This window comes from Schistocerca americana, chromosome 4 (assembly GCF_021461395.2).
Source record: "Schistocerca americana isolate TAMUIC-IGC-003095 chromosome 4, iqSchAmer2.1, whole genome shotgun sequence".
In the NCBI taxonomy this organism is placed as follows: domain Eukaryota; kingdom Metazoa; phylum Arthropoda; class Insecta; order Orthoptera; family Acrididae; genus Schistocerca; species Schistocerca americana.
In genome coordinates, this window is record NC_060122.1 from 409720579 (window position 1) to 409864757 (window position 144179).

A 144179-nucleotide genomic window follows, 5' to 3' on the forward strand; every position below is an offset into this window, starting at 1 on the left:
TGGCGCCAGTCCCGGCGTTTCTTTGCTGTTAAGAGGTTCTGTATGTGTCGTTGTAATTGCCAGTGGTGGAGAAGTGTATCCTGGTGATGAGTGTGGAGGAAGGAGAAATAGAACCTCTGGTATTCGTGGAGAAGAAGGACAGCCTCTGGAGAAAGAGTAAGGTGGTGAGGATGTATAATTTTGGTACTAATGTGTGACTTCATGGCGTCAGTGGTGATTTTCTGGAGGAAGGACGAGACACAGGTTACGTCAGCAGGATGAGAAGTAAGAGGATGGCTTTCGGCATGGGAGTCTAGAACTTTCGCATCAGCACGACCAGGGAGGTTGGGGAAGTAGGAACGACACCGCAGCTGAATTCACTTTTGTGATGTGTGTGCTGTATGAGGGTAACAAGGTCACCTTGGAGGGTGGCAAGGAACTGATGCTACCCCCGAAAGGCTGTGTATATTGAGGTCTGTGGCAATCACAAAGGTGGAGAAGGTGTGGTCGATATGGGTGAGAGAAGTTGCTGAACAGACATAGTCGGGCAGATGACAATGAAGGGGGGGGGGGGGGGAAACGTTGAGGATGAGGTGTTCATTGAACAGGGGCTGTGGTCGGACAGATATATGCTTGAGGTAGCCAATAGCGACCCCACATTGCACTAGGGTAAGGGGAGTTTTGGTCCAGTGAAGAGATAGGGAAAGGTGCAGAAAAAATACTGAGGTTGCAGGAGTCGACCTGATGGTGATACAGGGTATGCATGAAGAAGTATTTGTTGACAGGCAAGGAGCAGAGGTTTTGATAGAAAGATGCGCCAGTGTGAGGAAGAGAGAAGGGTGTTGAGGAAGAAGGAGAGAGCCTTAAACGAGGGCATTGAGGTGGGTGAAGGTGAAGTGGGCATGGTTGTGGGAGTAGGTTGCATAGGTGTTCAAATGGAAAACAGAGTGAGTGGCAAGGGAGATCTTCTGGGAGGATTTGGGGGGCATTGGAAGGGGTGTATATTCTGATGGACGATGGTGATGAAATGGATGATGTCTTCAGCTCTAGGAGGTGGGTGGAGGGAGTTGTTGGAGTGGGTGGACTAATAAGTGTAGCGAACAGGGGCAATAAGCTGAGGGTTGGTGGGAGGGGGTTTAGCCTTGTATTTTTAGAAGTAGGTCAGATGGGATTCATTACAGGTGTTGCAGGAAGGAAGAGAGGGGAGGTTATTACACCATCTTAGGAAGTGGAAGGCTTTACAGTGGGGGTAGGTTGGGAGGGGTTTTGCAGTTTTGGGTGTGATCATTGTATAAGAGTCATTTCTAGCAGTGGTGCGATTGACGTGGGAAATGGGAGGGCTCAGAGGGGTGGCGATGATCATAAAATCAGGGCTTCCTAAGTGAGGAGGTGATTAACACTTTCGCTGCGGCATCGGTGCAGGCGTGCAACTCTCCAGTGCGGCCCGGCAATTGCGAGTGCGGGCTGGTAACGCTCGAGTGAGGGGCGGTAACACTCTGAAACGGCAGGTACCGCTCGGAGCCGACGCTCCTAAGCACACCTCAGCTACAGGCTGACGTCAAGACCTTGTAAGATCTGTAGGATCATGTTCTATACTGACTCAATGATGACACCTTAGATGCATTACTTCATATAAGCTTCGACTGTATTGTGGTCATGTTTTAAAGTCTGTTTGCTATCTGACATCTGTAGGGGTCACAGGCGTAATTAAAATGTTAGTGATTTGTTGATAATGTAACAAAAATACAATTTGGATTCCAAAATGCATATTCTTAAGGAAAAAAGGAACTGGGTTAATTTGAAATTATATTTACTTCAAATGCGCGTTTTTAAGATAGACTCTGATAGCGGTCGTCAATTTAGTAGCATGTTTGCTCCTGATGTGGGAGAATTAGCCGTCTACATTTATCATAGACGGCCAGGGGACGCCCGAATGTGTAGAAATTAGTAAGCGAAACACTTTTCATGCTCCTTTTCACATTGGAAGGTCCATTAACCGCCATTACGAACAATATAAGTTCGATAACTGACCACACAAAACAAATGTTTACACGCTTTGATTCCAGCTTAGACGCTGCAGCTGGACTGAGTAATCGGATAGTGAGCGTGGACGCTTATGAGCGTCAGCCGCACTGGCTCGTGGCTTGTTGTGACGCTTATAAGCGTCAGCCGCAGTGAAAGTGTTAATAGAGGAAGCGGACTCAGTAAACTCCCGCATCAAGGAGACAGGACGGCATTCGCTGTAGATTCATCAGGCTGAGTGGATTTCTAAGATGAGGTGGGCATTCGACTCCGCCAACCCCTCCGCCTTCGTGACCATGGGGCTAAGGTTCGTGACGATCGCAGTGATGGTTGGAGGATGACGCGGGGTTTGGGGCTGAGCGGTAGAGGAGGAGGTAAGGAAGGGTGTGAGAGACGAATGGGAGTCAAAGATGATAGGGGGGGGGGGGGGGGGGGAAGTTTCAGGAATAGGTCAGTGTGGAAGAGGGAGAGGGGGATTTGATAAGGGTAGAGTCCCTGTGTGCTGGGGCTGGCACTATTTCCCGCTTATATAACTACGATTTCGGCCGCTGGCACCAATCAGAGAGGGCCAAAACGACGCGTGCGCAGAAGGTGAGTTGGCGAGCTCATAGCAGCTCCAGCCCGCCGCAGGACTGAGTGACGTCAGGTGGCGAAAGGGGGCCGGCGCCGCGTTTGGAACTGCCGATCCCGCCTCCCTACAAGCGTTAAACATCCTTTCGTTACTTCCTTTCGACATCCAGAGTCAGCTGTCACGCCTTACTCAGTGTGTCTCTGTTGAAACTGTTGCTGTTCATTCTAACCTCAACCGCCTCTTTTACAACGGAGTCCCAGTACGTTGACGCGTGAACCAAAACTCTTGTGTTCTCAAACTGTATTTTGTGCCCGTTTTCGAGGCAATGCTCAGCTGTGGCCGACTTGTCGAGCTCCCGTTGCTTAGTACGTCTCTTGCGTTCAGTACTACGCTCTGCAGCTACTGAACTGGTTCAAATGGCTCAAATGGCTCTGAAAACTATGGGACTTCTGAGCTCATCAGTCCCCTAGAACTTAGAACTACTTAAACCTAAGGACATCACACACATCCATGCCCGAGGCAGGATTCTAATCTGCGACTGTAGCGGTTGCGCGGCTCCAGATTGAATCGCCTAGAGCCGCTCAGCCACCCCGGCCGGCAGATATGTGAATTTTCTAGTCTATACAAATGCTACCGCACTCACAAGGGACACCATATACACCGGGCACACGAAGAGCTATGTCGTCTGTAACAGGGCGCAACATATCTCCTATCTTGGAAGTGGGCCAGAACACTAGTCTCAATCCATGTATCTGCAGTACACGTCCTAACTTGCTGCTTCTTGCCCCACAGTATGGCAGAAGGGCAGCCGGTTTGGTTTCTTCTGCCGATGCACAAGGCGTCGTTCTTCGGTGACAGCTGACAGCGTTTGCAATGTGTCTTTTGCTGTAGCAACCCTCCCTGACACTTGCCTCAAGCGCTGCGGTTCAGCCTCTGAGTCGTCGTCGTCAGAAATAACATTAGCTCTGTGTATTAAAGTGTTCAGGACCGCTTTTATGTGTACAGTATGGTGAAAATTACATGCATTCAAAAAAATTGTTCAAATGGCTCTGAGCACTATGAGACTTAACATCTGAGGTCATCAGTCCCCTAGAACTTAGATCTACTTAAACCTAACTAACCTAAAGACATCACACACATCCATGCCCGAGGCAGGATTCGAGGATTCGAACCAGCGACCGTAGCGGTCGCGCGGTTCCAGACTGAAGCTCCTAGAACCGATCAGCCACACACGCCGGCTTACTTGCGTTCAAATATCGATCTGTGTGCATACGTTTCCTATACACTGAATGACCAAGCCTGCCATCTGCCTTCCACTCAACTAAAACATGTAAGAACGGTAGCTTGCCATCCTTCTCCATGTCAATAGTAAACTTAATATTGGGATGGACTCCGTGCAAGTGAACCACGGAAATAGTTTCAGCCCCAGCAGTCAGTAGTTCTCCTGCTGACGACGATGGCGGAAGTATCAATCGAAAGCTCGACAATTTTATTCCAACTGACGCCGCTTGAAAACCGAGAAATTTTTATTCAGTCATGCCGCCGCGAAACTCCCACAGGACCCATAAGCAGATGCTTATACAAATGAAATGACACTATTTCAGAGACTTTAGTGGTCTCATAGAGATATGATTTTATCTATATAGACTGGGGCGGCGAGGGAAAATTTGTACCAAGCCCGGGAATCGAAACCAGGTCTCCTTCTTACTAAGAGGGAGGCGTGCCAGAGTAATCCTTGCAGTTGCATGAATCGCTGTGCGAAGTTGGCTCATTGGCTAGCGCACGAGTGTAGTCAGCAGGAGACCTGGTTTCAGTTTTCCGGCCTTCGTACTAATTTTCACTTGAGATTCAGTCTACATACATAAAATAGTATCTATATGAGAGCAGTAAAGTCTCTGAAAGTGTGTGATTTCATTTTAATGTGGAAAAGTCTGCGTTAATTTAATACAGTTCCTCTGTCGTTAAGGGCGTTGGCGAAATTAGAATGTGTAGCTACAAGAGAAATAGTAAAAGTCGAGCAATGCCTGAGAGGGCGATTTGTGGTTTTTATTCTGATATGAAAGCGACCCTGCATCGCACACGCCAGCGTAGTATTTGCTTTCGTAGCTGCGTCACATCGTACGTAAATGTCATTCACTTGCCACGAGGTCATGATGACGTAAGTCGGCGAATCGTAACCTGACTGCTGGATATAAAAGCAGTATTACTTTCAGTTACTTCTTCCAACGGTAATAGCAAAGATAGACATTGAACATTTACGGATCTTCTACATTTGCCTCCACAGAAAACCGGTTACATAATTTTTATCATTTTTTCAGAGATGACATTGTGAGAGCCCTCCTAATAAATTTCATCTCTTGACAAAGCAAATGAAGCGGAGATTGAAAAATGATTTGGTGATAATGTTGAAGATGTCTCTACCCCCTCAGTGTTACCTACATGTGTATGTAAGGAGTGATGTGAGTTTAAACGAGATGTCATAATATCTCCCCAGTTGCTGCCTTCCTCTTGCTCAGCCAGTAGGAGTGTTATTTGGGACTCACATGTCTTTTAGCTAATCTGTTGGCATCCAAACATTCGAAATAGCTGAAGATGGCTCGAAAGTGGAGGGGCATTTTATAATATGATATACATATGCAATTTTTATCAACTCAATATTGAAGAGGTAATAATTTTTAGCTGATCGAAGGATAAAATATAAGAATACAACCAACACAGCACGTCTGGATATTTTTGTCTTGTGCTTTTTTTTTTGTTACTGTTGCTGACTTGACCATCCATTAGGTGTATAACTTCCCGAAGTACAGAAACCTTTCAGGTGGTTCTACAGCATTGCTGTCATTATTTCTACTTTCTGTCCAGTGTCTTGATTAAAATTTCTTAGTCTTATATAAATGATTATCTAGTCTATTTACAAATTCGATTCACTAACTTGTTCCAATTTTTCACTGAATTTCTCTGCACTAGAGGATATTACAACTGCCATCATTAAGACAAATTTAATCCGTGCATGTTTAGTTAACAGATAATGTTTCTGGTTTTCAAATTCAGTGGTCAGAAAATTATTTCTACAGCGGCTGAGACTTGTTTAGGTGTTGTGAAGTCTTCTAGCCTCACCGCCTTTTTTATTCCAATGCTACATTGTAATGATGAATTCTAATGGAAACTATAACTTTTTAAAAAAAATCATTGCCGTTGTGTGAGATGCCAGTGGACATTTACAACATGAAAACGTGAATGTATTTAGTGTTAATGAAAGTGCTGTCTGCTAAAATCTACGTCATATGTACAGAAGAACGTAAAGAATGATGTAAAGAAATGCCTGAACAGTGGAGAGGCTTTAAAATGAAGCGACCGCTTTCGGTCTTAATGAGACTTGTATTACAGTCACAAAAGACGGTAGTATGTTATGTAACTTGCATAACTGCCACTGGGAAACTAATGGACCGTAAAACAAAGAAGATCACATCTATGGCATTGTGCTATTTCATATAGTTGGCCAGAATGAGCTGACAACCAGTTTCTTAATGGATTCCACATTTTGTAGCGAAATTTTCTGCTTACGTAACAATTCCGTTCAAATGGTTCAAATGGCTCTGAGCGCTATGAGACTTAACATCTGAGGTCATCATTCCCCGAGAACTTAGAACTACTTAAACCTAACTAGTTTAAGGACATCACACACATCCATGCCCGAGGCAGGATTCCAGACTGAAGCGACTAGAACCGCTCGGTCACACCGATCGGCTACAATTCCGTCCGATAAAGAATTTATGAATGTTTTTATAGACGGGAAAAAGAACAAAACAAACAGTATTATGGAAAGCGGTACTGAGAAAAATGGGAGTAATTTTTATCTTTATGTTTATGAAACGTAATGCGTCAGTATCGAGTTTTCAGATTCGTTTCAAACCAAAAATTAGGGAGCCTTAAAAAAACCTACCGCATTTTCTTCTCATGTTTCTTTCTAAGACTTCTCGAAACGTGGCGAGGGTACCAGTATAAAAAGGGAAAGAGGAAGTTCCCTTTAAAGAGAAGCTAATTATAAAAGTCTGCCGGGTTGATTACATCTGGCAGGGGAAATATAGTGCACCCCTCCCTCCGTCTCGTTAACTCGATCGCCATCCGCCGTCGTCCTGAGACGGCCCTCCTTTCTTTCCGGATTGGCTCCGCCAGGCTGCTGTTCGTCGCTGACGCGATACCCTGCCCCAGCGACGAAAACAGTCGTCCACTACTCCTCTCTGCTCGTGGGGCTCCATTCCATCAGCGTGATTAGCTGGCACGTCGTAAGCCCAGCGGTTGACCCAGCGCGGGTGACATCAAAACACTATCCCTGGGGTGGGCGGGGCATGCGAACACCAGCCGACTGCCAAAAACACACACACACACACACACACACACATACACACACAAGCACGCATAGTGTGTTGTGTGTTTTTGAGGTTTACGGGCGCTAAACAGCAGGGTCATCAGCGCCCAAGCACGCATAGACACACACATATATAAACTGAGAGAATGAGTGGAAGAGATACAAATAGAGAGAGAGAGAGCGAAGCAAATGCAAGAGTGAGGCGAGGGTTGGGGAGTACGTGGGTGGAGGCCGGCTATTGACTGTCGCTGGAGAGAGGTGCCTCGTTCGATAGCCTATTCCAGTGGCTGCACACACAGTGGCCCGTCCCCGCTCACGCCTGGCGCGCGGCCTCGACTACAGATTGTAAACACGGCTCCCTGGCTTGAAGGATGCGATGCGGCGGCGTTCGGGCCCCATGTTGGCTTAATTGAGAAGGAGGCGGTGGCTTAGTGGGCTCCATCGAGACCAGGAGCCAGCAATTAAAGTGGTTACAGGCACGCAGCCCGCAGACCGGGACGCTCTGATCGAGCCGTCTTCTCATGCTCAATTCCACCTCCCCCCCCCCCTGCCCCTATCGACCCTCCATTCTCCCCCAACCCCCACCCTTCTACCCTCTCGCATTCCCCACGTGGCAACCTCTCCAAACACCTTCCCTTCCCCCGTGCCGAAGGCATCCCGACCAGTCCGCTTAGGGCAGCAGCCGACTAGTTTCTCCGGCGTGTTCACACGAAAAACAGCGGTCATTATCGCACGGAAACATGCTGCATCTAAAGTCGAGCGTGAGAAGGTGGGGAGAACACACGTGCCGCTCGGAAATTACAGAGGCCGAGCCTCGGACACAGCAACGGATGCAAAGGGAAGTGAGGGGGCGAAAAGAAAACGACCGAAAGTGATTACTAACAAGATTAGGCGAGCGGACACGGAAAGACCATTACCTGTGATTAGTGGCCGAGGAACGCCGGTACAGGAGGACAGGCTGTTTCTTTGTGGCCGCTGACGTGGCAGATGCCGCGTCATTGCCTGTTCTTTTGAACTACATACCCGGAAAAGGTCTCCTCAAAATCTTCAGTAAATTACGATCGTCCTCTTTCTAGAAACGTAAACTAAATCCTACAAACAAGGGTAAGAGAGGGAAAGTGAGAGGCCTATCGACAGATCAGCTCCATGGCAATAGCTACCGTTTACTCGTGTATACGTATCATCAGTAGATTACCGTAGAAAAAGATGATCCAGGTAACAGGAGTTAAAATGTTTCAATCCCAGGCTATTATTTTCTGAATTTTATGAAGCAATACACCGCTTAACTGTATGTGACAGGCCTAAAATGATATGTGTATATATCGATACAAATTATTAAAAAATTCTTACAGAAAATAGAACTGGTGACATTTAGAATCAAAGTCGTATAAAGATGTGGCGATGTCAGCAAAGTGGTGTATGTCCGACATTAAACTTTCCCAGCACAGCAAATTTAAAGTTTGCAGCTCATAATTATATAGGCTTCGAGTAAGTTAGTACTCGGCATTAATTTGTAAGTGTAAATTTCCTATAGCATTTTGTAAACCTATTGCTGAAAGGTTTGAACTATCTCAAAATAAAAACTTTGAACCTCATTATCTTAAAACAGATGTTTCGGGAAAAGGGATGAGCTTAAATAAAAGTTACAACGTGCTCCAAAACCAGAAGTTTTATTTATTCGCAAGCTATTCTACGGCTTCATAACAGTTTTTCACTGTATGAAACGCTGCCACATCCACATCTAAATCTGGCAAGAAATGGTGACGGCAAGAAGTTATAAAGTTCAATAGGTGTGCATATTTTTTGTTTTGCTTCCGTTACGAGTTTTCCGTCAGGTGAATCTGTCTGAAACTGATGCCGAGCAAGGATCGTTGACAGGCGCCTAGCCCTGATACCAGAAGCATGCCCTTTTGTCAAGTCGATCTCCTGGAATTAAACTATGACATTCAGAGTTTATTTATAAAAAATATATGTTCCATGCGTTTTATCTTACTTGGTGTTACGCATTTTCAGCCTGTTGCTTTCATTTACACCAACATTTTTTCCTCTCTTCGTGACACGCTCTTTAACGTCTTTGTCAGCCCTGTTTCCAGGAACACTCCTTTTTCTTAAGTCACACTCATGCAATTGAAACGTGGCATTCAGAGTTTATTCATAAAAAACAGATGTTCCATGCACTTTATCTTACTTACTATGAAGCAATTTCAGCCTGTTTCTTTGATTTCCAGCAACATTTTTTTCTCTCTCTTGGTGAGACTCTGTTAGAGACCTTTTTCATAAAAGCTGAACATTATGTTGCATGAACCACAAATTTATTCTTTATCATGTGGTGGTAGAAGACGTGACTGCCATGTTCCTATCCCAAGGTGCTCAGCAGTTCCCTCCAGTGTGCATAAATATTGAACTACAATCCAAGCCACTAAGATTCAAACATCGTCGTGTCTAGTAATTATAAGTGGTTCAGTCCATTCTTCAACTTTTTTTATCTTATGCCTCTTAGTAACCAACCGGCCCATACGTCCGGAAATAAATACCTGTTAAGATAGGGAGCATTCCATTCTATGATAGTCATGTGTCTCTTCATACTACAAACAGTTCTCAGTGTCGACACCGTACAATTTTACACAAATTACAACACTCATTCTCAAAGAGAAACGAGTTCGGGTAAACTCACTTGGCTGTGCTCGGATTTGGCCACATGCAAAGGACACTGCCGATGGCCGTGGGATGCATCAGGTTCTATCAGCGTCCCTATAGCCATAAATCTAAGCGATTAAGTTAAGATGAAACGGGAGGAGTTGCTAATGGACCTCCTTGTCCAAACCATTAATCATTAATAGTTGCTGTTAGGTACATCCGCAAAAGGCACTGGATGGCAGCCCGTCTCACGTAAACCACATCTGTTAGAGCAACTGAAGGCATACCTCCATAAAATCAAAAAACTAGAATCTACGTTAAATGAACAGACAGATTTCGCAAGCCACAGCTATTCCAGAAATTTTAAAGACCTATTCTATAGTTACTCCCTGGATAGGTCAATTGTTTAATAATTAAATCAGTGGCACTGTGAGTAAATTTACTTTTGATCATACCTTGTACAACAACATCTGTAAAGAGTTTACAAAAATGTGTATGCACATATGCGTCTTGAGTGAAGTGATATGAATCAACAGGATGGGGGAATCAATGTATGATGGCGTTAAAAAGTCAGTAACGTTTATCTTGGATCATGTGGTACGTCTACACTCTTCATTTTTTCCATTGTTTCGCACATATTTTCCACATTTGACTTACGAAATTCAGAACCTAGCATCAAGTCTTTTCATGACTTGAACATGCAAAACTAAATCATGTATTAAGACATCTTACACCTGAGGATGGGCTCATAGAGTCCGAAACGCGTTGTGTAGTTAGTAAAACACGAAAAGTTGTCACTGAAGGCGTTTTTTAATTCATACTTCCAGTGTACTGAATACCGTCACATTTGCAGCTGCAAAACATGGATAAAATTTAAAAAAACCACATCTCTGGTGCAAGGATAACGTTCTCGAATAGTATAAGTAATTTGTCGTACAGAAACAGGTTGTAAAGAACACTTGTTGCTTCGTCTGATAAAAAGTATGCCCCTAAATCACTTGCATATCCTGCCTCACACATTAATACTAACGTGAACCTCATTTTCTTCTGGATGGGCCCCAACAGCATCGATAAATTTGACATACACACCATTTCATCGGTTTGTATTTTAAAATTGTAGTTCATTCTGCACCACATTCTATGTGTGACGAGAAGAGATGCGTTACAGGTTCACTTGAAAATGGGCTAAGCTCGAATCTAGTAATTCTGAATAAAGTACAGTTTTAACATACAGCCCGGTGGAATGATTTATTTATTTAAAGTGAACCTGTTGCTTGTTTCCATGACAGCTTCAGCATCTGCATCTGCGCTCTCCTGGTTATATCGGTGATTATCCGACACCGTGTGAATTCTGCCTCATCAGTAAATGGGAATTGTAGAACCTCAATGCTTCATCTTAGACTCTATTGGCAGAAGTGTAATCTCACATTGTGACCTAGTGGCATGAGATCTCGACCTTGTACAGTAAATGATAGGGTAAACTAGTTGCTTGTGCAAAATTGACCTGACAAGAACGTGATTCAAGCCTTCAGCAGCTCCACTTCCTCATACATTTGTTTCAGAATCATCATCTATTCGTCGTAACAACTGCTCCTCCATTCCGGCGTGAGAACTTTTCGGCGGTCTACTGGAATCTCTTATCTTATTGCGAACGATCGCTTCTCTGTAAGTCGCTGCAGGAGCCTGCTGGACATTTCTTCAGACTGCTTGAGTGGCTGAGAATCTCGTCTGACATACATCACGTAAGTCAGCTGGACAATTCTCCTGGCTAAACCATAGACGAATATCATGTGTTCCCTGCTCCGCACGGAATAATATGACTCTCAAGCAAGATTTGAACTCACGCGGATGAAACGTCTGTTTCACGCCTTGGAATGTTTGTCACCCCATATCTCCGGAACTTCGCGTCGTAAAACGATACAATTTTGCAGGTTCATTCAGTGGTGTAGACGAATAAATACTGTCTGTAAAATTTGTTGCTAATAGAGCTGGTTGTGACAAAGTAATAAGTTAAAGCTTTATGCCCGATCTGATGCAAGAGTTTTATGGTACGAGTATCGAAAACGCTGTAAACGATAAATTCTTTTTTCTTTCAATTATTTTGTGAGGAATGTCAGGAGAAAATGTTTCTAAGAGATTTGAAACTACGTGAATAGTAGGGTCAAAGTCGCTAAGTATTCTCATTCTCAGATACTGGATGAATATATTGTCAGGGTAATTTGCAGGCCATTTGTTACGCTGTCTGAAGCCATATACTCAGTCTGTAACTTCAATACGTGGCTTTTATGTTAAACCATTTAATAAAGGTTATGTCTCTTAAAGAGCAGATTGAGATAGAATTATAAATCTCTATATTTGGCCAGTACTTACATGAATACAGTAAGTGTTTTTGGTGCTTAAAGCCATTAGATAGAGAATCTGCAATTTTAACTGTTCACCATTAACCGTATTAGCTGGTTACTAATACAGAGGGGTCCAAAAAATGTATCCACTGTTTAAAAATCCATAACTGGCAAATTAATTGACGGAGTTGTTTCATCTTTGGTAGTGTAATAGTTTGTAGTTCCGGTAATCGCCAGACAAGCGTTGTATTGCGTTGTTTTGTTTTGTCAGACGACAGTCGCCAGACAGTCAGTTATTTGTTCTTAGTTGCACCCAGTTACTCGAGTAAACTTGGCTAGCGCAAGGCTTACATTTGATGAAAGGAAGTCAGTTTTGAAGTGGTATTTTAAGTACGAAAACTTTAATGAGGTTCAATGGCAATGGCGAAATGCGTATCAAACAGAGCCGCCGACACGTTTAACGATTCGTCGCATTCGATACAAATTTGAAATCGAAGGCTTTGTTAATGATGTACACAAACAACGATCTGGACGACCTGTAACAGTAACAAGTGCAGGTAACTCCCGTCGTGTGTTAGAACGATTCACTAGCTCACCACAGAAGTCTGTGAGACAGTGTGCCCGTGAAACTGGGGTGAGCCGCTCAAGTGTTCGGCGAATTTTGAAGACCGCAAAGTGGAAATGCTGCATCCCACGATTGCTACACGCAATAAACGAGGACGACCCAAATCGTAGAATGGAGTACTGCGAGTGGTTTACTAACATGGTGCGCAACGATGAAGAGTTTGCAGAGATGACTGTGAGGTCTGATGAGGGACAGTTCAAACTCAATGATACAGTAAACCGCCACAATTGCATCTACTGGGCCGCCAAGAATCCGAACGCCCATGTAGACAAAGCCGTGAATTTGCCAGGAGTAAACGTGCGGTGTGGGTTTTCTTACCGGGGCTTGATCGGGCCATTCTTCTTTGATCGCACAGTTACCGGTAAGGTGTACCTTCAGAAGCTTCAGACATTCATTTTACCTGCCATCCGAGACGTGCATGGAGATGGAAGAGTTTACTTTCAACAAGATGGTGCCCCAGCCCACTACCAAAATTGTGTTAGGGCGTATCTAGACGAAAATCTACCAGGAAGATGGATAGGCTGTAGAGTTGTTGTGGAGTATCCACCACGTTCCCCAGACCTAACTCCTGTGGACTTTTACCTGTGGGGAACACTAAGGGACGTCGTTTATCGACAAAAGCCACGCACATTGGATGAACTTCGAGAATACATCGTACATTCATGTGCAAATATACAACTGAACAAGTTCCAGTCAGTAGTTGGTGCTGCAGTTCGACGGCATCATTTGTGTGCGGATGTTAATGGTGACCATTTAGAACACCTACAGTGATATGTTTATGTTGGACTTTAAGCTACACTTTCGCCAAAGACGAGGTAGCTGAGTGGTCAGCGTGACAGACTGTCAATCCTAATGGCCCGGGTTCGATTCCCAGCTGGGTCGGAGACATTCTCCGCTCAGGGACTGGGTGTTGTGTTGTGCTAATTATGATCATTTCATCCCCATCGACGCGCAGGTCGCCGAAGTGGCGTCAAATCGAAAGACCTGCACCAGGCGAACGGTCTACCCGACGGGAGGCCCTAGCCACACGACATTTCCATTTACCAACGATGAGACAACTCCATCAATTAGTTTGCAAGTTACGTACTTTTAAAAAGTGAATGCATTTTTTTGGACTCCTCTGTATACACTGAGGCCACAGAAGTCATGGGATATCTCCTAATATCGCGTCCGACCTCCATTTTCCCGGCGCAGTGCAGCGTCTCGACATGGCATGGAGTCCACAAGTCACTGGGACACCCTGCAAAATACTGAGCCATGCTGCCTCTATAGCCGTCCATAATAGAGAAAGTGTCGCTGGTACAGGATTTGAGCTCGAACTGACCTCTCGATTACATCCCATGTCAGTAGATCCGAGTAGCCAAATCATTTAGTCGAATTCTCCCGAATACCCTTCAAAGCAGTTGGCAACAATTGTGGCCCAGTGACATGACGCATTCTCATCCATAAAAATTCTGTCGTTGTTTGGAAACATAAAGTCCACGAATGATTGAAAATAGTCTCTAAATACCTCAAAAAATCATTTACGATCAACAACTGGTTCAGCTGGACCTTTAGACCCAGTCCATTCCATACAAACACAGCCCACACCATGACGGAGTCATCACCAGCTATAACAGTGGCTTAGTGACAACTTGGGTCCATGACATCGTGGGGGCTGCGCCACGCTCGAACCCTACCATTAGCTCTTACCAATTCAGACCGAGAATCATTTGATCAAGCCATGGTTTTCCAGTAGTCTCGAGGCCGATACGGTCACGAACCCAGGAGAGGCGCTGCAGGCATTTCCGTGCTGTCAGCAGAAGGCATTTCCGTAGGTCGTCTGCTGCAGTAGTCCCTTAACGCCATATTTCGCCGCAATGTCCTAACGAATACGTTCGTTGGATGTCTCACATTCATTTCTGCGGTAATTTCACGCAGCCTTGTTTGGCTATTAGCAATGATAAGACTGTGCAAACGCTGCTGGTCTCGGTCGTTAAGGGAAAGTCATAGGCCACTACATTGTCCGTGGTCAGGTGTAATGCCTGATTTGATATTCTCGGCGCAATCTTGATATTGTGGATCTTGGAATACTGAATTTCGTAAAGATTTCTGAAATGGAATGCCCCATCTGTCTAGCTCCAACTACCATTCTGCGCTCAAAGTCTGTTATCTCCCGTCATGCGGTCATATTCACTTCAGACACCTTTTCCTTCTATATCTTGTGTACATGACACTGATGCAGTCTGTATATGTGCATATCATCTGCATATGCGCACTTTTGTCACCTCAGTGCAGACTGCACTGTTTATACTATTCACACCCTGCGCAAACATTATTGTTGTGCTGATGTGCGGATGTGATGATCTAGTCTGAAAACGATACGTACAGAATGGATGATGTGGCAGACATTTGTAGGTGTTCTGTCCGACTACAGCATTACAGTCATTGGACCAAGTACAGAGAGAAACATAAATAACAAGGTACTGATAACGACAATCCACAGGTTGGTTGTCTACTCCACTCATTACTGATCATTCTCAGTACAAGTAAAAAGGCCCAAATCCCAAAAAAGTAATTGTTTTGGGGACATGGGTATCTAGGACGTTTTGCTAGCTTTCAACAGCGCTATTTCTTTTTAAGAATATAGACTTTTAAACACTCTACATTGTTTGAAACTTAATTCCACGTTCCTGAATCGGCGTTGGAGCGGGTCAATTGGTTGGCAGTATTAGACAGACATTACGAACTGTAAATCCGCCAGATGAAGTACCACCATGAAGAAAAATTGTATGAATTTAAAGTGAGATATAATATGGCGAAATGTTTATAAGTTGTCAACACTGAAGCGGTTTCAACGAGTTTCCACGTCACGGTAATGCAGAGCGTGGAGTGTGTCTCGTGCCAGGTGGTACAGGTAACACTGAAAAATATGTACCACGTTTGTGATTTACTTGGGGTGCTAACGGTTCACACAAACAGAGACTCAGGTTTCACAGAGCCATTACCATAATGAGTTTTGTGAACGACCACAAATTTCTGGATCAGAGGAGGAATCTAGGTTCAGTTTTGTAAGTGGGGGCGATGGTGGTGGTGCGGGGAAAGTTTTTAAGTTATCTACAATCTGCGCTTTACCTCTCAACTCTCCGCCAAAGTATAAGTTTTCATGGCTTCACTTTTCACGTGCCACGGATGTCCCTGTTTCAGTAATAACAAAATATGTTTATTCATCATTGTTAGTGTTTTATTGGCACTACGGTTTTAAACACAAGCCTGACGAATACGGCAATGTGAGCGTGTGAATGAAGGGAACGTGGGTTTTTTCAGTCGGTTGAGGAAAGGTTTTTATAACTATTTTCATAAGGGAGCGTCTTTCCCTATCTTTCATTTAGTTGCATTGATGCTTTACTCAACTTCGTGTGATTTGACGATCCTATCTGTGCATACAAAATTTGTGCGGTATTGGTTCTCGGTAGCAGATACATATGCTCCAAGCCTGCGAATGTGCGCCTTTACCTGCCCGAGATATTTTCGGTAGGTGGTCAGGACGGAAGCTCAACCACGAAGGTAATAAGCCTTAAATGTAGCTTTTAATTTTCTGGAATTCCTTGCAATTTTTGAGACTCCGAGATTTCCTGTTACTTTATTGTACGGACTTTAGCTGAGAAATGCTGAAATTGATACAAGTAAAACTCTTAACATTTCTAGTAGAAAAAATGGGGGGGAAAGTGGGGTCGTTGGCGTGTGGTGAGGGCCTTTGGGCATATGACACTCCCCAAACACCCCTTCTCTCCTTGAACCTGCGCCTACTCTGGACAGATGTGAAGCTACAAAGTATTCGATGGTGTTGAAATACTATAATGCAATAACTTTTAGAGGCGCAAACCGTCATTTGACTCTGTATTACTGTATTTATCTTTTGGACCTGTTTTGGATTCGTCGTAACAGATATAATAATGGCCCAACAACTTCTGACATTGTTCTTGGTAATGGCATAAAAGCCTAAATCTAGACAATACACAGTAAAATGGCGGCTTTCTCATTTAAAAAAGATGTGAAGCTGTTTCTGGATCAAGTCAGTCTCACACACATACACACACATCCTTAGTTAGTGCTTTTTGCTACTATAAGTTCTAGAGCGTTGATGATTCGTCCACCATTCACCTGACGGCAACAGTACACTGTCTTGAACGTTTCTTGTCCTGTACGGAGCCTCCCACGTCGTGAGAGATACGAGACGATGCGAGACCAGTTGTAGCTGTTCTCACCTAGAGTTCTCAGTCTGCAGTTAATCACTTGGTACTGATCGCTGCTCCGACCAAACCGCAAATGGATTCCGTTGTTGTTACAAATAATACTGAGATGACATTATTTACGAACTAAGGTTTCCTTCAACGTTTGGACCCTACTACACAGTGCAACAAGTGATGTGTTCGATTCTGAACTAACGCTGCAATAGCTTTTGCAAAGTACAGTCATGCCAAACTCCCAAAAGTTTGTATCTCTTACATATGAGACATCTGTCAGTTTTAATTCTGTTTTCAAAAGCCGTAATAGCCACGTCTAGAGTGGCGGAAACCCATTTGGATAAGAGCCCCAGACTGTCCTCAACGAAAGTTGGCTCGAACTGTATATGATCAATTTTTCTATCTTTTGTTTCCTTTTCCTTAGGTCATTATTCTTCTGACTGATCTGATGTGGTCTGCCAGTTACTCGTTGTACCTATTATCGAAGGCTGTACTTTCGCTTGCGTATTACAAATACAGAGTGTTTATAAAAGGGCGCCATATTCCAACAGAAGGTAGTATTTGTCAAAACTAGAAGAAAAGTTCCTATCATTATATTTTATTGTCTTCTGTCGTTCCTTAGTTGCTTCAAAATTCATGAAGATATGTTGCATCTATGCAACTAAATGAAAGCCAGTTTGTTTATTACCATTCGCATTTCGCTTCTTTTACTTGAGAAGCATCTTCAGTGGCCTGTAATACATGTTTCTTTTTATACTTATAATATACGTGTATTTAGTAGTTATAATATGTTACTATGTTACATTTTGTCGTGTTTTTCCCTTGTTTTTTCGGTTTAGAATCATTAGGTGAAAATATTCTTCGGTGTCACGTCTCTGGTGTGTGGTCCTGCGCCCCAGCTGGCCGATTTCCAGCATTTTTTTTACCGACATTTGTTGCAACACGTCACTTACATCACGTCTGCCACCATAGCTGAATAGTCAGCGCGGCCGACACGCTAGCTCAGCGTGTTCGGTCAGAGGGCCGGTTGTCGTCTGTAATAAAAAAACTGAGAATAAGAATGAACGGTCAACTTGAACGGATGCCATGTGACGTCAGAGAATACCAAACGAAATGAACAACACCAAACAAAATTATATATATATATATATATATATATATATATATATATATATATATATATATCAGATTGACTTCTCATTCCTGTATATCTTGTTGAAGTAGCCTCTGAAGGCAGTGCAAGTGGCAGTGGCAACGGAATATGTCTTTGGTCCTTCTTCGCACTGAATCACTGACTGTTTCAGACACACCTGGCTCCTTCACATTGCTTCACATGCATTGGTCATACGACCCTTAGTGCGTCTGCACTGTCTATTGGCTGGGCATACATCAGTGAGTTTACACGTCCCCATACCCAGAAATCCAACGCAGTCAGACCCGGTCAATGGGGACGTCTTGATATCGTACCTCCTCATCAACCAGTTCATTGCCCATGAGACGTTGGCGTGAAGTACAGTCGCATGATCCGTTGAAAATGTGGTTCTGCCTGTTAATGTATAAACCTCTCCCTCGTCTTTCTGCAAGGGCAGCGTTCTCCCATAACGCTGACAACCCATATCACAGAAATCTGTGATACATTGCGCATGTTAGTGTGGTAAAGTATATAGCCCAATGAGTCTATCACAGATAATTCCTGGGCATACACTGATACTGAAGGGATCCTGAAACCCCCGAAAATGCTCGTGGATTTTTCATTTGCCCACAACCTGTGTTGTGTGGTAATTTGACATGTATTTTTCCTTTTCTTGTGAATACTGCCTCATCTGCAAATAAAATGCACACTGTGCACCGCCGAACTTCATAGCCCATATCTCAACAGCTGTTGGTGTCCGGACATATTATTACAGGAACTTGTCTTCTAATTTCGACGAGTGCTGCTTCGTGTAGGGATATGCAACAGTTCAAAATGGTTCAAATGGCTCTGAACACTATGGGACTTAACATCTGTGATCATCAGTCCCCTAGAACTTAGAACTACTTAAACCTAACCTAAGGACATCACACACATCCAGGCCCGAGGCAGGATTCGAAACTGCGACCATAGCGGTCACGCGGTTGCAGACTGAAGTATGCAACAGTGTTTTTATCTCCCTTTATAGAGATCCCCATGACTATTAGTTCTCGTCTCCATTTTCGGACTGAATTCCCGTTTTCGATATTGTCATATCCTCTTCATTTTCTGCTTGCGACGTCGCTATGTGCACCTAAACAGCTGTTGTTAGTGTTGATTTACTGTTGACTCTGTTGAGAACAACCCCATCACTGAACTATTCGCAGGAACGCACTTTTTGCCCTAACTTCCTATTCATAACGAATCGTACTCCCGTTACACCATTTTCCACTGCCAACCAGAAATTTTGGTCTTTTTTCCATTTCGCTTCACATATGTAGATTGATCCTTTGCATTTATCTTTTCAGATTTTCTAGCTTCCCTGCCACATTCAAACTTCTGACATCACACGTAGAACGTTATCCTTTACCTGTTATTCAATCATTTTCTCAGGCCACCCCCACCCCCTCTCCTTCCGAGCAGTCTCTTCTCGGAGTTAAGAATGGGAGATAACAACATCCTCCTCATGGACTATAATCTTAATGTTAGTGAGTAGGTTTCTGTCTCTGAACGAGCCACAGAATAACGTTGGCAAGAGCTATGCTCCTCTTAGGATCACCCATGCCAGATTGGTCTGCTGGTGAGAGTCTGGACATCCCTGCTGGGAGTACTTGGGCGGCTACTACAGGGCCCTTAGATAGGTCTCCTTGTGCCAACTTGTGACGGACTTATCCTGTTGTCCTTTCTGTCGACCTCCCTTGGCCAACTCTTCTTTTTCCGACACCGAGAGTATTATTTTTCGAGGCCAAGGATGTCTTTCATTCTTCTTCTTCACGTTATTCTTTCCCAGGAAAGGTTCCATTGCTATCGAATCCAAGGAGAGCTTGGGATACACGATCATCACTGCTGCTTAAGGAGGGAATGCCTACCCATTAGATTTTTATACATAGGAGAAGAAATTCCGAAAGTAACCTGCAAAGAAACTGGTTCTCTACTTCTAAAAAAAACCTTTTAAATAATAAAACATGACCTATACAAGGAATCTGACCACCACTGTTAGTCATGGACGAAAATAAAATTGGCATAGTCTTTGTCATAACGTGCAGAACCTTATGTGGACGTCAATTTTAATCTAAATATGGTATCCCAATGTTTAGGTAATAAAATAAATAAATTAGGTAATTCAGTACAATCATTATATAGATGCGATAAATCACTTTAACGGGGGCCAAATGAACAATTAAAGTCAATATAATTCCAGTAAACCTGCAAAAGTAAAAAAAAAAAAAAAAAGTATCGTAGGGGCCTACACAGACGTCACGCGTCTGTTAGATGCACACGAAATACGTAATTTTGTTTTGAAGATGCAAAAATACTATTGGTCAGTTTTCAAGCAGTAATGGCAGACAGCATCAGCTGGTAATACACGTAATTTTATGGTAGCTAATTTTACTGCACAAAAAATAAAATGTGTACTCCCTCCAAAAGGAATTACACACAAACATTAAAATAAAATTATGACGAGCAGCAAAATGTCTGAGAAGAATTTTGAAAGAAAATTATTAATTGAACTTTAATTTGGCGCCGCGCGGGATTAGCCGAGCGGTCTCAGGCGCTGCAGTCATGGACTGCACGGCTGGTCCTGGCGGAGGTTCGAGTCCTCCCTCGGGCATGGGTGTGTGTGTTTGTCCTTAGGATAATTTAGGTTAAGTAGTGTGTAAGCTTAGGGACTGATGACCTTAGCAGTTAAGTCCCATAAGACTTCACACACATCTGAATTTTTTTTTTTAACTTGGCGGGTTTTCAACAGTGTCAACAGGACGAAATAATGGAAAGAATATTTATTGGAAGTAAACAAAATTGAACCTTGATATTGTGACAGTAATTTTAAAATAGATAATTTAACGGCAATAGTCTTTAATTTTGAAATGAGAGAGAGCGTAGTAATTTTCTCTTAATGTGTTTAACTGTTGCTGCAGGCAGTGCGATGACGTCAGCGGTGGTCCGAGCGGACGATTAGTGAAGTTAATCCTGGTTCGTGGCATGAAGATAATGATGTATCCTCCTGTTTCCTTAATATTCCAGTTACGGCGGTGGTCCACGTCTCCGTTGAGTCGAATCAACTGGCAGCACTGGCGCGATAATAATAGTTCGAGTGTGTGCGTTGTCCTTACGCGCGCGACGTTTTATTATTAAAAGTTTATTAATATCGCGGTGAGGGTAGGTTGTAATTATGCAATGTCTTTAGTATTGACGATATATAGCCGGGTAATGCCAATACTTCGCACAGTTCTTTCACCGTGTTGCCAAAGGAAAACAGTCACATGTGTTTGCCACTATAACAGTCAGTTAAACATCAGTTCAATTTACGTCGTCGTCTTTAAGACAGTTTGGATTATATAATAAATGTTCCTTGATCAGATCACAGCACTGTTCTTTTACTTAACATTTTCGTTTGTTCCACTTTCACGCAATTCTGACAGTTAGTGTCTCCACACGACAATGGTGTCCGATTCACAGTTAATTGTCACAAGTTCACACAGTATGTAAAATCGTCACGGCAAACACTCGATATATTTTTCAGGTTTTACTGTTCACTTAATAATGTACGATCTCCTATTAACACAGCGGGCGCACTGTAATTAATTGTTCCTCCGTGTATCACCGTCTTTCACGCCGAACTTTGCAACGTTTCTCCACCCGCGAAACGGCCACGATACCACAAAAACTCGCACGCTCTCTATCGATAGTCGTTCGCTCACTCTCTGACACAGTACTTCTCCTAGCCTAACCAAAGATTTACAAAGCATATAAAACCAGAACACTCATATTCGTACAATATAAAATATAAAACAGTAGCAAAATGAGTGAAGAAACAATGTGACGTATTAACAAATAAAGAATAGTTGAAATAAATGATACATACGTACTATGACAAGGTAATGCACAAAAGAAAAAAAAATATTATCACCAAAAATGGAAAAAAGAGTAACATACTAAGTTCGTTTTAAAATACCTAGAGGACACATGACTATAGTAGGTGCTTACAACGCAGAAGAAGGCGGAAAAGAAGAGATGGAGACATTCTACGAGAAATTACAATCTATCATCAAAGAGATCAATGGAACAATGTGCTATGCCTTTGTGGAGTCTGGACTGTACGAGTTCAGAATATTTCTATCATAGATATTATAGAAAGTTCGGGGAAGGAAGAATTAACACTGTTGGTGAGAAGATGCTTGAAATTTGTACAATTAATTCCTTAAAAGTAACTAATACGTTTCTTAGGAAGCGAAATATTCGTAAGTACACCTGGAGCGATAGAGGTACTAGTGAATGAAGTGACAGTATTTACCAGATGTTACACATACAGTGACCATTATCTGTTGATGGCCAGAATATTTCTAAGAACTAGATGGTCAAAAACTAAGAAACTTATTAGTACTAGAAAAGAAACCAAATGACGTTACAGAATTACACTGGTGAAACAAAAATCAGTAGCGGACCTCTACTTGCTGAGATTAAACTGATATTTGGTAGAAATGAAGCTAAGAAGGATATATTAACGAAGAATGGCAAGGGATAATGAACTGAATGGAAAAAGCAGCAGATGAAGTGCTGTGCAATCAAACCGCCAGGAATATAAATGATGAAATAGAAAAGCTACTTATGGAAACGTAAACAGCATATGAAACACACCCACAGCTAAAAGCAGATCAAGCCAGACAACATTACATATCTTTTCGAAATACTCCAAAATCTCTAACAGAAAGAGTACATAGAGACAGTTGGGAAAAATTCGTGAGTGATGTTGAACACGATGTACGCAGGAGACAAAACTTGCCTATAAATTATTAAAAAATTGTAATAAACAGAGATAACGCACGAATGAACGTGATAACACATGATGAATGGATTAAATATTCTAAAAGTATTTAATTTAACCTTGAGATAGACATTTCTACTAACCCTGAAGATAGTACCTGATGAATTAATTAAAAACACTGACTTACTTAATTTAAGTGAGTTAGAGGCAGTAATAAAAAAGGAAAACAAGAAAAAAACGCGAGGATCTGAGATCATAAATAAAGAACTTTTACCTAAACTCCGCCTTCTTCAACCATTAAAGTCGTGTTGGCTTATAATGATTATCCCCAATGCATAGTTAACGGCAACCGTCTCTATATTTAAGAAAGAGGGAAGAAAGAAACCCACAAACCACAGAGGTATGTTAAATTCAACCTATAAACTGTATCCCGGTATACTGAATAACCGATTAAAGGCAACGGTAGAGTCACTGATGCAAGAAGAGCAGAATCGTTTCCCAAAAAGAAACATCTCGTACTGACAATGTATTTACTAATAAACAGCTAATGTGGAAAGAAGAGTATACAATTTGCCCACCTATATGGCATTCGTAGTTTTAGAGAAGGCTTACGATAAGGCACACAGTTATAAACTACGGCATGTAGTGGCCAAACGGGACTGCAATTAATATATAATAATGTGTGTAAAAGGTTTACATAATTGCACCTGATTCAAAGTCAGTTTATCTAATTATAGAGGGGAAATTGTAGTCATTACCCAAGCAGTAAGAAGAGGCTGCGTAAACAGACACATGGTAGGTATCCTACCTGGAATGATGGATCAGGCACTCACCTGGAATTGAGTTTGGAAGTACAATTTTTAATGTTCTAGCATATCCCGATGAGTTAGTGAACATACGAAACGTGAAAGATAATCTTCAAAGAGCTACTTATTTACTACATAAGGTCTGTACAAAAATATAACCATAAAATTTTTACCTCAAAATCAGTAACCATGGCAATCCAGAGAAAACACCCAATACCAGAAAGGGTTATTTTGGATGATAAAATTTTCGATCAGATTCGATATTTTAATTATTTAGTCTGTGATTCCTGTTTTATTAAGATAGAGATATAAATAATAAATTAAGGAGATGCCAGGCAATATGCAGAACAATTCGAAGAACACTGAAAACAGCGCAGACCGTCACACAGTTGAAGTTGTACAAGGTAACGGTAGTGTTTGTTATTCTATATGGCAGTAAAACGTTGACTTTAAGCCAGAAAGGCCACAGTTAGTATACAAACCACAGAAATGAATTCCTTAGGGCCCTACCTTGACACGCACACTTTGATAAAACATAAAACCACGATATAAAGAATAAGTTACAAATATTGGCAATATGGGATAAAATTGACGAATACAGAAGCAAGTGGGAAGAACACTTAGAAAGAATGGACAGTACGTGGACTCCGAAAGTGGCAAAGTAATACATACCGGTTGTTCGAAGAGATCCATGTAGATTGAAACAAAGGTATATTGAATCAGGGACATTCCGAAGGGCTTAATCTCTGTAATCATGATGATGATGATGAGATATAATCATGACGCTTATTCAGTTACGAGCCACAGGTCCCGTAGATACACCTTGCTTGTCGTTAACGCAGACGTTTCTTCTGCTTTCTTTTTTGAAGGTAGCTGACTCTTCATTTTGCGTTGGTTTCTCACTTCAGGGCAACGGAGTACCATGGGCGTCTTTGCCAAGGCCACTGACATTACGAAGGTCACTCTTTATGCTGGAACAATTTAATTAAAAGCTTAACGATTGCCTGGGATGAAATAAGAGAAACAAGACGTCTTGTTTATTAATCAAAGTCCTAACCATAGATCAAAGTGGCGGTACGAGAGACTTAATGAAATTGAAACCACAGTCTGTCACCAGTATGAATGCTATCCTCCTATCGGTAAATACGATAACTTGTTGGTTCATAATGAGATTCTTAAAAGTTTTTAATGCACATACACATCCGTCTATTCTTGCGGAGAGCGTCTGTGTCACCTCGTGGACTATCTATCAGGTGGTAGTGCCAGATGCAGGTATTCAGAATCATTATCCCAGAGAAGTCACCGTTTTGCAAAGAATATCCGTAATGTAAAATGCGTTTGCTGCCACTTAGCATGAAGTATTTTTATTATATTCAGTCAGATATTATGTATATTGTGTGTCCTTTAACTAACAGTATATTGGGAACGATACGCTAGAGAAAGCAGAGGAAGACCCGTACTACGTAGGAAATAATCTAGTATCAGGGCGGTTGCAGCAAGGAAGCTATCAAAAGAAGACGGGAATCTGCGGAGAAAGCTGTTTTCTATAAAAGGAGCTCTACTAGTGCCTAATATTGAACAATAAGTAGGAAATTCCTGAAACTGTACGTCTGGAGCAGAGGATTGTATGGTCGTGAGGAACAATAAACTGGAAGCACTGAGTTGTGTTGCTGTCGAAAAATGTTAGAAACTAAGCGAGCTGATTATTATGAATAAAAATACTGAAGAAACGAAAAAGTTTAAAGAAGGGTGGCTCGTTTTGTATCACCATGAAACAAGAGAGAGAGAGAGAGTGTCATGGATGTAATAAGCCACTTTAGGTGGCAAACATTAAATCAAACCTGTATTTCGCTGCGATGAGGGCGTGATCTTTCCTCGAAAGAACATTCCCCGAATCCCTCCTCTGAGAGCTAAAATATTTTATTGATTGCCGCGTACTTAGGGAAGAATAACCATTTCTATGAAATAAGAGAATCTGAACTCGCACGGAAAGATTTAGCTGTTCATTTTTACCTTGTGCTGTTAGAAAGTGGAATGGTAGGGTAGCAGTCTGAAAGTGATTCCATACGCCCTCTGCCTAACATTTGAGTGTGAACTGCAGGGTAGTCATGTAGATGTAGATGTAGAAGAACACGGATGAACGTTGCCAGAAGAGGTAACATGTTAAGAGAGCATGACCAGCTACATCGAGGAGAAGCAAACTTGGCCATACAAGGCGCAACAGGGACGATCAATAGTAAAAGCAGTCAACGACTAAAATATGCATTTTTTGGAGGATCTGGAGTGGGACGGTAGGTGTTAAAAGGTTCGAACGAAATGGCAAATATAAAACACATGATCAAACCAAGCCGTGCGGTCTGAGGCGCGGCAGTCATGGACTGTGCGGCTGGTCCCGGCGGAGGTTCGAGTCCTACCTCGGGCATGGGTGTGAGTGTTTGTCCTTAGGATAATTTAGGTTAAGTAGAGTGTAAGCTTAGGGACTGATGACCTTAGCAGTTAAGTCCCATAAGATTTCACACACATTTGATGAAACCAATCGGAAGACTGAAGCTATTCTACTGTAATCTGAACCGTATCATGTACCACTCTGCGGCAATTAAACGGAGAGGAAAAAGTGGTACGAAGACTACCTCAAGTCTCATTTCTCGGTGTATGAGATATTCGTGGCAGAGAAATACCTCTAGCGGAGCTGACACGAAAGAGCTAACTTCAGTTTTTCATTTAGTCACGATACAGACCGAGAGTTAATCATCGGTTACAACTTACGCGCGAGCATTGAGTTTGCATCTATTACTTCTGTTGTACTGCACAAATAAATTACATGTTGGGACTGAAATATGGGCTATGAGTGAACTACCATTAATTTATAAGCCCTGGATTTGGCTCAGATTTCTTGGCAAGATACGAAAGAAGTTGGCAAAACTGGTGCATTGCCGACGGCGGTGAGCGGCGCGCAGTTTCGCCTTGCGGCAGGACATGTCCGCTGAGCCCTGCTGGCTCCCGCTGCTGTTTCTGCCGCGAGCTCCGCGAAGTTTGCGGACAAGTCGCGTTGTGACGCCTCGCTGAGGAACTTGCTGAAATAACGATCTGCAGCAAGCGGGCTGCAACAACACGAAAAGTGCGGCTGAAAAGTCTCGCAGGCAGACTGTATTGTGAGAAGTCGCGCATTCAAAGTTGTACGAGTTCTACCTATAATTTAACTCGGCACTATCTACTTTTGCTCTGCCCTTTACTGCATTTTAGTTGTACTTCAGATCTTGTTTCTCTAAATTTTCTAGCGAGCAGGTGCTGTAATACGATTAACGCACCGAGAGAACTCTGCGAGCTCTAAGGGGAGCCTTTCAAAAGAACTCGACTATTTCTTGAGAACTACTCGTTTCGAGGAGCTGCTACATTTCATGTCAACAGCTGTACGTTAGATGGCGAAGAAAAAAATGCTTTTTGGCGCTCATTTACTTGCACAAAAGCAATGAGAGTGACGTTTCATGCATGCATGAGTTATATCTGAGGTTATGCTACCCATCAGCTCTTGTGGGGAAAAAATAAGAAATATTAACGCAACAGAATTGCTCCGACCTTGTTAAACTTTTCTCGTTGTAGGAGAAAGAGTAGAAGAAGTGTTAAGGGGGAATATGGCTTTGGTAGTAGGTATGAGAGATGAGAATGACTAATTGAGTTCTACAATAAATTCCAGAAACCAATAGCGTGTACTCTGTTCAAGAGTCACAACAGGAAGGGGTATTTTTAGAGGAGGCCGGGGAATACGGGATCATTACAGTCAAGTTACATCAAGCTCAGGCAGAGATTCCGAAATCAGATACTGGATTGCAAGGCGTACGCAAGAGCTGATAAAGACCAAGTTCAAAATTTAATGATGATCAAGGGGAACCTGAAGTTTAAGAGAATCAGTGTGCAAAGAAGTTGGATATGGAAGTACTAAGGAATGGAGAGATACAATGAGGTTGACTGAGGCTACAGATACAGGAATAACAAACATACCAGTAGGCAGTTCATCTGAAGCGGAATGGAAATCTCTAAAAAGGGCAGTCAAAGAAGATGGAAAGAAACTTAGGTACAGGGAAGGTAGCTGTGAAGAAATCATGAGCAACGGAAGAAATACTACAGTTGATCGAGGAAAGAATCGACGAAATAAATAGGAAGTGCGGGGAAGCTAGTTAGAAATAGCTGCATGAAAGACATGAAGATATGGAAGAAGAAATGATTGTCGGAAAGACGGACTCAGCATACAGAAAAATCAGATCAATTTTCGGAGACATTAAGAACAAAGGAAGTAACATGCAACGGGAATTCCACTGTTAAATGCAGAGGAAAGAGCGGATAAGTGGGAAGAGTACAATCAAGGCCTTTGTGAGGGGCATGACTTGTCTGATGACGTGGGAGAAGAGGAAACAGGAGTCGATTGTGAAGTGGTAGGGGACCCATTATTAGGATCAGAGATGTTAAAAAGCTTTGGATGACTTAAGACCAAATAAGGCTGAAGGGGCAGATAACACAGTATTTGAATTTCTAAAATCATTGGGGAGAATGGAAGTAGCAACAAAACGACTATTTAATTTGTGCGTAGAATGTATGAGATTGGCGATACACCGTAAGACTTGCGGCAAAACATCAACCACACAATTCCGAAAATTGCAAAAGCCGGAATGTGCGAGAATTGTCGCTGTTAGCTTAAGAGCTTATGCATCCAAATTGCTGAAAAAAATAATACACAGAAGAACGGAAAAAAGAGGATCTGTTTAATGACGATCAGTTTTGGCTTTAGGGAAGATAAAAGCACCAGAGGTGTTTTGACTGGAATGACAAGTCCAAGAGCACAGAATATGGGTTGAGAGTAAATTGAAGCAAGACTTATCGAGAAATGGTGATCACGAAGTATACGAAGTTACGGAATTATGGTGAATGGATGGTAGAATAACCCATTACGGACGGAGTAGGAAGGACATAAAAAGCAGTCTAGCACTGGCGGCAAAAAAGGTACTCTTTGCCGAGAGAAGTCTACTAGCATCAAACATTTCATTTGAGGAGGAAAGTTCTCTGAACGTACGTTTTGAGCGCAGCATTGTGTGGTAGAGAAACATGGACTGTGGGGAAACCGGTAAAGGAGAGAATCGAAGTGTTTGACATGTGGTGCTACGGAAGAATGTTGAAAATTAGGTAGACTCATAAGGCAAGCAATGAGGAGGTTCTCCCTAGAATCAGCGAGGAAAGGAATGTATGGAAAACAATGGCAAGAAGAAGTGACAGAATGACAGCACATTTGCTCAAATGGTTCAAATGCCTCTGAGCACTATGCGACTTAACTTCGGAGGTCATCAGTCGGCTAGAACTTGGAACTACTTAAACCTAATTAACCTAAGGACATCACACATTTCCATGCCCGAGGCAGGATTCGAACCTGCGACCCTAGCGGTCGCTCGGCTCCAGAATGTAGCGGCTAGAACCGCATGGCCACTCCGGCTGGCTGCAGATTTGTTACGACACGCAATAATTTACACGGTACTATAGAGAGCTGTAGAAAGTAAAAACTGCAGAGGAAGACTGGAATATGTCCAGCAAATAACTGAGGGCGAAGGTTGTAATAGCTGTTCTCAGTTGAAAAGGTTGGCACAGGAGAGGAGTTCGTGGCCGGCGGTAACTGAACTTGAGCAGAGTATCTTCTCTACATTTATATTAACATTGTGACAGCGCCAATACCAATACTGAACTTCTGTGAATGCACCCCTTCTTACTCTATCGTCACCGTTGACTGGCAGACGCTGAAGGCCTACTGAAGCTGCAGCTGTTATACCTTGTCGCATTATTTTAGACAGCTACTGCTAATTACCTGCCCTTTTCCTTCGGCGTACTCTCATGGTTGCCAGATAAAGGTTAACCGCTAGTTATTCATCTGCTGAGTCTGTCATCTATCATCATTTCGTAACACGTACCGAAATTACATGTTTTTTTATTATGATGTGTTGCTAATTACACCTTGTGTACGTCCGATTCACGTAGTCAGACCAGTCTGACTCGTATTCACATGGTTTCCACATCACCAAAATATTTCCATGGCTGTATACAACCACTTTAATGTTATCGGTTCTTAGAAATGATGAAGGAAGTGGTATCCTCACCTCTTAGTCATTGCTAAATCGCGGGGTGACAATCATTCTCGTACGAGACGTGTTCTACTATCTTCCATTGACCCGTTTTGTTCGTTCGATTATTGGATTTCTCACAACTGCAAACAATACCGTGTTGTATACATTGTAACCTGCTGGTTTATTGTCCTGGTTCCTGGGACAATCAGATCGAGTGGAGCCAGGGTAATTCCACAGACTCCCGCGAAACTCTGTGACACACATCACCCGTTACGCAGTTACAGATGGACGATTTCTCCTCTTTCAGATCTCGTGACCATGCGCTCGCTCGGTCAAACACTGTAACATCCTAGTCTCTAAGCACTCTCTTAACTAAACGTGTGAAATGTAGTTAGGGGTACGGGAGATGACCTGTGGTATTTGCTAACTGAGCCCGTGTTGATATTTTAAACTGTGGATAGTTGTCAAATAGACTGACAGACGTTATATGAGGATGGGTTCTAATCCCTAGTCGACAGCTTTATCGCAACATATTTTATCATATACCACGAGTATCTGCACAAATGTTGTCCAATTTCTTCCGTGATGAGCTTACTATTACTTTGTAGCGATCGAATCAGCATTGTCTACAGTTTAGAAATATTGCTGAAGTAAATATCCACATGAACTAGAATAATTTTCATCGTCATGAATTGATCCTTAGTTCAAATGAAATTAAACAGAAATATATTTAAAAATGGATTTAACGTTTTGTTGGCGTAAAACACCCAGTTAAATACTGATCTTCTATTCTTAAAACATCGTCAGCGTGCGGACCGTCTTTAGTATTATGAACACTAAATCCTCAACAGCCAACTTCGCTAAAATCATTTATTCATGTACGCTATGTGACCGAAAGTATCGGGACACCCAGCTGAAAATGACTTACAAGTTCGTGGCGCCCTCCGTCAGTAATGCTACAATTCAGTATGGTGTTGGGCCACCCTTAGCCTTGATGACAGATTCCACTCTCGTAGGCATACGTTCAATCAGGTGCTGAAAGCTTTCTTGGGGAAAGGCAGCCCATTCTTCACGGAGTGCTGCGCTGAGGAGAGGTATCGATGTCGGTCGGTGAGGCCTGGCACGAAGTCGGCGTTCCAAAACATCCCAGAGGTGTTCTATAGGATTCAGGTCAGGACTCTCTGCAGGCCAGTCCATTACAGGGATGTTATTGTCTTGTAAACGCTCCGCCATAGGTCGTGCACTAGGAACAGGTGCTCGATAGTGTTGAAAGATGCAGTCGCCATCCCCGAATTGCTCTTCAGCAGTGGGAAGCAAGAAGGTGCTTAAAACATCAGTGTAGTCCTGTGCTGTGACAGTGCCACGCAAAACAACAAGTGGTGCAGGCCCCCTTCATGACAAACACGACGACACCATAACAGCAGGGTCTCCGAATTTTACTGTTGGCACTACACACGCTGGCAGATCATGTTCACCGGCCATTCGCCATATGCACACCCTAGCATCGGATCGCCACACTGTGTCCCGTGATTCGTAACTTCACACAACGTTATTCCGCTGTTCAATCGTCCAGTGTTTAAGCCCGTTACACCAAGCGAAAGGTCGTTTGGCATTTACCGGCGTTATGTGTGCCTTATGAGCAGCCACCCGACCATGAAATTCAAGTTTTCTCAGCTGCAGCGTAACTGTCATAGTACTTGCTGTGAACCCTGATGCAATCTGGAATTTCTGTGTGATGGCCTGGATAGATATCTGCCTATTACACATTACGACCCTCTTCAACTGTCGGCGGTCTCTGTCAGTTTATAGACGAGGCCGGCCTGTACGCTTCTGTGCCGTACGTGTCCCTTCACGTTTCCACTTAACTATCACATCGGGAACGGTGAACCTAGGGATGTTTAGGAGTGTGGAAATCTCGTGCACAGACGTATGACATAAGTGACAACGAATCATCTGACCACGTACGAAGTCCGTGAGTTCAGCGGAGCGCCGCATTCTGCTCTCTCAAATGGTTCAAATGGCTCTGAGCACTATGGGACTTAACATCTATCGTCATCAGTCCCCTAGAACTTAGAACTACTTAAACCCAACTAACCTAAGGACAGCACACAACACCCAGTCATCACGAGGCAGTGAAAATCCCTGACCCCGCCGGGAATCGAACTCGGGAACCCGGACGCGGGAAGCGAGAACGCTACTGCACGACCACGAGCTGCGGACTGCTCTCTCACGATGTCTAGTGACTACTGAGGTCGCTGATATGGAGTACCTGGGATTAGGTGGCAGCATAATGCACCTAATATGGAAAATGTATGTTTTTTTGGGGGCGGGGGTGGGGGGTTCAAATTTTCAAATGTTCATATGTGTGTCAATCCCTAAGGGACCAAACTGCTGAGGTCATCGGTCACCATACTTACACACTACTTAAACTAACTTATGCTAAGGACAACACACACACCCATGTCCGATAGAGGAATCGAACCTCCAGCGGGAGAGGCCGCACAATCCGTGGCATGGCGCCTCAAACCGCCCGGCCACTCCACGTGGCTTTTGGGGGTGTCCGGATACTTTTGATCACATATTGTAGATGACCGTTTCGGCAATTTTCCGTTGCCTTCTTCAGATCTGCAAAAAATGATACCGAAAATGTAAAGATAACATTTTTGGGCCAATATTTTGCAACTCCGAAGATGGCTACAGAGTTGCCGAACCCGGTCGTCTATATGAATAAATGATTTTAGCGATCTTGGCCGTTGAGAATTTTTTCAGTGTTCAGAATATTAACGTCACTGAAAGGTTCTTGCGTTGGATACAGAGTCCGTAGTGCTGTACTAAGTAAGTGGGGATGAATAAGGAAAACTGAAGTATAAAGCTCCGTCGTTGACTAGGTAATTACAGGCGGTGCACAATTTCAAATAGAACTACTACTGAGAAGAAAATCAGTCCATTTCTTTACACTGAAACAATGTAAAGAGATAAAAGGGTGAAATCAGTGGCTGGACTGGGACTGAAGTCCACTCGTGACAAAAGCCTACCTGGTGCCATGACCACTGAGGCCAAACGGAAAACATGTGTATCAACAGGTTCCTGTTTATTGTATGGACAACTTCAACAACTAGATTTCTCAGCTCTTGAAGATTAGCTACCATAGGTGTGACAAAGGCTTTGTCTTTTATCTACCCCCAAAGAAAAAAAATCGCATGGTGTGAGGTCTCATCACGTGGGAAGCCGTTGGTAAAAAACAAGATCTTGTCGTCCAGCTACTCCAAACCAACGTTGTGGAATGATGTTGTTAAGATAACACCGCATCTCAAGGAGAAAGTCATACATTTAAAAAAATCATAGGACTTTTCGTAAAGTTGAGGAAACAAGCAATTTTGCAGCGTGTCCAGGTATGACATTCCTGTCACCGTTTCCTTCGAAAAAAAGAGGGTCCGTACATTTTGTGAACACAAACGACACAAAATACATTCAATTTCGACGAATCTCTTTAGCCGATTTCTTTCAGTACTCATTTTGGTGACTTCAGACTTTCCATTATTTACAATCAGTTACCACTTTTTGTACCATACAGATATCTAAATCATTTTAAAATAGGTTTTGATCGTCTGATGATTTTATAACACGTTAATTGACAGCATCATCTGCAAACAGTGTAAGAGGGCTGCTCAGATTGTCTCTTAAATCGTTTACGTAGATCAGAATCAACAATGGGCCCAAAACACTTCCTTGGGGATCGCCGGCTTGTTGCGAGGAACGGTATCAAAAGCCTTCTTGAAATCTAAGAATATGAAACCTGTTCTCTCTTTTTGTATCATCCGGTACTTTTTAACAGAAGTGGAACCCAGACCGGGAAGCATACTGCGCAGGAATGTTCTCGGAGACAGCTACGACAAGTAGATATTGCATATATTCCATATTCTCACAGTGAATGCAGCATTCATTATCACTTGTTGTCTTGACATGTGATTACCATCAGTAAAACAGAAGTTACGTATTGAGGAAATCTTCTCGTTTATCAGCCGATTCGTGGCATCATGTTGTCACAAAGTCACAAGTCGCCTGAAGATGACGAGTAGGGAACTCGTCGAAAAGCTGCGACAACATGACGCCACTGCTAGACTGATAACTCCAGATTTCATTAATGACATTCGCGAAGAAGGCTATAGTACTGTATTGAAATTATGTTACACAGCTATACCGATACATCACATTATAATGAAAAATACTATTTATCCATCATAATGCAGGATATTAACGTAAATAATTATTAATTTCAAAGGGACTAGAAATAATGCAATAACTTCACTGGCTAGTGGATTCTGTTCTCTGAAAACCCATTGTCCTTCGGCGAGAGCGCAGAACGACTAGTATGTTTTCGTATGGAAAAGAATTCAGTAGAGGAATAAAAAAAGTTTCTCTAATCTGAGCGTCTTCCTGGGAACCCTAACAATACTCTGCCGGCTTACGGAAGCACGCCCGCACCAATAACGCGCGCTACAGCCAGGAATGCCGCGTACACACCGACGAGGATGTCCAAATTAAATTCGCTCGAGAAATTCCTCAACTCCTTAATAAAAACGTCACTAGGCGGCGGACGGGGAGGTCCTATATTCCGAGACACGACAAGCAGGGAGTGGGGTACGCGGCGGGCAGCGCATAAAACCCAGCCACGCCCGCCCCTCCTCCCCCCCCCCCCCCCACCTCCCACCATTCTTCCTGTCTCCACCATCGTCTCCGTCGCCGTTTCCTCAGGGCGACCCCTAAGTGATTGCGCCGGCCAACTCTGAAAAGGAGCCGCTGCACTGCATCGCATTCCTCAACTTTAAGGGACTCGGCGCCCCCCAGAAAAGAGTGGAGTGAAGTTGTGGCACGCCCAGTATGTCCGCGGAGGTTGCTTAATGTTAGTTGGGAACTGGCCTGGAGGCGCGTCGCTTCCGGCCGGCTGACGGATGCTCGCCTCATTATTTCGGCGCCGTCTTTTGTTTGTCTGCGGCGCACATGCACCGTGGCTGGGGGTTGAGGACCCGTGCTCCTCCGGGACGCACCTCGTGTGCCGTGACCACCACCGGCTGCGGAATCAGCGAACGAGTGCAAAAGCCGCCTCCGCTGAAATACCAGAATATTCTGCTCACTGGATCTCAATGCGCTCTGCCACTGTAGCCACATTTCCCGTTTCTTTTCCTCTTTTTTCGGTACAGGAGACGGAGTTGAAAACTGACGTGTGCGTTCTTTAGGCCAGACTTTCATTAATCCTATTCGTTCGCAATTTGAAACCTCACTAGGATATAAATATATAATTTCTTTGGTTGGAAAAATCAGTTAAAGACGAAGAACTATCATAAAGAATCCTCTAAGTGTAGTTGCGAGACAGCCTTCGCTTATTAGAGTCTCGTCCCTGAATCGATAAAAACGGAACCTTCATACGATCACTCTGTTGTCTGTCTGTGCGCTGTTAAAAACCCTTTTCCTCGGGAACGGGGTACGTATCAAGTTGAAATTTATGTGACATACTAAAGTCTACGCTCTCTTAGTGGTGTGAAATGTTAAAGCTTCCAAGTCCAGACAGACTACAGATACGGCTATTTATGCCAGATATTTTGATACTCGCAAACTCTCTCATCAGCACCTATAAGGTACTTCCCTTCGGCATGAAATCATGAAATTTTTCACAGTACAACAGAAGGAAAAAAAATCCGAAAACTGCAAAGCTATACTCATATCACAGGATTTTTTTTCATTTGTTAGCTGACTTTCGGTTCGTCCGTCTGTTAAGACTTTTTATTCTCGGGAATGAATAGACGTATCAAGGCCACATTTACGCCACGTACTAACGTCTATGGTGCTGGTTGACTGGTTGGCTGATAGGGGGAAGGGGACCAAACAGCGAGGTCATGGGTCCCATCGGATTAGGGAAGGATGGGGAAGGAAGTCGGCCGTGCCTTCCCTTTGGCGTGGATCACGAAATTTGGCAAGAATCAAGGTTTCACAGTACAACCAAAGGAAAACCCTAGAACTGTAAATCTGTAATCACGTCACACAAACTTTTTTCTTTTGTTATTTGTTATCTGACTATCTGTTCGTCTGTGTGTCAAGACCCTGTTTTCCTCAGGAACGGACAGACGTAACAAGTTGCTATTTATGTCAGGTACTGAGAGGTATGATCTCTTGGCGTGCAAAAAGTGAGGATCGTAAGTCAATGGAATCAAAAGAAACGCCTTTTACCTCATATATTTTGATACTCGCTAACTCACTTATCAAAACCTGTAGGCTACTTCCCTTTGGTGTTGAATCATGAAATTTGGCAAGAAGCAGTGTTTCACAGCACAACCAAAGAGAAAAATATGAAAACAGTAAACATGTAAAAAAAATTTCTCATTTGTCAGCAGACTGTCTGTCTGTCCGTTCGTCGTTTAAGACTCCTTTTTCTCAGGAACGGGCGGACGTGTCAAGCTGAAATTTACGTTGAGTGCTATGGTCTACAGGCCCTTGTAGTGTAATGTGTGTAAGCTTCTAAGTCAATGCACCCAAAATATATGGCCATTTATGTCATGTGTTTTGGTAATCGTAAACTCACTCATTAAAACCTACAGGGTAATTCTTGTTGACATAAAATTATGAAATTTGAAAGGAAGAAATCTTGTACATTACAAGTAAAGGAAAAAAATCCCGAAAATTAATAATTCATAATTATATTACGTGAAAAAAGTATTTCTTCTGCCATTTGTTATCTAACGTGAAACATGAAATTAAAACATTCTCGAAAGTCCGTGGTACGATAACTTGCCAGTACAATTCCGATAACAAGGAAAAATGCTCGGTATTCTCCATTCCCAGAGGAGGTGAACTATCTGTTGCACATAACTAAGTTCGCACGGAACCCTCAGTGCGGCAGTCCCATTCACACATGGCTAATTTTTTTTAGTCATGATTCCGGTGCTCCATCTTCATCAGTCAGGATCGCCGACAAACACTTGCTTGCGGACGCTAGTCATGGTCATGGTCATGGTCATGGTCTTAAATCGGACAGTGATCAAAACTTCATTATCAGATGTGGTGGAGCAGGTTCTTGACCACCAAACTGAGCACCAACGAGGCCGGCCGAAGTGGCCGTGCGGTTAAAGGCGCTGCAGTCTGGAACCGCAAGACCGCTACGGTCGCAGGTTCGAATCCTGCCTCGGGCATGGATGTTTGTGATGTCCTTAGGTTAGTTAGGTTTAACTAGTTCTAAGTTCTAGGGGACTAATGACCTCAGCAGTTGAGTCCCATAGTGCTCAGAGCCATTTGAACCATTTGAACCAAAGACCTGGATTAAATTCCAAATCAGTCCACGGTCTCTCATGGACAATGGGCAAGTGTGATTCTAATAATAGTGATCTCTCAGTAGGACTGGGATGTTAAGCTCGGCGAGTAAAAATTTGGAAATGTGGGGTAAGGTCTCATGGGACCGAACCGCTGAGGTCACGCGTCCCTAAGTTTACACAGTACTTAATCTAACTTAACCTAACGACAACACACACACACACACACACACACACACACACACACACACACACGCACACATGCCCGAGGGATTTTCGAGTCCTCCGACTGGGGCAGCCGCGCGAACCGTGACAAAGCCCCTTGACCTTTCGGCTACCCCGCGCGGCTTTCAGCGACTACTTTGGTGCTATTTTACCCTCTCCTTTCACCCGTGAACAGTATGAGGGGATCTTCTACAATACACCTACAATGTAATGTAGGTACTTACTGAAAGTACAACAACGTACCACAGTCAATAGTGAATGCGGGACAATCTGCATCCCAGTCACATCGTCTGCGAATGTGTCATTACACAAGATGGTACACATCGGAACAGCACCATATTTTGTAATAGAGAAACTGCAACACAAGCTGAACTGGCTGACGTTTAAAACATCAGCTTGTGAACTGCAAGCGTACATGGCTGAAAGAAAAGCATATAGAGGCCACACATCATGACAACAGGACGCACCACGGTAGAACATCCACTTGAGGTAACCTTCCGGAAGCAGTGAGATGAGCCTCGGGGAGGACCAGGAAGGATTTCCTGAGACCCTGACAGCCAACTCCCACTCTTTATACAGCAGCACAACCCCTTTGAGCTGAATCCCGCTGGAGGCTTAACTATCCAGATAACTGAGAAACTTAGCTTTGTTTTGAACCCAAGTATACTGATCAGCCAGAACACTATGACCACCGACCTACTGTCGGTATAAACCCGTCCCGGAAATTGCAGCATCATCTGGCGAAGACTGACCGCTAGTCAGACACATTCACGGTACGTGTGGTGTCAGTGAGCGTGCTGTCCATCTGCAGAATGGGAAAGGCGCGCGATCTAGCTGAGTTTAACTGAGGGCAGATTGTGATCTGCCGCCGGCCGGTGTGGCCCGGCGATTATAGCAGCTTCGGTCTGGAACCGCGTGACCGCTACGGTAGCAGGTTCGAATCCTGCCTCGGGCATGGATGTGTGTGATGTCCTTAGGTTAGTTAGGTTTAAGTAGTTGTAAGTTCTAGCGGACTGATGACCACAGATGTTAAGTCCCATAGTGCTCAGAATCATTTGATTTTTGTGATGTGCCGGAGGTTCGGCACTAGCATTTCGGAAACTGCAGGACTTGTCAGGTGATCCAGGAGAGCTGTGAGAAGTGTCCTCAACACAAGGCGGAACTAAGGTGAAACCACGTCCAGACGCCGTGGGGTTGGAGGCCATCTCTCATTACAGATGTCAGACGTCGTAGGATGGGCAGACTGGTAAAACAGAACAGGCGGCTGACAGCCGCAAAACTAGCATCAGGCTTTAAAGCTGGACAGGGCACACGTCTGTCTGAAAACAATGTATCGAACACTACAGATGCATGTGGCAATGTTAAACCACGACATCGGCAACTACGACTGTAATTGGCACGTGACCATCGGCACTAGACGCTGGCGCAGTGGCAGAACGTTGCACGGTCTGATGAATCCCGGTACTTTCTTGATCATGCCTACGGGAGGACGAGAATCCGTCACCCTGTAGGGGAACAGCTCCTTCAAACCTGTACTGTGGGACAAAGGCAAGCTGGCGGCAGTTGCATTGTGCTCTGGGGAAAATTCACATGGGCATCCAAGAGTCCAATGGAGCTCCTGTAAGGCGCCATGACTGCCAAGAAGTATAGAACGCTGGCTACAGCCCTCGGTGACTATTATGTTTCCCGACGGCAGTGGTATTTTTCAGCAAGATGGTCACAAGGCCAGGGGTATGATTGATTCGTTCGAGGAACACAGTCGTGAGTTCCAGTTGGTGTCCTAGCACCTCAACTCAAGAGATCTGAGCCCATTCTTCTGGGATGCGACTGAACGTGGCGACAGAGATCGTCGCTCCCTTCTTCGGGACTTTCTGGAGTTAGTGACTAGGCTGTGCAGACGTGGTGCAAACTGCCTAGGTACCTACCAAGGCCATATTGCTTCCACGAAACGACGCATCACGGCTATTATCTGTGCCACAGGTGGACATACCTGCTATAATGTTCTGGATCATCATTGTATAGTAGCGAATGTATTTTAGTGAGGTGTAGTGCTGTTTAATGTAGTGTAATAGAGTTCAGAATTATAAATCACGACATTTATGATCCAGCAATGCAGCATAGTGTAGCTGAACAGTAGCATGTGCCTTCTGGAATCCAGATGGAGTTTTATCTGTGCATCACATGGCCAAATGGAGTATGCGGAGTTTTTATTATTTTATTTTTAGCTTTTTTAAAAATTTTGTGTAAATATTTTATGACGTTTTCTGTCCCTTAAACGCCACAATGCTCAGCTATGTTAACACATCTGAAATAATGTTAAAACAATGTGTGCTGTATTCATAACAATTCATGTGCAACATTTGGTCTGTTCTTGTACCTAGATAACAGAGTAAATGGAAATAGGAAATGAATAGCTAAATATAATACATTATTATGGCAGGTGAAGTAACTTTTATTGAATACAGCAGTACACTTCAAAGTGACATAGGTACATAACACCTGTTTTCAACATAGTTATCAAATTTCTGTATATAACGGTCAGAACGTTTCCGATCAGTATTACCCGCACCCGTGCGGTATTGATCGAATTGTTGACACCATTTCACTACGGCTGTATGCGACTGTTGCGCAAAGAGATATAAACATCTGAGTTGCAGTCAGTTTGAAAAAGTTGAAATACTTGTAATTTAGTTAATGGTCTGCAGGAGAGAAAGCTTAGTCATGTATTGATAAGTACGTTTGCGAATGGAATAATAACGTGAATATAGTAGCAACGGAAGTTAGTTGTTGGGCGGCAAACGACGAAATGGCGTTTCTAGCAGCAACAGAATTGCAGTCTCTCTTCGGTTATGAAACGTCCCCTTAGAAAAATTATACATGACTGTGCTTAAACTGACACACAATATTTTTGGCGCAACGCAATCTGACTTTCAAAAATCCCTACAAAAGAATAGCCCTGACTAACATTAACCTATACGTTTCATAAATCACTTTCCTCACAAAAATCTTGGTTACTCGAACTACTGCAATACAGCAAGTGCCACTACTGCCAGCTAAATAAAAGATTCAAACTACGAAATGCACTAACTACTGATAGGCATAGTTAGCAAATGAAAGATTTTAATAGAGAACAAACAATATATTTACCTTAATAGTGTTGAAAAATCATAATATACGTAGCAGTTCATGACATCCAGTCTTACAAATTTCAAAACTCCGTCAATTCTCTCCCCATATCCACCACTGCTGGCGGCTCACCTCCAACTGCGTAACGCTACCCGCTGCTCACATCCAGCTGCCCAACACTACAATGGCAGACAACAATGCAAACTAGCCACAGACTGCACACAGCACAGCCAGTGATTTTCATACAGAGCGCTATGTGGCGTTACCAATAAGAAAACCTAAACAGCCTACTTACATAGCCCCCATGCTCCCCACAAAAAATTTTAGAAATTGTTTTTGGGCAGTGGCCAATAACGATTTGATAAAATTTTTCATAATTACAGTAACAAAGATATCAAATGCTCACACTTATTGATACAATGTTGGTCAAAAGCTAAAATTTTCTCACAGTCCATAAAGACATGTTTTTTCCTCAGAGTCTGAGCAGTAAAAGAGAATGCACATGGAAGTAGTGGATTTCCATGCAGACTTGAAGAAGTAGTGTTGTCCTTCCAACAGAAAGACAGGGCTGACTCTTGACATGCAAACAGGTAATGGTCCACAACAGAGCAAACCCACAGCAGAGTCAGTCGAAGTTTTGAAGAATATTGGTAGATAGATCATCACAGAGTAGAGCCACTGTAGTCCTGGTAGAGAGTATGGTATTGGTGGGCCACCAGAGGTGCAGACCCTCTGCAGTCCTTGTAGAGATGGCCAGCAGCCATCCGTTGCGATTCTGTAGGTGCACAATCACCATCAAAGAGTCTTGCGGAGAATAAAGCAAGTCCATCAACCACCACTTGTGCACGCACAAAGTTTTTGTAATTGTCCTTAGAACCAGCAATACTGTTAACCAGTCCCTTGCTGAATTATCAACACATGTGCAAACACTAACAGTCCCTACTTCTCACATATTGTCTATATACCATGACCAACAGAAACGTGTGCAGTGAAATGGAACTTACAAGTTATTTAATTTGATGAACTGGTGTCAATTACAATTTTATAACATAAGAACACAATAACAAAGGTACAAAATAAATCATTAAAGAACATAACAATACAGATAACATTTGTAGTAAAACAGGCTTTACAAAAGAATAGAAATAAACATGCACATCAGTGTTACAAAAATTATGACATAAGTACAGATAAATATTTACAAAGTAAATAAAATAGTATTAGAAAAATTCTACAACATAACTCTCATCAGCTAAACACATAAAGACAGGAAAAACACAAATACACAAGTGTACACAAACACATAGCAGTATAACACAAGAGGAAAGGGCAGGATTTGTTTTCAGTGTAATATTTGGTACTGCAGTCCAACCCACACCTTCATTGCATAGATCTTTCGTCTTATTTCAACATTTGTTTCCACCAAAAAAATCCTATCCAAGCATGCTTTCTGTATTTGTATGTTCACACATTTCTTACCTCATTATTTATTTTCCATTATCTTACCTCATCATTTATTTCCAAGAAAATCCTACCTAAACCTGTTGTCCCTAAGCCCTACTTTTTTGGTTCATATCCTCTTTCAAAATTCTTTTTTGGCCAAACCATTTTCTTATAGCTTCTCAATCTATTTCTTCCAAGTCATCACAACTCGTTCTCTTATATGGCCTACCCCATCTTAAGCGAACTTAAATATACTGAGCTCAGATGCTAAACTAAGGGACGAGGCAATGCAGCGCCACAAAACAGTTCACACAAACAGCAATGACAAAAAAACGCAAATTGGCAAACCAAGCAGCAATATTACAACTAATATAAGGCAATGAACAGCAAACAAGAGAAATAAATCAGTAGTAAAATTGACTTAACAGAGTAATACAAAGTCAAATTCAATAACACTCTGCCTGGCAAACAGCAGCAGCAAATGCAATAACTTATATCTAAACATGACATAGCTCAAGCAGAAAAAATATTACAATAAAAATGGCCATTTTTAATACCTATGTCACATCTTAACACTAGAGTGATGCATCACAAAAGCTTACTCTGCAAGAAAGTTACCAAGTCATTAAAAAAAATATTTATGCAATTCCTGTGAAGGGAAATGTCTATTTGTGCTCTCTTTTCTTAGAAAGTATATTATAAACGTATTCTTTACTGGGTCTCTAGACAGAAAATAGTGATATTAGTACATCTATTAAATTTTATAATAACCAATGCTGCAGTGTAGCTAGAAACTAGATATTAAAGAAAATGAGCAAATGTGTACAAAGGAAGGCATGAAACATCATTCATTAGCCATATGGCATTTCATAAGGTAGTAAAAAATCTCTCAACTAGAAAGACAGTAGTCATAATCAGGTGTATAGACATAAAAATATTTCTCGTCATTTCATTAGACATTTCAGTAAATATCATAAATTAAGAGCTCCACAGCGTTATCATATGTTTTCAAGTTTGAGTGTGTCGTATTTGCGATGCTTTCTACAAAGGAATGTCAATAGTGAGGATAATGACCTCTTTTTTTTCTCCACCTGTGCCTCTGAAAGGCACACACTAATGGCTTTTTCCAGGCGACTGTCACGCAGCTGGGTGCCCACAATGCATTACGTGAAGGTGGTCACTTAACTTTCTTACTGAAATATTTACGACACCAGTTTGAATTACAGTGACAGTCCCATATAAAAAATTTCACAGGTCAAGAATTTGCGTTGCAAATGTGTAGAAACAAAAGCCTATGAATATAACAGTGTTCAAAAAGTTTTCGTCGGCATTGTGATACGTTCACGCATTTTCACACATTTCATAACTCTTAAAGTACGATTCTTGGTTTTCAACATCCTTTTCCACAAATCAGAGTCCCTGACCACTACTCATTATTCATATACGTATTCGTCGACACTTCTTCAAAATTTCATCGTAATAAATATGTAGCATAATCAAATTTCTCATATAACATCAGCTTATTGATCATAAACATACCTCAACAGCATAATACACATCGTCGTCTTAAAAGTAAATCATAACAGATCAATCAGAACTCAAAATTGTTGTAGCTTTCTGGATATTTTAAAACAAAAAAAAATTCTCTACTCATTTCAAAAGTGTCATCTACCTCAAACATAGTTTAATAATCATGATCTCATACCAAATACGACATTCAAAGCTCTCATAGTATCACAATGGTTCCAAAAATATATGAACAGTTCACAAAGTACAGACAAAATACAATTTCATAAGTGTGAAGTTACCCAACTGTGTAATTGCGTAAACATGTGTCACTGCTGTAGTAAAAAAAATGTTTATCTCTCAGCTAAATGATCAGATAGCTGTGTAATTTGTATGTTAGAGAAATATGGTACCGATATGTAAAGATGTATAAGCAAATACCATATTAGCTAGGGCTCCTTGTGCTTGCCAAACACATAGTACACAACATTGGTGTGTACCCCTGAGGATTAATGAATAATACCCTCAGGTGTTACAGATTACAGCAATGGAGTGAAATGTATCACAGAAAACCTTTGTATCATTGTGCTTCAAATATCTTTAAAAATAAATGTTTTAAGTACAAAATTAATCACTCAAATACGTGTACTGTAGCGCTAAACTTTGCATCTTGTTGTAAGATAATCTCTGTGGAAGTGTCGTAGTTATGGTATTCTGAAAGCTAAGTTCCGGAAAAGTCAATGTACTTACCTCATGATAAACAAAAGTGAAATGCTTTGCATATAGATATCTTAGTTATTACGCTTATTGCCGTGATGAAGAAAGTACTGTGCTGTAACGTATTGTTGTGCTACAGAAACGGCTGTCTCATTGTAGCTATACCACAGAACTTACTACTAAAACATGTTTTACTTTCCAGAATAATTCAGAAAAAATGTGCAGATATGAAACAGAAACACCGCAAAAGAAACATTGTAAATTGTCACTCATTAGTAGCGTCGTGGTAAAATCGTGTAGCTGTCACATAAACTAACCACTGTGTCGTCTGGTATCTCACAGAAAGTACTTTAAATCCAGAATGTATTTTCAAGTAAACCAAAATGTTGCATTAAAATCTCATTAGCAGTACCAGTATATGTTCTAAGTATGTAAGCCCTATAGTCATTACGTAATCGTGCAACTAACAAGCAAGAATGTACACACACAATAACACTGTGACGTCTGTTCACTATAACAATGCATTCATAATTTCTGTTTAAATAAGTTCTCTTGGTTCTTGACTGGATAGTTAACTTTAAAACATAGTTGCATGTTAACATTTTCTAAGATTGAAAAAGAGTACTAGTAACGTGAAGTGAAAAATTTTATAGCAAAGACTAAGTTAAAAAGCAGATTATCTCTCAATAAATGGTTTTACATGTGAAATGTGGTGTAAACCTTTACTCTTCCTAGTATGCAGAGTTACAAATTCAACGTAATTATCATGTGGTATACGTCGGATTCTGTAAGGTCCATTGAAACTAGGTAGAATTTGTGACTCAAGTGCTTCTTCTTATGTGACAATGAATGAGTTTTAATGAGAACTTTCTGACCAATATATAATTTCTTTGCATTTGCTTTACCGTGTAGTTTCCTCCTTTTGTCTGCTGCAGATTTTATATTTTTAATAGCCAAATCAATTATGTCTTTGTGTCGAAGTTTACGTGTATTCAGGAAAGGTACAAGCTCTCTGATTCTATTCGGTGGTACTTCACTCTTCAGTACATGAGTAGGTGGTAAAGCAGTGGAGTCATGAGGCATTTCATTCAGCACGTTTTAAAATTAGTGGAAATATCTGTCCCAATGCTGATGCTTTCTGTGACAATAAGGTCTGCAAAGCTTATTGATTTCTTTCATAATCCGTTAGGAGGGATTACAATGTGGTGAGTACAATGAAATAAAAACAGGTTTGATTTCGTGATTCCGAAGCATGCGTGACCAAACAGCAGATCTGAATTGTGGTCTGTTGTCTGAAATGACTTTAGCAACGTGGCCAACTTCACGTAAGAAATTTTTAACAAAGGCGTTGGATACAGACCGTCCAGTGGCTTTACGTAATGGAGTGAAAGAAACAAATTTTGAAGTAAGTTCAACAGCGACTAGAACGTACGAAAATCCATTCGATGTTCTGACAAGGGGTCCCAAGAGATCAACAGCAGCAAATTCTTTTAATTTAGAAGGAATGATAGGAAACAACGGAGCACGATGTGAGATAGTAGATGGTTTAGCTTTTTGACAAAGTTTAGAAATAGACAAGACTCTTCGAATTCTCTTTTCCATATTGTTAAAATAACAAGTCGTTCGAAGAATATGATAACATTTTCGTGGACCAAATTGTGCGTAGCTGAAATGAATATACCAAATGAGCTCATTAACGAAATCGTCTGGAATTCAAAGTGCCCTTAGCTTGTCATCAACAGTGCAGCGTTTGAAGAGTATGTTGTTTCTAACCAGATAATAACGCCGAATCTGAGTGTGTGTCTTTTCATGCCATTTACTTCTGATGTCTTTCCAAATCGGATCTTTATCTTGTTCATGAGCAATGTCGTTTAAAGATGCGGTGATGAAGTTTTGAAAGGCGACTTTCTGAATGTAAAGAATACTGAAATTTTTCTCGATGTTAGCGTATATGCTATTTTTCTCCGAGCCAGCCGGCGCACGTGGCTGTCTGCGGTGCGAGTCATTGTCTGCTATCTCTTTGTTGGCGTGCGTCGTTGTTGGGATTAGGAGACCTAACTTCTACAAAGTCAGCTTGACGAGAAGCCCCTGCCCTGTTTGAAGCTCGCCAGTTCTGATGCAATTCAGGTCTGTCGTTACGATTATATCGTCTGTCGTCTTGTCGGTAGATTCCATAGTTTCTTTCTTGCTGGTCACGTGGTGGGGAATTTCTTCCTGAATTCTAACTGCGCGCTGAACTGTTGCGTCTGAAGTTATTCTGTCTCCCTTGATAATAATTGTTTTTATTCCCATATTGTCTGTTTCTATGGTAATCTCTGTCATATTCATTACTACGGAAATGCGATCTTTCTCTGTAACTATTATTACTCTGTCAGTGGTTGTCATATAGGTGGTGTCTGTTTTGGTCACGATTTGCGTAGTAAGAATAGACTTGTCGTGTCCAGTTATTGTTTCTGTCGTCACGGAATTGTGACAGATGTGACCTGTAGTGATTGTTTTTCTGTTTTCACATCCCGTGACTGTCTGTGTCAATTTCTAATTCTTGTAAGAGTCCCTGAAAAGCATCAATATCGTCTTTGCAACGTCCTGCCAAAATAATATGTCGTAAATAATCAGGTAATTTGATCAAGCAAATGCGGATGAGTTCTGAGGGGCTGTATGGGTTTGACGGGTACTGATTCTTGTGCAACATTTCTTCAAAATATTTCACAAGACTGGAAAATTCAGTTGTTCGAAGTGTTTCATCATTATGATGCTATGTTTTACTCGGTCTTGTGTAGCTTGAGACCAATATGCTGAGAGGAAGGCATGATAAAATTCTCCTTCACTGTGACAATCGTGAATGACCGATCGCATTCTTTCAGCTAGTTCATTCTCTAAGTAGCCACACATAGATCCTAATCTGTGCTCTAATGACCAGTTGGGAGGAAAACAATGAGAGAATTGATGGAGCCACGCATGTGGATGAATGTCGTTGCCAGAATTCTTAAATGTTTTGAATTTACGTGTAGTAATGAACAGCTTATAGTCAAAATCATCGTGTCGGCGAGTAGCATATCGGTCATTGTTACATCGTGTCGGTTGTTCCATCTCAAAATTCGGTGCACCTTGCCAATTTCTTTCGTAATTTCCGAATGCCCTGTGTTATTAATTTTTGGCTTTTCCGTATTTCTAAGTTCCTCTTCCCGTGTTGGAGCGCGAGTGTCCTCTGAAATATGTAATTTTTGTATTACTTGTGCCAACTGATCTTGTACTTCCCGGATTTCTCTTTTGTATTGCGTATTAATTTGATTCTGATTTTGTTTGAATTTCTTAATTTGTTCATACTCTTTTGTGTCAGTGATGGCTACAGGTCTTGTGGCATTCAGATCATCATCTACCTTTGCACGTAAGTTAGCGAACTGATCCAAAAGTCCGGCTACTTTCTCAGATAGTGTACTTATTTCCTCAGTGTGTTTTTCTGAACCAAGTTTCAGAGTGTGAATTTGTGTTGAAATCGTATCTACTGCGTTCTATAAGTTTTCCTGAGTTTTTGCAAGTTGCGTAAACGAATCGGTAGATGCAGCTGAGTCGATTTCAGCTTGCAAGGTCTCATGATTTTCATGAACAATAGTTTGCAGTTCTTTTATGGCTGCTTCGTGATTCTGTAATGCATTTTCATGCCGCGTAAAAATAGGTTGAAAATGCTCGCAAATTTGTGTTCTTACATCATTACAGACTTTTTGACATTTCGATTCAATGTTATGTAACACAGTAGTTAAATCTTCACGTGTTTGTTCAAGTGTGGTGTCTAACTTTTGAAGCTTTTGCTGTGTTTGTATCTGATTTTGTTCCATTGTGTCTAAATGTTGCTGTGTTTGTGTCTGGTGTTGTTCCATTGTGTGTAACTGTTGCTGTGTTTGTCTCTGGTGTTGTTCCAATGTGTCTAACTTTTGAAGATTTTGTTCCATTGTGTCTAACTTTTGAACATTTTTTTCCATTGTTGCATTAATTGTAATAACAATGCACTGGTGTCTGAAACATGTTCCTCAATGCTATTCGGCAATGCATTTCAACCGCCAATATTCGCATTTTGACAAGCAGAAAATGTGCCTTGACTTATTTGAGAAAACGGCGAGGACGGAAAACGTGAATCTACAGTGTTTGCAAGATTGTGTCCTGTCATTTCGGATTCCTGAGGCAAGCGGTTGCCGACCGAACGATCGATAATGCTTCCCTGTTCACTAATTGTTTCACTGCCTACACCATTATTTGCAGCCCGCTCCATTTCCCAATGTACAATTACCAAATTACTACTTTGAACATTAGTTAATTCATTACATGGTGGCGCTAACACACTGCTTTTGTGTTCACTGTCATTTCTCAGTTTACTTTGGAGCCTAGTATTACGTTTTTCACACGCCATTATTGTCACAACATTTCACACGACAACACAGAAAAGCACAATTTGGAGAGCAAAATAAGAAAACACATGAACATAGCACTGAAAGTAATATCTAGTTATTTGCAAGCGCAACTGTGAAATGCTTGGTGCAAATCTACATGCATGCCACAACTGTTTTACTGTACAAGAATGAAAACTACAACTACAAAGGAAATTCCCTCTATGATTACACACTAGCAATAAACAATAGCTACACTAATTACACAAACTACAAGAAAAAATCAGAAGATTCCAGTGAGGTATCCTGGCAGGGTTGCCATATGAAACATCCCCTTGGAAAAATTGTACATGACTGTGCTTAAACTGACACACAATATTTTTGGCGCAACGCAATCTGACTTTCAAAAATCCCTACAAAAGAATGGCCCTGACTAACATTAACCTATACGTTTCATAAATCACTTACCTCACAAAAAATCTTGGTTACTCGAACTACTGCAATACAGCAAGTGCCACTACTGCCAGCTAAATAAAAGATTCAAACTACGGAATGCACTAACTACTGATAGGCATAGTTAGCAAATGAAAGATTTTAATAGAGAACAAACAATGTATTTACCTTAATAGTGTTGAAAAATCATAATATACATAGCAGTTCATGACACCCAGTCTTACAAATTTCAAAACTCCGCCATTTCTCTCCCCACATCCACCACTGCTGGCGGCTCACCTCCAACTGCGCAACGCTATGTGCTGCTCACATCCAGCTGCCAACACTACAATGGCAGACAACAATGCAAACTAGCCACAGACTGCACACAGCACAGCCAGTGATTTTCATACAGAGCGCTATGTGGCGTTACCAATAAGAAAACCTAAACAGGCTACTTACACGGTATACAGAGTTCTATCTTACTTTAATGGGCGTGCGTATCAAAATGATTCTTGCTATTAAGCATTATCTCAGAAAATGATAATGTGAAAGCTACAAATTCAGAATAGTGGAGAGACGGACTTGCTAAGCAGATTGCTTTCCATGCATAGAGCGAATTGTGAAGCACTTTTCTCAAGGGCTACCATTTCTCGATGTAATTTGAAAACTACGATGTTCGGACAGTGTAGTAAAGGGTTTACTAGGTAGACTGTTTTCGACACTGAGTACGTGCTGTGAACTGAAGGTATAAATGTGCTGAATGGTTCTCGTTGTTAACAAATATTTAAGAAAGTAAAAAAAAAGTACTATGATTGAATAGTGGTGAGAAATATTTACTAAGCGCAGTAACGTTGGTGGACAGCACGTTTTTGTGTGAGAAATGTCTTTGTTCCACATCGCCGACTATAGCTACTTCAATCTATGAGGAGAATGTCGCTACTGAGGAGGCTATTCTCAAGAGGATAATTAAAACAGGAATGCCTATTAGGGATTACACTTTTGAAATAAGATTTATGGGCCGCCAGCTTGGGATGACGACACGCCGTATCCCACGGCTAAATATTTTTTTCTATCGAATATTCTGACAGTTCGAAGCTCTCCTCTCATAACTGCATTTGTACAATAGTGAAAAATTTTTTACTGAGGGATTTCATATACATCTTCTTATGGTTCATTTCTGTCTCATTTCCTTTAAATCATTCTTTTGCTAATTAAGAAAGTGATTTTTTTGTTAAATGCTTGTTAATTGTAATATACATAAATGCGCGAATTGCTTTTTAAAAAATAGCTTACCTTGTGGTGTATTTACGTGTATTACACAATCGACAACTTTCAGCAGCGAAGCAAAGTTTACCGTTTCATATATTTCTCATTTTTAATATCTAAGGACACGTATTTGCAGTGTTTGTGCGTGCTACCCCTTCGTTATTGTGTTTGTATATAAGTTGTATGTCGAATTATGAGTTCTCTTATGCAGTGTGGTAGTAAAACACGTATTTCATGTAGTGACTACCATGGGGAAACCGTATATGCACATTCATTGATGAGGTGTTTAGACTGCATGAAAACTTTAAATGTGACAAGTAAATGTTGACCACAACTCGTTAACATCTCAAGGCTCGTCATACTACAGTATTCCTGAGCGACTGTGGGTACAAGCTGTTTTGGTGAATATCACTAATTGTTTGAGTTCGCGTAACTGTAATATTTAATGAATTACGGGAAAAGCGTAATGTTTTTAGCTATTCTGAGATCACGTTGAAGATAACTTAGGGTGATTCCATTAGTATCGTAACACGTTTCCTTTCCCTCTTAACAGTTTTTAACAGATTCTGCTTTAATTGGAAAGATCAGTTATTTCTAAAGTTAAACCGTAGACGGTTATATCTGATAGAAGTAATATTAGGGGAGGGGAGTCCTATTTCATTACAACGTTTATACTGCAGAGTATTGACTTAGACGCTACAATTGATAAGGACAATTAATATAACGGGAAGCTCAATCGAGGCTTTGCCTCTGCAGAAATGATAGTTAACCTAACACAGAAAGTCCATTTGAGACTGCGATGAAAACGCAGAAATTGCTGCAGTCTTCACGTACACTGCCCGATGTACTACCTGCCATCTCACGTGCGCAGCAAGAGTTGTCTTGGGCCACCAACAGACCATCATCGCCTGATAATATAATGCACTTTGGCATTCCTTTTATAGACTGCCTGCCAAAGTTTCGCTTGTCTCAGAGTAACAATAACTAAAAACTACAGCAGCGCACACAAAATCACTAGGCCCATGCCCAGAAACGTATTCCCATTCTCAATGTTAAGCGAGTCTGCTCAATTGTTCTGACTGGGCAGCTGCTCTATTTAACTCTCGTCTGCTGAGTGGTATGCTTCGTGTGTTAAGAAATAAACATTGTTTACCGACTTCAGCCCTAGTGGTGACCGCCTCCCTCCATTACCGGAACAGTGGCATGCACATGTTGGCTGTTTGCAGTCTTTCTCACATGAACGTTAAAGAAACCATTCAGTAATGAAATGACATTACAGCTTCGTTCGTCACCTTAATACTGAACTGTCTATGGTTTCACAAACTGTCATACTCACTGTGGTATTTCGTAACGAAGTAACCGACAACACGATATTAGAATCGTTTGCAATAAAAACATAGGGGACGAAAAAATGGTTCAAATATCTCTGAGCACTATGGGACTTAACATCTGAGGTCATCAGTCCCCTAGAACTTAGAACTACTTAAACCTAACTAACCTAAGGATATCACACACATCCATGCCCGAAGCAGGATTCGAACCTGCAACCGTAGCAGTCGCGTGGTTCCGGACTGAAGCGCCTAGAACCGCCCGGCCACCGCGGCTAAGACAAAATTGATACATGTTGGGTAGTACATTGGGTAGTACATGGCTGTACATGAAATACGGTTATCATATCAGTTTGCCTTTAAACTTGTGAGGTTGTCTATCCCTGTCTCCAATCCCAAGAAAATTGATTGTATGTAGTGAATTCACTTCCACTCATGTTCGTAAACAATACAGCGAGATTGAAATAAACATCACTCATGTCTCATAAATGGTTGAAGAAATTGAAACGAATCTCGACACGTAATAGTATGCATTTCAGTGCAGCAATGCGTGACCCAACACACACCAAACGTATACAAGCAGTGACTCAAAATTTTCGTTGACAACTGCTCAAATTTCATGCTCTGGAATGATTTCCAAATATAGCCATATCTGTAATCATTGACGAAAATTTTGGCAGTTCACCACGAAGATGACGAGCGTCACTGTAAGAAGCGAAAGAATAACTTTTTATGATATAATTTCCTTAATGTCATCAGAAAAAGATTGCAAGGCAGCCAGAGTGCACGTGACATTTAACTCGTACTGGCGCTATTGCAATTTAACTAACCATCATTTTGTATGTGCCTTTGCAAGACGGTATAAATGCTACCAGCGTCCTTTGAGTTACCATTGTTAAAAGAGGCTATTTCACTCGTTTACGCACTGATTTTTCTCATTCACTTGTGACTGGTCAAATTATTGGTAATAATGGCATAACCTCTAAAAATTATCATTTGCAGACATAGCTCGCAAGTTATGCTCATAAGCAGGCTTCTGTTGTTGAAGCGCACTTCCCCTGGCACACGGTGGCTGGTCGTAGCAGAACCATCACCTATATAGAGTTGTCCCCTCCCCTACCACACTGTTTGTGCAGCTATAGAATACGTTATTTTATGCACACATGAACAAATGCGAAGGCTGTAATAATATAATTAATATATTAGATGAAACTGTATGGTTCCAGAGACCTTTTCAAGTCTCCAACATCTATGATGTACATATGCAGAGTGAAGCCGTTCGAGTTCAGGGGAATACCAAATGGGCTGACGCATTAATGGAAATCTGGACTGAAGATGGAGGCGTTCAATGGTAGTCCGTGCAGTTGTCAAAACCACTGTACCAGGGTGGCAGAGCAGTTAGTGCATCTACCTAGTGAGCAGGAGACCCGGGTCCGAATCCCTGACTTGCTACAAATTTTCATTTGTGACTTCAGTTGAGTATATACATAATGAATATATCATTATTTTATTAATTCAATAGCATTTATTGACTCAGTTGTTTGTAATAATGTTTTTGAAGGGTCATTGAAGTTAATACCTGTATTCGATCTTACCATTTCGTTAAATTGACTACAATGTACTTCAGTTACATTCAAGCTGCTGGCGAATGTAATCTCTTTATTTATTACAAATTCTGCTCAAAGTAAAATGATATTCCTATTAATAAATTTAATTTGGACTAAAATTCCTTCACTACATGATGTAAATCCAAAGGGAGAGTTACTAACTGTGAATCGATGCTGTACATCTTAAAGGTAGTTTTCATTTGAGGAATTACATGCCTTGTATTACACTATTATTTGTTCTTTGTTTCAATCCCACTAGGATGGTCGTTCTCACCTCCGAATTGTTAGCCACCACATTTCTTACTCGCACTGGCAGGAAATGGATGACAGGGAGCACCACACAAAATACAACATTATGTGCTTAAGCAATAATTGTTGATCATTTTTTTATCCATATGAATTGGAACGTGTAAAGAGGAATGCTGTGAAACTATGAAATAAAGAAAAGTAATGTCAAAAATAAAATTTAAAAAACAAGGCTCTCGTTGAATAGCTGAACGGGTGTCTAGGCAAACGGTACGTTGCAGAGGTAACTCTGCTGAAAAGTGAAGATAATGTCGGCAGTGCGCGTGAATAAAACGCATTTATGAAACTTAAAAAGGTTTGCGATTCTCAGGTGGTACGTATTGCGTCACATTCACAATAAAGATTTGGAATGCAGCAGTCTGCTGGAGGAACTACAAGCTAACTGCTGTAGCCACATATCGTTTTACGTTCAGAGAACGAAAGGATGGTATCAAACTCAGGAAATGAGAGGAACACTCGAAAGAGCATTTGAGTTTCAGAAAACGGTCTACTGAATCTACAACTATGTGGAAGACGATCAGACAGATTTTAATGCGAAGAGATGACCAGTTTCTCTTTGAATTAACGAAAATTCAAAACTACTTTGAGCGCAATGTGCTAACGTCTCGCCGTTGCTGTTGCTGTTAAACAGGCTACTGTCATCCAGGGCGCAGAGAAATTAAGCTTGTACTTCTTCCTTTTTCTTGTGGGAGGGAATCCAGTATTATTTACGACAACATGGGTCGAGATGAAATGCACTAGAGCGATTGCTAACATCATGTGTGGAAAGTTAAAGAAGTAGGCCCAAAATGTCGTAGCTTCGGAGAGACAATGACTGAACACAAAAATTAGGTATTGCTTACTCTCAGTAGCTTACGGTTCGTTGAAAACCGTTACCTTGTTCGGTTTATACACGCTAAAAATGCTTCATTACATAGGGTCAGATGACCTTAATCTATCAGTACTAACATGTAGGAATTGGATTAGTTCTCGTCCGAGATGTCTGGAGTGTTCTCGAGAAAATATCGACGCTAATGCCTATTCTGGAGCATCCTTCTTAAAGTTCTGCATGGCGAGCATCTTTCAGGTAGAAGAAGTTCGGCTCATTAAAAGCATAGTTTTGGTTTGATTTCATTGCATAGATTCTTTAAGGAACTTTTGAAGAAAGTATCCATTTAATTGAGTCTATGTTAAATAATATGTTAGATTTTAGTTCACAATGAGACGAGTTGCCATTTTCTTGTATGTTTTCTTGATCTACATACACTTATGGAAATATTTGTCTATTCCACTTGCTTCGTAATTGTAGAGTCAGGATTTTCGAATAATGGGTACACGACCACGTGCAACGTATCAGCATTAAAAAATACACACACAGATCATCTGTTTGTATTTTTTCCGATTCAGTTTCACAAAATTTTCGCGCAAGCTGTTTAAAGTAATTTTCAAGTCACATAATGATTGAAAAGTTATATTCTTATTACGTTTCCTTTTTTTATACTTAAATTTGTAGCAGTAGAAATGAACAGAAACATGCCAAAGAAATTACTTGTGTAGAGAGTTATGTACAATTGCGCACCAGTTAGGATCGATATGTATGCATCTGTGAGACTGGCAGGCACTGATCACGTGGAGGGCGCGTCAAGTTCGCGAGTGCACCAAAATGTTCCAGTAGGAGCAGTCTTAGCCGGTTTATGGTGGCAGAACGGTTAATCAGCCTGTCTGTCTATGTAGCTAGCAGTGAACGATTTTCAGTCAATAGTGATCTTTTTAACGCGTGAATCGTACTTGTACACTGGAAGACTGGGCAGTGCTCTGCGATAATAATTTTGTAAAAAATTTCACAGTCCATCGTGGCAGGCTGTTACAGCAACCGGTTCAAAAGTGTTTCAGAACGATAACAGTCTCGGTTGTTTAACGTCAATGCATCGTTACGGAGAGAGCGAGTTTACATCAGTTGGACACGGGTAAGTTTTCTGCTTTCATTTATTGCTCCTGTTCCTTCTCTCTCCAAAGAATACCACACAAAATTAGAACCGAAGTTTCTCTTGGAAAATATGCCTTATTTTCTGTCAGCAGACGTCCATGTTCCATTATGCGGTACACTACTTAATTTTAAGTGGCGTAGCATGTCTGTTGCTTTTTCCATATCATCCCGAAAGTCTTATAGTTAATATATTGCACCAAACATCTCCATACTCCCTGAAACATTGACAACTGCATACGGTTATTCATTTTACCTTTAAATAACGCCTAAAGATTTTCGTTGATTTTTAGTAAGAGAGGGAAACCTACAGCGGAGTAATTACAGTTACTTCAGCAACAGCTGTAAATGCTCAGTGTCGAGAAATTGGACGTTCATGACGAATGTAACATAGTTAAAGAATTCACACTGTTTGCAACAACGCACAAAGTTTCTTACGTTTCTCTATCTCTCACCCAACTTAAAATTTAGACGCTTTGGCACGTGCGTGGAACATGAAGACGCTGTCCGTGAAAGCTTACATTGTTTTAAAATGCGCTGCTGACAACGAATGACTGGGAGATACAACTTGTTTACACCAGTTTGCATGGCATTGCCATAAGCACTATGTCCGTCGCCCCGTTTGAGAATGTATGAGGACTCAGGTGCGTTCCAGACGAGGAGAGTTTCCAGTCACTATGAGAATACTGATAGCTGCCTCATGTTGTTGGAACGAGTACATCTAATGCCTTCCGTTCTGTATGATAGTTGCAGAGAATGGTTTTAATCACTGCCCTGTGTAATGGCATTTTGAATGTCTTTTACAACAGCGAAACTGTAAGAGTGTTGACTTTTTGTGGAAATGTTTGGGGAAAATTATATTTCACACTAAATAAGCAACAACAGTATGTGAGGCTGTCGAAACGTGTATGGATTTTAGGAAATATATTTGACAAACAATACCGCTCTATTGTATTGTATTTTATAAGTGTAAAAGTCTTTCATTATTCGAGTAACTGTTTACAGCGACCCTTTGGTCGGAGTCGTTTGCAATGAATTTATGATGTTTAGCTTGGAACGCTGTCCAGTTTTGAACCCCATGAACCAGACGAAAGACACCGGAGACACGAAAGTTTTTCATATGTTTTGATTCAGGCTGCATCCATTCCATTAGAAGTAATATTGGATCATTATTAAATCGAATTAAGGTGTTAAGATACCAGGTAAAGGAACAAACTCGCACAGTAATCAGATACTCGTCTGTTAGTGCGATGAACTCTGAACTGTGGTATAAACAGACATTTAGCTACATGCAGTGAAAGGATCAGACCAATGTGCTCTTTGAGAAATCCCTTTCAATGAAAGAGAACAGTTTTTAATACCAACCCTTGATACTAATTTTTAAGGCTAACATGCGATATTGGAAGCTATAGAGGGTAAAAACTATAGGGGAAAATGGCTATTGGAGTACATAAAGCAAATAACTAAGATCGTAGTGCACAACCGGTACAATGAGGTGAAGAGGTTGGCACACGAGAGGAATTCGTGGGTGGACCATCGAACGAGTCAGATGACTGATTGTGCCAAAGAAAAAAACCCAACCATTTCCACCAGTTCTAACTGTTTACGGTCCCCACACCCGAGCAGTCATCAATAAACAGCTGAACGATTGTTTTGTAAGGTACCCAGTACACGGATGAATTACATTTCGATTCTTTCAATAAATCTTTGTCATTTTCACAACTAGCGTTCGATGTACTTTTAATTCCTGGACCTTCCCGCTTAGCATCTTGATGCTGAAGGAAAAATTGTCTAAACAAAGAAATTGTATGTAAGTCGAGGCTATGGCTTGAGTTGGAAAGGACTGTAGTGATTAATTGTGTATCTTCAGATTTTTTGGATTGATCTGTGTAACAAATTTGCAGATGCTGCCACAGATTGTTGATAGCTCAAGGTACGCGTAAGTCATCACCACAGAAGCTGTTAAGAACATTCTTTAACTTTCTATGCCTGTCGCCCTCATCGAACATCATCAGATGCCAAGTCTGTGGAATCTAGTGGAGAGCTTTGTTATCTATCGAAACGTGCTACCAAGAGTGTTTTTACGTAGCTCAACGCTCTCTGCAAGATCCCTGGCACGTAATGATGTTTGATGAACGTAGCTGGTAGTAAAAATTATACATTCCTAACAGCAAGTGAGGTGGTGATGTACATAGAACTTCAAGATGATATGTGTGTTTGATTTAGTCAAGTACTTCAATTGTGAATGGATGTAACAACATTCGCTGCAGATAAAGTAGAAAACAAGTAGTAATTACACGTGGTTATCTAGTTCCTCCAACAATGATTTCAGGCTGTTATTGATGATACGAAAACGCATAGCGCGCTGTTTTCATCAACTATGAAGTTATTGGAGTGCGTGTTTCCATCAGCTATAGCGTTATCACTGTAGGCAGCCTGATTTTGTCCGGAAACCATATTACCAAGGCAGACTTTTTCAGTCTAATTTGAGCCATAGTAGAGGAATTAATTGAATTAACATCAACCGATTCGTTCGTCACATTTCGGAAATGAAATGATTTAATAGCTTTCCATCTTACCTAACATCCAGCTGAACGAAGTTACAGTCCCAATACGAATTTATTACTTTTATCATTATTGAGATCCTACGCTCAGGAAATGAAATAGATAAGCGATATGATCTTACTGAATACCTTTCTGATTCTTCCTTCGATGTTTTTGCTTTCCATCTTTGCTCCCTTCGCAGGCGCCTCTTTCGAAAATTCTGGCCAGGTTTCTAAAATGATACTCTTGTTCACGTAAGGTGTCGATACGAGTTCAGTTACCCGACACTTAACTAAATCGACTAACATTATAGAGAAATCATTCAGAGTGTTTTCGTAATTCTGTAATACCATCAGCGCTTTATCCTGCATGCCGTACAGTCTTTCACGCTACATGATATACTGGGGAATAGAATGGAGTTTCAAATATACTGCGTGCTTACACTAGGAGATAAAATGGAAGATTCAAATGAACTGCTTGTGTCTCAAATCCGATGGGTGTCAGTTGTGGACATTTCGATTGGTATAATAGAATACTTTGTTTATGTTTTGGGGAAAACAAACTTGTAAAGTTTTTCAGTACTACCCAAATGTAGTACTCGCATGTCTTTTTGTAGGGCTGGTTGCTCTTCCGTCATCGTTTCTGCGACTGATTATCTGTCCTCCATCTTTTCTTCCCTCATCTCTATTTCTTACGTATCTTTCGTTATAGTGTTGGCGGTACTGCGTCTTCCTGTGCCACGTTCGTTATTGGCTGTTATAATCTGAAAGCCATTAACGCATTATCTTTCGGTACAGCCTTCTATGTCAGCATATGACTACTCTGATTTTCCCGTCATCTTCACTTCGTGATACGTACAAGCAAGTAATGCGCTCGTTGACTCGTCTTGGTATTTTATCAGTAAATCTCTCCGTGAAGACAACAACTCTCATAGAGCGTACTAGCAACTCAGCCCGGATTCACACGGGTTGCATTAAGCATCTATGGCCAGACGACATTAGAAGCGTAGTGTATTTTGATGGGGGCCTCGAATAAATTAATAGAATGACGTTAAACTGGTGAATATCATCACTTTCATACAATTTACACGATGCAAGCTGCGGACGCCAGAAAAGTGGTCTGGAGGCCCGAATGGTATGTGTACCATAGTGTATTGCCGTCTGGAGTGACATCTCATGACAGTGACAGGAGCTCGCCGTGCTGAAAATAGCATGATTACTTCATTGTAAATATTGTATGCGAAACATGGGTATATGTGTGTGTGAGTGATTCAATATCCATCGAAGGCTGCCTGACGTGGCACAAACAAAAGAAAAAAAAAACAAGAAAAAACACACGCGATTTAGTGTAAAGCAGGAATAGATAGCCATACGGGGGGAATGGCCAACGGCTGTGGTTCTACAATTTCCTATTTTACCGCGCTGCCTGTCAGTTGATAGTGAGTCTTTGTCGCGTGTCACACGTTGATGCTCCACTTAACTCTTTATTTCAATTCGTAAGTAAATATTTTTCATGATTTTAGTTTTTAATACATCTTAATACTACACGGCATGTCAATATTTTCCATTTTCCCGTAAGTCAGTCTGTGAGCAGTTACGGAAACATACGTTTCAAGGCTATATAGGGCAAGCTGAATACCTTTATGTTGTTTTTCTTTGCGTTCTCGTCCATCATGTTTGATGACGCTCTGTAGTGGCCATCTCTCTCTACCGATTGGGAGAGAATACCACATTACCTTTCGGACAGTTATCCATCCTGTAAAACTTTGTTTACTTTTTTAATTTTGACAGAATTCATTTTTTTTTACTGATGCCAACTAAGTGTCTCCCCACAATTGTTTCTACTGAAGACGGATAGAGAGAAGAAGCTTTGAAATTGCTATTAATAAGATAAAAAGTGATAGATATTCAGTCAGTATAGGCTCTACAGAATTTAATATTTCAAGGCAAATGCTAGATCAAGAAACAAACATCGGTTGTGACTGAATTACTGCAGTGGATCTAGGTTGCTGTCTGGGTTTAATTAATGAGGAACGACATCTGCTAGTTCCTATAATTTTCCCTACGAAACATACCTATGAAAGCAGTTCAGTAAAACATGCTAAGATTGTTGGTCACTCTTTTATGACGAATTTAAAGTATTTTTTCCATACAGTCATCTAACCTTTTGCGTGCCTGATCATCTAACCACAATACTCTGGAGAGATGGCCAAGTGTTAAATAATTAAAACAAAAGTAGTCGCCAATTTGATCTAACTTCGTGAACGAAGTCTAATTTTGTTTTTTTCTAGAACGTAAATCAATATATGTACATTTCCCTGTGTTTTTGTATATTAGGATTTCATACTGACACTTGAGAAAATCATGGCAATCTACCCCTGTTTTACCCTAAATGTTTGGGTCTTGTTACAGTAGACTTTGTTAGAATACACTACTTGTGAAGCTTAGTAGGCAATGTGCCTCACATCACAGCCTTATGTTGACGTGGTGCTATTGGCGATACTTATTACGATACATCAAAGCTGGGTAACTTACTGTCCATTGTTTAAGAATTTGCAGTTAATTATGAGTTGGAATGGTGACTGGTAACTTGAGGGAAGCGAAATTGACAGTCTGAAATTGTTATCATTTTTTGAAATGCGTCTCTCAACCATCTGTAGAAATATATCGGGATATAATGTATTCAAGCATAAGAAATTTCTCAGTTCCATTCAAGGATATCGTGGTTTAAATCCCTTTCTCGTCAGTGGAGATTGGTTCACTTCTTATTTAGCCTCGCCACGTAAAGACTCGTGTTCTCGCCTATGTTTGACTTACGGAACACAGGAATCTTGAAGTTATTTGTTGTGCTGCTCAAAAACGTTTCTGCTACATACGAAGTGAAGCTGTCCCCCATGCTAGTGTTTTGCTCTGCGCATAAATAACTTAAAGTCACAGGTTTTCTCACTTAACAGTTACTAGCTTATTTGATGATTTCTTTCTCTCAGTGATCGTAAAAGGTAAATTTTCTTTCAGGCATTTGGTTAATAGCAATTTTTACATATGTAAGATTATTATTTTCTTTCCATTTAATTCCCCATATGTTGCCAACCATATTGGCCATCTAGGGATACCGGTTCACTTGCTATTTAGTTGAAATTTGACGATAATAAATAATTAAATTAGCGTCTAACACGCATGAAAGGTTTTCGAACTGAGAATGTGACCTAATTGCTGATAAATGATTTCTTTGATACTATCCATTTAGAAATGGTTTCTGGAAGGCTGCGAGTGTGAAAACACTGGGTTCGTTTATAAATAACTTTTCGGCTACCAGTCACGATTTTCTTTTATTTATATTGTACATGATGCGTTTTGGCAAAGGATTCCGATTTCCAAGTGAATTTTTCTCTGTGTGGTATTCCACTTTTTCGTGATGTTTCTGATATGTGAGGTTCTGTATTTTCCTGTGGACGTTAGTGCAATATACAAAAGATGCGCAGTTTTTTAGTTGCTTACCGATCTTTATGCATAGTTAGCGGAGAAATTTGAAAGAATTTGTACTGAAAGTGACTGGTAGCAGAAAGGTATTTATAAACGAGTCCTAATGATTGATTATCAACGGATGGGAATAGTGGATTAACTGATGGAGTGCTGTGCAGCAAGACTTGGTGTATCAAATGTTAGTTGACCCTTTTGGAGTGGTTTTAATAGGCCTTGTGATGTAAATTTTATGGATGCTGCATTTTATTAATTGGTAGTTAATGATTTCAGCTATGGGGCTTTGATTTATCGGGAAGAAATGGTTATGGCTAATAGGAATGGCAGGTGTCAGTGAAGATCAGCAAGCAGGAATAGTTTAGATTTGCCGGATGTGGAATATCGAGTGGGAGGGGTGGCCGCATCAACGGTAGGAGCGTACGCTGGAATAAACCACGTGCGAACTGTAGGCTACTGTTGTACCGAGGAGTGATGAGACGCACCTGAAATTCTCTGAGGCTCTAGATACTGCGATAATGAATACCACCACAGAAAGTTGAAGAGAAATGGGAAACCCTAAATGAGCAACCACAGAACATTGACAAAAAGACGTAGGTAGAAGGATGTTAACAGCAAGGAAACATTGAGTAATGGTTGCAGGAAACACGTGAAAAAGTCGAAAAGGAAATTGATGTTTAAAGGACAGATTCAGCACACAGAGAAGTCTAAATAACATCCGATGATATTAAATAGAAGGACGTGAACACTAAGAGTCTAAAATAAATCCACTGTTAAATACAGTAGAGAGGATATAGGTACAAACAGTACATCTTGGTCCACTAGGAAGTGGCGCAGCTGCTGGTGATGTCACAGAAGAAAAGGTTGTCGATTTGGAAAACATTGGGCAGCTACGGAGCTGTGCTAAAAAGTAATGCCTCCACATTTTTTATGTGAAAATTCTTAATGCTCTTTAAATAACACGTTATTAACATTCTACGTCTTTATTCTTCATATTAACATATTTGCATCACTCTGCCGCTAGAGGGCATGTAACTATAGTGTGTAACATTTCGGAGTGTGAAATAACTATGTCGGTGGGTGGAAACAGCACGCTGCAATCGAGTTTAGAATTCGGAGAATTTCTCCACACATGGAGCACCCTATGCTTCTGCATCACAAAACCAGACCGCACACAAGAGCTGCCACATCTGAAACAGTCCGACGCCTTGGGTTCACTGTCAGCCACCATTCTCCACACGCAGTCTTCACATGGCCCCATTTGATTTTCATCTTTTTCCAGAGCTTAAAGAACGCATTCGACGAAATTTTGGAAATTTTTTATAAGGGCTTATGGGACCAAACTGCTCAGGTCATGGGTCCCTAAGCTTACGCACTACTTAACCAAACTTAAACTAACTTACGCTAAGGGCGACACACATACCCATGCCCGGGGGAGTATTCGAACCTCCGACGGGGGGAGCCGCGCAGACCGTGCAAGACGCCTGAGACAGCGCGGCTACGACGCGCAGCCCTCCGACGACTTCACTTTGTTATTGACGAGCAGGTACAAGCAGAGGTGAGGTTGTGACTCCATCATCAATGTCAAACATTCTACGGTAACGGTATCAACAAACTGGTCTCCCTTCGGAGAAACATGTTCATCGCCAGGGTGACTATGTTGAGAAATGAATATGTATACATAAAGAATAATTGTAGATTGTTAATAATGTTGATGTTATTTAAAAGGCTTTATGAGGTTTCACGTAAAACATTTGAAGGCATTACTTTTCAGGACGCCTTCATAGTATCAGAATCTGAACTTTGGAAGACTTGCGATCAAACCAGGTAAAATATATGTAAATAATATTCAACGCAGTTTCTAAAATCAAGGGCTGAAGTGCCAACCAAACCATTGTTCAAGGTAGTGGATAGAAACTATGAAATTAGACCCTCAGAAGAGTATCATTCACACAATCCCGGACGTATCAAAGACAAATAAATGCCGACATTAAAGCGGATCCATCTAAAGAGATCGGGCATTGTCGTTGCAGACTAGAGTAACTTTCAGAAGAATATGGAAAGAAAACGCAGGACGTTAGATGACAATCAGTTTCGCATTAGAAAAGGGAAAAGACACTAGACAGGCAATTGTGATGTGGCATTTGCAAACGGAGACAAGTCTTATGGAATACCGAGACACCTTTACAGACTTACCGAATTAGCAAATATATTCGGCTACATATAAAAGTGGTGGATGTTTGAATTTCTTTTAAAAAAAGCCTGTAAATAACGATACATGTAAGGTCATCCACATGAACACTACAAGAAATCGGTTACACGATAGACCACACAAATGTAAAGGCGGTCAATTCAGCTAAATACCTAGAGACACAAATATGAATAACTTAAATTTGAACAATAACACAGATAATGCTGTGGGAAAGGTGAAGCAGAGGCTCGTTTTTATTGGCAGAAACTGCGTACAGTTGGCTTGTCCGTCCTATGCTGAAGTTTTTCAGTGCGGTATAGGCCCCTTGCGAGATAGGATTAACGAAGGACGTCTAAAAAGTTCAAAGAAGGGCGGCTCGCTTTGTGTTATCTCGAAATAGGGAAGATAACTTTACTGATATGATACGTGAATTGGGGTGAAATTAATTAAAACACAGGTGTTTTTCGCCGCGGTGTGATCTTTTCACAAAATTTCAAACTTTCTCCTCCGAAGCAGAAAATAATTTTGATGACGCCCACCTACATAAGGAAAAATGTTCATCGTAATAAAATAAGAGAAACCAGAGCCATCTAGGAAAGGTCTGACAGCGATTTAATGAAGTCCATTACTGTTGTTGCCAGAGTCTGTCATGTGCAACAGTTGTCAGTATAAAAATATCACAGTTACCAACATTCACAAACGCAGAAATTGGTTGTAAAGCATTAGATTACAACAGGTGTGAAAAGTCACCTTAGTGCATTATTGAATAGCATTAAGAAAATACTGTTTTCATACAATCTTTGCTGTGTTAAAAGTACTTTTATGACGTTTCTTAATCCTAGACGTATTTTTTATAGTTAAATAAAATAGGATCCAATTATGCATAATTTTAACATGATTAAAGGAATAAGAAATTCGTGCGACGTGCATCCAAGCGTTAATAATGGTGCAGTACTGATTTCTTGAAAGGTTTTCGAACTAAAGGTAAGCGTCTGGCTATCAAAAGTGAAAACTGGTAATGGTGAATTTGAAAGGAACCTTGTCGAATCAGCAAGTGATTCGTCTTTCGATTACTGCTTGACTTTAGTTTGGTCTGATCCTTAGATATCAATATGTGAAACTGTCAGCCTAAAGTTTAATGTACACTTGGTAAGATTGAAAGGCTGTGGGGGAAGCAGAGAATACTCTTCCGCTAGCTTAATGGAGTAGGCTGACAGGGAGAGTTTGGTATGGCACGGAAATGGCTCTGAGCACTATGGGACTCAACTGCTGTGGTCATAAGTCCCCTAGAACTTAGAACTACTTAAACCTAACTAACCTAAGGACAGCACACAACACCCAGCCATCACGAGGCAGAGAAAATCCCTGACCCCGCCGGGAATCGAACCCGGGAACCCGGGCGTGGGAAGCGAGAACGCTACCGCACGACCACGAGATGCGGGCTATGGCACGGAAGTTGTGTAAAGGGCACAATGTACTGGGAACCGGATGGATCCTAGAGACACAATTGCGGACGGATGGAAGACAGAGAAGCTCTATAATTGCTAGTGAGGAATGTACAGCAATGAAACAGAAAGAAGAGTCAAATGGAGAAAACTGGCTGAAAATGTTACAGTGCGATATAGTTTGTGTCCTGCTGGATTCCACTAATGCGTCGATGGAATTAGTCGTGTCTGACGTTTGACATCAATTAATGTTGATTGCATTTATCAATTATGAAATGACCACACTTGAGTATGATACATTTATTTAATAATAAGTTAGAGGGTAATGTGTGCCAGTTGTAACTAATGAATAGTCGTTAGGATTCTTTTATTTACAGAAATAGACCAGTTTCGACTGCACTTAGTCGAAAACTGAAAGCTTACATTAAAGAACCCGAGTTAGCTTCAAAATATCACTAACAATTCATGTTTAGTGGAAAACTAACGTGTAACAGATCCATTGATTACACTTTACCGTGTTTGTAGATTTGTAGTAAGTTGCTACATAGGTAAATGCCAATACATCTGCAACAATCCCGACAGTATATTTTGTACACAACGGACGAACTTTGTACTTATCGAATGGTTGCCGATATTAGCTCGATGACAGCATCATAAAGGTGAGCTACGTGCGTTGCACCTTCATCGAGGATCTGTGAAAATTAAAGCGACACACGGACGTAAAAATACGTATTTTATCTTCCAAATTAGCTTTATTTATTGTTGAATATGCATTTTCTCTCCCAAAACGCGTCGATTTCAACCGTAAGCCATTATCGGTGAACAGAAATACATACGTCAGATATCAGCAATGATGCGGTGCGCTGCCCTGTCCAACTGATAATGGCTTACTGACAATATCGGCCGATGGTGAGTGAATAAACGAAGCGAACTGATGTGTGGTTTTTGTAAAAAAAAGTTTGGCTTGTAACCCAAAACAATAGAGCTCCTGAAATATCAAATGGCTATGTGTATCGTGAACGCTAGGGATCAGAACAAGCGTCTGTGAAGGCCCCCGTTTGCATCAGCATTCATTGTAATCCATACAAATCTATGCAGTACAGTTGCGTTGCTGTTACTACAATGCTACACACGGTACTATTATTGATACAGCTGTATCATTGACAGTGCCTAGATACGAAACACTAGCGACCCCTATGAGCCATGATTGGCCATAATTGGCGAATAGGGAGCAGACTCCTGCCTTGCTCATGCGGGACTTGCGTCGCGCAGCGTCAGCCACACACTGCTAACGCTCACGTCTCATAGAATTAGTGCGGCCTTCTGGGCTTTGTCGGCTGGCATACAGGACTCTGAAAGCCTAGAACCATCCTCTCTATTCGTAATGTGCGGCTCTCAGAGGTCAATAGGCGGCACAAACAACATGAGACTCGCGTATTACCACCGTTAGACGGATGTCACCGATGACTGCAAGTCGTGGCTCTTGCAGTAAGGGAAAATAGATTGTACGACGTCCCCGCTCCGCCCATCACAGGACACCACGTAGAGGTGTAAAATGCGGTATATGGACACGGACCTGAAACACTTTATTTCCCTGCCAGAGCTCATTTCCTGCTTCTCTTCATAATCACATTTAACGCTGAAAACCACGAAAAGAGAAAGTACCAACATTACATGAAATGTTCCAAATACCCACCTGGTTACGTTTGGTTAGAATGTACAGTTAGTTGTAATTCTTAGGTTTCCACCAGTGCTTGTTCTTCCAATGGAATGAAGGTAACGTTGGCGTGTTACTCACTTCATTTCCTTAACTGACATGAGACCAACTTGATTATTCTACTAACATCAAGCACGTAGCACCAACTGTTCATTGTTCAACACGGAACTGGTTTTCACTACAGTGCAACGGAAGTTAAATGGAATAAGGAGATGGCGGATATCATTTACTGCACGTATCGCCAGATGGTAATGGCCGTCGCGCTCAACGTTTATTTTGGGATTTCCAGAGCGACCGCCGGCCACTGTGGCCGAGCGGTTCTAGGCGCTTCAGTCTGGAACCGCGCGACCGCTACGGTCGCAGGTTCGAATCCTGGCTCGGGCATGGGTGTGTGGTGTCCTTAGGTTAGCTAGGTTTAAGTAGTTCTAAGTTGTAGGGGACTGGTGATCTCGGATGTTGAGTCCCATCATCTGAACCAAGAACGACGGTCCCCCGACAGGACGGCGTTTCAAGCAATCGATCATCGTCTTAGAGAGCATGGAACGTATAAGCCTACTACTAGCGAACGCGGGAGACCTACAAGGACGAGGATAAATCAGTTGAAGGACGAACTTCTTCGTGCAAGTTGACGGTAACCCTAGCGTCAGCGTATGACAGCTGCAACAAGTAATGTTGACCATTTAACTGTCTGGGGTGTGCTACTTTAGAAACTGCTGTATCCCTACTATGTATAGGGTGGGGCGAATAAAAGTGTTTCGGACAAGTGGATACGATTCCGCGTGAATGTAGGCATATAATTATACCCCGTGGCGTCCACATCACGTGTACGCCCTCCACGTTACCCACACGGGTTCAGAGTGTAGTACGTGCTGTGCCAGCGTCAGTGGAGCATTGAAAAGGGAATAATGATACTGGATGGTGGAGCAGCGGATTTTTGTTGTTGAAAGTTACGTGACAACAAAGTCCTGTAAGCGGTGTAGTGCGCCGGCCGCTGTGACCGAGCGGTTCTAGGCGCTTCAGTCTGGAACCGCGCACTGCTACGGTCACAGGTTCGAATCCTGCCTCGGGCATGGATGTGTGTGATGTCCTTAGGTTAGTCAGGTTTAAGTAGTTCTAAGTCTAGGGGACTGATGACCTCAGATGTTGAGTCCCACAGTGATTAGAGCCGTTTTTTTAAGCGGTGTAGCGAGTTGTTTGTTGAGGAGTTTAATGGTTTTCAAAGTGCCAGCAAAGAGTGTCATGCAACGCTTAGTCCGAAAATGGCGTCAGAAAACATTCCGGACTGTGCTCGCACTCCCAGGGTCCAAAATTGCCATGACGTGAACGATTGTCACTTTCAACAACAGCTACAGTCACGTTAGCGCTGTATTGCCTTTCTTCTGCTGTGTTCGTTTGTAGCCTGGAATTCCATTCTCCGAGCAACTTTTATTTGCCCCTCTCTTGTACATTGTGTGCAGGCACTATGAGCAGCTGAGTTGCTTCCACAGGTGCACCTCTTCGAATCGTACCTTCAAAAGTGCGTCATCTCTCACTTTATGGCAGATTTACTTCTCAAAAATGAGGCTTCGTCTCAATGTGATCAGGTTCTAAATTTTCACAATCAGCACGTAACGGCAGTCGAGATTTCTCACAAAATAGTACAAAAACGTCATGAACGAAGATTTTCTGTCAACATTTTGCCCGGAATCGTTGTTGGCTGTTTGTTAGGGTTTCATGTTCTTACACCCAGACTCAGCGCAAAAAGTTACCCCACTTTCCTAGAGAATAATCTTCCTGTCTTGGCAGAACTTTTATTTGTGGGAGCATTTGAAGACTTTAGTGTTCGGAACCTTTGTGCACAGCCTTCGTGTCCGCATTGTGGAACGCTGTGAAACAATACGTAAATCTACAGGAATACATCAGTTCATCAGAGACTCAATGCGACGGGGAACTGAAACATGTATCCTTGCTAACGGAGAGAATCTTGAACATTTCATTTACTTAAGGTTTCATGCTGTGCTGATACGTTATTTTTAAGTGGGATTCCCATGATTAAGGTGTTGAAGAGTTGCAGAAACTGAGCTATAATATGGACGTAAAGTTTTTCTGGACTCATTTCGATATATTTTCTCCCTCTATATCTCAGAAATGGTTACACCCTGTATAAACTTCGATTTTTTTAAAAAAGTTGTGATGCAATGTTAGGCTCAGTAGAGAGTTAATCACGAAATATGTTGGACCTGGACATCAAAGTACACCAGCAGACATAGAGGAAAGCTACAACAATGTTCGCCTAAACATCGACTTCTCTTAGCTAGTTAATTAATTACTTGTTCCACGTGTCGTAATCATGATAGACATTACGGCACGGAACGTGTGGACAACACAAGCAAGGAACACACGAACACACCACACACACACATACACACACACACACACAGACACATACACACACACAGCTATAATTATTAATTTGCAAATGAAGTAAATACTGATGTAACGTTATCCTTAGTTACCAGTAAAAAATATCTGCACTTATGCCCTTACGCGAATATTAATAAAACCGACAACGGTGGCCTTAGCATCTAAGTCCCATAAGATTTCACACACATTTGAACATTTTTTAAACAAATATTCAAAGTGACCTAAGAGGGAATGCAATGAACGCGTTCACATGTCGCATCATGGATCGGCTTACACAATGTTGGCGGCAGACTGCTTGCCTGGAGCTTTTACTAGCGTTCGTCTCAATATCCTGTAGAGCCTGGTCCTCCAAATATGGTGTACGCGCAGTCCGCACCCTCCCTTCACTTTTTTTTCTATCTGAATGGACCCATGATAACATAAAGCCCCAACAATGGCTTGAAATATTACGTGATGTGTCTGTGATGGTATTTATTCTTGTATAGCCGTGCTGCATCTCGACCGTACCTGCTTGACCGTACACAAGCACCGTCTCGGCTTGCCCGACATGAATACCGGACCATTCTGCTGCTTACAGTACGCTACGTCAATCACACCGATTGTAACAGACTAGGAATACACGGCACGTGGTAAGAGGAACTTTCAATCGTCGGCACCATCTACTGTGCAACGCTACATTTCCGGACGCATGCTCACAGGACCTTCTTCCCTTCATTTGCAGTCAGGATTCCGCCCCGCAGTTTGCCGGTTTTATTAATGTTCCTCCTGTATTTATAGGGTGTAATAGTACTAAAAATGAAGTTTTGTACTGGTGTCTGAGAATAGTGTACTGAACAAAATTATACCAGTATTTACTTCATTTGCAGACTATAATTATATCTATCAGAAGTTATATGCTATTTGATTAGTTAGTATCTCCAACTACGTAAGGCAAGAGCAAGCCATTAATGCCATTTTTCGCCTAGACAGCACATTAGGTCTCGAAGTGCGGACAAGTCGATCTATGATGCATGCGTTATCCACCTAGTTGTACAGTTATGACCGTACAAAAAACATCTGGTAGCAAACTGTGAGATGTGTTTGCGGTAAGACTGGTACAGTGAGAAAACAACCAGCAGCGCGGGGTTAGCCGTGCGGTCTCAGGCGCTGTAGTCGTGGACTGTGTGCGGCTGGTCCCGCCGGACGTTCGAGTCCTCCCTCTGGCATGGGCGTGTGTGTTTGTCCTTAGGATAATTTAGGTTAAGTAGTGTGTAAGCTTAGAGACTGATGACCTTAGCAGTCAAGTCCCGTAAGATTTCACACACATTTGAACATTTTTTTTTAAAAACAACCAACACATTGGTGTTTGTAGATATTAAGGTACCAGTATAAGAATATTTGGACATTTAACAGTTGCAGCCTGCATAAATGAGATAAATACTTACATGGGTATATGCTGGACGTTTACCCCTGTTTTTCTGTAAAAACATCTGCTCGTTTCTATTCAAGACTAATATCTCTCTGATTTAGAGAGAATAGTTAAGGAGAAACATCTTTAATCCACATTTGAAAACACTTTTGCTATTTTCTAGATATTTAATGTCCAAAGGTAGATTGTCAAAGCGTTTTATAGTAGAATATTTCACCCTTCATTGTGCAAAAGTTACATTAATTCGAGAGGATTTCAGACTATTTTTCCTTCTGAATATCTCCACTACGTTCAAACTCAGATGTATTGTTGGTAACACATTTCATACCTCAATAAATATACTGCGAGACTTTGTTTAATATTTCCAGCTGCTTAGAAATGCCTGCAAGATGTATGCGTGTGAACTCTGACATATAGTTGTAGTTATCTTCTTTTGTGAAATGCATACTTTTTCTCTGAGTGAGTAGTTATCCCAGAAAATTATCTCGTAAGACGTGAGTTGGGGCGTGGAGTGTCAGAAGACGTTCGAAATTCAGAAGAAAACAGTGGTAAGCTTAATGGAGAGACAGGTAATATACAATACGTACAAGAGCCAAGAGGGAATAAAAAGAGTGGATGACAAAGAACGAAGTGTTCGGATTAAAAAAGGGCTAAGACCGGAATGAAGTCTTTCCCCCTATCGTTCTATCTATACATCGAAGTAGCAATGAAACTCGGGGTAAAAGGATGTCAATGACTCACTTATGCTATTGCTGCCCTCAAGTAAGAGAAGAAGAATTACAGGATCTGCTGAGTGGAATGAACAGTCTAATCAGTACAGAATTTGGACGGAGTGTAAATCGAAGAAAGACGAAAGTCATGAGAATGAGCAGAAATGAGAACAGCAAGAAACTTAACATCAGTGTTGGAGATCAGGAAGCAGATGAAGTTATGGAATGTTGCTACCTAGGCTGCAAAATAATTCAAGATGGACTTACTAAGGAGGATATAAAAAACAGACTATCACTGACAAAAAGGGCATTCTTGCCCAAGAGAAGTTCACTAATATCAAATACAGACCTTACTTTGAGGAGGAAATTTCAAAGAATGTACGTTTGGAGCACAGAATTGTATGGTAGTGAAACATTGACTTTGGGAAAACCGGAATCATTTGAGACGTGGTGCTAGAGACGAATTTTGAAAGTTATGTGGACAGACAAGGTAAGGAATGAGGAGAGTCTGTGCAGAATCACAGAGGAATGGACTATATGGAAATCACTCTAAAGAAGAACGGACAGGATGATAGTACACCTGTTAAGATATCAGGGGATAACTTTCAAGGTACTAGAGGGAAGTTGTAGAGGGAAGAAATGAAAATGTGCAGAATATGTTAACTTTCTGGATTGTTTATCCCCAAGGTTAGCAACTATGCCTACAGACAAAGTAGCCGAACCTAAACTTTTAGCGAATCTACCACATTGTTCTTCCATGTTATGTGCACACATATGAACTCGAAACTTTCTAACCAATTTATTATTTGCAATTGCTCACTAGGTTGACAGAGAGAGGGATATTTTTGACACTAAAAATTGCAGGTTATTTCGAAGCAGGAAGTTATCCCATTTGTGCAAAAACCGATAAGTAACTTCCACAAATTTTATCTGTTATACTTCTTTGGTCAGCTTTACAACAGCGCTAGGATCACTCTGCAGACACGACTAATTTCGTCTCCAGGTTCAAATAAAATGGCCGGTTATTAACATAGTTCAAAAACGGCATTGGGCCACTGATCTAACCCTGTGGGACTCGCGTCTTTTATTATTATTATTTATGGCAGAGAGCACTAAACAGCTAGGTCATCAGCCCGGCACTCGCGTAATTTCTCCCTGTGGAGATGATGTGGTATCGCTCTTTGTGTTGCAAGAACTCTACGTTACGTTTCCTTTTTCTGTTTGTTAAATAAGAACGAAAGCATCCCCGTGCGAAACATAGTATTCCGAAACAGGCAACTTCTGTAATAGAAAATTATGAATGAGACACTTAGATATCTTCGATAAGCCGCAGTACATTCAGAGCTAATTGCACCAACGCAATTAAAAGGTAACCACGGTTCAGTCGGCATTTAACTCTGGTCAACGCAAAAATTGAACTGTTCCAACTTCGGTCAAATTTAAACGAGGGAATTGATCGACCGAGGTCGGAGTCTCGTTTATGTTGAACTGATCGCGATTAGAATAAAGTAAGTACATACTCTAGTAACATGGCGGCGCGGTCTGACGTTTTAGATGACATAGAAGACGAAAACTGTTATATCTTGACCACGTAAATCTTCGTGACAACCATACTGGTTTGCTCGAGGGAAGAGGAAATCCTTTCGAAGATTTCGGGGACAGAACAATTGAAGAGAGATTTAGTCGATCAAAGGAAACAGTTTGATGCTTATTAGGTCAAATCAACGACGGTCTAGAATATCCTACTTATCGCAATGGTCCTGTCTCACCCATGAACAGACTTCTGATGATATTAAGGACATATGCAATTGGTGCATTCAGTATAGTTATCGGTGACAGTGCTAATATTCGTTTTACAACAGCGCGAAGAGTTATCAGTGATGTATCGAGGATCATAGCAGCAATGTTTTCTTCTCGAGCAGAATTACACTCTATGGGGATGGTTTCAGCGTACTGCATAAATTTCTTGGAACTTTGGTACAGTGGATTCCAGTGCTACGCCACAATTATAATCTAACAAATGTCCGTTGTTTTGATATAATTTGTCATAGTTAAATATCGAATAATGATATTTAGAGATACTGTCTTTGTTCACTGTATAGTGATGCAAAGAGGTGGGTGCTCGTTTGAAACCGTGTGTAAATTGATAGCCTCTAGAGTTGGGAAGATGAAGGCCCAGGTTAGCATCCATCCTCTACCAATTTTCTTTCAACTTTTTCATTCTAAAGATTTTGGATCTTTCTTCTTGATTTAATACAAGTATTACATGCAGTAATCGATGTTATTTATTATAAACTACGTATTTGCTTCAGTTATTGTTCCTAAGACTAATGCCTGGAATGTTAACCCAGTGGCTTCAAATCTTAACAAAACAGTCACTCCATGTCAGAAAGCAAACACCAGTGACACACTGGAAGTTTTTGTTACTATAAGTCTTCGTGTGAAATATATATAACAATCTCTTGGTTTATGGACTTCCTCGTGTTTTTATCTTGTCTTGAATAGCGTTTTCAGTGACGATGAGCAATTTCGGATAAGTCTTCTCTTTCAATCAAGTGAAATTAGGAAACGAATCTCGATATTTAAATCTAGAAGACGAAGTAAGTTACTTCAGGGTAATGGTAGTTAATGCAACATAGGGAATATAAATATTACGCATGCTGCAAACAGACATTAGACACTGTACTTTAATACCGAAAACAGAATGAAGATTCAATTCAGTTAACGAATAGTATCTGCTAATATGTATGTCAGTTCCTTGTACGGCATTATTCGCTCTTCAACACGTCGACGAGTCCAAAATCATTTTAACATTACTCATGTCCATTTTTTGCATTCCAAAACTTTCGCATTACTTTGGACTAGCTAAAAAGGATATTAGTTTCGAATTTTCAAAAATTAGACCTTTTCTTGCTCTCCGTATCGCAGGAACAATAATCTGTTACGACAACAAACTGAAAAGCTCGCGGGAGTACCACGTAAGTGCCACAGACAGTGCTTATCAAAATTTCTAAATGTATTAGGTTCGTGGCCAAGTTCCTGGTGTTACTCCATAAGTTAATATATGCAACAGACAGACGTAACAGAGACTTTAGTCGTTAATAACATATTCTTCTTTATTATTTACAACAGTCCGCCACCGCTGGGATTACTTCTCGATTCTGCTACTGTCGAAATCACGTAGTTTTGGGGCGAAGACTTCGCGTCCCACGTTCGGAGCAAATTTTCATCCGGAAATGAAGTTCTTTGAAGGTTATGCGAAAGAGAATAGTAAAAGCGCAAGATCAGGTGAAAAGGTGGGTGCGGAATTACTTCTCAACCCAGAACGTGCATAATGTTTCCTGTCAGTCTAGCAAAATGTGGGAGGTCGTTATCGTGGTGTAACATCACACATTCTTCTTGGTCGTTGTTCTTAGACTGAATCTGTATGACGTCTGAGCTGTTGACAATAAATTCTAGCAGCAGTAGTTACACCTTGGAGCAGCAATTCGCAGTACACCACACCGTCGCTGACCCACTAGATGTGTAACATTAACCTTTGTGGAAGGGCGCAGGTCTTGGCACAGGGAGTTGATCCTTTGTTTGGCCCGAACTATTACTTTCTTTTCCTTATGTTAGCATAAATAGGCTATTTCTCGTCTCCAGTAGCGATACAGGATCGTCGGCGTTGTTCACGAGCAAGTAGAGATGCACATCTGGCCAACTGCTGATTTTTTGTGCTTCTGACCTAGAGCTCGCGGTACCCACACACCCGATTTTTTGAACCTTCCTCACTGCATACGAATGCCGTACGCTGGTAGAATGATCACAGTTCACCACATTTAGCAGTTCTCGAGTACACTAACGTGGATCATTGCGGATTAATACGTTTAAACGTTCTTTATCGTACCCCGAAGGGGTTCCTGGACGTGGAGAGTCACTAATTTCAAAACTATCTTCAGTAAAAGGAGAAAACTATTTTCCTGCTGTGCACTGTTCAGTGGCATTATCCCCATACACGGCACAAATGTTTCTGGCTGCCTCCGTTGCTTCTGAACTCAAAGAGAAGAACATGTAAGAAATGTTCCGGTTTCTTCACTTGGCAGTCTATTTTCTAGCGTTCACAGCTTCACTCACTATCTCCATATGACAAAATGACAATACGGAAACTTAAGTACACTACTGGCCATTAAAATTGCTACACCACGAAGATGACGTGCTACAGACGTGAAATGTAACCGACAGGAAGAAGATGCTGTGATATGCAACTGATTAGCTCTTCAGAGCATTCAAACAAGGTTGGCGCCAGTGGCGACACCTACAACGTGCTGACATGAGGAAAGTTTCCAAACGATTTCTGATACACAAACAGAAGTTGACCGGCGTCGCCTGGTGAAAAGTTGGTGTGATGCCTCGTGTAAGAAGGAGAAATGCGTACCATCACGTTTCCGACTTTGATAAAGGTCGGACTGTAGCCTGTCGCGATTGCGGTTTATCGTATCGTGACATTTCTCCTCGCGTTGGCCGAGATCCAATGACTGTTAGCAGAATATGGTATCGGTGGGTTCAGGAGGGTAATATGGAACACCGTGCTGGATCCCAACGGCCTCGTATCAATAGCAGTCGAGATGACAGGCATCTTATCCGCATGGCTGTAACGGATCGTGCAGCCACGTCTCGATCCTTGAGTCAACAGATAGGGACGTTTGCAAGGCAACAACCATCCGCACGAACAGTTCGACGACGTTTGCAGCAGCATGGACTATCAGCTGGAAGACCATGGCTGCGGTTACCCTTGACGCTGCATCACAGACAGGAGCGCCTGCGATGGTGTACTCAACGACGAACCTGGGTGCACGATTGGAAAACGTCATTTTTCGGATGAATCCAGGTTCAGTTTACAGCATCATAATGGTCGCATCCGTGTTTGTCGACATCGCGGTGAACGCACATTGGAAGCGTGTACTCTGCATCGGCATACTGACGTATCACCCGGCGTGATGGTATGGGGTGCCGTTGCTTACACGTCTCGGTCACCTCTTGTTCGCATTGACGGCACTTTGAACAGTGGACGTTACATTTCATATGCGTTACGACCCGTGGCTCTACCCTTCATGTTACAGGTCCTGTACGGGCCTTTCTGGATACAGAAAGTGTTCGACTGCTGCCCTGGCCAGCACATTCTCTAGATCTCTCACCAATAGAAAACGTCTGGTAAATGGTGGCCGAGCAACTGGCTCGTCACAATACGCCAGTCACTACTCTTGATGAACTGTGGTATCGTGTTGAAGCTGCAAGGGCAGATGTAACTTTACACGCCATCCAAGCTCTGTTGGACTCAATGCCCAGGCGTATCAAGGCCATTATTACGGCCAGAGGTGGTTGTTCTGGGTACTGATTTCTCAGGATCTCTGCACCCAAATTGCGTGAAAATGTAATCACATGTCAGTTGTAGTATAATATATATGTCCTATGCATACCCGTTTATCATCTGCATTTCTTCTCGGTGTAGCAATTTGAATGGCCGGTAGTGTAGCAACAGTGAATTACAAATAGTAAATGACAATCTGTCAATAAATCCGTAGCAACTGGAATACCAACACACAAACCAAAACGCTACGCCCTTTTGCAACAACCTAATAAAATGGGCGTTCTCCTATGGTAACGGCGAACGCATTTCGCTAACCGGCGTTTAACATCGTTGCAACGTACTTATAGCTTAATCGCAAATTAGCTTTATGGTGATCACGAGACCCTCTGTTATCCTGCTTCTTAGTCGACGTCGGTGGAATTGGCCATCAGCGATATTTATTTTACTCTATGACGCAGCTCCATACCCAGAAAAATTTCGTATTAACTGACTCTACCTGCAAAAGCCTACACAATTATGCTTCGAATTTTTTGTTTGTTTATTATTATCAACATTATTGTTATTTTGTGTGCTAAACTGTTATTCATTTAATCGAGTTACATCTTCTATGAACACCTGTTTGTGTAACGATAGTTCCACATAGAAACAAATATAAAACAAAGATTTTGCGTTTTAGATCACAGCCAGTCTTCTTCGTGGTAAAGCCAGAATGTGTGTGTGTGTGTGTGTGTGTGTGTGAGTGTGAGTGTGAGTGTGTGTATGTGTGTGTGGAGCACATCGTGAGTTTTGAATACTTCGTGCTTTGTTGGTTTCCTTTGGGCGACAGCGGAGTCGCACAGTAGCGCTGTAGCGGGCCCGGCCATTGGCTGCAGCGGCAGCAGCGGCGGCGGCGGCAGCCGGTGAATGCAGCCTGATTGCCCGCCGGGCACAAGCTGGGAGCTGCGAAGCCAAGCGCCGTGCTGTCCATTAAGCGACGGCACGGCAGCGCACGGCTCTGACGCACGCCGAGAACCACTGTGGCGGGCCCACCAAATATACGGGAGCGCACGCTGCCCCGCGCGCTGCGGGCAGGCAGCCGTTTCGTTCTTTTTATCGCAGTTTTTAGACGGTAGCTAGCTGACGGCTCTCCTCCGGTGTGGCCATTAAGGCGGGACCGCTTTTGTTGAGTTCAATAACATCCGGGAAAACAATCCAACGCTGGACGGGCGGCGAAAAAATCTAAATTGGTGTTCCGGGCTGAGAACCTGCTCGTGAGAGGTATACGCGGGCTGAAAAGCTTCCGTGTTGAAATCTTTTTGGTGCACAAGTGAGACGGCGCCAGTGATTGACATGTTTGGAAACACCGCAGGTAATATTAGCTCTTCCCTGACAATGAAATCTGCAACTTTCACGAAAAAAAAAAAATTACATAGCAAAAACATATGAAGTATACTTCTGCATCATAAGTGGGGGAAGGAGATTGACATGTGGCGTTGGCCGAAATCTGTTACCAAAAAGTATGTAAAACAAGAATACTGATGATAAATCAGAAAATATACTGAAGAGCCCAATAAACCGGTAAACCGCCTAATATCGTGTAGAGCCCCCGCGAGCACGCAGAATCGCTGCAACACGACTTGCCTTGCACTCGACTAATGTCTGGAGCAGTGCTGGAGGGAATTGACACCACAAATCCTGCAGGGCTCTCCATAAATCCGTAAGAGTACGACGGGGTGGAGATCTCTTCTGAACAGCACGTTGCAAGGCATTGCAGATATGCTCAATAATGTTCATGTCTGGGGAGTTTGGTGGCCAGTGGATGTGTTTTCCCAAGTCTGTCGGAATGCACGATGGACATGATTGGACGCAGGTGATCAGAAAGGATGTTAGGTATGTGTCATCTGTTACAGACGTATCTAAACGTGTCAGGGGTCTCAAATCACTCCAACTGCACACACTGCACATCATTACAGAGCCTCCACCAGCTTGAACAGTCCCCTGCTGACATGCACGGTCCATGGATTCATGAGGTTGTCTCAATACTCGTACACGTCCATGCCCTCGATAGAGTTTGAAACGAGACTCGTCCGACCGGGCAACTTGTTTCCAATCATCAACAGACCAATGTCGGTGTTGGCAAGCTCAGGCGAGGTGTAAGGCTTTGAGTCGTGCAGTTATCGAGGGTACACGAGTTGGCCTTCGGCTGCGAAAGCCCATATCGATGATGTTTCGTTGAACGGCTGGCACGCTGACACTTGTTGATGGCCCACCATTGATTGGCCCAGAATTAGCAGAAGTGTTGCACTTCTGTCACGTTGAACGATTATCTTCAGTCGTCGTTGGTCCCGTTCTTGCAGGATCTTTTTCCACCGATGTCAGAGATTTGATGTTTTACTGGATTCCTGATATTCACGGTACGCACGGAAAAGTCCCCACTTCATCGCTACTTCGGATATGCTGTGCCTCATATCTCGTGCGCCGACTATAACACCACGCTTTATCTCACTTAAATCTTGATAACCTGCCATTGTAGCTTCAGTAACCGATCTAACAACAGCACCAGACCCTTGTTTTATATAGGCGTTGCCGACCGTAAGCGCTCTGTTCTGTCTGTTTAAATGATGTATCTCTGTATTTGAATATGCTTACCTATGCCAGTTTCCTTAGCGCTTCATTGTGTATAAACAAGCTCGGACGAAAAATACAGTGACTGCCTTGTAAAATATTTTAATGGTATATTTCAGTCTCAGGTTACGCACTTGGTGTGAAAATTCATTTTGATTTACTACCAGACTATTATCAGAAGACCTATCTAGAAACAAATTAATGCGATAGTAAAATACGGTCCAGTGGCATTAATGTGACCAGAGCCTATGTAGGGTGTCAACGTGCAATAACCACTCACAGACGGCAGGTGGCAGCACTAGCAGAGGTGGGTGTGTAAAGCATGTCGGGGGAGACCTGCGAAACAGCGCTGTCGTTGTCCCAAAGCGTTAACGGTGCGATTTGTCTAACGTCCACAAGGGCACGATCACTGGATTTCGGGGCAAGGGTGGAAGTATTTCTGAAACGACTAAGTTCGTAAACTGTTCGCGTGCCGCTGCGGTTAAAGTATACCGTGCTTGGCAAAACAGCGCCATCCAAAACTGGCGCCGAGGCAACTGTGGTATACCAAGGATCTTGAAGGTGACATGGGTGAGTGACAACTACATAGATGAGTAAATGCTATTAGACGTGCAATTGTTGAATAACTGAGCGTCCAGTTAATTGAAGGCGATACCTACTTTGTATCCTCAACGACAGTTCAGCGAACGCTGCTGCACATGGGCCTCCGCAGCAAGTGTCTGGCTGATGCACCCATGCTGGCTGCTGTTCATCGGCGACGAAGACAGAAATTTTCGCATGCCAGTATCAGCGCTGGATGCCTGCCGAGAGGCGAAGGGCGGCCTTCTCAGATGAATCGCGTTTTATGCTCCGTCGGACTGAAAACAAACACCCTGCGAAAGTCGTCTCTAGGGTCCAGACCAGGGGACGGATCGTTTTGGTCTGGCGAATGTTTTCGTGGCAATTTCTTGGGTTATCTCGTTATTCAAGAACACACAACGAGTTAACACAAGTTTACATCTACACTACTGGCCATTAAAATTGCTACACTAAGAACAAATGCAGATGATAAACGGGTATTCATTGGACAAGTATATTATACTAGAACTGACATGTGATTATATTTTCACGCAATTTGGGTGCAGAGATCCTGAGAAATCAGTAACCAGAGCAACCACCTCTGGCCGTAATAACGGCCTTGATACGCCTAGGCATTGAGTAAAACAGAGCTTGGATAGCGTGTACAGGAACAGCTGCCCATGCAGCTTCAACACGATACCACAGTTCATCAAGAGTAGTGACTGGCGTATTGTGACGAGCCAGTTGCTCGGCCACCATTGACCAGACGTTTTCAATAGGTGAGATATCTGGACAATGTGCTGGCCAGGGTAGCAGTCGATGATTTTCTGTATCCAGAAAGACTCGTACAGGACCTGCAATATGCGGTCGTGTATTATCCAGAAGAAATGCAGGGTTTCGCAGGGATCGAATGAAGGGTAGAGCCACAGGTGGTAACACATCTGAAATGTAACGTCCACTGTTCAAAGTGCAGTCAATGCGAACAAGAGGTGACCGAGACGTATAGCCATGGCACCCCAAACCATCACGCCGGGTGATACGCCATTATGGCGATGACGAATACACGCTTCCAATGTGCGTTCACCGCGATGTCGCCAAACACGGATGCGACCATCATGGTGCTGTAAACAGAATCCGGATTCATCCGAAAAAGAATGACGTTTTGCCTTTCGTGCACCCAGGTTCGTCGTTGAGTACACCATCGCAGGCGCTCATGTCTGTGATGCAGCGTCAAGGGTAACGGCAGCCATGGTCTCCGAGCTGATAGTCCATGCTGCTGCAAACGTCACCGAACTGCTCGTGCAGATGGTTGATGTCTTGTCAACGCCCCCACTGTTGACTCAGGGATCGGGACGTGGCTGCACGATCCGATACAGCCTTGTCGATAAGATGCATGTCATCTCGACTGCTAGTGACACGATGCCGTTGGGATCCAGCACGACGTTCCGTATTACCCTCCTGAACCCACCGATACCATATTCTGCTAACAGTCATTCGATCTCGACCAACGCGGGCAGCAATGTCGCGATACGATAAACCGTAAGCGCGATAGGCTACAATCCGACCTTTATCAAAGTCGGAAACGTGATGGTACGCATTTCTCCTCTTTACACGAGGCATCACAACAACGTTTCACCAGGCAACGCCTGTCAAATGGCGTTTGTGTATGAGAAATCGGTTGGAAACTTTCCTCATGTCAGCACGTTGTAGGTGTCGCCACCGGCGCCAACGTTGTGTGGATGCTCTGAAAAGCTAATCATTTACATATCACAGCATCTTCTTTCTGCCGGTTAAATTTCGCGTCTGTAGCATGTCATCTTCGTGGTGTAGCAGTTTTAATGGCCAGTAGTGTATTCCTGAAGACCATGTCCAGCCCTACATGTAGTTTGTTTTTCTTCAGCAAGATAATATCTACCAGTAGGACAATGTAGCGTGCCACACAGTTCTTCTTGTACGTGAGAGATTCCAAAGGTACGAGGATGACATTTCTGTACTCCCCGAGTCACCAAAATCCACGGATTTAAACCCAATTGAGAATCCGTGGGACGATCTCGGTAGGGCTGTTCGTGTCGTGGAACCTGAACCGAGAAATCTAGCACAGCTGGCCACGGCAGCGGAGACGTTATGGCTCCCTATCTCCATCTGTTCCTTCCACAACCTCACTGACTGTCTTCCTGCCCGTATCACACGGTCCGCACTGCAAAAGGTGCTCATTCAGGCTTTTTAAAGGGGGTCGCCTTAATGTGATACAACAGTGTAACTTTCAAACACATAAATGTAACTTCTATAAGTTCAACTCGAATTCCAACATTACGGGCATAGTTCACGGATAAAATTACGTGATGTGGGGACGAGCCCAAAACAATACATGATCAGTTACTTACCAATAAACTGAACTGGAAGTATAATCTTTAAGTGACAGACACAGGTTCATCTGGTCACATAGCATTAAAATAGTAACAAAGAATGGAGACAATAAGAAATGTACAGCCACTGAAAAATATACATTGAGAAGAATTGGAAATGATAACACAATAAGCATTTTCTGTATTATGCTTAAACTGGTGCAATGGAACAGAGTCCAGACTTAAGAAGTTAGACTTTTCAGAGACCCTTACAGTCAAGCCAAATACACAACAATATAATCATCCCTCAGAAAATACAGGAAGGTCTGTAGGAAAGTTTTACTGGCAGCCAAAGGTTTATCAGCTATATATATGTAAGAGGTGCTCCTTCTAAGAACCGCGAGGTGCATTTTCTCAGATGTTTCGAGATATTTGCAATACCATTTTTGCGCTGTGTAACTGGAGTCTACTGCACGCCTTCCACGCGACGGCCAGTGTCGACAGAAGGCATCGATTTGTTTCCCATTACAAACAAAATGAGTTTCGATGCGGAATTTTTTGAAGCCAGTCTGTAGAGCTGTCCCAAACTTTCTCTGCTTAAACGGCATTTAGGAATTAAACGCCGCACCCACATAAACAAACCTACTGATTTCCTTACACAAAAAGCTAAAGAGTGGAAAAACGATTTAACTGCTGTTGTATCTGCTGCAGACAGTGTCAGAGAGAACGCTCTTAAATCGTCATTTCACGTTCTCTACAGACTTGCTAAAATAGCAAAGATTTAGTGCGGCGACATGTAAATGACGTAGAATAGTGCTTGCTTGGAGAATCTTTCACATAAAACCGTCAATGTGGTGCCATTGTCCGACAATATGATCAACCACAGGATTAAAGACATACCAAATGATGTCGAAAGTGAAATTTAGGAAATAGTTCGTGCCAGTCCTTTTGCGATTCAATTTGACGAATCACCTGACGCTGTCAATAAAGACATTTTGTTTCTTCTCGTCCGTTATATTAATGAGGGGTCTATAGCAAAGGAGCTACTCTATATTTAATTAACCGGTCTATACTTTCGCGAAAATTCAATAGACTCGCTGTGTAGGCATTTGTTTCCAGAGTGCGAAATATATGACAGGCCAAACTGAAATCGAAAGCGCCAAACGCTTCTCCTACACATTATTGCATTCGTAGGCAAGCTCTTGTTTCTAAACGAATGCCAATGGGTTGAAATCTGTGTTGAACGCTGCAGTGAAAATAGTTAATTTTAGTATGGTTCGCCCTTCAAATTCCCTCATCTTTGCAGCGCTTTGTGAGGAAATGGGAAGCGTTTATAAGCATTTATTGTCTCACACTGAAGTTAGATTGCTATCACGAGACAGACTATGTGAGCTTAAAGAAGAAATTTAAGTTTCTTTGACCAGCCAAGCCTTTCACAAAGCAAAGTGTATGGACGGAAAATCTGAGTTCACGCTTTATCTTATTTGGCAGACATTTTCTCAAATAATAACTGTTTGAAATTTCTTCCAGGGTCAAATATAAACGTTTATATTGTGCAAGACCGTACCAGGTCATTCATTAAAAAAGTTAATTTGTGGAAAATGTGTTTCAGTAGGAATCAAACCGAGTGCGTTTATATCGTTCTCGACTTCCCAGTATAAAATCATCTTTCTTTGGACGAAAAATGTGAAGAGCATGTTTAAAGAACATCTGAAGACACCTGTAAAAACCTTCAGCGAATATTTCCCTAGTCTGTCCTACAAAAACAATTAGATTCACAATCCCTTCCAAGAGTTCCCTTCGAAGAATCAACAATTTTAGCATTTGCATTAAGCACACATGAAAAAGAGCAGCCTCTTGAAATTTCCACTGATTTTCAGTACGGAAAAGTTATAAATCTTTGTCATGAACTAGTTTTTGGTTAAGTTTAAAGGAGTTCTCAGTGTTATCCAATAAAGCCATAACGGACCTTCAGCGTATATTTCCCTAGTCTGTCCTACAACAACAATTAGATTCACAATCCCTTCCAAGAGTTCCCTTCGAAGAATCAACAATTTTAGCATTTGCATTAAGCACACATGAAAAAGAGCAGCCTCTTGAAATTTCCACTGATTTTCAGTACGGAAAAGTTATAAATCTTTGTCATGAACTGGTTTGTGGTGAAGTTTAAAGGAGTTCTCAGTGTTATCCAATAAAGCCATAACGGATTTATTATCATTTTCATCCACACATTTGTGCGAAAAGTCGTATGTCTGATTAAAAAATAAATACAGAAACATACTCTGTGCTAAAAGTGATTTGTGACGTCAGAGATTTGTGCCATTGAAAGTAGACGCAACCTTCACACTGAATTCTAAGGAAGAGGTGAGTAATTACAATGCAAACTTTTATTTATTATTGCATCTAGGCCTGCACATTTCATATCTTTTAAGCCATGACTAGATTAACTTAAGGTTTTAACGGTTAAGGGTTAAGTTAACTTATGTTATTAAACCTTTTGCTTGGAACTAAATATTATGCATCTCTTTTGTAAGCATATTTAAAATTCTGTGGTTTACCCATCTCAGACCGCTGTAGGAGAGATTCGTGAGTTAAAAAATGTTGGGAACTGCTGTCTATTTCAACAATCAGAACACAAATATTTTTACACGGTTTGCACCTCACACGCCCTCTTACGTCGAAGAGTAACCATATAACGCCTTCAGCTACGTACAGTTGTGTGCATAAGCTATTTTGATTTGTAATTAAGATTCCTAGTAATTTACTATAACCTTTTCTCTTTATTTTCAAAAAGATCATCTGATACTGGATTTATAATAACTCAAAATCTTTTGTGATATCTTTTTGGTGAACTGTGGCTGAAATGTACAACAAAAAAATGACACTGTTAAATGATATCTCTATCCAAGGTAAACGTTATCATTTGAACGTTTTTGCGTAGAAAGTGACAGAATAGTCGCAAGCCTAGAATAAAGTTGAATCTAAGGTAATATCAAGTCTAGTACAGTATAACGATCGAGGTAGGGTAGTGGTTAAAGAAATCGACTCTTAATTTAAAAGAGCAAGGCACAAAGCTTCGTTCAACGTAACCGAATTATGTTTCTCTAAATTACTGTAGGCATCATCTAGGCAAGTACCTATCTGGTTTCTAAGCCTATTAAACAACAGAATTACTCCACCTTACTCCTACCAGCTTTGATGTACTGCCTAGAATTACTTGATTAGCACGGCATTTGATTTTTTTATTACTTCTCACAATTTGCGTGCTAAGAAGATTAATGAGAATTACAGAATGAACAGTCTATTGGGTACAGATTGTGGATTGAGAGTAAATCGAAGAAAGACAAAAGTAATGAGAAGTAGCTGAAATGAAAACAGCCAGAAACTTAACATCAGAATTGGAGATCACGAAGCAGATGCTAGTAAGAAATTCTCATACCTAGGCAGCAAAATAACTTATAATTAAAGGAGCAAGGAGGATACAGAAAGAAGACTAGCACTAGTGAAAAGGATTATCCTAGCGAGCTGCAGTCTACTATTATCAAATATTGGCCTTAATTTGAAGAAGAAATTTCTGAGAACGTTATGTTTGGAGGACCACATTATATGGTAGTGAAAAATGAACTGTGCGCAAACAGGAACAGAAGTGAATCATCTGAGGTGAGCTGCTACAGAATAATGTTGAGAGTTGGGTGGACTTATAAGGTAAGGGATGAGGAGGTAAACAACAGAATGAGTGAGGAAACGAACATATGGAAAACACTTACAAGAAGATGGAACAGGATGATAGGACAGCTGTTAAGCCATCGGGGAATAACTTTCATGTTACCATGGGAGCTGTAGAGGAAGACAGAGACTGGAATAAATCCAGTAACTTATTGAGGGTGTAGCTTGCAAATTGCTACTACGAGATGGAAAGAATGCCACAGGAGAGGAATACGTGGCAGTCCGCATCAAACCAGTCGGGTAACTCATGATTGCAAATAATGATAATAATAGTAATTTTTCCCTAGACAAAGAAAGCGAACAAGAATATGAGATGCTAGCACTTTATAGAATCAAAGTAAAATGTTTCGTGAGACTGATAGAGTGTCATTTACCCTTTCTACTCAGGTTTTAGAGCCATTTCACTGAAAAATCGGCGGCAATCTGCACTTTTGGTAGCTGAGCCGAATTGTCAGTAAGAGACCATGTAACATGAAATGACATGATAATCATCTTGAATTTTAAGCTATGTTCGGTATGCTCTCAGCAAAAGCTTTTAAAAGTGTCTGTCTTCTAGTTAGAACATGCCTTCATGTTTGTCATAAGTTAAACATCATCAGCAGGTCTTTATTAGTTTCCTCTTCGATCCCATTTCTTGTTTTCCATTACTGTGAATTACTTTACCCCATAGACATATAATAAATGCAGCATTTTAGTTATAACGTAGCTACTAAGCCTTGTTAGCTACTGAGCGAACTTAGCCTTGCTTATGGAGCATCGATGATTGATGATTATATTTTATTCATCATTTTTAATTTTTCTTCGTTTTTCAATCACCTCTGTAGTATTATTATTATTACTATTATTATTACCGTCTTCTTGCAGATGCAGTTCGTGTCTGCGTAGGGACCCAATCACCAAGTAGATATAATAAGATTGTATTTAACTTATCAAGTCGGGAACGGACATCAAGCGGAAGAAAGGACGGTGGATTAGGGTCCAACGTACCGTCGCAGACGAACAGGATTTTATCGACGAATATCTATGTGTTGCATAAGCATGAATGTCTAAACACCAAATTATCATCTTTGAATCGCAATCAGCACTTCCACTGTCACGTGGATTTAAAACAAAACCGCAAGAACGTATCATATCCAATGCTAGAGTACAATGATTATTCAACAAAACTGCATGTACGGGGCAATCACGTCATTGGGTCACTTATACACAGCTTTGTAGTACATTCGTTGTATTCTCGCGTTATACGCGTTCACATGACATTTGCATCGTTCCTCCAGTTTCGTCACTCGATCTTAACATGAAGTAAATTTTGACAGTGGATTCGTGGAGTAGAAATCATCAACTACTTATTTTTGTTTTCGGTTACAATTAATTACTATTTCTGTACTATAAATTCATATTCTGTAGTTTTCTCAGTATAGTTACAGCTGATTTGTTACGACTGCGAAGAATCTCCATCCATTTCTGTTTTCCTCTCTAAACTTCTGTTTCACACTCCGTCCTAGTAATTTTCGAAATACTCTGAGTATTATTTGCGTCGCTTCTTAGATTTTTGGTTCACATGTTACGTCGAAACGAGGCAGACAGATACATGTGGATCAGATCATCGACTTCATAATTTTATTTATAACAGAAAATAAATTAGGCTTACGTCGTTTTGACTGTGTCACAACTGTTCTTAGAAATATTAAAGTACTTAAAATCCATCGTTCCGACTTGGTACCAAATAAGTGTATCAGGATATTTCCATTGTATATGAAGCAAATTCTAGAACTGTTAATTCCTTGTCGAACATTTCCAGTCTGGGACATCTTTCCCCCATCATACTTCCGTTTGTACTGTGGGAACCGAGATCTATCGATTCACCCTTCCCACATGAGTATGAAATGAAACAGGCAAACAGTAAGAAGAAACCTTTCTCATTGACGCTGACTGTTACACCTTTTCTCGTTGACGTTGACTGTTACAGCTACAAATATTCTACAGTAACAGTGAAAGTCTTCCCCTTTAGCTCAGTGGTCACGACGTCTGACTGTCATGGAGTGGCTCGTGTTTGATTCCCCGTCGGGTCGGGGATTTTCTCCCCTCTGGGACTGTGTATACATTGAGGGTAATACCTTGATAGTTTTATTCATGAAATTGGCTGTCGGATTAAAACAATGTACTGAACTGAGATTCTAACTCGAGACCTTTACCTTTCCCGGGAAAGTGCTCTACAGACTGAGCTACCTCATCACTACTCGCAATCCGTCCTCATCTCCTACCTTCCGTACTTCACAGAAGCTCTCCTATGAAACTTGCGGGACCAGTGTTCCCAGAAGCATTCCTTTCTTTCGGGAGCGCTAGTGCAGCAAGTTTCGCAGCGGACCTTCTGTGAAGGTTGGAAGGTAGGAAATGAGGTACTGGCGAAATTAAAGCTTTGAGGTCGTCAGTCGTGTTTGGGTAGCTCATTTGGTAGAGCACTTTCCCGCGAAAGATAAAGGTCCTGAGTTCGAGTCTCGGATCAAAACACAGGTTTAATATGCCGGGAAGTCCCGTATCACTGCACACTGCGCTGCACAGTGAAAATTCATTCCAGTTTTATTGATGTTGAATTTTACATACGCTGCTTTCTTATTATTACAAACATCTAATTACAGTATTCATTTATGTAGCTGCTCGTTGAAGCGCTCTCTGAATATGTGTTGATTTCCATAATACTGTCATACAATATTTTTGTATTATGGTGATATTTATTTCAATGGTTAACATATTCAGTACCTATCACTTCCATATAGGAGCACCTGACATTTTTTAAAGTGTAAGATAAATCCTCTCATATTACCCTAGAACTCAAATGTTGGGGAGGAGATTCGGATTGCCGCTCATACTATTTCCTCATAGCGACGTTATTTTACTGGATATCCAACTAATGTTTCACTTACGATATTTCGACCTCCTGCTCGATTATTCATTATTCGCATTACCTTTCCGGGAAAGTGCTATTAATTCAGTCCTATTCCAATGTGTTCGTTTTGTTTTCCAACGGTAAACTGACAAATACTTGAACTGTAAAAACAAAAGGGTTGTCTACTTCGTAGTGTGTATGTATGTATGCATTGAACCTTGGACCTAGAAATGACGGAGAGGCTTCGTCCCGCCGTAGCCCTCAGTGGTTCACAACCCCACAAGAGGCCACAGCAGTCCAACCACCGAACCGCCGCCCCACATCGAACCCAGTGTTATTGTGCGGTTCGGCCCCCCGTGGACCCCCCCTCCCCCCCTACCCCGGAAACGTCTCATACCAAACGGGTGTAACCCCAAATGTTTGTGTGGTAGAATAATTATGGTGTAGGTGTACGTGGAAACGGTGTTTGCGCAACAATCGCCGACACAGTGTAACTGAGGTGGAATAAAGGGAACCAGCTCGTAATCGCCGAGGTAGATGGATAACCGCCTTCAAACTCATCCACAGGCTGGCCGACACATCGGACCTCGACACTAATTCTCTGGGTGGATTCGTGCCTCGGACCGGCACAGCTTCCCGCACGGGAAGCAGCGCGGGACACTGCGCGGCTAGCCGGGCAGGCGTACTTCGTACTAGTTGCGACTGCATACAATTTCAGTTTTAATTCCTGTTCTTCACTTCCCTAAAGGGAAAAGAACTTGTTTTTATGTTTGTCGTACTACTGTAATCAAAGAAAAACTCTCTCCATTAAGTGAAATGTTAAAATCAAAAATTACAGCTGAAGCTCAAAACGAGCATACTACACCGATGAACAGCGATTGAATATTAAGATACTCTGTAGTGGGACGAAACTGAATATCTACAACACACTAATTGGACCAACTGTTTCTTAGAGGACCAAATATTGTTGACTAATAAAAGCTTATGAACGCGTTGTCCAAGTCTTCACAAGGGAAATAGTACGGAATCATGTGACTGTAAAATAAAGAGAGTGAATTACGTCTACATAAAAATAAGGAAATAACGTCATAGAAAAAGAGGACATAGACATATTTAGAAACTCAGAAAGGCTAATGTAGCTAAGTCAGGTACAGAAACTATTTTAACGAAAGGTACTACCGAAAAGGATCTTTTCTAATGGAAAACCTAGTAGGGCAAAATATCTGAGTGGTCAGCGCGACAGACTGCCAATCCTTAGGGCCCGGGTTCGATTCCCGGCTGGGTCGGAGATTTTCTCCGCTCAGGGACTGGGTGCTGTGTTGTCCTAATCATCGTCGTTTCATCCCCATCGACGCGCAAGTCGCCAAAGTGGCGTCAAATCGAAAGACTTGCACCAGGCGAGCGGTCTACCCGACAGGAGGCCCTCGTCACACGCCATTTCATAATTCTGTCAAACGGCGTTACAAAAGAGCTGGTAATCAGGAATGTGTGGTACTGTAAAAATAAAGGCAACAGGAGGGCAGAATTAAAATGAATGGTATGGGAAGCCAGCATCTGCATTGAGCTATGGAGCTGTTTGGCAACGGTTTGCCTGTGGTGGTGGTGCAGCTGGTGTATTTGCTTTCACTGCAAATCAGACAGTATAAAAACTGAGTACGTGACAGGGCATTCGAAAGTTAACCTCTAATTCCAGTTCCTCGCTTTCAGTGCTTGGAGAAGCTTCTGTTCATTCGTTAAGCCTGTACAACAGCTGGCGGTGTTATCAAAGCTACAAAACATTTAAAGACTATGACAGGAGAAGGGAGAGGCAGAGACGTAAAAAAAGTCCCCGACTGCTGTGTTCAGACAGAGACGTATTAATAGAATATATTTGCTTTCTTTTAAATCACGTGTTCGCATTACAAAGTGCCTACATTTTCCCACCGTAGCAGATGGTGGCACTGTAAGGGGGCACAAAAAAAAGATGACTGAAAGTGAGGAGGGTGGTAGTTTGCAGCAGGCTGCGGCCGTAGTGTTGGCACTTAAACGCAGGCAGCAGAGGAGGAAAAAGCCTATAAAAGGGCAAGGATGAGGGAGCTTTTAATCGCCGCCCCAGCCGGTCCCTCAGAGGGCATTCACGGGATACCGAAACACTGTGCGCAGCAGCTCCGCAGAACGCGATGACTGAGGGAGGCCGGGGCCGGGTGGTGCGAGCGAGGGAGGTGGCCCCATAAAACTGCTGCCTCGCTCTAATGAATTGCGCCTCGGCCCGTCCCAGGAATAAGAATTATCCCGATGTTAATTGACGGAGGGCGGGGGGCGGGGGGCGGTGAGTGGCGTTGCGTGAGGCGGACCGCCGGGGCGAGGGGCGCGCCGGCAGCCGCTGGGAGCTGAACTCATCGCTCCGAGCCCTTTCATTTTATTTGCCAGCCGGCAAGTCAGCGGGCCGTAGCCGGAGTCGGCGCTCCCCACCATGAATACATAATGCGCTTACAAGACGGTAAATAGCGGTACAGGGTGCAAATAGCAAACACAGAGTGCGAGCGGTCGTCGCCTCGCGTTCCGCACCTCTGAGCGTGAAATCCGCGACCTCCGCTGGTGCCACCTCCGACTGGCGTTCGCGCCTCGCACCCTTCGTGGGCAGCGTTTTAAAAGCCACGCCTCCAGCGGATTAAACACTTCTCGAGCAGCGGCCCCTCCCGCGAAAACTTTGCTCGCAGCTCTTAGGCGCGCGAGGTGCGAAATGAACTCTCTTAAAACGTTGAGGAGCGTCACGCCACGTTGCAGCTGAGGCGAGCCAGTGAAACATTTGAACATTTCCTATCTTTGACGGTAGTATCTGTTCCCGAAAGAATAGTTACCGTAAATGACCATGCAGCTTTGCTAGAAATGAAATGATAATTAAATGGACACCCTAGCTGCAAACAGGCGTAGATGTACTTCATTAGGGACATGTTGAAAATGTGTCCCCCGATCGGGTCTCGAAACCGGGATCTCCTGCTTACATGGCAGACGCTCTATCCATCTGTGCCACCGAGGGCACAGAGGATAGTGTGTGTGAACATGTTGGGAATGTGGGTCTCACGGGGAGCGTGCAAGGGATAAGTCCCTGCAGTTGCACTATCCTCTGTGCCCTGGGTGGCTCAGATGGATAGAACGTCTTCCATGTAAGCAGGAGATCCCGGTTTCGAGTCCCGGTCGGGGCACACATTTTCAACATTTTCCCCAATGAAGTGGCCGGCTGGAGTGGCCATGCGGTTCTAGCCGCTACAGTCTGAAACCGAGCGACCGCTACGGTCGCAGGTTCGAATCCTGCCTCGGGCATGGATGTGTGTGATGTCCTTAGGTTAGTTAGGTTTAATTAGTTCTAAGTTCTAGGCGACTGATGACCTCAGAAGTTAAGTCGCATGGTGCTCAGAGCCATTTTTGAACCCCAATGAAGTACATCAACGCTGTTTGCCGCTAGGGTGTCCATTTTATTATCATTTCATTTCTAGCAAAGCTGCATGGTCATCTACGGTAATATGGCTTCCCGGCCATTGACCTTCTTGTGCGAACGCACATGCTACGCCCGTACTCGTACGGGACTTGGCAGATTAATCTACCACGAGTAATGAGTATGATGGGCAAACATCTGTTAGGCGCACTACGAATGTAGTGGTGTGGACATGTTGGGAATGTGGGTCTCACGGGGAGCGTGCAAGGGATAAGTCCCTGCAGGTGCACTATCCTCCGTGCCCTCGGTGGCTCAGATGGATAGGGTTAGCTACCCTCTGTAATAAAAAACTGAGTGAACGGATCAACAAAGAACCTGAACGTCTGTCATCGGACGTCCGCCACGAACAAATTCATCGACCAATATAGAGTAAAATGGGATTTTGAGTGTTAGCTACCCTCTGTAATAAAAAAACTGAGTACACCTATCAACAACGAACCAAAGTGGGTGTCTTGCGGCGTCCGCCCCGAGCAGATGCAACGAACGAAAGTGAACAAAATGAGATTTAAAAAAAATAAAAAATAAAATAAAGATGGATAGAGTGTCTGCCATGTAAGCAGGAGATCCCGGGTTCGAGTCCCGGTCGGGGGACGCATTTTCAACGTGTTCCCAATGAAGTACATCAACGCCTGTTTGCAGCTTGGGTGTCCATTTAATTATCATTTCATTTCATATCTTGTCTCATATCAGCACCAGAGGCCTGGGATCAACTTGTAGCATACATTGTGAATTGTTGTTTCTATTATTATATTGCAAACAATCCTGTCGGAGGAACATCCGCAACGGAGCATTATATCAGAGACTGAAAATACCGCAACAGTTTTAAGGTTATTTTATTTAGAACACGACAGGTTTCGGACTCTTATACGCCCATCTTCAGGTGTTCTTAGTTCGTGCTGTGACCCCGAGCGCCGCGGTGGACTAAGTGTTCTGCGCTCGCTGGTAATATACCGCGTCCCGTACTATTCCACCTCGGCGCTCGGGGTCACAGCACAAACTAATAACACCTGAAGATTGGCGTATAAGAGCCCGAAACCGGTTGTGTTCTAAGTAGAAGAACGTTACAACTGTAGCGCTATTTTCAACCTCTGGGATTATTATTTTTACTACATACATCACAGGCCTTTACCAGACCACGCGAAGCATTTATGACTGCTTGTTCTTCCTGTTCTTCCAGTACTCTTTCGTTCGTTCGCTAAAGGCCCTCTTCCTTTCTTCGGTCCACTTTGGTCTCTGGGCATTAGGTGCAGTGTCCGACGTTACTTCCCGCTTGTGTATTTTGTTGCTATAGACGCTTTTGTCTGTGATGTCCGCTGAATCTCCCTGTGCTTTTTCTAGATAAATTTTGACTTCTGCCGTCCAAGGTGTAGTGGTTTTGAGCCTCTCTCTGTATCTGAGTACTCTGTTGGTGAATCTGGTCTGTGGGAGTCTGCTGATGTGGCCGAAGAATTTTAGTCGCCTTTTTCTGATACCCTCTGGGAGGTTGGACAGCTTCTCTGTGGTGTCTCTGGAGTAAAGCTGTATCCCTCGTCTGTGAGTTTTGGTCCAATAATTTTCCTGATAAATTTTCATTCCTCTGTGAGGATCTTCTCTGGGTCGTCATTTGTGTATAGCGTAAGCGTCTCGCAGGCGTATAGCACCTCAGGTTTAATTACAATACTGTAGTGACGAATTTTGAAGGAGGCGGACAGACATTTTCTGTTGTAGATACCCTGCGTTTAATAAAGCTCTCTTCATCATCAGTAACATGGTGCTTTGCGTGATTTTCGCCTTTCCTGTCGGTTCGAGCGCTTCCCCTAGGTATTCAAAATGTATTACTCTGATGATCTTCTGATATTTTGTGTTTAAATTCAGTGTGTTGAATTTCATCCAGAAGAACTCTGTTTTTTGGGAGGAGATCTGTAGCCCTAATTTTTCTGGGGACTCTTTGAGTACTTCTACCTGCCTGATTGCTGTGGTTTCTTAGTCTGCGAGTAGTACCAGGTTGTCCGCGAAGGCTAAACAGCAAACTTCCAGTCCATCCTTGCGTCGTCCTAGTAGCACTTGCTTCCAGTATCCCTGTAATTTCCGCTCGTTCTCCCATTCCTTAATGACTTTGTCCAACACTAGGTTGAAGAGGACTGACGAGAGACCATCACCTTGACACACACCTGTCCTGATCTCAAAGGGTTCAGAGATTTTCCTCAACATTTTACTTTTGATGTCGTGTTTGTCAGTGCCTGATCAGTCGCAGTGTCTTATTATTATTATTATAATTATTACTTCACTTTCATAAGTAATGATTGGCACTGTTGTTGCTTTATAGAATTTCAGCTGATTTGTTTGCTAGCTTTATTCTGCAAAGTTGTTATTGTGGTTCCACATATGGAAGCAATTTTATTTAATTTTTGGTCCACGTCATGGTTATATTCGTAAGTAATGTCGCATGATAGATATTTAAAATGTTTTGATTGCTCCAAGATTTTATTATTCAAGACTATTTTAGATCTTACTAGCTGTCTGCCCTGAAATGCCATCAAACAAGACACCAACAAAGCACAATAAGAGCTCAATAAATGAGATTCCCAAAAAGATGGGAAGATGCACATGGGAAGATCGAAAAAGGAATGAAGATATAAGGAGAGTTTTAGGAATGTCCAAGTACAACTTAAACAAGAAAATGAAGGAAAATAGGAGGAATTTGAGGGAACAGGTAGACAGTACGGGTGGAGAAAGATTCCTACTAGGGTCTATGATTTATACATTGAAGCGCCAAAGAAACTGGTATAGGCACGCATATGCAAATAGAGAGATACGTAAACAGGCAGAATACTGCGCTGCGGTCTTCAACGCCTATATAATACAAAAATCGTCTGGCGTAATTGTTCTATCGGTTACTGCTGCTACAGTAACAGATTATCAAGATATAAGTGAGTTTGGACGTGGTGCTATAGCCGGCGCACGAGGAAGGGACACAGCATCTCCGAGGTAGCGATGAAGTGTGGATTCTACCGTACGACCACTTCTCAAGTGTACCTTGAATAACAAGAATCCGGTAAAACATCAAGGCTCCGACGTCGACGTGGCCGGAAAAACATCCTGCAAGAACGGGAACAACGACGAATGAAGAGAAACGTTCAACGCGAAACAAGTGCAACCCTTACGCAAATTGATGCAGATTTCGATGCTGGGCCATCAACAAGTGTCAGCGTGCGAACCATTCAACGAAACATCGTCGATATGGGCTTTCGCAGCCGAAGATCCACTGGTGAACCTTGATGATTGCACGAAACCAAGCTTTTCGCCTCGTCGGGGATCGTCAACACCGACGTTTGACTGTACTGTTGATGACTGAAAACATTTTGCCTGATCTCGTTTGAAACTGTATTGAGCGGAATGACGTGTACGGATATGAAGACAACCTCATGAATGTCCCCTGCATGTCAGCAGGGGACTGCTCAAGCTGGTGGAGGCTCTGTAACGGTATGGGGCGTGTGCAGTTTGAGTGATACGGGACCCCTGATACGTCTAGATACGACTCTGACAGGCGACACGTACTTAAGATTTCTGTCTGATCACCTGCTTCCATTCACGTCCATTGTGCATTCCGACGACTTGGGCAATTTCAGCAGGACAATTCGAAGGCGCTGAATGCCATTAGTATTGCCATCAGTGTGTGCCATCAGTCACCGAAATGCCATATGCGCTGTGTTTTCAAAGCATTTCCCACACAACGGTTCGCTCAGTTGTGGAATGAAGTTGCTGCCCCATGGATTGGGGTCTGATGTGTGGGGAGGGTGGCGGAGAATTTCCCACCCCAAAGCTGTTCTCAGTTCTTAATGATGTCTGCTGTGTGAACATTGGCGTTATCATGCAGTATGACTGCATTATCCAGCAGTTCCGGACTTTTCACCGTCACCTACAGCTGCTCGTAGTCCCGCATTACAATGATTAGCACTTGTGCCAGCCAGATAGGCAATTTTAATGTCTCTTGATTTTGGTGCTGTTTACCGCAGTATTTCTAATATGCTAACTATGATTATAGCGATGCCTCATGTTCGCACGACATGCGGTAGTTCCCATGAATTATAAAATGATCTACGAAATTTTGACCAGGAAATCAGCAAAAAGTTTTATGAGCTTAGTCTTATATCCAAGGTAACAAACATATAATTCCTTGAAAACCATGTATCCACTTACACTCATACAATTCCAGAATTGCTACAGTGTGGCCCCAGGAACAGACTTCTGTGTTGAAACACTTCCGCTGGCCGCCAAATTCCCCAGACATGATCATCATTGGGCGTGTCTGCGAGGCCTTGCAACGTGCTGTTTATAAGAGATCTCCAACCCTTCATACTCTTACGGATTTATGGACAGCCCTGCAGGATTCATGCTATCAGTTGCCTCCAGCACTGCTTCGACATTAGTCGAGTTCATGCCACGTTGTCTTGCGGCACTTCTTCCTTGTTACGGGGTCCTTACACGATATTAGGCAGTTGTACCACTTTCTTTGGCTTTTCAGTAAACTGCACTGGAAGAAGAAATGAGATGGTTACCGTAACAGGCAATTTCTCTAATACGTGAAGTGAAGAAGAAGAACATTATTTTTACATGCCTTCTAGCCAGTGTTGCACTAATCCCGTTGGCTAATTACGCATTTAATACAGTTTTTCATTCGACAAGGTGAATAATGAAACATGCCAGTATAGTAAAAGAAATTTTCATTTCCTTGCACGCATAGAAAGTACAAATACAGTACAAAACTTATAAAAAAGTTGTGAATTCGACAATGAGATAGTAAACTTACACAGCACCCTTAAAAATCTCCGGGTGTTATGCACCACTCTTTCGTAGCCCAACCCACCCCTCCCCCACTCCAACTGCAACTGTTACATTTCCTCGAGACTGTCGCCAATCAGTCCAGAAAGAAGACTGGGATTCCAGACTAATATAGACCGTTTTCCATTGGCTTTACCTTTCACCCTATCACCACGTCATAATTCTGAGGGTGCTAGGAAGTCTTCACTTGAAAGAAAACTATGGATTCCAGACTAATATGGACCCTTTTCCATTAATTTTAACGGTACCCTCTCACATCATATTTCTGAGTGTGCTAGGAATGTCTTCCCCTAATCGTATATTTATTGCGGCTGATAGGTGGTAAAGGCACCAAGTTTGTTTGAAACTGCTCCAGCAGTAACAGAGTTACGTTTCCACTGTATCACAAATCCATGTCACCCTCCCACAAATAGAAGCCCCAGGGGTTTCTTATCCAGCACCGCATATTTTCATAGATATCAAATCCATACTAAGTTCCGTTGAAATTTTTCCATGTGTTCCAGAGATATGCTTTCGTGTCATCACTTTCCCTCTACACCTCTCCGTAAACGTTAGAGAGATAGACATACCCTAAACACCAATGTAATTTATCCCAGGAAAGAAGCTGTACGTGTGTGAAATTCGGTTGAAATTGCTCGAGAGGTTCCAAATTTATTCTTTCTGTCAGCCATTGCTACCCGTATCATTATACACACAACCAATTTCATCTAAATTTGCACAATTCAGCCCAGCAACACAGAACACAGCACACAGAACACTATAGATTCATTATTAATATAGCTCCTTATCGAGCTTTTTTACAGGTCACCACCTTCATATCCAACCCTATACATAAGGGTACTACGGGAAACCGTATACTCCTGAAATATAACTTATTTCTGAAACTTTTACGAGTTGTGGACTATCTGCTCTAAACATTGTTATTAATATGTATTATGTATCCTAACCTGCTGAAGTATTATTTGCAGGTGTTAATAATGTCAGCCTCCTGCGGTAGACAAAAGAGAGAAAAACGCAGTTCTAGATCCTGGAGAATATTCTCAGTTTGATTTTGATTCACCCCAGCGTCGATATTACAGCTGCGATTGTGCACAAACTTCGATTTCCGCACAGCTTCATCACTGACTTATCCCTAAATTTGGCCATCTTCTCTATGCAGATGGTTTACGAGATGTGTGTGTTTTGGGTACATCAATGTCAATAAGGAAAGTTACTTGCTCGCTTTGTCGAACATGTGAACATAACAGATCGATTGTCTTGGGCTGTTTTAACAGCAGTAATGGTGCGTCACAAGTATACTTCAGAGTTTAGTTTTCTCGTGACAGTCTGGGGCATTCTACGGATGTCTTTTACTTGCGACGCATGATATTACGATTTTGTGCAGCTACCATCTCCCGTGATAGAGCCTTAATTATTTTAGATATCATGCTTACCCATAGTCCCAATATTATATTTTCGTCACTCTATGGAACCCCGCAGCTTGGATCATAACTTTTCTTACATTCGTTGTCTTGCATTCCTTCGGGCCAGATGGCATCCTTCTGTATTTCGTGTAAACATTTCTAACTACTCATACGTGATGTGTTAACTGTGTTTCTGCGGAGGCTTAACATAGTTATTTACTATTGTATCTATTTTTATACTATTATGGTCGGCTGTCCAAAGATGCAGATGAAGACTATATTGTGACACAAATACACACACATACACACACAGAAACTGGAAACCTTATTTTGAGACACTCAAATATTCAATTTATTTTGTAACAATCACGTTCAAGTCCTCGTTTCGCATTTCCTCAGCGATTTGAGCCAGTTTACAAATGTCCACTTCGTCACCAGCTTCAGGCTACTGGAAAGAAAGCCATTGCATGAAATCTGAGAAGCTGGTATTAGCCACTTGATGTGAATTCAAGATTGTTATAAGACTGTTCGAAAGTATTTCCACACAAAGCACAAAATCTTCTCCGCCGTGAGGGAGTGGTCAGAGGAGTGTACAGTGTTCCACACACACGGTAGTAATTCAAATGGTTCAAAAGGCTCTGAGCACTATGCGACTTAACTTCTGAGGTCATCAGTCGCCTAGAACTTAGAACTAATTAAACCTAAGGACATCACACACATCCATGCCCGAGGCAGGATTCAAACCTGCGACCGTAGCGGCCGCTTGGTTCCAGACTGTAACGCCCAGAACCGCACGGCCACTCCGGCCGGCTGGTAGTAATTCGATGCAGAGTTAAGGGAGACATCTTTCCATAGCAAGATAACTAATTGCGAAACATACATTGTTTGTGTTCAGATTTTGTGAAGACAGAAGGAGGGATATGTATAATTTGCTAAGAACATTCAAAAGCCAAGATCGCATAAATAAATATTCCTTTAAAATGACCGGTTTCCACAGACTATGCTGTCACGTTCAGGTCATAAGACCTGAAGATGACACCGTAGTCTGTAGAAAAAGTTTGTTTTAAATAAATAAAAATTCATGCAACTTGACTTTTGAATGTTATTAGTTAAATACTACGCCGGTAATGTCGCCCGAAACCATGACACTACTGCCGTAATTTTCCTTTTCTCATTACTGGAGAACAAGTTATACACAGGTCGCATTTGTATTTGAGTTCCTCTCGACCCCTTTTGCATTGAGAATCCAAATCAATGGCGATAATTAACACGTGTTGCTGGTTATCGTGGCAACTGATATAACACCCTTTCGCACGAAAAGAAAGTTTGTCAGCTCCGCGAATCCTACTGTACATGTGGAAGCTTCGTTATTACGAAAATTCCATCACAAATAAAACTGCGAGACGGACCGGTAATTAAACTGAGGCCCTGACGTTTTGCGAGGAATCCTATTATTGCATGAACTACGCAAGTACGACTCAGTTTCACTCAAGAGCTTCAATTCTGCGCGGATCGCTCTTTTACTTTCCAGATTTCTCGAAAGCCCACCTGTCTACCTTTCTACCTTCCTGTCGTAGTACGCTTGGATAAAAAGGGTTCTCAGAAATGTTCATAAATGTTCACTAGAGGCACTTTAGATCATTTAAATTCGTTAATGATATCCCCAAATCCCTGCTATGAGTATTAAGTTGGTTACGGAGCTATTACACTCTATAAAGTATATTACATGGCATGATTTACAAAAAGCACAAAATAAATCTAAGTTATGGAAATATACACAACACAGTTAAGATGCTACACACAAAGATATTACAGTCACGGTTACATATTTTACTTAGTCCACTGGTAAAATGACGTAACTTTCACTAGTCTGCAACCTTGACGCTCCTTTGTTTCGTACATTTCTAAATAAAAAGTAAAATTTTGCGGAATCGTGACTTTTCTTCCTTATTTACCCAACTTTATCAATTCATGCAGAATGCTTTCCCTTTTGGGTACAAAGGGTCTGGTAATTAAATCACGTGAGACAAAGTTCTGATGCTTAATGTGCAATTAGTAGAAAATTATTAAACGTAAGAAAAGTGATAAAAATATTTAAATGATTAAAGAAATAAATACAAATTCATATGCCTTGTGTTACTGCCACTACCAAAGCGTCATCTCCCGACCTAAGGTGTAGTCATGTTTTAAATTTTAATCGACGTCAGTATGCTGAAGACTCAGTGACTAAGTGCCTGTATTGTGCGTAGTTTCGTTTAGTTTCACATCCACATTTTGACAAGATTGTTTCGAGTTCGCTGCAGAGGTTTCACTGGGAGGCTCTTACACATCCTCAATACAGTCCCGATCTCACCCCATGCGATCTCCATACTTATTTGGAGCCCTGAAGAAAGACATTCGTGAATATCGATTTTCTTCCGATCCAGAGGTGCACGCCTGAGTGCAATCTTGCATTCGTAGGCAACCGCAAACATTTTTGCATTTTTCCATTAACAGTCATGGTGATTACTTTTGAAATAATATACAGTTCGCTTACATTTTTGTATCTGTCTTGTATTAATTCGACTCCTGGTTTTATTACAGTGCACTGGTATCCGATACGAAGACTGGGAAAATACAAGAGAGATTGAATTTGCTTTGCAGTTTGTGCACAGTTTTTTTTCCTATTTTACTCGAAATTATGGAAACGTGACTTACCTACTAACAGCACCTATACCTTCAACTGATATCTGAGTCTGTAAGTATTGCTGGGTGCACCTGATAAACCACTGTCTGATTTTGGAATCTCTGCCTCACCATGACGTAAACCGGCTTCAATCTGCCCTTGTCTGCAGACTGTTTCCTAGAACACATCTCCTCCTCTAGTAGTTTTTGAGCAGTGTATTCGCTGTTGCTAGCTGAACTCAATTAGGCTTTCTCCTCTCTCAGTCTCGTCTCCGAGTCCATGATCTCCCGCAACTCTTCCTTCCGTTCCCTTCCCCGCTACAGCACTCCAATAGGAAATGATTATTGGATTTTTATGTCACTTTAGATACTATATTATGTTTTTAATGTAAATTTGAAAGGATAGTGGAAGGAAAGAATTATAAGGCATTCATAAATATGAATATTTAAGGCAGTGCTTATCAAATTGAATTTTGCTACTGAGTAAACTCGCAGAAACGGATAAAACCTACGTTACTAGTCACTGTTACATCTGTGGCTCACAAGTGCTTCATGTCGCTCCCACGGTCCCGCTACCCTCTCCCACCCATTTCTGTAAGCGGAAGAATTTTGATCCGAGCTGTACAAAGCCCTCATCGTAGCCAAAGGTGAAACCGATACTAATTAAGACATATGCTATGCTGAAATAAGCAAGACATTTGGCGAGTGAGAAGAGTGAGACCAGCCTTGGTGATAACTGAGATAACATATGAATCATTTAATAGGTAAAAAATGTAGACATCTATGTCTGCTTCTACTTCCCAGAATAAAATTGCACGTATCGTTTCGCAAAGCATGGACGGTAGTAGTTTCCAGTGTTTCACTGCAGTTGATAATTGTCTTCATGTAATAGTGTGGGAACATTTCGTCATTCCTTTTACACCTCAGAGCCAAGACCTCGTTTCGTTGCACCTATGTACAATTTATCCAAGAAATCTTGTGCCTTAATGCTTACCAAGTGAAATAGTGCCACCTCCATAAATTAGCAGTAACGTTGAAACCTTCCCGTCTCCTCTATATCTCCTTTTTTTTTTTTTTTTTTTTTTTTGTTACGCAACTTTCCGTTTTACAATAACCTATGAAAACTTTCCTTAGGATTTCTATCACTTGCTTAATAATAACAAATGAAATCTTCCCTTTGAAATTTATTTTCTTTCTCAGTCTTCACATACAAATTAAAATGATGCTTATTAAAAGTTATTTTCTGATTATTTCGACGAAACATAGAATGTGTCGTCGTCGTGTCCCTCAGTCGTTACCTGTAATAACCCAAAACTGTTCCTTACCTTTTTTACTGTTACTGGATCGCCATCTGACTGCTACATCGAACTGCGACATGAGTATACTTACTCTGGTTTACTATACTCTATTAACTGCTGGTGGGCTGTCATAATAAGTGGCTGTATTTATTACCAAAGCTGACGTTATTCTTTAAAAGCAAAGTTGACGTTATTCTTTAATTAATTTAAGTTACGTAATTCATAGTTACCCTTTTTCTTGACAACAATAAAATTTTTGCAAAGTTTTACGTTGATGGTTTTTGGGATGGATTATAATCAGTAATGCAACATTGCTGGCAGAAATTTATTATATTCTGAAAACGTTTCTTCAAATATTTACTGCTGGTAATGAAATGATTTTACAGACGTTCAAATGGGACTTACTTTTTACAATAATCGTACAACTAGCTCTGCGCGAAGATACCTTCAGTAGTCTTTGAGTTTCGCAAAGAAAATAATTCAATAATATTAGTTCCTCTTATGATAATAGTTAGCTGATGTCTCTGTACATCCGTTTATAATCTCTTGTAAATCATAGCTGGTGGCTGGCAGGCACACTGCTCCTCTCAACCTCTCGCTTCAGACCTGCTACCAACTCGCTTCACTTCTCGCGTACAACTGACTTCTTACGAACGCTAAAGTGCGGTCTCTCCTGCCAACAATGTTTTCTGGTGCAGACAATCCCTGCTACCATTACAAAATGTATCAATGCGCGGTCTTTCCCGCTCTTTTCTTAAAATGTATCCATACGCGGTCTCTCCCGCCCTTTTTAAAATTATGTGAATTTGCGGTCTCTCTTGCCAACAATACTATTCCTGCAGACATTCCCTGCTACCACAATTATTTCCAACATGACAAATATTAATTATTCCTACTTAATCCTATTAATAAAATATAAACATCTTTCATAGATTGTGGTTTGACAATAGACAATAGAAATATACACGTCTTACAACGTAATCTCTTGTAGTAGCTACCGTTTACGCCAATTGCATCAGTCGATTCAGCATACTTTACCTGCAAAAGCAAACAGTGCACAAATGATTCAGGTAGTGGACAGTGGATCGGAGTTGGGTTCGTACAGCTCTTTCGTTAGTATCGTAAGGATGTCTATACCTATTTTTACTTTTTCGTTCTTTCGGATTCCGATTATTATGTGCGTATCGTATTGAACTGAGAGTGATGGTATGGAGGAACAGAGAATTCTATTTACCGGAGACTGGAGCAATACAGGTCATCACTGAAATTACAAACTAGTTATGCCATTGTGGCAGGAGGCATAACAAGAGCGTGCAACAAAAGGGCTGTTGAGGAGCACGCGTGTGCCACTTGCTTACCACGCTCTCATTAAGCAGCGCGGACTGTCAGACTGTCTTGCTGTGCAAACTGCACTGCATACCCAGAAACCAACATGCGTCGTCTGGGGGAAGCATTACTTCTCGGGTGATGCAGACAATGCAAGCAGATGGCGTGACAGCACTGGCGTACGCAGTAAGCCAAGTAACTGCGACGTACGTCAGAGACATTGCTGTGCTCGTAACAAGCCGCATCGGGCTAATAAACATGCTGCAGTAGACCAGGAAAGTGACGCAGAGAGGAATGCCACTACCCAACCACGATATTATTGCACTTGTCCTCCCGTGGCCATTGTCGGAAACGCGCGGAGACATTACAGTAAAGAGAAAGTATGATAATTTTTTCGACTGTCGTATACAGTACAACGTGGAACTGCGAACGTATTTACTAGCACGTAGTCTGATAGCTAAAACAGCAGAGCACAGACTGACGGGCACCAAGAACACAGGCAAACACACTCGCCGACAGAAGCACCCACATTCCCAGGTGCTGATATATTCTGCTTGTCAAATAAGTGTGGATACCGTAATACAGACAGAGAATACCACTGAAGATTAGAAACACATACTTCGGAAAGACGACGTAGATCTAATTGTACCAGATGGTAACCGACATTATTTTTACTGAATGTACGGATAACTAAATAAAAATGTGACAAATGTAAAACAGAAAAGTAGGATGTAATACAAACACCGGAAAATCAATACAAAGTTATTGACAGTGAATGTTTTGAGAGCTTATTAGTCCCATAGCTACATCACCGCTCTATGCTTAGGGAACGTATCAAATTTCGTCTGGAGAAATGTATCCAACCGAGAGCAGCATTCTAAAATTGTTTATTTTGATGTAACTGATTCGATGATTTGGGAATGTAACTAAATTTGACAGAGAGTACACAAAATTTCTCGTGTCTGCATACTTAATAATTTAAATACGTCTTTTATAGTAGTAAGACGTCCTGTGAGTATTACGTACCGGATTCAACAGTCTGAAATTACAATACTCTTATGATTATATTCTGGATATCAATCAAGTTATTTGTAAGTAGGCTGTTTAGGCTTTTTATTGGTAACGCCACGTAGCGCTCTGTACGAAAATCACGGGCTGTGCTGTGTGCAGTCTGTGGCTGGCTTGCATTGTTGTCTGCCATTGTAGTGTTGGGCAGCTGGATGTTAACAGCGCGTAGCGTGGCGCAGTTGGAGGTGAGCCGCCATCAGTGGTGGGTGTGGGGAGAGAAATGGCGGAGTTTTGAAATTTGTAAGACTGGATGTCATGAACTGCTATGTATATTATGATTTTTCAACACTATTAAGGTAAATACATTGTTTGTTCTCTATTAAAATCTTTCATGTGCTAACTATGCGTGTCAGTAGTTAGTGCCTTCCGTAGTTTGAATCTTTTATTTAGCTGGCAGTAGTGGCGCTCGCTGTATTGCAGTAGTTCGAGTAACGATGATTTTTGTGAGGTAAGTGATTTGTGAAAGGTATAGGTTAATGTCAGTCAGGGCCATTCTTTTGTAGGGATTATTGAAAGTCAGATTGCGTTGCGCTAAAAAATATTGTGTGTCAGTTTAAGCACAGTCATGTATAATTGTTCTAAGGGGACGTTTCATATGTCGACCCTTAGCCGAGGATACCTCACTGGAATCTTCTGATTTTTTTTCTTGTAGTTTGTGTAATTAATGTAGCTATAGTTTATTGCTAGCGCGTAATTGTAGAGAGGCTCTCCTTTGTAGTTGCAGTCTTTCATTGTTGTTGTGGCATGCTTGTAGATTTGCACCAAGTATTTCGCAGCTGCGCTTGCAATTAACTGGATATTATTTACAGTGCTATGTTAATGTGTTTTCTTATTTTGCTCTTCAAATTGTGCTTTTCTGTGTTGTCATGTGAAATATTGTGACAATAATGGCGTGTGAAAAACGTAATACTAGGCTCCAAAGTAAACTGAGAAATGACAGTGAAGACGAAAGCAGTGTGTTAACGCCGCCGAGTAATGAATTAACTAATGTTCAAAGTAGTAATTTGGTAATTGTGCATAGGGGAATGGAGCGGGCTGCAAATAATGGTGTAGGCAGTGAATAATTAGTGAACAGGGAAGCATTATCGATCGATCGGTCGGCAACAGCTCGCCTCAGGAATCCGAAATGACAGGACACAATCTTGCAAATACTGTAGATTCAGGTTTTGCGTCCTCACCGTTTTCTCAAATATGTCAAGACATATTTTCTGCTTGTCAAAATGTGAATGTTGCCGGTGCAAATTCGCTGCCGAAAAGCACTGAGGAACATATTTCAGACACCAGTGCATTGTTATTACAATTAATACAACAAATGGGACAAACACAGCAAAAGCTTCAAACGTTAGACACTTGAAAATACATTCTGGATTTAAAGTACTTTCTGTGAGATACCAGATGACACAGTGGTTAGTTTATGTGACAGCTACACGATTTTATCACGGCGCTACTAATGAGTGACAATTTACAATGTTGCTTTTGCGGTGTTTCTGTTTCATATCTGCACAGTTTTTCTGAATTATTCTGGAAAGAAAAACATGTTTTAGTAGTAACTTTTCTGGTATAGCTACAATGAGACAGCCTTTTCCGTAGCACAACAATACGTTACAGCACAGTACTTTCTTCATCACGGCAATAAGCGTAATAACTAAGATATCTATACGCAAAGCATTTCACTTTGTTTATCATGAGGTAAGTACATTGGCTTCTGCAGAACTTAGCTTTCGGAGGACAATAACTACGACACTTCCACAGAGATAATCTTACAGCAAGACGCACATTTAGCGCTACAGGACACGTATTGAGCGATTAATTTTGCACTTAAATCATTTATTTTTAAAGATATTTGAAGTACAATGATACAAAAGTTTTCCGTGATACATTTCATTCCATCGCTGTAATCTGTAACACCTGAGGGTATAATGACATTAAGCCTCAGGGGGTACACGCTTACTTTGTGTACCATGTGTTTGGCAAACACAAGGAGCCCTAGCTAATATGGTATTTGCTTATACAACTTTACACATCGGTACCATATTTCTGTAACACAGAATTACACAGATATCTGATTATTTGACAGAGAAACAAACATTCTTTCTCCTACGTCAGTGACACATGTTTACACAATTACACCGTAGGACAACTTCACCCTTATGAAATTGTATTTTGTCTCTACTTTGTGAACTGTTCATATTTTTTTCAGAACCATTGTGATCCTATGAGAGCTTTGAATGATGTATTTGGTATTGGATCATGATTTTTAAAGTGCATTTGAGGTAGCTGACACTATTGAAATGAGCAGAGAATTTTTTAGGTTTTAAAATTATTGCAGAAAGCTACGACGTTTTTGAGATTTGACTGAGGTGTTATGATGTTATTATTACGATGACGATGTGTATTATGCTGTTGAGGTATGATTATGATCAATAAGCTGATGCTATATGAGGAATTTGATTATGCAATGTATTTATTATGATGTAATATTGAAGAAGTGTCGATGAATATGTATATGTGTAATAAGATAAGGAATAATGAGTAGTTGTTGGGGACTCTGGTTCGTGAAAAAGGTTGTTGGAAACCCAGAATCGTACTTTAAGAGTTATGAAATGTATGTAAATGCGTGAATGTATTACAATGCCGACAAAAATTTTTTTGGACACTGTTATATTAATAGGATTTTGTTTCTACACATATGTAACGCATATTTTTGACCTGTGAAATTTTTATATGAGACTGTCACTGTAGTGCAAACTGCTGTCGTAAATATTTCGGTAAGAAAGCCAAGTGAACCTTAAGTAATGTGCTGGGGGCGCAAAGCTATGCGACAGTCGCCTCAAAAAAAAAAAAGGGGCCATGCCTTTCAGAGGCACAACAAAATAAGGAGAGGCCATTAACCTTGCTATTGACATTCCTTTCTAGAAAGCATCGCAAATACGACACGCTAATTACTTGGAAAGATACTTATATCTGCATACATGATTATGACAAGCGTCTTTCTATGAGAGTTGAGAGAATTTCTACTAACTTATGAAATGCCACATGACCTTTGAATGATATTTTTACGCTTCGCTTTAGATAGTTGCTTATTTCACTTGATATCTGGTTTCCAGCTGTGTTACAGCATTGGTGTTATAAAATAAAATTAAATGCATTTGTTAATGTGAAAACTTTCTGTCAACAGATCTATTAAAGGAGCACTTGGAAAGGAAAGAACAATAAGAAGGGACTAATAACAGTAACTGCATACACAATTTTCTTTTCAAGTATTTGGTAATTTCATTTGTAGAATACGTTGTGGTGCACCACTTTAATTACATTGACATTAAGATGTGAATAGACATTTTCCCTTATCAGCATTATTGTCTTTAGTGTAATATTTTTTCTGCTTCAGCTTTGTCGTGCTTAGGTATTGCATTAGCTGCTGCTGTTTGCCAGTCATAGCGCTACTAAATTTCAGTTTGTATTACTCAGTTAAGCTAGTTTTACTACTGATTTATTTTTCTTGTTGCTGCACATTGGCTCATATTAGATGTAATGTTGCATTGCTTGGTAATTTAGATTTACTGTAGCTTGCTTTGCCATTTGAATTTTTTGTCATTGCTGTTTGTATTAATTGTTTTGTGCTGCTGCATTGCCTCGTCCCTCGGTTTAGCATCTGAGCTCAGTAGATTTAAGTTAGCTTAGGAGGGGGTAGACTATATAAGAGAATGAGTTGTGATGAATTGGAAGAAATGCATTGAGAAGTTATACGAAAAAAGTACAGAAAGCAGGTATAGATAGGACTTTTTGGGAATAATGATGAACGAAGGGAGATCTCCAAGATAAAAAAAAGATTTTGTTTGCAAAATTGCAAAATACTGCAGTACCAAATGTTACACTAAAAACAAACCCTGTCCTCTCCTTGTGTTATCCCACTATGTGTTTGTGTACCCTTGCGTATTTGTGTTCTTCCTGTCTTTATGTGTTTGTCTGATGAGAGTTACGTTTAAACATTATTTATTCTGTTTTGTTTTAATGCTCATGTGTGAAGTTGATGTTTCGAAAGTTACTCTGATCTTTTATGTATGTACTCATGTTATAATTCCTGTAACACTGATGTATATGTTATTTCGATTCTTTTGTAAAGCCTGTACTTCAAATGATATCTGTAATGTTTTGTACCTTTGTAATTGTATTCTTATGTTATAAAATTGTAATTGATACCAGTTCATCATATTATTAACTTGTAAGTTCCATTTCACTGCACACGTTTCTGTTGGTCATAGTATATGGATAATATGTGAGAAGTAGGGACTGTTGGTGTTTGCACGTGTGTTAATAATTCAGCAAGGGACTGGATAACAGCGTTGCTGGTTCTAAGGACAATTCCAAAAACTTTGTGAGTGCACAATTGGTGATTATGGACTTGCTATATTATCCGCAAGACTCTTCAATGGTGATTGTGCACCTGCACAGTCACAACAGATGGCTGCTGGCCATCTCTACAATGACTACAGTAGGTCTGAATCTTTGATCTACAAAGACTGCAGTGGGTCTGCACCGCTGGTGGCCCACCAATACCGTAATCTCTACCAGGACTACAGTGGGTGTGCTCTGTGATGACCTACCTACCAATATTCTTCAAAACGTCGAATGACTCTGCTGTGGGTTCGCTCTGTTGTGGCCCATTACCTGTCAGCATGTCAAGAGTCAGCACTGTCTTTCCGTTGGAAGGACAACACTACTTCTTCAAGACTGCATGGAAATGCACTACTTCCGTGTGCATTGTCTTTTACTGCTCAGACTTTGAGAAAAGAAACGGCAGTTTTACTGTGATGAATGATCAGGACTGTCTTTATGGAATCTGAGAAAATTTAGCTTATGACCAACATTGCATCAATAAGTGTGTGCATTTGATATCTTTGTTATTGTAACTATGAAAAATTTTTTCAAATCTGCATTGGCCACTGCTCAAAACAATTTGTAAAATTGGGGGCTATGTAAGTAGGCTGTTTCGGATTTTTTATTGGTAACGCCACGTAGCGCTCTGTATGAAAATCAAGGGCTGTGCTGTGTGCAGTCTGTGGCTGGTTTGCATTGTTGTCTGCCATTGTAGTGTTGGGCAGCTGGATGTTAACAGCGCGTAGCGTGGCGCATTTGGAGGTGAGCCGCCAGCAGTGGTGCATGTGGGGAGAGAAATGGCGGAGTTTTGAAATTTGTAAGACTGGATGTCATGAACTGCTATGTATATTATGATTTTTCAACACTATTAAGATAAATACATTGTTTGTTCTCTATTAAAATCTTTCATGTGCTAACTATGCGTATCAGTAGTTAGTGCCTTCCGTAGTTTGAATCTTTTATTTAGCTGGCAGTAGTGGCGCTCGCTGTATTGCAGTAGTTCGAGTAACGAAGATTTTTATGAGGTAAGTGATTTGTGAAAGGTATAGGTTAATGTTAGTCAGGGCCATTCTTTTGTAGGGATTATTGAAAGTCAGATTGCGTTGCTTTAAATATGTCTTTTATAGTAGTAAGACGTCTATGAATATTACGTACCTGATTCAACAGTCTGAAATTACAATCCTCTTATGATTATATTCTGGATATCAATCAAGTTATTTATCAAATGTTTTATTCATAGACCAGTAATTCTACATTACCACTGAAAATTGGTGAACTGAAAGCGGAGAAATAATCAGCTAGTGAGAAAAGCCTGATGGACAGAGAAAAGATGTTACCTTAATACACCTCAAAGAAGGGAAATTCTTATCCAAATACTTCATTTTTTTTACAAAACTTCCCAGCGTACCTTATTAACTGTCATAGATGGCGAGAGTTTATTAGAGACAAGGATATCGTCAGGAGTGCCACAGGGGACTGTGGTAGGTCTACTCACACAAAAATAATCTGGCGGACAGGGTAGCCAGCAGTCTTCGGTTGTTTGCTGATGATGCTGTGATGCGTGGGAAGGTTTCGTGATTGAGTGACTTTAGCAGGATACAATATCACTTACACAAAATTTCTAGCTGTTGTGATGAATGGCAGCTACCTCTAAATGTAGAAAAATATCAGTTAAGACAGATGAATACGAAAAACAAACCCATAAAGCTCGAATACAGTATTAGTGGTGTTCTGCTTGACATAGTCATGTCGTCTAAATATGTAGGCGTAACATTGCAAAGCAGTATGAAATGGAATGAGCTTGTAAGTACGGTAGCAGTATTGGGAGCATTCCAGGGAAGTGTGGCTCAAGTGTAAAGAGACAGCATTATCTACACTAGTGCGACCTGTCGTTGGGTACTGTTCGAGTGTTTGGGATTCGCACGAGCTGGGATTAAAGGAAGACATCGAAGCAGTTAAGAGGTGAGCTGCTGGATTTGTTACTGGTAGGTTCGAACAACAGCAAGTGTATTACGGAGACGCTTCGGGAACTCAAATTGGAATCTCTGGAGGGAAGGCGGCGTTCTTTTCAAGGAACACTATTGAGGAAATTTAGAGCCGGCCGGGGCGGCAGAGCGGTTCTAGGCGCTACAGTCTGGAACCGAGTGGACGCTACGGTCGCAGGTTCGAATCCTGTCTCGGGCGTGGATGTGTGTGATGTCCTTAGGTTAGTTAGGTTTAAGTAGTTCTAAGTTTTAGGGGAACTGATGACCTCAGATGTTAAGTCCTTTAGTGCTCAGAGCCATTTGAACCAGAAAATTTAGGGAACCGGGATTTGAGGCTGACTACAGAACGATTCTGCTGCCGCCAACATACATTTCGCGTAAGGACCATGAAAATAAGATTAGAGAGATTAGGGCTCCTGCAGATGCATATAGAAAGTCGTTTTTCCGTTGCTCTATTCACGTGTGGAACAGAAAACGGAATTACTAGTAGTGGTACAGGGTACCTTCCACCACACGCCATACAGTGGCTTGCGGTGAATGTATGTGGATGTATATTAATGGATTTATTACAATATTTTAATGAATTTCTTCTATAATGTTGAGTGACCGTACTGAAGTTTAATAAAATTATGTTTTGAAAGCTGCATATTCTGGTTTGTTTGGGTGAAGTGTAATCCAGGGCCAACATTCGACCAAATGAGTTTGGAAAACTCCCCAAACTACCCCGAAATCGTCCAGTATATTCTGCTTTTAACGACTGAGATTAAAGCAATGTGGTTCTCTCCTACCCAGTTTCACAAGTTACTATGCAAGCACGCCACGTGGACTGCGGAATTCGTATATCTATGATTGTATGTTGTGTTCTGTTACACCCCATAAAGAATGAGAAAGAGCTATTCGTGGAGAGGACATCTTTTCGACCTTGAAATTTCTTACAATATTTCGCCTTTTCTCCGTAGATGGATTTAGGCCCTTGTGTTTAAAGCTGCAGGTATACACCTGCGATACAATAGCACAGAGTCCACTGCAACAACTCTTCCATATAAAACTACATGAAGAATTTTGAAAGCAGTCACTGGTCTTATTTGTCCGCGTAAAAATGGTAAACTACTGCTGTGATTACGTTGTGCATTAGGGGAGGTGACGTCGATCTGGGAACTGGATGGCGGGGACCTGCAGTGCAACCATATTCACGTTGGAACTAATATCGACATCCGGGCACCAGTGTATTGGACCTATTTTCATCTACAGTTTGTCACGGACTGTACTAGGAAGTTACAATCAAATATATGGACACTGTTTCGGCTGTGAATGTTCGCATCCACCCGCGCCCTGTAAATGGCATAAATTCCTGTTAATGACAGGACAGCCAAATAAATGCGAATTATATACTGATTGCTGAAGCCACAGTACTTTCCACCGCGCCTAGCAGTGCTAAATCTGCCCTTTCGTGAAAGTGATAGGATTATATGATAATTTCGTAATGAGGGGGCAAGTGTTCTTTCTTGCTACCCTATGATATTACGGGTAGTCGGCTCACGGGCCGTCAGCGCAGCGGCCAAACAGAAGAAGGCAAAGCCAAACCGGGTTAGCAGAGTGACCAGTGACTGCGGGGTTTCTCCCCAGTGGCTCCACACAGGCGTGGTTGTAGTGGCTGGGCTCGAGGTCAGAGAGAGAATGGGGGAGAAAATGGACAGAGGGTTGGTAGGAAAGGGACACAGAAAGCGGAGACAGACCGCGATTGGTGGCTGGAGGAGATGCGGCGAGAGGGGGAAGAGAAGATGGTGATAGCAAGGAGGGAGGAGGTTTTAAAGGCACTTCTGCGGGAAGAGCGGATTTACGTACAAAACATTTGAAACGTAATAAGCAAATAAATAATATATCAATTAAAAATTAAATACTATGAACGGTTGTATCGACTTTAGGTTATAACTGTAGAACGAAATGTAGAATTACTTCTTCCAGTTGTTTTTGTGAAGCGGACGGGACCTTCTTGTTTTAAAACCCAGCCAAGAGGATCACTTTTCTGTGATTACGACAGATTTATACGACAAACCGCCACCATCATTTATTTTTTGCAGAGGCGTAATCATAATAGGCCCTCTCGCACATTGTGGGATATAGCAACTGGTTTAATGTCTCGTTCTAAATTTATTGTATTTGTGTGATAAGTGAATGTAGTGATACTACTTAATATTTGTTTCATTTTATGATAAAAGTTATCCTTTGACTTCGTCTTGTCGTGACGAGAGATTCCGTGTTCATTAAATGCACGAACCATTTATTAGGTGAGTAAATGTTTTCGAAGTCCGGTAAAGAAGTTTTCATTTGAAGAGTGACTCACAGTCGAGTAAAAGAATGAGAACGAACCATACACACGAAGTCATTGTCAAGCGCGTCAAATAAGAGAAATGAACTAACAAAAATTGTTTATCTAAGAAACTACTTAATTATTTTAATAACTGTGGCTCATTCCCTACTATTTATCCATGCGCGAAACCGTCAGAATTAATAATAAAAAAACAAAATTTGAAAGACGACTGACAAAGAGAAGGGTATTGTCGACCATGGTCTGTGGTCTTCTCAACGGCACCATAATCTTTCTTCACTTTTCTCTTGCCCACCTTCTAGAAGTGATACTTGATGACGAAGAAGAGGACGACTGAGTCTGTAGATAATTATCAGTGGCAGGAACGAGACAGTAATAATTATTAATAGCTCTCGCGTCCGTCGGCTGTCGTAATTTAATATATTATTATTGTTATTATTATTTTTTGATTGTTGCAGACTTACGTGGTGGGCCTTAATAAAAATGATATTTCATTTAATTTTGATTTTACGATTAAATGCTTTCCTGAAGTTCTCCCTTTTAACAATATTAATTTCAAATTATTTGTTACGTTAATGACTGTTAGACTCGCTGTATCTTAATACATGAGCATATAAGCTGAACAATGTAATAAACTTTTCATATTAATTTCCTCGGCTAGTCAGCTCACTTTAGAGCAAAAGATCTTTAGTTATTGATTACAATTGCGGCCCACACACGCGCGAGGGTATTTTTCTTACCTCCGTCAATCATTGTATTGTAGTCGGAGTCCTGGCTCTGGCTCTCGGCTATGGTACTGAAAATAAGAATCTTAAGGCTACGTATTTCTGCAACTTCGTGCGGCTGTGGAGAAAAATTAATATTATGTTAATAGCGGGCAAGTATTTCGCTTCCGCTAATTTTTCATAACTTGATATCGCCACGTAATGGCGTCGTTGGCTGCATCGGCCGCTGCGATTGTTGAACTGTAAATTACTTGAATGCAGGTTCATTCAAGGAATACGGACATGAAATCGGGATCACCTCTTACAAATTAAATGTGCACAATAATATTAAATCAGTATATATATATATATATATATATATATATATATATATATATATATATATATATATAATCTGCTTAACTCATACAAATATGCGTACATTTGCCAGCACTCGCAAGATGTCCGTCTATACACAATCAAGACAAGAGAAGAAGTGAAGACGACTAAAAAATTAACAAAAGAGCGTATCTTGTCGTCTCTTTAGATCACTTTGTTATATTTCTTTGCATTGCATTTCTTTGCATTTCTCGACAGAGAAGTTATTGTTTTACGGCTGCATGATAAAAATATATTATTCAATTTTTAAATGTCTCTTCTTTATAAATACTGTTTTTTAAGTCTTTTCGTAATATAGCACGGGGGACGCTATATAGCTCAAGTCTGACTGGCGTGCGGCGCGCCACGCCAGCACACAGTGAGAGCACAGCTCGCACGTACACAGCAGAGAAAGGGTTAAGATGCAGGAGCGACTCACACAAATTGAGGCACCTCCGACTGGAAATTTTATATAGTTGACACCATCGGAACCAACAGACGTTCATCAGTACTGTGCTCCAAACAAGAACTAAAGTGGAGAACGGCCTAATAATAACAGCGGGTTACGTCCGGTAAGAGCGCGGCGGCTCTGATATACAGAGCGAAAGCTTCTATCGCCCGTCTAACGGCTGCGTCAGACCGTGATCGACATCCCGCGCTGAAGGCCCTGCGAAAGCGGGTAACATGGTGTCAGGGGAGACCCCGCTTCTAGCGTGCAGCGACTACCCAAGAATTATTACATAATTACAAAAATAACAGCGGTCTCTCGAATTGCTTCGATTGCGCTACATAAATATCGGAGGGCGCTCTCGTTCTGCCAGTGTAGACGTGTGTGTGTGTGTGTGTGGGTGGGTGGGTGGGTGTGTGGGTGAGTGGGTGCGTGGTTGTGTGAAAGGGCCCGCGTCCGCCGAGGCCCCTAATTGGACGGCGGAGTGATGGATGCCGCAGCCAATAACAGCCGCTATTTATGATGCGTCTGTCTCCGGCCGAGGCGGACGCGGTCGCCGCAGCACGACGTCTGTCCGCCCCTTCGATCTGTAGCAACGGTCCGAGTCTCCCTCTAGCTGAGTGTATGGCCAAAATTCTCACAGTGTCTTGCGCTGGGCAGGGTGGCCAACTGACGCATGTAAAGGGCTTGGCTCTGTAAGGGGGGGGGGGGGGGGTGGGGGTCGCGGGAGGAGGAGTGTCAGCCCCTTTCCGGCCTTCCCCGCCCACTCCTACTAACAAAATAAAAGGTTCTTAAAAATAATGATCTAATTTAAGAATTTCATATTTATTGGTGCACGTGTTATAAAGCAGGGATAAATTTCAAAATCTAAAAGTTTTAGAAATCAAACAATGGAAAATCCAGGATGAAATATGACAGTATTATGAGAAGGGTAGTTCCTACTCACCATATAGCGGAGGTGCTGAGTGGCAGACAGGCACAACAAAACGACTGTCAGAAAATGCGCTTCCAGCCAACAAAGCCTTTGTCGAAAAGAGAGCCAGTCTAGCTGCAGCTGCCTGAGACGTGGTCTTGTGTGTTTGTGAGTTGAGTTTGCGTGAGATAGTACTGGCCATTAAAATTGCTACACCAAGGAGAAATGCAGATGATAAACGGGTATTCATTAGACAAATATACTAGAACTGACATGTGATTACAATTTCACGCAATTAGGTTGCATAGATCCTGAGAAATCAGTACCCAGAACAACCACCTCTCGCTGTAATAACGGCCTTGATACGCCTGGGCATTGAATCAAACAGAGCTTGGATGGCGTGTACAGGTACAGCTGCCCTTGCAGCTTCAAAACGATAGCACAGTTCATCAGGAGTAGTCGATGGTGTATTGTGACGAGCCAGTTGCTCGGCCACCATTGACCAGACGTTTTCAATTCGTGAGAGATCTGGAAAATGTTCTGACCAGGGCAGCCGTCTGACATTTTCTGTATCCAGAAGGGCCCGTACAGTACCTGCAACATGCATTCGTGCATTATCCTGCTGAAATGTAGGGTTTCGCACGGATCGAATGAAGGGTAGAGCCACGGGTCGTAACACATCTGAAATGTAACGTCCACTGTTCAAAGTGCCATCAATGCGAACAAGAGGTGACCGAGACGTGTAACCAGTGGCACCCCATACCATCACCCCGGGTGATACGCCAGTATGGCGATGATGAATACACGCTTCGAATGTGCGTTCACCACGATATCGCCAAACACGGATGCGACCATCATGATGCTGTAAACAGAACCTGGATCCATCCGAAAAAATGACGTTTTGCCATTCGTGGACCCAGGTTCGTCGTTGGGTACACCATCGCAGGCGCTCCTGTCTGTGATGCAGCGTCAAGGGTAACCGCAGCCATGGCCTCCGAGCTAATAGTCTATGCTGCTGCAAACGTCGTCGAACTGTTCGTGCAGATGGTTGTTGTCTTGCAAACGTCCCCATCTGTTGACTCAGAGATCGAGACGTGGCAGCACGATCAGTTACAGCCATGCGGATAAGATGCCTGTCATCTCGACTGCTAGTGATACGAGGCCGTTGGAACCCAGCATGGCGTTCCGTATTACCCTCTTGAACCCACCGATTCCATATTCTGCTAACAGTCAATGGATCTCGACCAACGTGAGCAGCGATGTCGCGATACGGTAAACAGCAATCGCGATAGGCTACATACCGACCTTTATGAAAGTCAGAAACCTCCTTACACGAGGTATCACAACAACGTTTCACCAGGCAACGCCGGTCAACTGCTGTTTGTGTATGAGAAATCGGATGGAAACTTTCTTCATGTCAGCACGTTGTAGGTGTTGCCACCGGCGCCAACCTTGTGTGAATGCTCTGAAAAGCTAATCATTTGCATATCACAGCATCTTCTTCCTGTCGGTTAAATTTCGTGTCTATAGCACGTCATCGTCGTGGTGTAGCAATTTTAATTGCCAGTATTGTGTGTGTGTGTGTGTGTGTGTGTGTGTGTGTGTGTGTGTGTGTGTGTGCGTGTGTGGGTCTGTTGGCTTTGTTTGGCGAAAGCTCATTTTCTGCTACCCTTTTCATAATAAAGTTTTAGTTATTTTATTACAAACGATCTATGTGACCACCAACAGCAACAGCACGCACGATGTCTACACGATAGGTAAAGTTATACTAATAATGAAACTGTAAAATTATCGTGTCTCTCTCTCTCTTTGAACACGTTGAATGGTAGAGGATGTTCAAAATCTCGAGGAAAATAGGAGTAAGCTGTAGAGAAAGACGAGTAATATCCAATAAGTACAAATACCTACAGAGAATAGTAAGACTTTAAGGCCAAGAACCAGGTGATCGTATTAAAAAGAGTGTAAGAAACGGATGTAGCCTTTCGCCTCTCCTGTTCACTGTATACGTCGAAAAAGCAGAGACTCAAATAAATGAACGGTCGAAGAGAGATTGAAATTGAAGGAGAAAGAATATAACGTTAAAATTCTCTGATGACATTACCCTCGGTGAATGTGAAGAAGAATCGCGGTATCTGTTGAATGGAATGAACAATCTGATGAGTACAGAAAACGGGTTGAGAGTAAATGGAAGAAAGACAAAAGTAATGAGAAGTAACAGAAATGGGGGCAGCGAGGAACTTTTCATCATAATAGGTGACCTCGAAGTAGACGAAGTTACGAAATTCTTCTACCCCCGACAGCAAAATAAACCATGACGGTCGGAGCAAGAAGGACATAAAAAGCGGACAAGCACTCTGAAAAAGGACATTCCTGGCCAAGAGAAATCTACCAGTATTAAAGATAGGTCTTGAAAATTCTCTTTAAATAATAAAATCTTTAAATAATGAAATCTTTAAATAATAAAAATATGACTGACGTACTCTGTTTTGAACAATGGACAGCTGTGCTGAAATAATAATGAACCTTAATAGCAAATTGAACTGTCGTAATGAGAAGGCAAGCCTTAATGCTGGTAAAGTGAATAATTTGACTGCAACAACTTTGAACGGTATAATCTGCCTGAATAACGAACTCTCACATAAAACCGACGATAATTAGTTTTGCATAACTGATCCCAGATGTCAGAACCAAAATTGATACACAATACAAAAAATTATGTCTCTCAATGACATAAGTTGGCCCTCAATGAGTGAGAAGACATCAAAATATTTGGTCCGTACCTCTATTCTGCTCATATCTGGATAATGCGCTGCAGTACTGCTCTGCCTTGCACGCCGCTTTGCTAAGTCTGCAAATTATTACATGTATACAGAGACACTCGTGATGTGTAATGAGTTCTCTGTTACGTGCAAATTGAGGTATTTTCGAAACACACTTGGTTCCTTTTCTACTTCCGAAAAAAAAGAAACATGATCAATTAAAAATTATAAGAGGAAGGTAGATGAAAAATGGCGCTGCAATAATGAAAGAGCGATTTTTAAAAAATTATCTTATAATTCCTCTTCACGTAAATAAAAGCTTCCATTACACTTCCCCCTTCTCAGATAAGTTACCATTACATAATCATCTTAATTAAACTCATCGATAAATTGAGATCTTACATCTGAAACATAACAACTGCTTCCTCACATTAATACAGCTGACCATTATCTGCTCCTGCACCTGCGCGCACGCCGAAGATGATAACCTAAGCCTGCGATACGGCTTCCAACATCGCTGCTCGCTCACATGTAACAGCTCTAGAGGAAAGATATGTCATTATTGTCCAATCGACCAATACTTAAATTATACCTAACAGTCTTAACTTGAGGAAGAAATTAGTGGTTATGTACGTTTGGAGTACAGAATCGTAGGGCAGCGAGATATGAACAGTGGGAAAACCGGAATAGAAGAGAATCAAAGTGTTTCAGATGTTGTATCACAGAAGAATATTGGAAATTAGGTGGATTCATAATACAAGAAGCGAGAAGTTTCTCCACAGAATCGGAGAGGAAAGGAATATCATGGAAAACACTGACACGAAGAAGGAACAGGATGATACGGTATCTGTTAAGACATCAGGGAATAACTTCCATGTTACTAGAGGGTAAAAACGGTAGAGGAAGACAGAGTTAAGTATATTATTTAAAGACTTTTCAAGCACGTTTAAAACACATTACGTGTGATGAAGTGATCAGAGACGTTGATTGTCGGGTGAAGAGAAAATGAATCCGACAACATAATTCGAACTTAGTGTTAGCTGGGAAAAATACTCTTGGGAAACTATTATGGTTGTGGAACCCACGAAAGTTTTGCGCAACGGAAAGCTATAGTCTACGTAATTCTGCATTTTATAAAATGGTGAAACGCGTGTGCGCGGAACATTAATAGAATCTTATCCTTGGAAGGTTGCGGGGGTAACTGATACAAACAACGCGCCAGCATAAAAAATAGTTCGATTATTAACTACCAGATATTAATTAACGTGGACTTAAAATACTAAAAAAGAAGGATAGGATCATCACCTCCAATCCCGATTCATATTTCATATTTAATTAGTGAAAAAAGAAGTGTTAATAAACAAACTACAGCCTGCCGGGGTGGCCGAGCGGTTCTAGGCGCTACAGTCTGGAACCGCGCGACCGCCACGGTCGCAGGTTCGAATCCTGCCTCGGGCATGGATGTGTGTGACGTCCTTAGGTTAGTTAGGTTTAAGTAGTTCTAAGTTCTAGTGCTCCGAGCCATTTTTGAACAATCTACATTTGAGTTTTATCCACGATTTTGGCTTCATTACGTAGTCTTGACTACATGATAAACAATATCTGTGGAAGTTGTATGCAACGTATCGTCATAATATTTAGCCAACCAATACTGTGGGACGCCAAAAACGTAAATGCATGAAACTGTTCTTACAGCGGATGTATAATGTGTGAGTACGACGAACTATATTGAGAAACTGAACATCCAGTACGTACATGCATGTTTATCTGCGAAAATGGTCCTTGTCGCTACATCAGCATAGAGTTCCAATAGAATCGCTGGAACATTGCAAACCATTCAGATTAATCGAACATCTAAATATGCATAATGCTGGCGCCACCAGGATATGTTCTTTCTCCTCACCCCCGTGGCAGTAATTGGATTAAGAGTCAGCCGGGAAATACATTTAAATCAATTGACGACCATTGAGCTAGCGTCACGAATTTTCAAACGTCCACTGCCATGCATGAAGGCGAGTAACACCACGAGTGTTAACGTCGATCGAGGGGTGTCGTCGTGATCGTATTGAATGACATTGAGCGGTTACAAACGCAAGGTTAAATCCGTAGTGGGCGCCGCGAGGGGCAGCCGCGTGGTCTGGGGCGTGTTGTCACTGTCCGTGAGGCTCTCCCCGTCGGCGGTTCGAGTCCTCCCTCGGGCATGGGTGTGTGTGTTGTCCTTAGCGTAAGTTAGTTTAAGTTACATTAGGTAGGGACCGATGACCTCTCAGCAGTTTGGTCCCACAAGACATTACCACAAATTTCGATTTTTCCGTCGTGGCAGGCCTGGCCGGCTCGAATAAGAACTGGTAGCAGCGGGCGGTGCGAGGAGAGACGGACGTCGCGTGCAACCTGGTCGACGAAATCCCGGCCTACTCTGCAAAGTTAAGGTTTACGGAACCCAAAGATTGTCTGTGTGGGTTGGAAACAACAACGCCCTGGCTGCAATGCTGCAAGATGCGGCTTCTTCTCACCTAAGTGGAATTAAGTGTTGTTATCTTAGTTTGACCACTTGACATTGTAAGGCCTTGCCTGTATTACATGGCTGGTTCAGATGGGTTTGAGCACTATGGGACTTAACTTCTGAGGTCATCAGTCCCCTAGAACTTAGAACTAGTTAAACCTAACTAACCTAAGGACATCACACATATCCATGCCCGAGGCAGGATTCGAACCTGCGACCGTAGCGATCGCGCGTTTCCAGACTGTAGCGCGTAGAACCGCTCGGCCACCCCGGCCGGCGTCGGCGTATTACATGAAATGGGGCCTGTTATATTAAGGCACCTACCAGTGTTTGAATGCATGACCATCAGTCAGTGTTACTAATTCCAATTTGTGTTCTAAGCCACATTTCGTGCAAATGTAAGCGTATTCCTTGTGATAGGTTTCGTGAAGGGAATAATTTGTGGGTCGATCTGTCTGGGAGGCAAGATGATACATGCGTATGTTTATGTTATTGGATCAGCGGGTGCTGACCTTATTGTTAGGAAATAATAGTAGCTTTTAGGAGTGTTAAATTTAACCTATTGGTACCCGCTTGCCACTAACTTATGTATTTCCTTTTTACTCCCCGGCCATTCTTTTGTGAAGCTTTATTTCTGCAAATTACTGTTCCTTTTCATCTGTGTTGGCAGGGCAGCTTTTGCGGCAAACAGCGCGCTCTTGTTCCCTGGGCTCGTAGCATCGGCGCGTTTGTTTGTTGGCGTTGCGGCTCTCGATCGTCGAACGGTGTCTGCGTTGGTCGGCAGCCTGACCGCCCCTGCTAGCAGCGGCGGTGTGGCTCAACTGAAGATAAGTTGATCTTTTCATGCGTGCCACGTCGGAGTGTCGCCGTTCGTGCGGGGATAGGTAGTTACATTTGTTTGGTGAATTTAAAGAGCTCAAGAGGTTAAGGCGTGTTTGCCAAGCCTGAAGTTTTTCCTCATTATACCTCTGTAACTGTTCTTTAAAGTTGGCACCTTTATCACTACTTCTTAGTGTATGCAGCTGAAGACATGTCACTTATCAAGATAAACTGGTGAACATGACCACGATCCACAGTTATTAGCTACTACACTTGCTGCGAAATTTGCGTGCTCGTTCCTTGTTGGCTATCATAGCGTTATGCTGTAGCTCTCACCATGATGATGGTTCAGATGGCTCTGAGCACTATGGGACTTAACTTCTGAGGTCATCAGTCCCCTAGAACTTAGAACTACTTAAACCTAACTAACCTAAGGACATCACACACATCCAAGACCGAGGCAGGATTCGAACCTGTGACCGTAGCGGTCGCGCGGTTCCAGACTGTAGCGCCTAAAACCGCTCGGCCACCCTGGCCGGCGCTCTCACCTTAGTTTGAATATGGGGCAATTGTTGAGTTCTTAAGGATTGCGTCAATGTTTCTGCTGGTCTGTACCAAGTTCGAGTACACTTCAAATGCATGTACTTCAACTTGTCTTCAAATTTGGGCAATTGTATATTTATTAGAGCTTGTTGTTAATGTTGGGTTGCGATGCATGTGTGGCCATTTATGTTTAAATCTTTACCGTTCTAGTCGGCCGCGGTGGTCTCGCGGTTCTAGGCGCGCAGTCCGGAACCGCGCGACTGCTACGGTCGCATTTTCGAATCCTGCCTCGGGCATTGATGTGTGTGATGTCCGTAGGTTAGTTAGGTTTAAGTAGTTCTAAGTTCTAGGGGACTGATGACCACAGCTGTTAAGTCCCATAGTGCTCAGAGCCATTTGAACCATATTTTTACCGTTCTAGTTGTTCTGTTTGAGTTACTGTGTAATTTATTAATTACGGGATTTTTATTAAGGGTAATCCATTGCTAAGCGGCCTCCCAACAGCTTCAGTCAGTGGTGTCTCTTGTGAGCAACCCGGGATGTTGTTCAACTGCGCAACGATCAGCTAGGCTTGAAATTTGTTAGTACATTTAACAGCTGTTACTGCAATTCATTTGGTTGATAATGCTTTTTGTTGAATCTGCTTGCAGCCACGCTCACTTGATGTAATCTTTGTTTTTGGGAACTCTGTACTTCCGATTTTAAGGTCCTTTTCTTAAGGATATAATTGTTAAAGCTTTTTAAAAAACTAATTGAGCTATTCTTAATACCTTTAACGGCTGTTACTGTAATTCATCTTACTGATAAGATTATTTGTTGAACCTGCTTGCAGCCACGCTCAGTTGATGTAATTGTTTTGTTTTCGGAAACACTGTACTTCGGGTTTCTATGTCCTATTTTTAATGTTATAATTGTTCAAGTGTTCTTGAGAAAAAGGATTTGAGCCTGTTTAGCCTTTACTCAGATTTCTCATTCCTTTAAAAAGTTTGTAAATCGTAATGTCAATACTGCCATTAAGTAATAAAATGTGTTACACTAAATAACAGACGAGAAATGTGTGGGTCCACTTTCCATGTTTTCCGTTAAGCTATCCAAAGCCTAGTTAAGAGGTGTCATATTCGATGTAGGGACGCAACAGATCCACGATATTACAATGATTTGAAGTTACTTGAAACGGCTGTGGTTATATACAGGGTAGTCAGAAAATGTGTGAAATGCTTGTGGGGATGCTACAGGCAGGTTGTACTGAGACATAAATCTTAAGAAAGAAATTCGATACGTTGCGCCGTTTCCGAGTTATTTAGCACTGAAGTTAGCCAATCAGATCGTCGCTCCAGCAAATTCACGTTTCAGCTTACGAGACAAAGCACTCGTTGGACAACACCGCCTCTGGCAGGCCGCTTGAATTCGAGCGCGCGACACCCCGAATGGCTAAATTCTATGCTAAATAACTCGGAAACGGAGCAACATATGAAATTTCTTTCTGAACATTTATGTCTCAGTACAATCTGCCCTGTAACATCCCTACCAGCATTTCACACATTTTCTGACCACCCTGTATATACTAAATAGACTTACTGGAATGGCAAAGGATTAAGAACATAATGCCTTATGCTGAAAACACTTGAGCAAACAATTAAGGAAACGATTACGAATCGACTAATGTACAGGAGGGCATTAATGAAAATAAGTATATTATAACATCAATGAATACACTGTTTGCCGAGCACAGTAATGAAGTTTGGTAAAGACTGCAACAGCCGTGTTAGGTGGTTAATTCGAAAGCATTACGAGCTTCATCACCTTTTATCTAAGCGGCCTGTAATATAACTGAGGAACAAAAATTGAACAAAGCCTGAATGAGCTTAAGAAGAACAATGCAAGAATCGTTCAATGAATTCACAAGTAAAGTTTTGCCAACGATATGATAAAAAATCCTCCTTTCAGTCATCACACGAACATTAAAATGGCAGATATTGAGATAAAAGATCTCGGAATAGGAAACTAACTAGAGACGCTCAATACTGCAAGGTCATTTGGACCGAATGAAATACGTGTACGATTCTACAGAGATTTTGCGAAATAACTAGCTCTCCTTCAAACAGTAGCTTATCGTAAATCACTGGAACAACGAAGGGTACCAAGCGTATACAAAAATTATAAGTCATTTCCGTTTCCCAGAAGGTTCATGGGACTAACCCATAGCTACAAGCCTATTCGTTGACTTCAGTATGTTGTAGAAACAGGAAAAACATTCTGTGCTCACCCATTAAGGCGTTACTGGAGAACCAAAAATCAACATGGATTCCGTAAACAGAGATCTTGTGAAGCATCGCTCACTCTGTTCGTCATTTAAATCCAGAGGGCCGTAGACAGATACGTGCGACCATTTTTACGCCATTTTCATTGGCTTCCGGAAAGAATTTAGCACAGTTTCTGAAATAAACAGAAGCTTATCGAGTATCGGACAAAATTTGTGACCGGATTCAGAACTCTCGAAAAGATAGATCTCGATTTGTTGTTCTTCACGGTGCGAAATCAAAAGATGTAGAGGTATGTTCCGGAGTACCCGAATAGAATGTTGCAGGGCTATTACTGTTTACTATGTACTGAGGTGACGAAAAGTCATGAGTTAGCAATATGTACATATGCAGAGGGCTATACACAAAGTCTAAATGTGCAACAAGGTATAATAGAGCAGTGCATTGACGGAGCTGTCATTTGTACTCAGGTGGTTCATATCAAAGGGTTGCCGACGACATTTTGGCTGCACGACGGGAATTAACAGACATTTCGGAAATCGTTAGGGAATTCAGTATTCCGAGATCCACAGTGTCAAGAGTGTGCCGAGAATACCAAATTTCAAATTTCAGGCCTTACCTCTCGCGACGGAAAACGCAGTGACCGATGGCCGTCACTTAACGATCGAAAGCAGCGGCGTTTGCGTAGAGTAGTCAGTGCTAACAGACAAGCAACAGTGCTTGAAATAACGGCAGAAATCAATGTGTGACGTCCAACGAACGTATTCGTTAGGAGAGCGCGGCGGCTAAATTTGGTGTTAATGGGCTATGAGAGCAGACGACCGACGAAAATCCCTTTGGTAACAACACGACGTTGGCTGCAACGTCTCTTCTGGGCTCGTGACCATATCGGCTGGACCCTAGATGACTGGAAAACCGTGACATGGTCAGATGTCCCGAATTAAATTGGTGAGAGCTGATAGGAAGGTTCGAGTGGGACGCAAGCTGCACAGAGCCATGGACTCAAATCGGCAACAAGGCGCTGTGCAAGTTGGTAGCGGCTCCTTAGTGATGTGTACTCTGTTTACTCTGGTCCTTCGACTACTTGAAGACCATTTGTAGCCATTCAAGGTCTTCATGTTCCGAAATAACGATGAAATTTTTATGGACGACAGTGGGCCATGACACCGGGCCACACCTGTTTGTGTCTGGTTTGAAGGACGTTCTGGACAATGTTCGGACGCCCAGTTCACCCGACGTGAGTCGCATCGAAAATTTGTGAGTCATAATAGAGAAGTTCCTGCACAAAATCCTGCACCGGGAACACTTTCGTGGTGTGGACGGCTATAGATGCAGCATGGCTCCGTATTTCCGCAGGGGACTTCCAACGACTTACTATGTCGATGCCAAGTCGAGTTGCTCCACTACATCCGGTAAAAGAAGGTCCAACACGATATTAGGAGGTACCGCTTGACTTTTGTCATCTCAATGTATACAGAAATGATGTAACAGATAAAAACGGAGGCTACATGATGATTTTCTCAGACGATGCTACTGTCTACGGGAAGATGGTAACGCCAGAAGACAGTAACGAAGTGCAAGAAGATCTGTGCTGGATTGATGATCTGCGCAATGACTGGCAGTTATACCTGAACGTAAATAGATGCAACATATTCCCCGTAAACAGGCGAAGAGATCTATTGTTGTTCGATAACACTGTTGGTGAAAAGTATCTGCAAATATTAACAGCCATAAAGTACCTACGAGTGATTGTCTGGGGCGACCTTAAGTGGAATGACGGCAGAAAATTCATTACATTTGGTGGTCATGTCGTTTTGGTTTTTGTATGTTATCCATGTGCACGTCAGTGAGAGAACAACTTACGTTACCGTTAAACAATCTTTGGTCTGGTCGTGGCACAGTCTTTGCCTCAGCGCAGTCTGATACACTCTTAGGCAAAGCGTAATAGGTTATGAACATATTTAGTGGTGCTGTGTTGACTTGTGATGGTATCTGTTAGGGAAGAAAGGACGGCAAGGATGAATATGATGTAGACAATGAAAGGTGAAAGCTATATAAATTTTAAATAATGTAACTGGTTTTGAAGATAAGAGGTTTGAGGAAAGACTGCAGCACTGCGCACCTAATTTGTCAGAATGATTATTGTCAGCTAGTTAACTTCGTCAGAGCTGACACAAAGACCACGCCACTTCCCTGAATCTGGGATTATCATAGTTATCGATTAAGCTGTCTGATTTTTATAAAAATTCTTTGTTAACTTTGCATCTTTTTTAAGTCATTGTTAACTTTGTTAAGCATAGCACTGTTCCGACCAATGTTGTGTTTCAAGATCACGCGAAGTTTGACTCTGTCTTTTGAATATATACCTGACTCTAAAATCGTTGCCTTGGCATGTCATTTCATAGGAATACGTACTCTCCCCACCCCACTGCTTATCATTACGCATTACCACATGCAACAGCTTGAACGCGTATTTAGAAACAGAAATCTAGCTTATTCGCTACATCTTTGCTGTTTGCCACTGTGTTTTCGAGAAATCTGGAACCATTTTGTCAAGACGCGAGGTTAGTGGAAATTTTGATTGGGGCCAGATGATTGTTTTACATCAGTTGCGCATTCAACCTAAAGACAAATTGCATTCAGGTCAGTTACAGTTCAATTCAAATTAGGTTGTTTAGTCAAAGGTTAGCATATCAGTTTGAGTCGAATAACAGTTTGTGGATACATAGTTTTGGTAATACACTCCTGGAAATTGAAATAAGAACACCGTGAATTCATTGTCCCAGGAAGGCGAAACTTTATTGACACATTCCTGGGGTCAGATACATCACATGATCACACTGACAGAACCACAGGCACATAGACACAGGCAACAGAGCATGCACAATGTCGGCACTAGTACAGTGTATATCCACCTTTCGCAGCAATGCAGGCTGCTATTCTCCCATGGAGACGATCGTAGAGATGCTGGATGTAGTCCTGTGGAACGGCTTGCCATGCCATATCCACCTGGCGCCTCAGTTGGACCAGCGTTCGTGCTGGACGTGCAAACCGCGTGAGACGACGCTTCATCCAGTCCCAAACATGCTCAATGGGGGACAGATCCGGAGATCTTGCTGGCCAGGGTAGTTGACTTACACCTTCTAGAGCACGTTGGGTGGCACGGGATACATGCGGACGTGCATTGTCCTGTTGGAACAGCAAGTTCCCTTGCCGGTCTAGGAATGGTAGAACGATGGGTTCGATGACGGCTTGGATGTACCGTGCACTATTCAGTGTCCCCTCGACGATCACCAGTGGTGTACGGCCAGTGTAGGAGATCGCTCCCCACACCATGATGCCGGGTGTTGGCCCTGTGTGCCTCGGTCGTATGCAGTCCTGATTGTGGCGCTCACCTGCACGGTGCCAAACACGCATACGACCATCATTGGCACCAAGGCAGAAGCGACTCTCATCGCTGAAGACGACACGTCTCCATTCGTCCCTCCATTCACGCCTGTCGCGACACCATTGGAGGCGGGCTGCACGATGTTGGGGCGTGAGCGGAAGACGGCCTAACGGTGTGCGGGACCGTAGCCCAGCTTCATGGAGACGGTTGCGAATGGTCCTCGCCGATACCCCAGGAGCAACAGTGTCCCTAATTTGCTGGGAAGTGGCGGTGCGGTCCCCTACGGCACTGCGTAGGATCCTACGGTCTTGGCGTGCATCCGTGCGTCGCTGCGGTCCGGTCCCAGGTCGACGGGCACGTGCACCTTCCACCGACCACTGGCGACAACATCGATGTACTGTGGAGACCTCACGCCCCACGTTTTGACCAATTCGGCGGTACGTCCACCCGGCCTCCCGCATGCCCACTATACGCCCTCGCTCAAAGTCCGTCAACTGCACATACGGTTCACGTCCACGCTGTCGCGGCATGCTACCAATGTTAAAGACTGCGATGGAGCTCCGTATGCCACGGCAAACTGGCTGACACTGACGGCGGCGGTGCACAAATGCTGCGCAGCTAGCGCCATTCGACGGCCAACACCGCGGTTCCTGGTGTGTCCGCTGTGCCGTGCGTGTGATCATTGCTTGTACAGCCCTCTCGCAGTGTCCGGAGCAAGTATGGTGGGTCTGACACACCGGTGTCAATGTGTTCTTTTTTCCATTTCCAGGAGTGTAGAAAGACTTTTATGGAATGGGAGGTAAAGCTGAACTAAATTCCACGCAGAAACAAAATATAGAGAGCAATTTACAGTCATATTAAAAGCAGACGCAGGCTTGACATTCAAAGGGAGAATCTTAAGGAAATGTAATTAATCGACGAAATTACTGGCTAACAAAAAAATTGCTCTGAGCACTATGGGACTTAACTTCTGAGGTCGTCAGTCCCCTATAACTTAGAACTACTTAAACCTAACTAACCTAAGGACATCACACACATCCATGCCCGAGGCAGGATTCGAACCTGCGACCGTAGGGGTCTCGCCGTTCCAGACAGGAGCGCCTAGAAGCGCTCGCCCACTTCGGTCTGCTGTGGCTAACACAACACTTGTTTGACCAATCCTTTGGTACCGCAATCCTCCCTGCTCCACCGCCTCACAACCGGTTGTTCAAAGAATCAAACTGTCATTTATAAAAAAAGCTTCAAACGTCTGACTCCTTTACAAATGAGGAAGACCTTTACGATTGATGAGACTTCTCAATGGTTCTCTCTGTCTTATGTCGTGAACAATGTGTTGAACAGTATGCACTTTTGCAGATACATTCCGTGGTATGTAACTGTGTTGCGATTGTAGTTAGTAGCAAAAAATTAATAAATTAAAACGTCATGCCTATGATGAAGTATCACTGCGTGAAAAGAGAAATTATAGCTAACAGCAAATATTTTCTCTCAATATTTTGTGGTGTTGTGAGCGAGAAAAAGGGTTTGGAAAGGTCGTTGGAAGTTGATAAGTGTTCTCATTGTCAAATACTAGATGGATAATTGTCTGGTAATTTTCGCGTCGTGAGATATGTGTTCTTACTTCTCATTTTAAATCTTCAGCGTAATATTATTCCTCTTTTTTAACTTTGGCCAATAATTATATGAAATACGGAAAATGTAATTTTTCTTGCACCTGGAAGCAATTAGACAATCAGTTGCAACCAGTTGAGCGTTTTAGCCTTTTAGTAATATATATTTCTCGTCAGTGTGGGACCCTTACCGAGTAGGATTAACAGAAGCGATAAGAGAAGATGCAACTAAAAGTAGTACGTTTTGTCACGGGATCGTTTAGTCGCTGTGAGAGCGTTGCGCAGCGCTCAACAAACTCTAGTATCAGTCGCAACAAAAGAGGCGTTGTGTAATCACGGAGAGAGGCACAGCCGAAATTACGAGGCTGTACGTTCGAATAGCAGTCGGGCAGCATATTAAACGGTCCAGTAACATTAATGTGAGTACCGTCTATGATCGACGTCATCGAGCCATAACCGCTCGTGGACGACAAATGGCAGCATTAGCAATGGAAGGTATGCAGACGTCAAAGAGGGACACGGGAAACAATGCAGCTGTCATAATGCGGAAACGGAGCGACGTTTAAAACGGCATGGTCATTGACTTTTGGAGCAAGTCTGGAAGTATTTCCGAAATACCTAAGTTTGTAAACCGACTGTGTGCCGCTGTGATTAAAGTAAATCGTGCATAGCGTTATTCAAAACCGGCGCTGATGCGGTTTTGATGCACAACGGGACGTAGATGACAAGGGTGACAGACGACTGCTGAGTTGTGCACGGGCGAACAGACGTTCAACTGTTGAACAGCTGACCGATTTGATGAACCAGGGGACTACGAACAGTGTTTATTCAACGATCTTTCAGCGAGCGTTGCTGTGTATAGGCCTTCGCAATAAGCGCCGAGTGCATGCACCCATGCTGTTTGCTGTTCATAGATGATGAGGGCAGGAATTTTCACGACACTACCGCAAGTGGACATCCAGTGAGTGGCGACAGGTGAATCACGTTTTATGCTCCGTCGGACTTGTGGCCGGTGCCATGTACAGCGTGAAACATCTGAAAGCAAACACCTTGCTAACAGGAGAGAGCGCTACGATGTGGGAAATGTTATCGTGACGTTCTGTGGGTGATCTCACCATTATGGAAGGCACAAGCAATGAACACAAGTACGGATCTATCCTTGCGGACCATGTCGAGCCCTACATGCAGTTAGTTTATGGTTCAAATGGCTCTGAGCACTATGGGACTTAACTACTGTGGTCATCAGTCCCCTAGAACTTAGAACTACTTAAACCTAACTAACCTAAGGACATCACACACATCCATGCCCGAGGCAGGATTCGAACCTGCGACCGTAGCGGTCGCGCTGTTCCAGACTGAAGCGCCTAGAACCGCTCGGCCACCAGCGGCCGGCCAGTTTGTTTATCCTCGACACGTTGGCATGTACCAGAAGGACAATGCAAGGTGTGTTACACAGTTCGCAGTGTTTACCATTGTCACCCGACCACCAAACGTCCCGGATCTAAATCCAGTCGAAAATATATGGCCACCCGCGGTGGCCGAGCCGTTCTAGGCGCTTCCGTGCGGAACCATGTGACTGCTTTGGTCGCAGGTTCGAATCCTGCCTCGGGCATGGATGTGTGTGATGTCCTTAGGTTAGTTAGGTTTAAGTAGTTCTATGTTTAGGGATCTGATGACCTCAGCTGTTAAGTCCCATAGCGCTTAGAGCCATTTGAACCATTTTTGAGAATCTGTGGGCCCACTCCAATCGCGCTGTTGGTGCCATGGACACTCAGCCGTCAGATCTAACGCAGCCGTGCAGGACACTGGAGTTAATGTGGTTCCGTATTGCTGTCGGTACCTTCCAGAACCTCACTCACTCTCTTCATGCACATCGCGAGCTGCAAAACGCGGTTTCTCAGGCTTTTCACATGTGGTCACATTAATGCGAATGGATAATGTAATTTGTTCCTCATATATGTCGCGTAATGACTCAGCAACCAGAGAATCAGAGAAATTATAATCCATACGAAAGTTCCTGATGATTCGTCTTCTTCGTGCAGTACTCGCTAATGGAATAGGAGGCAGAATTATGACGAGCGTGTTACACCTTGTCGACAGCACGGTCTTTAGAGGTGTAACACAAGCCTGGATTACGAAAGGATGGGGAAGAAAATCGGCCGTGCCCTCATCAAAGGAACCATCCCGGAATTTGCCTAGAGTGAATCACGAAAATCACGTTAAATCTGAATGTGGACAGCCGGACGGGTTTTGAACCGTCCTCCTCCTGAATACGACTCCAATGTGCTAAGCACTGCTCCAGCCCACTGGAACAGAGATGGGGTAAAATGATAATGGCATCAGAGACCCTCGTCGATACACACCATACGATGGCTTGAGGAGTAGAGATGTAAAAGCGGAATCAAAATTTGAATCTGACTTATAAAAATGTGCAGAAGACTTTGTAGTCATTGCAGCCGCAACTTGGATATATTGCCGCGCGGTCTTGGGCGCCATGTCACGGAGTGCACGGCCCCTCCCGCCGGAGGTTCGAGTCCTCCCTCGGGCATGGGTGCGTGTGTTGTTCTTAGCGTAAGTTAGTGTGTAAGTCTAGGGAACGATGACCGCAGCACTTTGGTCCCTTAGGAATTCACACACATTTTAACATTTTCGTGGATATATTATTTTGAAGATAAAACCGCTTTAACTGTAAGTACATTTTTTTCTCATCAACATCGTTTGCTTGTAGATGACAAGCTACCTGTAATAATTAACACAAAAGTGATCCAGAAAATTCATGTTCACCAAATGTAAAGGTATTTGCAAAAAGAAACGATCTGTTGTTTGAACTAAAAATGCACATAATTTTATAATCATTTAACAAAATGTTCACATTGCAGAATAAATAAAAACGAAAACATGGCACAGTGATGCCGAAACATGTTTAGCTACTGAGAAAAACGGTGTTTTGCGTAACTGGTGGGCCTCACATCCAAAAATTTGGACTGCCAACACGGCCAATACAAGGAGCTGCAAATCAAAAATGTAGATATTCATTTATAAGCACAACAGGTTCAACAGTATTTAGCTGCTTATCAGGTGCAATAAAATTAGGTCTTTTTCTGATTTATCAGCACATACCTGCACCATTAGGTGAAGTAAAATCAAGCTATATTCTGATAAGAACATGACTTAATTTTATTGCACCTGTTGATGCAACAAAATGCTGCAAAACCGGTCCTGCTTATAAGTGAAATACTTAGAGCTGAAACGGATTTATCTTAATAATAAAAAAAAGTGTAGTGGTATCAGGGAGCAACCAGCACTTTTAGCTATGCAAAAAGTATATTTCAAAACTATCGGAGATACAACTTGCGAGCGAGTAGATCTTCAGCGGTCCCAGGGCTTGTCGACGGCGTTGCCGGGCTTGATCTCGCCCTGCGCCCTCACGAAGCTGCAGCCGTCGAAGGGCACGGCGCCCGTGCAGCGGCCCTTCATGCCGTGGCGCTGGCGCGCGCGCTCCAGGTTGTCCTCGATCTGCTTGCACACCTCCTTGGTCTCGTCGTCGGTGGCGCGGTTCTTGAGCAGCCAGCGCAGGTCCGGCAGCGAGATGGACTCGTCGATGCAGTCGATGACCACGGGCGACGCCACGTCGCACGTCAGCGACTGCAGCAGCCGCAGCGCCGTCAGTCGCGGCTCGGGCGCCGTGTCGCTGCGCATCACGTAGCCCACCGCCTGCACTAGCTTCTCCGCGTGGTCCTGCCGTCACAGAGAGCAGCGGTGCGTTAGGTGTCGTCCACGAAAGAACTTCAGGAAATCCAGTGACGCATAAAATGCATGTTTGACCATCAGCTGCCTTTTCATTTAAAACCCACATACCGACCGATTTAAGTCACAGACCATTTCCACAGTTTCCATCAAAAAAATGCAAAAGAATACATGTGATGTACAGGAAGTGTGAGAAATTCTTTTTTAAGTAAGTACAAATTGTACCTGAATACATACACGCTTAAAACACCGGGTAATCAAAAATCACGGAATAATGTAGATAGAGGGGTAAAAATTGACACACATGCTTGGAATGACATGGTGTTTTATTAGAACCGAAAAAAACAAAGTTCACTAAATGACCGACAGATGGCGCTGGACAGAAAAACGTCAGTGACTGTGCATGACAGTCGTGTATAAAAGGAGCTGTAATGAGAGAGAGAATCAGATGCGCCAGCAGTCGCAGAATGTTGACTTTGCCTGAAAAGGCGCTTTTGGTGAAGCTGTATTATCAGAATGGGGAATGTGCTAGTTCAACGTTACGATGCTATCGTCATAGGAAGGGGATTCGAATTGGTAAAGGCCCGTTGACAAATGCAGCTGTGGCGAGAATGATTTCGAAGTTCGAAGCCACGGGTTGTTTGGACGATAGACGCCGTAGTGGCCGACCGAGCACAAGGCTTTAGGCTGCTGAGACAGTTCAGGAAGAAATGGAGACTGTACCGGGTTCGTCTATGCACGGGGAAGTCAGCGCTCGTGCAGTCGCACGTCGCACCGGCATTCCATACACTACTGTTTGGTTGACACTCAGGCGTACCCTCCGATGCTATCCGTACAAAATCCATCGGAATCATGAACTGTTGCCTGGCGATTTAGTGAAGTGGAGGGCATTTGAGGTGTGGGCGTTTCAAAAGATGGCGGAAGATGACGATTGGGTGAGTAACGTGTTGTGGACCGACGAAGCTCATTTCACGCTCCGAGGGTCTGTCAACGCCCACAACTGCAGAATTTGGGCTACCGAAAATCCTAGAACTGTCGTGGAAACTCCATTGCACGACGATAAAATCACAGTATCTGGCCTTTTTTCTTTGAGGAAATGTGCGATTCTGGTTTTGTAACTGCTACCGTGCTGAGTGAGAGGTACGCCGGTATGTTACAGAATCGCAGCATCCCCAGCCTGGCTGACAAACAACTGCTGGAACGTACGATGTTTATGCAGGATGGCGCTCCATCCCATATTGCAAGACGCGTGAAAGGTCTCTTGCGAACGTCGTTTTGTGATGATCGTGTGCTCAGCCGCCACTTTCGTCATGCTTGTCCTCCCATGTCCTCAGACCTCAGTCCGTGCGATTATTGGCTTTGGGGTTACCTGAAGTCGCATGTATATCGTGATCGACCGACATCTCTAGGGATGCTGAAAGACAACATCCAACGCCAATGCCTCACCATCACTCCGGATATGCTTTACAGTGCTGTTTACAACATTATTGCTCGACTACAGCTATTGTTGAGGAATGATGGTGGACATATTGGGCATTTCCTGTAAAGAACATCATCTTTGCTTTGTCTTACTTTGTCATGCTAATTATTGCTATTCTGATCAGATGAAGCGCCATCTATCGGACATTTTTTGGACTTTTGTATTTTTTTGGTTCTAATAAAACCCCATGTCCTTCCAAGCATGTGTGTCAATTTGTACCTCTCTATCTACATTATTCCATGATTTATTAAGTTTTCCAATTTATACTGACTTTTTTGATCACGCGGTATTTTAAGGCACAACATCACATCTTTCATTACATAAATAATGGTGTACTGTTTCTCCTGGGTGGACTTGCGTTTGAAAAAAAATGTAAACTAAATATTACGATAAATTTTATAAATAATCGACAAGTTCGCCAAAGAAGAAGAGAAAGAACTACAATTGACATGTTATTCCACGGACTCTTATGCTTCTATGCATGAACTATCTTTCCTTTATCTTTCGCTTATCTTATCTGCTTGGATTCGGACCTAAGAGGACGTTTTTGTGTAAAGCTCATCTTGCTGTACCAGCTGATAATGTAAGGTTGTACTTAAAACCCCAAAAACATAATGGTAATTTTGGCAAAAGAATTTTGTGTATGTGGTCAACCTATTGTTAGTCTGATAACTAGACTGCTTGAAAAAGATATGGGCCTTAACAAACAATTTTCATTGTTAGGCGCCATCTTAGAAAATTTTCTAACGTTTTTCTTTTAGCTCATCTACAAGACGTGCCGTCGGTTAGAACAATCAACGTTGTTTCAGATCCCACGACACCGGAGGCAGCTAGTAATAATTTAAAAATTTTATTTACAGATTTTCGTTATATAACGAGATAACATCCCATGCAGAAAAGATCTGGTCACAGGATTCCAGCAGTTCCATTATAGGATTCCATTTGTAGATGCTACTCTTGTTATCTTATATTGGGGAATCGAGACGAAACCACGATAAGTTACGTATTACAGTAGTGTTCATCGAACAGACTAAGGAAATGTCCTCTGGTGCAATAGGCACGTCCTTAGTGATGGGAAATAAGAAAAGGACAATTAATTATCGACGATTACGTAACTACCCTGAGAACTGAGCTAGTTACTGAGTGCTTATACACGTCGGTCTAAATTAAACAACATATTACACTGTTAATGGGTTCAAATGGCTCTGAGCAATATGGGACTTAACTTCTGAGGTCATGAGTCCCCTAGAACTTAGAACTACTGAAACCCAACTAACCTAAGGACATCACACACATCCATGCCCGAAGCAGGATTCGAGCCTGCGACCGTAGCGGTCACGCGGTTCCAGACTGTAGCGCCTAGAACCGCTCGGCCACTCCGGCCGGCTCACTGTTAATAATATTTCTACACTAGTTATTTTTCTTTAATGCTGAGCCATTGCATTAATGTGTGTTTCTTTTTTGTATAAGTCGCGGCTCATATTCTATTTTATTACATTACACTAATAGTCACAAAACAAATAATTTTTTTTTATTTTACTACGTTACAATGGCCACATCTCCTAACAAGAGAATGCCATGAATTCAAGTATAACACACAGAACTTCGCAGGCAGCCATACTAGTGACATGCGCAAGTCTTTTGACACTGTACCACTCAAGCAGCTTGTAGTGAAATTCGGTGCTTATGGAATATCGTGTCAGTTATGCGACTTCCTGTCAGAGAGATCACAGTTCGTACTAACTGACGGAAAGTGATCGAGTAAAACAAAAGCGATTTCTGGCGTTCCCGAAGGTAGTTTTATATGCCCTTTGCTATTCCTTACGTATATAAACGATTTAGGAGGCAATCTGAGCAGCCGTCTTCGGTTGTTTGCAGATGATGCTGTTTATCGACTAGTAAAGTCATCATAAGATCAAAACAAATTGCAGAACGATATAGAAAAGGTATTTGAATGGCGCGAAAATTGGCAATCGATACTACAAAATGAAAAGTGTGAGGCCATCTACGTGAGTGCTAAAAGAAATCCGTCAAACTTCGGTTACACGATAAAGCAGTCTAATATAAAAATGCCGTAAATTGGACTAGATACCTTGGAATTACAATTACGTGCAATTTAAATTTGGAAGAACGCGTAAAAACGTCGTGGGGAAGGCGAACCAAAGACTGCGTTTTATTGGCAGAACAGTTAGACAATGTAACAGATCGACTAAAGAGACTGCCCACACTCCGCTTGTCCGTCCTCTTTTAGAATACTACTGCGCAGTGTGGGATCCTTACCAGATAGGATTGACAGAGTACCTCGAAAGAGTTCACAAAGCAGGGAAGCACGTTTTGTATCACCGCGAAATGGGGGAGAGGGTATCACTTACATGATACAGGATCTGGGGTGACATCATTAAAACAAAGTCGTTTTTCGTTGCGACAGAATCTTTTCACGAAACTTTGATCCCGAAATTTCTCCTCCGAATGCGAAAATATTTTGTTGCCGTTGACCTTCATAGAGAGAAACGATCATCATAATAAAAAAAAGGGAAATCCGTGCTCTCACGGAAAGATATAGATGTTCGTTTTTTTCCGCGCTGTACGAGACTGGAGTAACAGAGGGTTATTGCGAAGGTGATTCGATGAATCCTATGCGAGCCACATGAATGTGATTTGCATAGTATCCATGTAGATGCATAAACAGACCAGTACTGAATAGAAAATCAGAGTTATAGGTGTCACAGTTGTACAAAATATAGAGGGGTTGGTCAAAGACCTTTACTATGTATCTTCGTCATTTGGTACAGTTTCTTTCTAAATGCAGAGGACTGGACTATCTTTGGCAAGAATCTGTGGAATAGTTTCACATATAAACAGAAAATCGAAGTTGCTATCCCCGAACATAGAGAAACATCTATCTTACAATGTAAGTTAGAGATCATTATAAAACCCTAACGTTAAACAGTAGCATAATAACTGCCTGTACTCCATGAAATATATAAACAAACGTCAATTAAATCATAAAAGTAACGAAAATAGGCATTTGTACATGCATTCTATACATTACTTGACAGCTGCAAATAGTCACCTTCCAGAAACCTTGAAATCAAGTTACACATATCATCCCACGCCACGCCAAATAACTGCTAGATTGCAAAAGGACAATGTTGTTTACGGAATTCGACACCCACGTGTTATCTGCCACGTAATCACAATACTGGCTGCTGATGGCTACAGGAGGCGGGCCTCGCGGTATCCAGTGATGGGGACAGCACGTAGCTAAGCACCGTAGGTGAACTGCTTGGTCGAAGAGTAACTCACAACAGAGCTACAGTGCTAGTGGTGTTGATACGAAGCAGAACAAAGCCAACGATAAACAAAGCAAACATTGCATTATATCTACAATAACAGTGGCCGAAGTTGACATTTCGTCAGAAAGGAACCCAAGGAATTTCGCAGAGTGGGAAAGAAGTAGCAGGTGAAATATTGCAGTTTCTGGAAGATGATTCAGCGGAAAGTGTTGTGTCGTATATGCTCCACTGTGCGGACAATGTACATAAGCATTACAATGATGTCGATACTTCCTTAACAAGTGAAAGTACTACTGAAACAGATGGTGAGCCATATAGTTTCTCGTCCCTGTCGGATAGGGAGCCACAGTGAAACATAGTAAAGGAGAATTGTTGTCCAAAGACCGGGTACTAAACATAATTATGTACATGAAAGATCATCCGCAGTAAAGTAAGAAGACAGTTATGAACAGATTTAGAATAAGTCCGTAGCAATATGACCCTGTATGGCATAAGAAAAACTACGGGTATTCAAGGAAGGACAAGGCGCGCTAGTTACAAAAACTGGTATTTGCATGTTTCAATAATGCTCGATACAATTTAGCCTATAGTACGTGCATGATGGTAAGGTACTACGTTATGCTCATGAAATTTTGCATCCAACATAGATTACAGTGATTTCAAGGGAAGCAGTGGGTGACTGCATAACGTTAAACAGTGCTACAGCATTGGAAGACGTAAGGTAACGAAATTTCAAACAAAGCGCTACTTGACAATGCACAGCAAACGGTGGAATCACCACGAAAATATGTACATGAGATAAAAATAGCTTAACGCATAGTTGACTTTCAGCGCTGAAGAAGAAATGCGTATGAAAGGAACCTTGGAATATAGAGATAGCAAGAGAGTTGTATCAAGATCAGATAACATCAGTACCTTAATGCATTCGTATACAATTGCGCCGACTGTTAATCTGGATGGTAAATTGGCTGGAAAGTTATTTATTGTGCTGCGAGACATTTTAGGTGCGCTTCCTCCTACGATCCTTTCTCGTGTGCGTCATCTTGCAAGAACAGTAGGGAATATTTACGTCACAGCAACCAAGAATGGGGAAAATGAGCGTAAGATAATTACAAATATATGCTTGTGCTTGAATGCTGGTCAGCGAATAAAAATAGTACTCCATTACAGCAAACTATCCGTCTAGAAAGGTGTGTGACGTTGGAATTCATACCACCTAGAGCAACTAGACAATATCAGCCTCTGGATGTTTGTCTTTTCAGTGCTTACAAAACATATTATCGCACTATCTGGAGCCGATTTCATGATGAACTCCACAACCGAATATTTCGCATACGGCTGCATGCCATCACATTTCATCAGTTCTCATCACTGCATTAAATCAATATGATTAAATACCCATTCTGTAAGAGTGGATACCAAGCTGAACGTCCAGCGCGGTTTGTAGCTGCCAAGGAGTTTGCCTTTGACCTTGATCCTGCGAACTTTTGTGATCAATATGCCACGCCAGTTTCCATTCGGTGTTCATGGTGCAAGTTCATGGTTTGTTTTGAAAATTTCTTGAATGTCGACAATGCCTATTTTGTGAAGTGTAATACAAACATCATATAGAATGTTGATCTCTGCACCTCTAGGACACCCAATTTCTATTACCTTCCTGATGCAGATGGTGAGTCACAAGCAATATTTTTCCTGTCATAATTGTTAGCACGACACTTTGAATTGAGCCTAATACCAAATTTCAGCCATTACCTCTCATGACGGACAATGCAGTGACCGACGTCCTTCACTTAACGACCGAGGGCAGCGGCGTTTGCGTAGAGTTGTTAGTGCTAACAGAGAAGCAACACTGCATAAAATAACAGCAAAAACCAGTGTGGGATTTACGACGAAAGTATCTGTTAGGACATTGCGGCGAAATTTGGCGTTAATGGGCTATGGCAGCAGACGACCGACCCAAGTGCCTTTGCTAACAGAAAGGTATCGCCTACAGCGCCTCTCCTGGGCTCGTGACCATACCGGTTGGACCTTGGATTGGAAAGCCGTGCCCTGGTCAGAGGAGTCCCGACTGCAGCTGGTAAGAGCTGTGGCGGAGGCCCCACGAAGTCATGGACCCAAGTTGTCAACAATGCACTATGCAAGTTGGAGGTGGCACCGTAATAGGGTAGGTTGTGTTTAATTGGAATAGACTGGGTCCTCTGGCCAACTGATGCAATCATTGACTGGAAATGGTTATGTTCGGATGCTTGGAGACAATTTGCAGGCATTAATGGTCTTCATGTTCCCAAAAAACGATGGAATTTTATGGATGACAATGCGCCTTGAGATTGGTTTGAAGAACATTCTAGACGATTCGAGCGAATAATTTGGCCACCCATGTCACCAGACGTGAATCCAATCGAACATTTATTGGACATAATTGAGAGGTCAGTTCGGGCACAAAATCCTGCACCGGTAACATTTTCGCCGTAATTATGGACGGGTTTAGAACTATGGCTCAATATTAATGCAGGGGACTTTCAACAACTTGTTGAGTACATACTACATCAAGTTGCTACATTACGGTGAAAAAGGAGGCCCGAAAGGATATCAGGAAGTATCCTACGCTTTTGTCACTTCAGTATATATATATAACATTGAGCAACGTACTCTTAACTGAACGGCCTTCACTGACAAAAACCAATTTACAGCACCACAGCACGACGTATAGATATAACCTTAAACTATAGCTGCACAAGATTAACTGAGGACACTTCGAAGAGAGAATATCGAACCACGAGAACTTTGTTTCGGCAGCAGAAGTGGAGGAGGGGGTGGCCGAATTAGGTGAACCTTATTACTTGGGTGATGCTGCTGTTCTCCTGTATTTCGTGAAACATTCGCGATCCCCAAACGACCGAAACGTTACTAGAGTGTGCCCGAATTAACGTGCCTCTAGCGAAGAGGTGGTTGCGGGTGAGATGGCAATTGGACTTTCGAAGACGACGTTGGGCCGGAGCGGCGACGTTCATGGATTTTGTTAGCTGGTCGACATTTCACAGCAGTGTGCCTACGGCTGACAAAACAGTTCTGGTGCCAACATGCTAGGGGGTCAAGCGGCTAGCTGTCGCCTGATGGGTCACAGAACACTCCGCTTCCTTTTTGCAACAGAGGTTTCCTAACATGGCACAGTCTCGGCTGCTGGGACGGCAGGCTTTCCTGTGTTCGTGAACGCTTCAAGACCAAGAACCTTTTTAACGGCCGCGGCCATATTGAATAATTTGTTAACTCTTTTCAAAATGATGGCAGCCAAAATCTGTTTACAGATTTCGGTTCCTCTGTATGTAGGAAGCTGTTAGTATAAAGTTCCTTCCATTTCTGTAATTATTGAGGTGGTCTCATTCAAGATTGATTCTTTAGATACATCTAAAAAAAAAGATTTCCTAATTATGGACAGAGCAGCTGTTTGTTCCTCATCAAAAGGTCGCGAATCTGTCACCTTACTTCGTATTCATTAATGACTTCTCGACTCATCCTTTGTTTCCGGCCTAGCGCGGCCTCCCACGCGCTCATCACTGCACTTGGCGTTCTTGCGAAGATCCGTAATACGATGTGCCATAAGTACATGCCGCGTGTTTCCTGCGGACACAGTTCAACTGCAGTACTGGTGAAACCTTTCCGCCTCCTCTATATCTCTTGTTTTTCGCAACCTTCCCTTCTACTATAACTTATGAAACCTTCCCTTAGGATCTCTATCTCTTGCTTAATAATAACAAATGAAATTTTCCCTTTGAAATTTATTCTCTTTCTCAATCTTCGCACAGAAATTTAATTGCTGCTTATTAAAAGTGATTTTCTGATTATTTCGACGAAACATAGAATGTGTCGTCGTCGTGACCCTCAGTCGTTATCTGCAATAACCTGTAAGGTGTCAGGCAAATCCAACACCTCCCATGAAAACCCTGACATGATAAGCAAATCCAGTAGTATGTCACATAGCTCCGAATAAATGGTGACATTAAATTAACCAAAGTAATACGAGTAACGAGTGAGCAACTGGAATACCACAGACTAACACAAGAATGCCTAAATGCATGTCATACCTTCCCACCATGAAACAGACGCAGTTCCGAGGGGAGAAACGAGAACAGAAGCCAAGAGCAGAACCGTGTTAAGCTAGAAGGCCCTACGATAAGGGACGGACTGGACACCCACGTCGCCAGCTAACAACTAGGACCAGCCCAGCTGCAAGTTTCAGCGTGAGACTTTTTCGCGTCTCTGTTACGTCAGGACCACCCGCAGCCCATGTTAAAAGATAGAGCCCTCCAGAAGAACAGTATAGATCTTACAATAACACAAAAAGGGCCACACCACCTGCAAGACAAATGCGTGCGATTAAAGAACAAAAAAAAATAAATTCAGTTACACTTAAGTCATATTGAAGATGAAGCAAAAGAATCTCGAGAAGTGACAGGAAACTTAATAACAGGTTACAATCAACTGAGAACAGACATTGACAAGGTACAAGTGGACGTACAAACATTGCGTAATGACACTCAGGACGAGATCAAAACATTTCGTAACAACACTTACGGAGAAGTCAAGAAACTAGAGAAACAGATAAACGTAATTACTAGACAATCAGCAGGTACAGCGCGTGAAATTGTTGAAAACAGTGTGTTACACAAACGTATCACAAAAGCAGCGCTGAAAAGATATGATAACCGCATAATCAAAATAGAAGCGCAAACGAAGCGACAATTTCAGAAATTGCGAACAGAGTTGTTGCAAACCATTGAAGAGCATAGTGAACAGGATCGAACAAGCACAGAGTCTGCAACAAAATCCGTATCTGTAACGGCACCGGAAAAACAAGCAATTAGCGAAAATATTGCGCATTTGCGATTCCAGTCACAGGCGGAGAGTAAGATACTTGAAATCAGACAGCCTGCGCAGCAACAAACACGTTTCGAAATTCTTGATGAACAAACGTCATCACAAACACATGCGGAACCACAAATGTATGTTTCAAGACAGTTTGGATCGTGCAATGAAGCAGCAAGGTTGGCCAGACAAGATACCCAACCAATACGTGACAATGGAAAGCCAGGTCGCGAAGAATACAGTGCAATACATTCAGCTACACGTTCACAACCGATGGAAGAAAATTATTGCGTACCACTCCAACGATAATACGCAAGGGTAAGCGAAAGTTAACAGTGGACAATATCCAATGGATCTACCACAACCGGAAGGAACGACGGGAGAAATGACCAGAAACAAAAGTGGCGAAGACTCGCGAGTTTCATATGGAACTATGACGAAGTACGGCAACGATCATTTCCTCACAGTCAGAAAATTTCAACACTTTCGAGAAGGAAACTCATTACATCCACGAACTATTATTGATCAATTCCGAGTACGATTACCAGAACACTGGACGCTAGCACACAAATTAGACTTTATATGTGCACACATGTCAGGAAAAGTCGCAGAAACCATGCAGAATGTTGCAGCGACATGCCGATCGTACGAAGATTTCAGAGAGATGTTTCTCTCACGATATTGGTCCAGCGAAGCACAGAACAGAGTGAAGTACGAATTACTACAGAGCCCATATTTTGAAAATTCAGGAGAGAAGAGTCCCGTGAAGTTTTTCGAAGTAATTGCAGAGAAAAATCAATGCTTAGATGTACCATACAGTGATGGAGAGTTGATTAAATTATGCGCGATGGAGCTACCGTTGAAATACCAGCAGTCATTAGTAGGTCGCGGAGGCAATGACGTCGAAGCATTTAAAGGTATTCTAAGGGAACTAGAGTTCATATTTTCGGAAGATGACGCAACAAAAAGACGAAGCGCACGTGAAAACGAAAGCAAAAAGCAGTGGAATCCCCAAGACACAGTACGAAGAAACAATAATTACGAACCATGTGATAACTTCGCCCAAGAAAAGACAATAGATTTCAACAAAGAGCCGGTTATAGATTTAGAAGAGAATATGGCAATAACTATAATTCAC